The sequence below is a fragment of the Megascapheus bottae genome, chromosome 9, assembly GCF_031878675.1.
Source record: "Megascapheus bottae isolate mThoBot1 chromosome 9, mThoBot2.hap1, whole genome shotgun sequence".
NCBI classification, from domain to species: domain Eukaryota; kingdom Metazoa; phylum Chordata; class Mammalia; order Rodentia; family Geomyidae; genus Megascapheus; species Megascapheus bottae.
The window spans coordinates 47,689,484-47,833,662 of NC_143517.1; the positions used below are offsets into that span (position 1 = coordinate 47,689,484).

General features: G+C 34.5%; 2 long non-coding RNA genes across 2 annotated transcripts; both read right to left on the minus strand.

Moving 5' to 3' along the window:
• Positions 1 to 1,099: 1,099 nt before the first annotated feature.
• Positions 1,100 to 6,660, minus strand: LOC150059147 (uncharacterized). The gene is made up of 3 exons (XR_016536594.1): positions 6,589 to 6,660; positions 3,614 to 3,768; positions 1,100 to 1,141 (listed from the first exon to the last, which is right to left on the minus strand). It is a non-coding gene; the product is annotated as an uncharacterized LOC150059147 (long non-coding RNA).
• A 22,495-nt stretch (positions 6,661 to 29,155) lies between these two features.
• Positions 29,156 to 114,010, minus strand: LOC150059148 (uncharacterized). The gene is made up of 4 exons (XR_016536595.1): positions 113,984 to 114,010; positions 81,900 to 81,971; positions 37,515 to 37,675; positions 29,156 to 29,196 (listed from the first exon to the last, which is right to left on the minus strand). It is a non-coding gene; the product is annotated as an uncharacterized LOC150059148 (long non-coding RNA).
• Between the last annotated feature and the right edge of the window lie 30,169 nt (positions 114,011 to 144,179).

Consider the following 144,179-nt stretch of genomic DNA (forward strand, 5'->3'; position numbering starts at 1 on the left):
ACTTAGTGAATGGTTTGTTGGGTTTGGCCACCATCTGTTTTAGGAATCCACATATATTGTCAATAATTGCTTCATGGAATGAAATATCATACTATTTAACTCTATGTGTTTTTATTAACTAATAGAAAACATTATAGATTCAGTTTTAACATCAGCATTTGTGTAAGAAAAAAGATATTATTCTTTCCTTCTTCCTCCTTCCCTCCCTCCCACCATCCCTCTCTTCCTATTGTCTTTCCTTTACTGACAGCACTAGAATCAAAATGGAGTCTGTAAACTTGCTAGACAAGCAATATAATCCTTGAGGCATATCTCCATTCATTTTTTTAATATTATTTTTCAGTTAGTGTCTTTTTTTGGTTCGGATTAGCATGGGGCCATACAGTTGTCCTATATATACATCCCATATATCTGTGATAAACGTGTATCACCACATCAAGCTTGTTGTTTGAGATGGAGATGCACTAGCTCCTTGCTTAGTCAGGCCTTCAGTCAGAGTCTTCAAGATCTATTCCCCGAGAATACAGACGTGAGTCACAATGCCTAACTATTGACTTGAGTTTTCAGTTGCAAGCTAGAATTACATAAAAAAAAACATTGACCCAAAGATGTCTGCTGATTGAACATCCATCAGAACATTCTGTTCATGCAAATAGTTAGCTAACATTTTACACACATCAATTAACTAATCTTCAAAGGAATTTCTAGGTGCCATCTCAAGGTTTCAGATTTTAAATTAGAGCATTAAATAAGATATAGTATTTATTCATGGAAGGACAGGCAAAAAAAGGAAATAGAAAGAGGCAAGTGTGTAAGTCAAGGTACAAACTAAAGAAAATCTGTTTTACAGATAGGTTGTAGTCAGAATACTCAAATTTTATTCAGCCCATATACCTAGACATAAGCCCCTGAAGCCTTAAGCCTAATGCAGTCTTTATAATTCAGAACATACTTTACTTAGGAAACAACCTTAGTAGATTTCTTATTGCAATGAGTTCTTTTCCAAATAAACAATGTGCAGTCCTCCAGAAGACCACCCCAATTTAGACATGAACCATAAGTTCAGAGGGGATCCAGGAAATGTGTACTGCACACAACTGCAGATTTGGGGTCCACAAACTTCTTTCAGGTCAATAAATTACTAATAAAGGAAAGCACAGAAAACTCAATACAAGTGCTCTACTTCTCTAGCTATAGTATAGTAAAAGTAAAATACAGAACCAGCATAATGATGAGACACATAGGCAAAACTGGGAAGAATTCTAGACATAAATCTTAATAGGTATCTTCTCTTGTTCCTAGTGTACAGCAATATTTAAAAAGGATTATTCACTGGAAACTGAACTCTGAATTCTGAGATCTTGTTAGTTTGTTAGCTTGTATTATGCTTACTTACATGGTTCATTGAACCATTGCTTGAATGACTCAATGTCTAGCTAGAGGTCTGACTGACATCATATGGCTCAAAGCCTGAGATTTCTAACTGTGTAACTGCTCTTCACGGTATGAATGGCACCTGTGCTCATCAAATCTAGTGCTCATAAACAATCTAGTACTTCTAGTAAGGACACCTGATTACCATAGCAAGGGTATAAATGTGGCTGACAAAGACATAACATGCTCAGTTATCCAGTTGAGAAAAAGACACATTTTTCTCACACAGTAGTGCAGGCTTGGCACTCAGAATGTGTACAGTGGGTTGCTGTTGGTCACCATCTACTGGCAGAAATCCCTCTTCTATTCAGAATATTACCTGATTAGAAATGAGACTCATCACAGGAGGCAAATTATTTTATTCAAACACGTATTTCACCACAGTATGTGAATCCATTAGAAAAAAAATCCAAAAGTTAATAATAAAAATATTCCTAATAAAATCTAATGACTTTTTCCCAAGAAGTTTTAATACATACATTAACATGACAAAGTTTTATCTATGTGGAACCAAAAACAGAAGCCAATTAAATATTTATCGTATAAGTTTTGTTTTGATTGATACAACTGATATCATAATAGATTGTTCAATTTTTTTTCTCTTGAAAATTTTTAAACCTGATATTAATGAAATGGTAACCTTTTCATTCTCTAATTTATTTGAGTTCTTGGCTTAACATGTTTGAATAAAAGAGATATTTGTCTTCACAACCCTAAATGCATAGTGCAGAAATCACATATTATAGAACGTTGGAGAAAAATAATACAGATCCTTATGTGCAGGTTGTACAGAAACTTCAAACCACTGTAGTGATTGAACTACTAGGGTAACTAGAAACCAGGCTTCACTTACACAGTAGTCAGGAAAAAAATGAATGCAAGGAAGGAAGGAAGGAAGAAAGAAGAAAAGAAAAAAAAGAAAGAAGAGAAAAGAAAGAAAAGAAAAAAGAATGAATTTTCCTGAAAAGTAAATGAGACAGCCAGGAATGAGGGTCCTAGAATCTATACAAAAAATAACTGTGATTATTGAAGTTCTGGAAATGGTTAACCCTTACAGAAACATTTTCATTCTGATTCTTATCAAGCTCTGAATGACATCATGTGATATTATCTGATGGGAGGCCTTGTATGTCTTATTTGGTTTCTATGACAGTTGCGTCCATTTATTCATTTTGTTATTTATATTATGGGAGAATAGGCCCCTGAAGTTAATCCGAACCAACTAGAGGCAAGGCAGTGCACAGGATGGGCACAGATACCTGTTCTTTATGTAGGGAAAGACTTAAGTGTGTTTCTAGATTTCATTATCTTCCTATTTTTAAGCATTGAATATGATAAAAAAAATTATTTGAGGGGCCGGGACTGTGGCCTAGTGGTAGAGTGCTTACTTAGCATGCATGAAGATCTAGGTTCAATTCCTCAGTACCACATACACAGAAAAAAAAACAAAAAAACAGAAATGGTGCTGAGCCTCAAGTATTAGAGCTCTAGCCTTAAGAAAGTCCAAGGACAGTGCTCAGACCCTGAGCTCAAGTCCAGGACTGGCAAAAAAAATCATTTGAGAAAAATTGATACTCAAAGTATCATCAAAACAATTCTTTTCTTTGCTCTCAGAGTTAAATAATAGGTCTTTTCTAACATAATTTTCTTTTATACTAGGAAGATATCATTATACTTCAAAAGAAGGTAGAAGAGTGATCATTTTAGTCATTAAATCATTGAATTAGCCATACAATTTATACAATCACCAGTGTCACATATGATATAAAACAAGTCAAGCAATTTAGTAATTTTGTTATTGACTAGTTGAAGACGAGATGGAAAAGTAGTATTAGGAGACTATGTAGAATCAGTGAAAAAAAATTCAAGTCACTGTATCATCCTGGATGGTTTCTGTAAGTTTGTTTTTCTGTTTTCTTCCTATTTTTATTTTCTAAGGGCACAGAACAAATGTCAACATGCTTAATTTCATTTGGCCATTGAGGTAACAGAGACCATGGATCTGCTGGAAATGGAATTTAAGAAGAGTGTGTAAAAGGTTTATTTTTCCTTTAGATGACAGCCTTGCATATAATTATGATATTTCTATTACTGTGGACTTCATAGAGCATTATAAACCATGAATATAAAACTACATTTACAAAGCTGTCTTTCAAATTTTTACATACTTTTGACTTACGTGGTGAGAGAAGCTGTTTTTATTAGTTTAGTCATATCCAAGTTACAGGGTGTAGAATGAGTATGAGTAGCACTTGCTCTTTGGCTTCTTGTGTGAGGATGGAATGGCCGAAGAGGTTCAGGCAGACAGCAAGTCTCTTTAGAAAGGACCACCTCCTGATTATGACAAATGAGGGAAACCATTGAGCCTAAGTTCCTTTGAGTCTGGCTTACTTCACTTAATATGATTTTTTCTAAGTCTTTCCATTTCCTAACAAATGGGGCAATGTCATTCTTTCTGACAGCAGCATAGAATTCCATTGTGTACAAATACCACATCTTGTTGATCCACTCATCAACTGAGGGACATCTAGGTTGGTTCCATATCTTTGCTATGGTGAATAATGCTGCAATGAACATTGTTGTGCTAGTGGATTTAGTATGCCCTAGATTCTGGGTGGTTGGGTAAATGCCAAGTAGTGGAATTGCTGGGTCATAGGGGAGTTCTATGTTTAGCCTTTTGAGGCACTGCCATACTGCTTTCCATAGTGGTTGAAGGAGTTTGCACTCCCACCAACAGTGTAGTAGTGATCCCTCCTGGCCACATCCCCTCCAGCATCTGTTATTATTCGTTTTCCTGATCCTGGCCATTCTAACTGGAGTGAGGTGGAATCTTAGAGTTGTTTTGATTTGCATTTCTTTTATGAGCAGAGATATTGAGCATTTCTTCATGTGTCTATAGGCCATTTTTGTTTCTTGTTCAGAGAAGACTCTCCTTAAGTCTTTGGTCATAATCAGTAGAAACCTTGGGCTCTACTAGCAGAGATCTGCAATAGAGCAAAACCTTGATACATAAGGCCATATAGTATGAAGCTAATTGAAAGGACCTCTAGGATATTGAAACAAAAGCCATATAATGAATGCTTGTTGTCCTTAATGTACTATGTTATCCCTCATCTCCTTTGCTGTCCCTTGGGTATCTCATATTGTTACAGTATCTCACTTTGTTATCTGATATATTGAATTTATTTGTATTTGGTTATCTGAAACTTGATAGGGAAGGGGGGAAAACCAATACTGGGAGTGGGTGGTGGGTGGGGGGAGGGTAATGGGTACAAAGACATGTGAAAGGGTATCAATATATGTGAATTAATGCACCTTCTATCTGGCAAATACCATGTAACCCTTTTATTAATTACAATAAAAATATCTTAAAAATAATAAAAAAATAAAAAGGACCACCTCCTTGTCACCACTTTTAGTTCCTTTCTGTGCTCAGACAGAAGGTAAAAGGAAGGTGTTAATAAGGGGGGAAGAGCAAGGGATAAATATGCAGAAGCATTAGCAGTCTTTCTACTACTCATTTACATTTATCTGCCCTCTCATAATAGATAGATTCTACTACTGGAAAAAGGGGAAATATATCAGCAGTTTGCATGGACCAGTCTTATACATGACAAAGAAAAACATGTATCTCAAACATTCATGAATTTTTGCTTTTAATTTAGCATAGTCTATTGTCATATACATTATTAAGGTTTGATATTTTCAGCTATTTTAAATAAGCAGATTTTTCTTCAGTTTCTTATTTAAAAGATATTTTGATTATATTTGCTTATAAAAATCCTCACATTTTGTAGTGAGTATGATTGTGAATGATTAAATACTACTTATAATTATTTTTTCATATATTTTATTGCAATTAATAGAAGGGTTACATTATATTCACCAAATAGAAGGTGCATTACTCTTATAATTGTTTCTGCCACAAAATTTGACTCAAAACAGTCCTTATCACAAAAAGTAGTCTTTTTCGTATATTCTTTACTTTTTAAAACTTCACTAAAAGTAATTATAAAACTTTCCAACAATTACTTTTTTTTTTTTTTTGGCTGTCATGGGACTTAAACTCTGGGCCTGGTCAATGTCCTTGAATACTTCATCTCAAGGTTAGTGCTCTCCCACTTGAGCCACAGCAACACTCCAGTTTTCTAGCAGTTAGTTTGAGATAAGAGTGTCATGGACTTTACCTCTCAGGCTGGCTTTGAACCACCGTCCTCAGATCTCAGCCTCCTGAGTAACTAGGATTACAGAAATTAGCCACGGGTGCCAGCTCCAATAATTACTTCTGTATAGAAGCCTCTTCGGTTTTTCCAAATACTAAATTAAACATATTTGTTAAAAGGGGTTATATATTAAGCTACAAGCAAACACATACCTAAAACACACATTCATTCTCCTCTTGAATAAACAAACTTAAGATTGACCACAAAATTATAGTTCAACATGATCTCAACAGGTAAAAGTAATTTAGTATATAAAGTCAGCTTGGGAACAGATATTAGGGATCAAATAAAATAAACATAAATAAATGGAACTTTTATCAAACCACAGCAAAATTCCACTTAAAAGGCATTATAATTAACTTTCGTAGTTACTGTATGTTCTCTTTAAAATTCTCACAGTTCTAACTTTGGTATATGAGTATATGTAGAAAAATACAATAATTAAAGCAATAAGTAAAACTAAAAGATACATGTAAGATTATACCGCACTGATACATTGCCATATATATATATATATGAAAGGAACCTTAATTTTCTAGCCACAATTTCCTGGCCCTTTTCTCTCTCTTCATTCTACACATAATGTGTTATGACCCTTAAATAAACCAGAACTTTCAGTCCTTGTGCTTGTTTTGTTGCTTGTAATAAACTCCATCTTCAAACACTCGATTAACTCACTGTGTCTATAAGGACGTGGCTTAGTCACTTGCATCAAACTAACGTCTTTACCTGACTTGTTTCAGGTCAGGTGTTAAGAGAGATCATTCTGTTTGCTGTCATCTGGCAATCTCTTCCGCATAGTAGTTTGCAGAGTCATTATACCTTTATAATTGCTTGCACTTATTAAATATTCATGGGCTTAATTAAATTATTATTATATTAAAAACAAATATGACCTAGTGTTTCATGATTAAAATATGGCTTATCTTACCTTCACCTATTTCATGAAGCTGAAAGGCTTTCTTGAATTAAATTGATGATAGAATAAGTGATAGTTCTTCCTAAAAGACAAATTTGGGTACATTACATTAATTCTTGGCTTTCTGTTGGTTTTAATGAAAACGCTACTTTTATTTGAGCTTATTTTAAGAAAGCATATAAAAGGGTAAGAAGAGTATTCGTAGAAGATTTCCGTGCTTGAGAATTACCCCTCTGTGTAGAGGCAGCAGCACGCAGGCTAGCAGAGATAGTTCCGAGGAAGTGTCTGAAGGGACCAAGAAGGAAAATGAAGAAATATTAATGCCGGTCACACACACTAAAGGAGCCCTTTCTCTCTGATGACCTGAAGGAAGCAGCAGGCCTGTACACTAAGGGAACCCTGAGAAGGACATGGCAGCATTTCACCCGGAGACAATATATTCATAAATATAAGATCTCAACTACCTAGCTTCTCCTTTGAGTAAATTTGTAAAAGAAATTAAGGAAATACTTGGGACTAAATCTTCAGTAGCCTCTACCACTAAATGGAGGCTCTGAGTTTTTATAAGCACATGAGTAGAATATTTTTAAAGGGTCAACACATAATTGTGCCAAATAATCAAATTTAGTAGTATTCACCTTTTAAAGAAATTAATACATCCATTGCTAATTTACTTGATTGCTATGATGAAATCCTTGAAAGCATGCTTTCTACTTTACCTTCAATAGTCATTGGAGTGCCTGATTTGCCATGACTCAAATTGAAAGTAGAATGTCACTCATGTATGGTACATGGCTACGATTTCAGGCTGTACTCAAAAGATCTGAGATTCAGAATAACTTATAATTTATTATATACAGGGGAAAGATCACCTCTGGAAACTTAAACAAGGCCATAGATTTTTTTCCATCATCTGTCGAGAGCTCCACAGAAAAGAATGAGCTCATTTCTATTGCTTGTATAAGCTATTAGATGCAGGCTTTTGCATGGATTGCTAATGAAGTGGCATGTGAAAAATGTTTATGTTTCAGTAAACATAAGCCTTGCACTCATTCTCTTAAAAATCATTTTTGCTCCTACATTACACATGATACTTTTTCAAGAGTTGACTAAAGGGGCCAGGAGTTTGGCCTAGTGTTAGTTCTTGCCTATGATGCATGGAAACCTAGGTTCAGTTCCTTGTACCACATACATCGAAAAAAAACAGGAAGTGGTGCTGTGGCTCCAGTGGTGGAGTGCTAACTTTGAAGAAAGCCAAAGGACCATGCTCAGCCCTGACTTCAAGGCCCAGGCTGGCAAAAAAAAAAAAGAGTTAATTAGAACACAAAATGAAGAAACCAATTCATCCGAGAATTAGATGACACACAGTAGAAATGAAAAATGAGGCTAAGATTAATAATAATGCAGCAATGAATTGCAAGACCAGAGTCTCATGTTTATTGTAACGCAAACACTAATGAAGCCCACTTTCTGATAGCATGCTTTCTTCATCCCATATGACCTTCTAAAGGAGTCTTTAGTGAGGTAACGGTATGATACAGAGCTCAATTTCAGTTCTGAAGATCTTGTCTATGTTAACATTCTAATAAAGTATCCTTCTTGTAATACTGTGTTTGTAACTAGAAGCTGACTTGTTCTTTCAATTTTTCTTTCACTGATATCCTCTTCCACGTATATTTAAAATTATGCGTTCATAAAATTTCAGACATTAAAAATACATATACATTATAATTTAATAGCAGTCACATAAAATGTTTCAGAGAGAAATATTAAAATATTTTACTTGAGGAAATTAATTATGCATGTTTTTCCTGTTCTTATTGATAAAAAGGTTTGTCCTGGAAAATGTTTCCAAAGTTTTAAACTATATAATCCATCTCATATTTATTTGGAAATAATGTTTAACTATTTCATCCTTTCAATATATTGTACTTTATGTCTTCTGTCTGCACAAACATTTTCCTATTCATTAAATGTTAATTCAAATCATATAAAGTAGTCTTTTGTTATATATTGATAAAATATTGTACCCAGTAGTGCCCAGAGGCTGTTATATGCAGTAAAATATGCAGACTTAATGAAAACTAATAATTACACCTCATAGTGACATCTATTTTACCTATCTTAAATTTAAATTACCAATGAAAAGCAACTAATCGAATGTTGTTTTGGAATAATGTTCTTATGTTTGCAACTAAACAAATGTGTCCTGCTTCATGCAGATAAATTGGATGGCAGGAGAATAGAATATAATTATACAAGATTAATAGGCATCAAAAAGAATGCCAACATTGTTTTATGAATTCAGGGAAAACTTTCTCTACAAGGCAGCAATCTATGAGACAAACAAGATAATTGCAGCTGAAGTGGAGGGCGGGTGTCCAGGGTGCAGACTTTCATTTAGATAACAAAGAAGATTCTGGAAAATGTAATTCTCTCTGAAATTTTCAGTAATTTAAGATAACATAATGCCATTTTGAATATAAAGTAGACTGCAGTCCGTGGTCCCAAATTTTCTTCTTTCCATTTTTTTCTTTCTCATTTTATTAGTATAACTCTGGATTCTCCCTGTTTAGGATAGAACACACAGCATAAATGCACTATCTTTCACCTAAAATAAAAATCTAATTTAAAACATCAATTAGGTAATCTACACTCATAATAATGTCAGTGCCACAATGTCTAAAATGCTAAATATCATCATGGTATAAATTTTTCAAGAAAAAGAAGGGAAATGAAGAAATCTAGTCTTGCTAAAGAATGATTTTTATGTAGATTTTTCCAACTTCTTCTTGCCTTTTTTATATTTTTACATTCCTGAGGAAACCATATGGCAATGTCATGACATTTCTTTTAAAGAAATCATTAATGATAAGCCATTGATAACATTTTTAAAATGGCAGTCTATTTCTCATATGTATATATAATATATTTCTAATGAATATTTCATTTACCTTTATTGTAGAGTGTAAATGTATATAAAAGTAAATAAGTGGAAGTGGAACTCTGGTTCAAGGTGGTAGACAGCTCGCCTTGAGCACAAAAGCTCAAGTCTGACAGCACTCAGGCCATGAATTCAAGCCTCACGACCAAGAAACAAAACAAAGCAAAATAAAAAGTCTAATATAAAAATAAACTTTAGACTCACTCTAAATTTCTAGTCTTCCTAACTTTATTAGCTTTCTAGATACTCATTTGTGAGGATAATTGGAAAATTAAAACTATATTTATATATTAGAGAACTTAATCACACGAACCTTACTATGTACCAAGTACTCTGAACTGGAGCATAATAAAGGAAAACTCCCTGTTTCAGAGAGGCTTGCTGACTGAATGAAAGCAATCTATCAGGAAGACCAAGCATTGAGTATTTTCCAAGCAAACAGGTATCTCTGAGTACTTAGTTTGTCTATTTATTATCTATTGTCATAAGTAATAAGAAATACATGGTCACAGAAATAGTAGAACATACTCTGTAAACTATGAGACCTTGATTCTGTCATCTCACATGTGGCTAAAATTTCTTTTCATTTTTTTATCCTCAGTCCTGGGGCTTGAACTCAGGGCATGAGCACAGTCCTTGGGCTTTCTCAAGGCTTTTGCTCTACCACTTGTGTTCTGCTTTTTCTATATATGTGGTACCAAGCAAACAAACCTGGGTCTTCCTGCACGCTAGCCAAGTATTCTACCACTGGGCCAAACTCCCAGCTTGTCTGAAAATTCATAAGCCTTGTTGCTTATAATTGAAAGAATCACTGACTCTGTCACAAGAGTTTTCTGCTTAGGTAAATAAACTTTTGTGGAACTGAACTTGCCAGTCACATAATTGATGGTTTTATAAGAGATCAGTTAAAACCTTGCCTAATAAATTCCACCAAACTGTGATTTTTCAAGTCTTTATTGGCCCACTCGGTTGAGCATTATCATCCATGAATGGATTCACAAGATACAAATCATTTTGGAATCCAGCAAAACCACATTTTAAATCAACATTAACTTTAATATAATCTACCCAGTGAAGTTTGACTTGGGCTTCTTGATTTAGCCCTTCAACAGAGATAATTTTTAGCATATTAAAAGAAATCTTTCTTATATTCAGAGAATTAGAATCTTCACCATGAGTAATACTTAAAATTTTTGAGATACCAATGTTATTAGCATCTATTCTTCAAAAAAGTATATAGAATAGTAAGTAAAATGCTTCTTTATCAACTAATTTTACACCTTAAGAGACAGGAATTAAAGCTGTAGAAAAGATGGATATACATTACTGGAAAATTTTAGGTAACTTATTCAATAGCTTATCTTAAACATGGCTTATGTCACATACCACCATTTTATTCTCTAAAGGAGAATTTCCCCAAGTTGGAATTATTAACATGTGAAATCAGGTCACTATTGTAGGGAAAGAAAGACTTTCTTGTATATGATTGCTTAGAAGTATCTTTAGACTTTACTAAATGAAACAAAAAATCCCAAGTTATGTACCCATTTTTGGTAATTCTTTCTCTTGATGTACAGAAACTTAGATTTTCAAGAAATCTTTCAACCATTCTTGCTCTTAGTTGCTGTGCTTATTTAATTTCTGTTCAGAAATTAGTCCCTTTTTTTCTATACAGACAGAGGGATCAGCTGTGGTACCCAATAATTGATGAGTATGTATGTGTATACACACATGTACATGCTTAGCCATAAAACTAACATTATACCATTTGCAGGGAAAATTAATGAAGCTGGAGCTCATTATGTGGCGTGAGATAAACCAAAGTCACAAATCAAGTAAATGTCATGCTCATCTTGCTCATTACTACAGCATAGACTGAAAGAGATGAAGAGGAGGAGGAGAAGGAGGAGAAGGAGGTGGAGGAGGAGGAGGAGGAGGAAGAGGAGAAGAAGAAAGAGGAAGGGAAGGAGGAGGAGAAAGAGGAGGATGACGATACCAGTATTAGAAATAGGGTATGAATATTAAATGTTGATTGCTAGGAGAGGAACAGTGGGAGGGGGGAGGGAAAAGGGAGACAATACAGAGAAATGATGAGGATCAAAGATGTCTTACATTTATATGAACACAACATAATGTAACCTACCAAACGTTGTTAGAAAAGAAAGAAATTATGGATGGAATGGGAATAAGGTTGAGGGGTTCCAAATATACCATGTCAATCTATGAAATATTAAAATTGAACTCCATATATATTATAAATATTTGTCAATCCAACAATCATATAAAAACAGATGTTAAAAAGCTAGAAAATTGAAAATAATGGAGCACCCAAAAAAAGAGAGAAGACTTTATTGAGGGTAATGTTCCACATTCCAGAGGAATGTGTCTTCCAGCTGTGTAACACAGCTAGCAGAACTATCTGATAATATAGATAGAAAGGGGGCATAACCTGGTGTCTATGCCAGTCACAACAGATGATGTAGTAGAACACTATTTACATGAGTCTTCTCCTTGGATGGCCTTTCTGCTACCCCTATATCTTGGAGAGATAAATAGTTTACTGAGAGTTAGTATAGTAAAATTCAGGTATGAGCAACATGCTTGCATCAGCTAAAGTTCTGCTTCAGCTGTAAGCTGCTACTGTCATGTAGGTGCTTCAGAATTTCTCTGGGGTGGAAAAAGGAGCTTTGGCTAGATTAATGTCTGACTGACTGCTGGAGGGTCAGCTTCTCAAAGCAGCATGCATACCAGACAAGGGTCCAACAGAGGTCAATCAGGGAGTGAAAATTACTCCAGCCCTCAAGTGACTTATTTAAAGAAAAGTAAACATTAAGAGCGTGCTTGCAATAAAAGCCTGCCATTGGCATTAGCCTTGCTTGAGCAATATTTAACAGGATTCTAGAAATGCTTAGCTCCTGTCGGAGCCCCAAGGAAGACTCTGTTCCTCTCTAGTATTATTCTACACTATGGAGAGATTCACTGCAAGTGGACATGGCAGGAAAGTTTTTTTCAAAACATAGAAGCCTGCTAAAAGGGAAATGTTTATCAGTTAAATAAGACAATAACCCACAATCACTGGGAGAACATACCCATGCACAGAATTAACAATATTTGAACTTCTCATCTCTCAAGTAAATCACAATTGAACCATTATGCTTGCAGCTTTATTGCCTAATCATTAACTGATTGTCCTAAGGTTACTGAAGGGAAAGTTAAATTTATTCTGTAAGAAAGTAAGTGAAGTAAGCCAGACTCAAAGGAACTTAGGCTCAAGGGTTTCCCTCATTTGTCATAATCAGTAGAAACCTTGGGCTCTCCTAGAAGAGATTTGCAATAGAGCAAAACCTTGATACATAGGCCATATAGTATGACACTAAATGAAAGAACCTCTAGGATATAGAAACAAAAGCCATATAATGAATGATTGTTGTCCTTAATGTACTATGTTATCTCTCATTTCTTTTGCTGTCCCTTGGTTATCTCATATTGTTACAGTATCTCACTTTGTTACCTGATATATGGGATATATTTGTATTTGGTTATTTGAAATTGGATAGGGAAGGGGGGAAAACAAGATTGGGGTGGGGGTGGGCTGGAGGGAAATGGGGATCAAGACATGTGAAAGGGTATCAATGTATGTGAATCAATGCACCTTCTATCTGGCAAATATCATGTAACCCTTCTATTAATTACAGTAAAGATATATTAAAAAAAGTGTGAACAAAAAAAACCTCCCAGTTAAAAAAATTAATTTCTGTATTAGTCTGATCCTCAATCTAAATAGTAAATAAATAAAAGTAATTAAAAATTCATGTGTGTATATGTATATATCCACACATTTTACATATGAATCAAATGTTTTTAATGTAATTAAAATGATAAAATACAAATATTTTATGTCAACCATAATAATGTATTCACAATTCTAATTTCACTTTATAGCAATGAAAGAAAATAAATATTGATTGAAACCTAAAGCTTGAACTTCATCAATACATTTATATTCTTGAGAGAGTTAAAAATTTGGAAGGAAGCTGAGCACAGTGGCTCATAACTATAATATGAGCTAATCTGGAGGCTGAGATATAAGGATCAAGGTTCAAAGCCAGGCCAAGCACAAAAGGACCTGAGACTCTAATCTCCAATTAACCACTAGAAAATGGGAAGTGGGGCTTGGCTCAAGGGTAGTGTGGTAGCCTTGACCTGAAGACCTTAGGGACAACACCCAGGCCAGGTTCAAGCCCCATGACTCACCAAAAAAAAAAAAAAAAAAAAAACAAATTGGAAGAAAATAAATTTAAAATCAAATAGCATTTTAATATATTTTACAAACAACGTAGTAATAAAGTTACTGAAATTTATGGCCAGTAGTATAGCCTAGTGGTGGAGTGCTTGCATAGCATGAACAAAGCTGTGGGTTCAATTCCTTGGTACAACATTCACAGAAAAAGCCAGAAGTGGTGCTGTGGCTCAAGTGGTAAAACACCAGTTTTGAGAATGCTCAAGGTCAGTTCTTAGGCCCCAAGTTCAAGCTCCATGATTGGAAAAAAAAACAAAATTAAAAAAAAATTAAAAAGAAACAATAAACCCTTCCTGCTAAAACCAATAGCCCAGGCCCTTCAAATTTGTTGTTCTCTGAATATATTAAAAAATAACATTTGTTATAAAGACTGATATTCAAAACTAGACATATACATTTTGAGGAAATGTTTATATGGTTGAAGTAGTGTGTTATGTGCTATGTGCATTTAGTAGAAATGCCAAAGAACTTTAGAAGTTTGTATAACAAGTTCACTCTCCGACTTGAAAAGAGTGATCCATTTGCTTCTTAGAATGGAATTCTATGCTGCCATCAGAAAGAACAACATCCCCTCATTTGTAAGGAAATGGAAAGACTTAGAAAAAAATCATACTAAGCGAAGTAAGCCAGATTCAAAGGAACATAGGCTCAATGGTATCCCTCATTTGTCATAATCAGTAGAAACCCCCCTGCTCTCCTAGCAGAGATTTACAATAGAGCAAAACCTAGACTCATGAGGCCATATAGGATGATGCTAAATGAAAGGACCTCCAGGATATAGAAACAAAAGCCATATAATGAGTGATTATTGTCCTTTATGTACTATGTTATCTCTCATCTCTTTTGCTATTCCTTGGTTATCTCATATTGTTACAACATTTTACCTTGTTATCTGATATATTGTATATATGTTTATTTGGTTATTTGAAATAGGATAGGGAAGAGGGGGGAAACAAGGGGAGGGGAAGAGGCGGGGGGAGGGAAATGGGGACCAAAACATGAGAAAGGGCATCAAAGTTTGTGAAGTAATACACCTTCTATCTGGCAAATATAATGTAATCCTTCTATTAATTACAATAAAATATATCAACAAAAAATAAAAAATTGTAAAAAAACACGATAAGGTATACTTTCTGTTGAGATTTTATTTTAACATATAGAAAATGAATCTTCCTGAATTTTAGAATATGTGTGATCCCATATAAGCAGTATTTGTGTATCCAAATTCTTCACCTTGACAATAGCTCAGATTATAAATAGTAATTATTTATAAAATAGTTCTGCAATTCCTATAAACCTAGTACAACTATATATTGTCAGATTGTTATGACTGGAAATGCACAAAGACAGAGCTAAGTTTCCATCTTACTATATACTATAAGACACATGGAAGGGATTCAGTAGACTTCTTTGGAACAATTGAATAGATTATTGTTTGCAAGTTTACCTCACTTAAGATTCTAGTCAACTTTACCTGAAAAACTATTTTACAGCTTTTCTTTATTCAGTTATTCCTTCATTTATTCACTTCCTTTTCTAAAAGAAATTCACCGTGAATCATACTTTCTAAAAGTAAACATTTTTTCACAACTAAATTATTGAAAGTCTATTATTATTCTCAAAACTAAATTATCTTGAAGACTATATGAATGAATTTCTTGATGGTTCTAATGAATGAGACTACTTTCAAAAGTCAAACAATTTCTTACATGTATTTTAAGTCAGAAAATACATTGTTAACAGGAGCCAAAAATCGTGTAGGGAGCAAGAGCAAACTGCACATGTCATGAATCATAATTTAATTTTATGTTGCTCAAATTATCTACTAAATTATTTTGAGATTCATTTTCCCTAATACTAGGCAGACAATATAAAGAGGGGAATTGGTAAAACCAGAATGCTTATTATAATGTGTGAAGGATCTCTAAGCAGGAGGCACAAGAAATTTGGGGGATTTGTCTTCTGTATTACTTCCATAGGAGATGTTCTGCCATAGTGCTTCCATAATACTTGCTGGGTACTTTCATAATTAATCCAGAGGAATTCGGCTATTTGAACTTCATATGGAATTTAAAGACTTAATTTCCCTCTATGATTAGTTTAGCTGTCATAGACCAATGTATTTTTATTCTACCCTTTTTGTCTTTTATCTTTAAATTTCACTCACACATATGTGTTATACAAGGGACTCATTATAGTATTTCCATATGTGCAAGACAATATCTCTTGATCAAATTCACTCTATCACTCTCCTGCAGCCTTCCTTCATTCTTATACCAATTATAATAGGTTTTATTGTTCTACTTTCAGTCATACTAACATGTCACTGATTTCTCACTGATCAACAGAGGTTGTTTTATTCCTTTTAGTAAATACCATGGAATATTTTTACCACTATCACCTACAGCTCTATAAAACACCACTTCATTTGTAATATAGCTTCTCATTATGAAGCTGAGAGATAATTCTAGACCATGACATAAAAGAACCAGAGTAAAGAAAGGAAAAGGAAAGAAAATAAAGATGAGAAGTTAGAGTGAAAGAAAAAATGAAGAGAGACGGGGCCGGGAGTTTAGCCTAGTGTTAGAGTGCTTGCCTATCATGCATGAAGACAGGGTTCGATTCTTCAGTATCACATATATTGAAAAAAGCCAGAAATGTGCTGTGGCTCTAGTGGTAAAGCTCTAGCCTTCAGAAAGCCAAAGGACAGTGGCCAGACCCTGAGTTAAGGCCCAGGATGGGCAAAAAAAAATAAAATGAAGAGAGGAAGAAGGAAAGGTGAAATAAGAGAGAGAGAGATACCAGCTCATCAAACTAAGAGCTAAGATTCAATGAGTCATGGATGATATTACTAAAGTGACAAGATAACCTAGGAGAGACAACAAAGAAGACCAGTAAGATTAACAATGCCTTAAAAGAAACAGACTGAAACAGGACAGGCAGGTAGAATACAGAAAGAAAGTAAAAGGTCAAGAAATATGTTGTAATCCATTTTCAAGCAGTGTAGGAAACAGGTTTCTTTGATACTGATTCTCTTAATACAGAGTATAAAGATCAGATTGTGACAAATTGTACACTTTATAACATTATATTCTCTACATCATTCACTGTGAGAGAGTGCTTTATATAAAACTGAATTTGCAGTCATTTCAGAAGTTAAGTTTCATAGATATGTTACTTTATTTTCACACTAGTCAGTGTATAAATATCTGTATTATATGTGTATATCTGTCTTTAAACTGTATCTATCGCTTTTATATTTGTCTATATTTTATCATGCCTATATTTTTCTGTATATTATCTATTATATGTATAGTATTTAGTCTGTGTATTATCTATTATCTCTCATCATTAAGCTATCTTCCATCTATCTACCTTAGATAAATGATAGATCATAAATGATTCATTTATGATAGATGGGTTGAGAGATGGTACATAGTAGATATGCATGAAAGATGATAGATAAATGATGAGTAGATGATAATAATTTTCAGTGACATGAGGGGGAAATAATACATGTTTACTAAATGTTCACAGTATATCTCATTTTTATGCTGTTTTAACAGGTAGGTAATATATTAAACTTAAAGTAATGAAGACAATCTTTAGCTATTAAAAACCAAGTAGCAAATATTTCTGTGGCTAGTTACATTCTTGAAGTGTTAATTTTGTTTTATTCTTTACAATGCAAGCGTAAGTAAATTGGTAAACACTACAGAGATAAAATCTTAATGTGGGGGCTTGGGGTTTGGCCGAGTGGTAGAGTGCTTGCCTAGCATGCATGAAGATAAGGTTCAATTCCTCGGTACCACGTACATAGAAAAAAGCCAGAAGTGGTGCCGAGGCTCAAGTGGTAGAGCTCTAGCCTTAAGAAAACCCAAAGACAGTGCTCACGCTCTGGACTCAAGCCCAGGACTGGCAAAAAACTCTTAATGTGAAGAGTTATCATGAGGATTAAAAGATTAAAAATTATATAAGATGATACCATGCATCTAGGAGTACCCAAATATAAAGTGGTAATAATAACTTTAATTCTACTTGTCCCAGCAAGTTAGAAAAGATATATATTTGTATTTGGTTATTTGAAATTGGATAGGGAACGGGGGGGGGGGGGTCAGGGAATGGGGACCAAGACATGTGAAAGGGTATCAATGCACCATCTATCTGGCAAATATCATGTAACCCTTCCATTAATTACAATAAAAAATGTATGAAAAAAGAAAAGATAAATATTTTCTCAGGATTATTTTGGTCTACTCTCAAGTGCCTCTTTTTTAAAAACAGGCATTGCCTGTTTGTTTATGTGTCTTTAATCACATTTTTGATGTGTCTGAATGTATTCTTCAAAAGACATTTGCACCCTAAGGTGGAAAAAAAATGAAAGTTTTTGTCTTGAGGAATTCCTTTTTGGGATGAGTGTAGGAAGAGTGTATCATCTGGCTGTGTGTGTGTGTGTCTATATGTTTTATATAAGTATGTGTATGTCTATATGAACCCAAGGTAGAAAGAAAATAAACTCCATCTGTTTCATAAATGTTATTATAAAAATATTCAAATTTCCAGAAAAAAAATCTAAATTTTGTAGGAAGTACTTTCTGTATGCCAAAGTTACACGGAATGGTTTAGTGTTCTTTTGTGTTTCTACATAGCACCTGATTAGTAGGAACTGAATAAATGAAAGGCTATCCTTAAATTTTACTGAATCCTAGCTTGGCATGTAGTGTCTCAAAACTATAATCTGAACTAATTGGAATGCTTAGATTGGGTGATTTAGAATTCAAAGAAAACCCAAGCAAGCATTCACCATAGCTGAGATGTGGAACCAACCCAGATGCCCCTCAGTAGACAAATAATTCAAGAAGATGTGGTATTTGTGCACAATGGAATTCTATGCTGCCATCAGAAAGAATCACATTGCCCCATTAGTAAGGAAATAGAAAGATTTGGAAAAATCATATTAAGCCAGACCCAAAGAAACATAGGCTCCATGGTTTCCCACATCTGTAACAATTAGTATGTCTAGTATTTTCCTAGCACAAGATCACAATACCTCAAAACCTATGTACATATGTTCATATAGGATGAGGCTAAGCAAAATGAACTCCAGGATATAAAAACAAGGGGTTTATTTTTGTGGTTATTTGTGATGTCATTTCCTTTTATTTTTCTTTTTTTGCTCAGTCATGGGACTTGAAGTCTGGACCTGGGCATTGTCCCAGAGTTCTTCAGTTCAATACTACTGCCTTACCTCTTGAGCCACAATGCCACTTCCCATTTTTTCGTGTTTAATTGGAGATAAAAGTTTTACCGCTTTAGTGTCTTCTCTGGCTTTGAACCACTATCCTCAGATCTCAGCCTCCTGAGTAGCTAGGAGCCACCGGGTACAGTTGTAAGTTATCTCTCTCTCTCTCTCTCTCTCTCTGTCTGTCTGTCTCTCTCTCTCTCTCTCTCTCTCTCTCTCTCTCTCTCTCTCTCTCTCTCTCTCTCTCTCTCTCTCTCTCTCTCTCTCCCTCCTTCCCTCTCTCCCTCCCTCTCTCCCTCCCTCCCTTTCTCCTACCCTCTCCCCCTCCCCCCTTCCCCCTCTCCCCCCCTCTCTCCTTTTTCTCCATATGGTTTATCTCATGTTGATGCTGTATCTGACTCTGGTACCTGGTATATTATATCTACAGTTTATTGTATTTATTTGAAATAGTGAAAGGAAGGGAAAAACAACATGAGTGGTAGGGGTTGGGGAGAGGGAAAGAGGGACAAATCCTGGGAAGGCGTGTCAATGTTCAAGCAGTAATGCACCCACTACCTGATGAATGTAACTGTAACTCCTCTGTACATCACCCCCTCAAAAAAATAATGCTTATAATCCAAACTGCTCAGGAAATTGAAATTAGGAAGCCTGCAGTCAAAACTAGCCCATTAAAGAGGAGAAGTGGGAAACCTAGATGATTGGGAGGGGACTGGGGGAGAGAAATGAAGACAATAACATGAGAAGGGGTGTCAAGGTTCGAGACATAAAGCACTCACTACCTGACAATGTAAATGTAATCCCTCCCTCTATGTATTACACAGACAATAAAATATAATTTAAAAAAATAAATTAAGAAACAAACAAAAAGAAAGAAAGAAAAGTCCACAAAATGCCATTTTCATTAACCAGCAAAATTCAGCACTGGAGGTGCTGAGTGTCAGAGGTGCTGGAGTAGCAGAGTGTCAGTTATGATTAAGACAGTAAACAGAAATCTTTGAGTTCAAATCCTGAATCAGTTTGAAAAAAAATTCCATGATATTTACATCATAATTCAAATGTCATGTTAAAAATCAATGTTAAGACATTTAAAAATAAAAAGGAATGAAATAAAAAAATAAATGAGATACTCATTTTCCAGCTTATATATTTTATATTACATAGCTTACCATCTGTGATTTATACATTAATTGCCATTGTTTTAAATGGTAAACATGGATTGCATTGACATCGAATTTTAAAATGTCGCGAACCAAAATAATCCATGTTAGCTTTAATGAAGCAAAATTTTTCTTATTTTCATTGGTTTTAAATTGTGTGACCTGCTTAGTGCTTACCTGCTGTTGATCTTATGAAAATACACTTCTTCAATAGCAAATGGAGCCCCCACAAGACAGAAATTACTGTTCTTAATTTAAGTGATAAATTCAAACATTAAATTTGTTGGAATGTGACATGTATTTGGCAACTTTTAGGCAGCCTTATGAGAGAAAGAATCAAGCATCCGCAAAGTGAACTTTATGCCTCCTGAACATTTGTGGATTTTCCTAAGCAGATATCTGTAGGCATCAACAATCTTACTGCACCAGCTTCTCATGACATTCAGAGTGCTAAGCAAACAAGGTAAATCTATGTGCCCATTCTGACACAGAAAGAGTACATTATCACTTTACCTCATCATATTGGTCACTAGCAATTGTAAGGCCAGACACATTGAATAAAAAAAAAAAAAACAAATCAATGTAGATCTGATTAAGGCATCAAGCAAACTAAAGGAAAAAAAAAAAAACCTGGGGGAAAAAGAGAGACTGGATGGTGACTATTTGGAAAATACAAGCTGTCACACTATTTATATTTTATATTTATGCTCTCTTCTTACACACTCGCAAAGCACCACAAAAGTGACTAGTCACTAAATCAATGTCTTCACCTCTTATCAGAAGACTCTGACTTTTATAACTTGAATAATCGCTTAGTATCACAACTCACAAATTCATAATCCAGAATGTATCTTGTGAAGATTTTCACTGTGAAGAATTTGTTATGTGTTTCTAGGCTGCAGGAATAGTTATTAAAACAGTGGGTAAGCACTAGTTTAATATGATTTCTACTAGAACACAGTAAAATTAGATAAAAGGTAAATAATAGGAAATAATATAGTTACTATTACCGTTGCATATTACAAAGGTAAATTGTTAGCTTGAGGTATAATATAAAAAAGAAAAAGCTCTCTATTATTTTATTCATTTAACAATTTTTAGTTCTTGGCTTAATTTTATTATAAGAATATATTAAAATATTAGGAAATATTAGAAAGAATACAATTTCTTAATTTACTAATTCCTACATAAATAAGAATTCTTGTAAACAATGTAATATCTTTATGTTTTTATACAGATTCAAAGTTTGTAAAACAATACAAATGTGCAATTATTTAGATATTTGCGTAAGGTCCATATACTAAGGTTTATATATAGTCCCTTTCCCATAGTGTAATTATTTGAGTAAGTAATAATTCATTAAAGATCAGAAATTTGGTAGAATACTTATAGTTACCTAGATTTATTAAAGAGTAAATTAATTACTGTTTAAGTCATACTAATTATATTTGTGATTGTTGAATGATATCAACTGCTATTCTCAAAATAGTAATGAATAAATTGTTCATTCACACTTGAAATGTTACTGAAATGTCATAGATTCAACTATGTATAATCATTTTGCAGATTTTGATTGTTCCTTACACATATAAATTTCCATTTAAAGTAACATATAAGAGATCATGAAAGTTTCAACAATCTTCACTGGTAATATTTCTATTAAAGATATTGAATATTTTCACCATTACAGATAGTATTGGTGTACCTACCCATACTCATTATTATTTCTATATGTTCTAGCATAATGTGTAACTTCTCAAATACAATGATATTGATTTTATGATAGTATATTGACTCTGCCATTTGATGGGAAGATCATTTAAAGTGGACTTCCGTTCATCATAATATTTAAAAAAATATTTTATTTTTTTCCAATTATGGGGCTTGGATATTGGGCCTGAGTGCTGTTTCTGAGTTCCCTTTGCTCCAGCCAGCATACTACTCCTTGAGGCACAAGGCCACAACTATTTTTTATGAATATTTTATGGTAGATAAGAGTCTCATGGACTTTCCTGTCTGGGCTTCAAATGGAGATCCTCAGATTTCAGCCTCCTGATTATCTAGAGTTACAAGCAAGAGTCACCATCCCTCAGCCTCATAATAACTATTTCTAGCACCTCTCTTTGGATACATCTTCCATTCTTAACACCTTTCAAGAAACCCATTTATGATTTATCTAAATAAGATGTATTTCATAGAGAATTCTTAGAATATTAAAAAGGAAGCCACTTAATTCAAAATTTAAAGAATATATAATGATAATGTATAGTTTGTACAAGAATTTATAGGTAAAATTTTGAAAACAGTCTTATTATTAAGCCTATATTACTGAGAGAAAATATATACAGTGTTTCAGAATAGATTGTTAAGCTAGAAAAACATTGGAGCCAGTTAACTAATGAAGAATAGTAACACCATACCACGGATACGATTAAATGTAGGGAGAAATATTCCCTAAATTCCAAGTGATAACTGATTTCCTCAAGTGTACAAATGGTATAAAAATATTCTTTTCACATTGTGATTTGAGGGTTATGATTTGAGTTTCCTGAAAGGTTGGGTCCAAGTTTCTACAAAAGTTTGTAGCTTGACTAAATGTCTACATTAGATATTTCCTGGAAAGAAGATAATTTTGTTGGGGAGGAAAACACACTTTATTCTTCCAAAATAAGTGGAAATAATCTTTATATGTTTATAAACCTTTAACCAATGATTAAAAATATGTTACCTGTCAGTGACTAAATGAAATCCTGGGGCTCGTAGTGCTCTTTTTTATTGAAAGTTTAATTGTTGAGTCTATAGTTCTGAATGGAAGCACACTTCTTGAACTGCATGGCCAGAATCAACCAGAGAAGAACAAATATTTTACGCATTGTAGATTTTTATGTAACATAAAACTGGAGGAATCAGCAAGTAACCACCCTTCTTTATAATTTCCAGGGGACCAGAAGAAATGAGTTCATTCTAATTTTTATTAAAAAATCCATTTGATTAAATTACATTTTAGTAGGATGAGTACAGTTTGGTGTAGAAGTGTGAAAAAAGGGAAAAAGTAATTTTACAGTACCAGCTTCACCTAAATTAGAATAGCATATCAAGCCAGGGGCAGTGGCTCACACCTGAAATCCTAGCTAATCTAGATGCTGAGATCTGAGAATCAAGGTTTGAAACCAGCCTGGAAACAAAAGGATCTGAGACTCTTATCTCCAAGTATCCTCTAGGGAACAGGAAGTGGGGCTTGGCTCTAGGGTAGCCTTGAGCTGAAGAGCTCAGGGACAGCTCCCAGGCTGCGAGGTCAAGACCCATGACACCCCCACCAAAAAAAAAAAAAAAAGAATAGCATGTCAATATCACAAAATACTTTGTTGCTGCTGATTAGATGATTTAGGAATCTACTTAATGTTATATAACCATAGCAATATTACTGAGAAATGAAAATTAAACTATAAATATAAGTAGTATTGAAGCATTATTTTATCTCAGGCTCTTCTAAACAAATAAATAATAATACAATAGTAAACAATACTCATAGTATAGTGTAAAATTTGCACATTTGCATATATACATGTATAATAATATTTTTACATATCATGTGGAGAATACATTCATGTGGTTATAAAATGTTTTTATGTTCAGTATTTTAAGCCATGAAGGGGTTTTTTTTTGTTTTTTTTTTTTTGTTTTCCAGTCCTGGGGTTTGAACTCAGTGTCTGAGCACTGTCCTTGGTCTTTCCTCAAGGCTCTACCACTTGAGCCACAGCACCACTCCCGGCTTTTTTCAGTGTATGCAATACTGAGGAATTGAACCCAGAGCATTATGCATGCTAGGCAAGCACTCTACCACTAGGCCAAACTCCCAGCCCTGAAGGATTTTTTTTAAAACCTCTATTATTAAATTTCTTCTCCGTCAGAATAACAATCATTAAGAAAATAAACAACATTAAATGTTGGCTGAATGTACAGAAATATAAATTCTCATATACTTTGATGGGAATGTAAAGCAGTACAATGGCTATGATAATCAATGTAGAGGTTATTCAAAATCTAAAAATATATCACAGTTAAGCATAAAATCAAAATGCATAAATTAATGTACCACAGAGATACTTAGATGCTTATTACACTATTATTCATAATTGTAGAATTAGTCAAAAAAATCTACAAGTAATGATACTGAGCTTAGTTTATAAAAAATCATCATTCACAACATTGAGAATAGCTACCAATATGAAATATTATGATGAAATATATGGAGTGCAGTTTTCCTGTCTGGATGAAGGGCAAAAATTAAGTCTGAAAATCTAAAACTCAGAAAATTAAAAACATAAATAGCAATGTTGTAGAAGAGATGCAAGTGAAGTAAGTTAAGAGCCATATAAAATATAAGAAAGAACAGCATATTCCTACCAAAAGGAAAAGTAATCAATAGGGAGAAAATGAGAAAAAAAGAAAAGAAAAGAAAACCAGCAGGAATCTAACTTTAAGGGCTAGAAGAAAAGTAAGTAAAAGTGGAAAATTCATTATTGGTACTAGACTGTCAAAAGCTTGATGGAGGAGTGACTCATTTCCTCAATTCCTTTATGTCTCTCTATAAATAACAAAATAAGTACTAAGCATCAATGGTTCATGCCTATAATCCTAGCTACTCAGGAACTTGAGATCTGAATATTTCAGTTAAAAGGTAGCCCAGTAGGAAAGTCTATAAGACTTTTATTTCCACTTAATCACCAGAAATCTGAAAGTGAGGCTTTGGATCAAAGCAGCAGTACTAGCCATGAGCAAAAATAGCTCAGGGAACTCTCTAGTTCCTGAGAGCTCAAGACCCACACAACTAAATAAGTGGACAAACAAAACAAGAAAGGAACAATTTAAAAATAAAAAGATATACATAACAAAACAGATAAATATCTGATTGTATAATTTTTCTTCACCTGGTAACTATACCATTTATGTCTTCTGAAATGTTTCAAACACGACAAGTTTTGAAACTTTACATTGTAGTATCTATAACTGCAATCTAATAGTTATGTCTCAATTTAAGAAAACTACTTTTAAGAGGGCAGGGAGTTGGGCCTAGTGGTAGAGTGCTTGCCGAGCATGCACGAAGACCCAGATTCGAGTCCTCGGTACCACATACCAAGAAAAAGCCAAAAGTGATGTGGCTCAAATGGTAGAGCACTAGAAAGCCCAAGGACAGTGATCAGACCCTGAGTTCAAAATCCAGGATTGGCAAAAAAGAAAAACTGCATTAATGAAAAATGTGTATCATTTCAAATTGTTTATATTACTTAACGTGTATTGTAAATAATTATATTATTATGTTATGAATGCATTTTACAATTAAACAGAACCTTAAAATACTTTCCAGTTTTGTAAATACTGAAAATGTCAAATAAATTACTGGTGACTAAACAACTACGCAAGACTTAGAAGGTAAAATCCAGGCTCACATCAGATACACTAGGTGATGGCATTTTCAGTGTTCTTGTAAAACACAGAGAGGAGTCATTAAGGTTATGTTTCTTAGTCTCGGAATATTTAGCTCAGAAAATTAAATAAAGAATAAATTATAATGAATGCTAACTTCGGCCAGTTTCTAGAGCTATCAGTATTGACCATTAATTCTTATGAAAATAATGTTTTCATAACACTTTAGCAAGTTGAATAGTTGACTACATTTCATTGTAGCTCAACAATCGACATAGTTCACAAAATGAGTGGACTCTGATAAGTGACACCATGGGATCCAAGTCCTTCATGACTTGATTGAGACTTAATTTGGTAGTAGCTTTTATATATTCTAGGTAAAAGAAAATGAAATAACAAAAATATTCTAAAAATAGATCATTTAAAATTTGTATTCTATCCTCTATTTCATATTGGAAATACAACCATTGATCATATACATCTGTAAAGATATATTTGCTGCGTGAAAGTTAAGAGTTTTAAAATAACAATTCTGACATACATCACAAAGCACATTTTTGGTACTGGGTATATTGTATATACATTTATATGTTTATTTGAAATAGGGAAGGGAAGGGGAAAATCAAGATAATTGAGAGGGGATGGGGGTGGAAAACTGGGAGAAAAACACGGGAAGTTGTATCAATTTTCAAGAAGAAATGTACCCACTACCTGATGAATGTAACTATAACCCCTCTATACATTACCCTGACAATAAAATACAATTTAAAAAAGATTCATAATATCTCTGAAATAGTAATGGCAAAATAATTCAAAATAAGTATTAAAAATTCAGATGATTATTTAAAAAGCCATTTTTCTGGTTTGGAGTACAAAGGAATTTGTGTTACTTCATAATAAAAATGATTGATACATACCTTATATAATGAGTTATTTATAAGTATCATACTATTCTAAATTCATGTGATGACTATTAAAATGCCCAGTTTAGATATTACTTTGAAATTTTTGAACTGTATTCTTGAATAATACTTGTTACTACCTTCCTTTGAATTACTGACCTTTGCATCACACGTATATTTACACCAAAGAAACACAGCTTATAAAGTTTACACATTTGTACACAGCAGCACTTACCAAGCCTCAGAAACTATGGTTACACAAGGAAGTAAGAAAGTGACATAAGGTTTTATGTCATAGAACATATAGTATAATTCTTTATGAATACAGGATATTTAATAAAACATTTCAGAATGTAAATTAGTTTAAATTTAAATGAAATACTCAATCTTTGATAATTGCAAAATGGAAATCCAGGTTTCTCAAAACACAGTTGTATTTCCACTCGTGACCCACAAGATTTTTATTATATTGATTTGATGGCATTAATTAGATTGAACTAATAAGTTTACATAATTATTGTGACTAATTTATTAGATTTATTTATCACAGAATCCTTGCTTAGTCATCAAGCTTTTATTAAAGCATTTTAAATGTAGGTAAATTGTGTCCCTTTTAATCATGTCATACTTTAAAATTCTCCACATATTGATTTTTGTATGCACATAGCAGCATATATATAGATATATATGATTTAAGTATAGTTGTGTCTAGAACTAAGTTGAGGAAATTGAGAGACAGGAGAAGAGATCTGGAGGATTTAACAGGTAAAAAAAAAGCAGATACATAACCATGGTGATGGTTAATGTACTTCTAAATGCTTGATAATTGTGCACTATTTTCACATACATTAACTCAACAAATGATGTGTGGTAGATGTCATGGACTTGTGGTTGGGTGCAGCTAAGAAGATGTCTGGTGGGGAATATGAAATGAAGATGAAATGAAATATTTGTCAAGAATTGTCATAAAGAAACAATGGCTTACATTTTCCTGAAAATGCACGTACAGGTATTTTGATGTTTCAGAATTAAAATTTCCTCAAACTCAGTAAAGAGAGATTATCTATGGTCAATGATAGTTTTAGTTGTACAAAAAAAAAAACAAAAAGGTGGTATAATCAATAAAGAATATATTATGAATCCTATGTAATGATTCATAAATTATGATTGCAGGATTTGCTTTTCTATTCAGATCCATCTACATTATTCAAAATTACATTTATCTATTGGTTTTACATTTTTCACACTCCTTAACAGATTTCCTTTCTGTGGTGTAAAATCACTTTTTATAACACAATGATGGTTTGGATGGTACTTCTGAAGAACACACATAAGATCCTACGAAGTTGTTAATGAGTAATTAAAAGTTCTTTAGGAATCCTTGAGCCCCTATGTCACCTTCTTCAGTGGGGGTTCTTCAGCAAGTTGTTCTATGGAAGAATGAGCCTCTAATCAAGCTTTCAGCCCATCGTCAATCTCAATAATTTTCTTTCCTGAATACTAGTTGTTATGTATATTTAAATTCTTTACAGCCACACTCAACATGGGTTCCACATTATTATTAACTATATATATAGTTAATGCTTATATATATCACAACTAAAGAGAAGCCACGGTATTACAAATCCTGAGTTTTTAAAAACAATGATTAAATCATGGTCAGATAAGCAGAATTGCTGAAAAAGGTCAGTTTTCCAAATAACTATGAGAAATTTTTTTAAAATCTTTGCTTTTTTGAAGGGAGTTGGGGCATGGCTAAATAACTGCTATCATGAAACAGTAATTATTACTTTTATGTTTTCACTATTGATCATTAATGATGCTAGCATTCATTATTTCAAGTTCCAAGCTATTAATACATGGTTATATTTGCAATAACTTTCAAGAAAATCTTAATAGAATGTAGCTCAGAAAAATTAACCTAACATTTCTGAGAAACTATTATCTGCTTCTGACCTTGATTCTAAGTTGAATCTGAGAATATAACATACATACATACACATTTATGTGTATATTTATGTGTATATATATATTTATTCTTTGCAGCATTATAAAACATGTACACGTGTCTATTTTTGTGTATATATTTGTTATTCTTTGCAGCACTATTAAAGCTATTTGAATGTTGATCATTATCATAAAGAGTTATATTGCATAAACATTTGGATAAATATCTGCAATATCTGGTTTTCTGTTGGTTATAAATACCCTTGAGTTGTTCATTAACAAAATTGTTTTGTTGGCATTTTTTCTCAAGATACTACTTTTCTATTACTTATCATAAAGTTGCATTAAATAATTTTTTCTGGTTAAAAAAGATTATTTTGACCTCCTAATAATCAATATAAAATCAGTTATCTTCCAGTGTTTTTTATCTTACAATTTGTTGATATTCAAGAAAGTTGCACCTTTTAAAAATATGTGATTCCAAATATGCCTCATGCATGTGACTTTTCTACTCAATACTTTAAGTGTAAGCATTAACATAATTTCAATGGACTCAAATACAGAAGAAAATAATGATCTCATACAACCTTATTCGATCTTGCCGCTCTACTGACCTGTTATGACTAGTTCCAGCTGGATTAATGATTTCATCATGATTCTGTCCCTCTTTGTCAGCTTTACTCTGTTTCCATTTTGACAACCTATCAGCCAATGAATAAAGAAATGTGTTGTTCAATAACAACTGATCCATGTTGCATGACTATTAAATTCAAGGATATGTGTGTGCAGCATTCTTAATGATAAATAAGTTTGGCTTGGAGTGTAGCTTTTCTCTTTGGTTCATCATTGGCACCTGTCTATCCTGACAGTATCTAAGCAGAATAAGCCAACCAGTAACCTTACTGGAAGTAGTTCAAAGGTCAGTAATTTTCTTTTGGATGACATGCAAGTTATTTGGTGAGGTCCAATGAAAATGCAACATTCACAAAGAAAAGTTTTATTTTTCTCTTGAGCATGATTCTTTCTTTCTAAATGTCTGGCTTCTTCATAAGTATATTTCCAGAATCCTAAAATTACTATATCTAGAGAAAGCTTGTATTTCTGTCTTCCCAAATCCACATTTACCTACGAATTTCCCAACTGTAAAACAATAATAATTTTAAAATTTTACTAGGTAAAAGCACAAATGACTTACATATCATAAAACTGTTTAATGTAGGTCTGTTTATTTTTTTTCTCATAACCAATTTGCTGAACATTCTTGGGTAATATCCTATTACTCAAATATGATAGAGCTTTTACTGTTTCTAAGTTATAGGCCTTAGTTCTCCAATTCTTAAATAGTATCTGACACCAAAAGTAGATTGTGCTTTTCCTGTTATAAAAAAAATAATCTCTTTTGCCATCCTTGGTTATCTCATATTGTTACAATATTTCACCTTGTTATCTGATACGTGCTTAATGGGTTATTTGAAATTGGATAGGGAAGGGGGGAATCAAGAAAAGAGGGGGTAGGGGGGAAGGGGGGAGAGGAAAATGGGGACCATGTCATGAGAAAGGGTATAGATGTTTGTGAAGTTATGCACCTTCTATCTGGTGAATATAATGTAACCCTTCTATTAATCACAATAAAAATATTTTTAAAAAGTCTAGGAGAATATTGTCTCCTAGAATTAGCAAGTTAAACAAAGCTGATAATCTAGCTAATCTAATTTGTAATTTTGTCTGATATTCATGTATGAGATACAATAAATGCATTGCACTTTTGGGGGGGGGTAATGGGGCTTAAATTTGGCCTGGGCACTGTCCCTGAGCTCTTCAGCTCAAGGCTATGGCTCTACTCTTGAGCGAAGCCCCACTTCCAGATTTCTAGGAGTTAATTGGAGATAAGAGTCTCAGATCCTTTTGTGCTTGGGCTGGCTTTGAATCTTAACTCTCAGATCTCAGCCTCCTGAGTTGCTAGGATTATAGGCTTGAGCCACTGTGCCCAGCTATACTTTTTCACTCTATTTTGTAGACCATATTGTGTACTTGATATGCAAATGCATTGTATACTTCACATCTTTGGAAAATATTTAAGTACCTTTATTGGTAAAACATGGCCATTAGCAATTATTAATGAATAATTAGAGTATATAAGAAATGTGCCTTTATTTTCTGTTACAGTTTCCTTGTACATACTATAATAATGATATTATTTGTATGTTCAATATAACCTTTTTTAACTTTACAAGAGTCAAGTAAAATTTTAGCTTTTTTGTCAGATGAAGTTTGGAAGGTTCACAATTTAGCAATAAAGTCTAGTAAACCATGTCTGTGAATCTAAAGACTGTGAACAGAATGGCTTCTAATTCACATTCTTTCTTCCTCTGATATCCAAGTAGTTGGACTAGAGTCATATACCACTAAACATGTCATGAGGATTTCTATTTCTAACATTGTAATATTATTCAGAACAAAATAAAAATATCTAAGGAAATCCTTTGTATATGTGCATGACTAGAATCATTTTTTTTCCTAAACTGGATTTAACATAATCATTACTGTGTGAATAACACAAAAAAGTCAAAAACTTTTAAAATTTTTTCTTGCTTTTAATATTGGCAAAACATATCATAGGATGACAGGAAAGCGCTTACATAATGTTTAATGAATTTCATCTTTGAACAAATGAAACTGGGTCATGCTGAAATTAAGCCTACACTAAGTGCTATTAACTTTTGACAATTAATGGTTCATTATTGATAATGTGCCATTATTTCAGAGCTAAGAACTTCCTGTAATATGCTTATACTTCTGCTCAATATATTGAAACATCCTAGGGCCTGGGGCTTGTACATATGATCATAAAAGAAATGAGACTGTAATATCCTTTAATAACAAGAAAAGCTTATTGTTCCTATAGTTTTACATTGCCTTTTGATTCAGCCTTTAAATTTTCTTCTATCACTTCCATTTTTAAATATGCAATTGTATTATTTTTTTCATTCTCATGCCATTCCATTCTTTCGTTTAGTTTCCTCTCTTTTGACTCATTGTGTTAAATAATTCTTGCAGAAGATAATTTGTCATCACTGTCATAACGAATTCAATTTTCCTTAACCCAGACTTTCCCATGGCTTGCTATATTGCAAAGAAAACTACCTGAAAGGCTAATAAAGAGCACTGTTTGAGCGGTGTGACTGGATTATTATAGCTTTAATTAAATCAGTCAAAATTCTTGGTGAATAGTGTTCAGCACACTATTCTTTAGCAGAGGAAATTATATTCTTGAAAAATCCCTAATTCAAGAATGCAATCCTATTACTTCTAAATATAAAAGTGAAGAAAGTCAAAGTATGAAACCGAATTAGTTGGGCTTCTGCTACATTTTAATTGTTCATGTAAATTAAGCTGAATCGTTCTCAATTATCCATTCTAACCTCTGGTTCTAATTCTAGAATTACCTTTTATTTCAAACAGATTGAGACTATCTATGTAAATAAGGAATATAAAAATGGATTGGACACCTATTTTATTGAAAAGCACTGCATATTTCTAAAACAGTACTTAATTACTGAACAGTCTCATACAAATTACCTTAAAAATTGAACTAAGTGTAAATGTAATTTGAATAGAATTCTTTGCTCCCAAATAATGACAGAAAAACAATGTGAAACAATTAGAACCAAATTATTGAGTCAAACAACAATCATCTTAATAAAAACATATTCTTAATGTGAAAATAGAGAAGCATATTATTTACTGTATATGCCTACATATAGTTATTGATAGGATCTATTAAAAAAAATAGAATCCTAAAGGGATAGCTAGTCAGAAAGGAACATAAAACACCGAGATAAAACTTTATGTTTTACTAAAAATAGGAGGTTACCTTTTCAACATGTATCCCTTAAAACACCCAATAATGTGGAAGTCCATTATAGGATAAATACAAAATAAGTGCTTTATTACCTAATGGAGAAATTATTAAAAATATTAATAAAATGATTTTAAAATCCATAATCTACTACAGACTGACTTCTCATTACAAAGAAAGCCAAAAATGAGCTTCATTAAAACAATGAAAGAATCTGATGATGGGGAAGCAGAGAAAAATTGAGAGAAAGTCAGTTTATGACTATAGAAAATATCCTTTAAAACTGAGGAGAAAAGGAAATTTTAATGTTTTGAAAACAACAAATATATGTAACTCAAATATGTTGCTAGACATATCTTCAGGTTGAAGACAGTGATAAACATTCTAAGTAAATCTAAATACATGTAAAACACAGCTTTTTTAGTGATTAAAATTGTCAGTGTAGTGAAGGTTCTAAAGCTCATGTCTTTTGCTAAGATTGAAAGGGATGACATTAACCAAGATGTGTTCCTCATAAACAAGCATGTTTACTTCCAACATCTTTGGTACTTCAGAAAAACAAAATGCATATTCATATCCATTACTCTTTTTTTATTAGATCACTTTTTGTTATTGATTTTTAAGTTCTTTATAGGTTATGAATATTAATCTCTGTTCCTATGACTATTCAAAGATGTTTATCCATTCCATAAAATGTATATTTTTCCCTTTTCTTGCAAAAGCTTCCTAGTTTGATTCGAATTTATTAACTAACTTTGCTTTTATATTCTATGTTTTTGGGATCTTTGTCACAAAAAAATTTAGGGTCTAGACTAGAAGTATTTTGCTTTTTTCTTAGAGTTTCTTATGTCTAGGTCTTATATGTTGTATTTTATCTGCTTTAAATTGCTTTAGGTAACACAATCATCTTGTCAATATTTATTATTCCATTTCATAAACATTTAAATGTCCCTCTAACTTTGTGTTCTTTGTATCTTTCAGTAGAGCTTTTAATTTCAGGAAGACGCATTTTACTTTATCCTTTGTTTTGTTCTGTTTTTGTCAGTCGTGGGACTTGAATTCTGGGCATGGGCGCTGTCCTTGAGCTCTTCAGCTCAAGACTAATGCCCCACCTCTTGAGCTACAGTACCACTTCTGGCTTATTGATGGTTAATTGTAGATAAGCTTCTCAAGGACTTGAGTGCCCGGGCTGGCTTTGAACCGTGATCCTCAGATCTCAGCCTCCTGAGTAGCAAGGATTATAGGTATAAGCCCAAAAGCACCTAGCTACTTTATCAATTAATTTTGTTTCTAAGTATTTGTACATATTATATTGTGATGTCTTTCTTAGAAATATTTCTTTAGGCTACAAAATTCTACATCTTTTGTTATTATTTTGTGTCCTCCAACTATAACCACACATTTTTCATGCAGTGTTTCTCATTGCATTTACTGATTTGGTTAGGTTACACTATTCATGAATAGCTGAATAAATGTACTTGATTATAATGAACAATCTTTCTGATCTGACAATATCTGGCTGGGAATGGTAGCATTCATGATCAATAGAAATATTTCTCTGAAGTGTCCTTTTCTGTTTTCTTTCTTTGTTGTCTTTTTTTTCTTCCTTTCTTTGTTTTCTTTCTTTTTTTTCTTTCCTTCCTTTCTTCCTTTCCTTCTTTCCTTCCTTCCTTCCTTCCTTCCTTCCTTCCTTCCTTCCTTCCTTCCTTCCTTCTTTCTTTCTTTCTTTCTCTCTTTCTCTCTTTCTCTTTCTTCCTTTCTTTGCCAGTCCTGGCCCTGAGCTCAGGGCCTGAGCATTTTCCTTGGAATTTCTCAAGGCCAAAGCTCTACCACTTGAGCCTCAGCACCACTTCCAGCTTTTATCTATGTATGCGGTACTTAGGAATTGAACCTGGGTCTTTGTGCATGCTAGGCAAACACTCTACCACTAGGCCTAACTCCGGCCCCTTTTCTATTTTTTTTTACTTTTTTTTCTGACATGAGAGTAATAAGGACCTTGTAGAATGAGTTTTAAAGAAATTCTTATTTTTCAATTTTTGTCTTAATATGAGAAGTGTTACTAGTTTTTCACTAGATTTTGGGAGAATTCCTGTATAATTCCTTGTGCAAATTTCTGATTACTAATTCAATATTACTACTTATTAATATTCTTTTGGGGTTTTATGTCTTAGGGTTCAATTTTGGCAAATTGCACATATCCAAATATTTGTCTACTGAAAGTTAGAAGACACCTCTCTGATATTCCTGGAATGGTATGGGGAATTTGAGTGCCCCACATCATTTCTGAAGAGTACTCCTCTATATGATTACTATGAATTAATTGTGTTTACAAATACGGGTATTTAGAGAAGAATGCAATTATTTTCTAAAGTGTGTGTTAAACAAGCCTAAACACTGTCTTTCTGAAACTTTAAATTCTATTCTTTACTACATTATGCTGTTTACAGAGTATTTTAGAGAAACTGTAAAGATAGAAAATATTAATATTTGCATATTATCTGCAGTCATTGAATTATTTTCCCCATTTTGTTCACCTTAGGCACAGTTTCTTTTTCCTATTATTGTAAAAGTGATCCCAACCTTTGGAGTTATGTAGTTAGTAAACAGTTCTTTCACTAGATATCTCTTCTATTAATTGATTTACAAATTTTAATGTTACTTCATCATAGAATTAAGTAGTAGTGAAATGTTTACAAAGTAGCACCAAGACTGTTACATTATTTGTGAGTTTGTTTAGTTTAATCAACAAATGCCCAGGGCATGCTATCATGAATGTCACAAAGCTGTAGTGAAGAGTAGTTCCCCTTGGATTCTAAGCTTAAAAAACATGGTCATCTTTTGTACATAGGTTGCAGTTTTACTAAAGGAAATCTGTATAATTCTTTAAAAATATATTTCACAACAATTCAATTTTCTAAAGCAGAATTGCTGTATTGTAGAGGACAACTGTTGTTTCATTGGGAAGAAAAAAGAGATTAACATGGAAATAATTTCCCCATAGCTGCACTTCTGTATTCTGTGAGTGGTGAACACAGCAATAGAAGAGTTATAGGAACTCTGTGGGAAGCCAAATAACCACAGCAGGAACTCTGAACCATTATATAGGATTCCAGACCAAGAAAATTTCAGGCACTCATTAATAATTTTCATTTCTATCCCTATTATTTCAAAAAATGGCTATTTTATGTAGGAAAAGAGTTTAGATTGGCTATATATAACAAATAGAACTTTCAGCTATAGATTACTGCAAAGGCTACATAGGACAATAGCACTACAAAACAACAACAACAAACCCAAAGAACCAACTAGCAGAAACTTAATGAACATTACGTTGTAACTTAATAATATTAAATATTAATAATATTATTATTATTAATTTACTGGTACTGGTGTTTTAACTGAGTCTTTACTCTGAGTTGAATATTTTACTATAGGCTCCTCTCTACAAACAAAGTCACACATCTGTTTCCTAGGTTTAAAAATGTGAATGAACTAAAAACTTAAATTACAAATTTGAAATAAAAACAAACACTGCAAATATTTCATAGCTTATTAAATAATCCAGGCAAATAGCTGGCTTGATTTATGGAGGATATTTAATTTCTCTATGCAAAAACAATTCTGTTTAAAAATTTAAACAGAATAATAAATAACTACACCTGTGGTTGAGTAAATGTTACTTCTACTGTCAGTGACTAAAATAAATCATCAAAAATTTGATTCGGTACTGTAATTACAATTATTTTCTGTTCTACAACTCTAGCAATTCAAGAGATTTGCCATGTCATTTTCTTGAAAACAAATGATATAATGTAAAAAAATCAATGTTAAAAAAATCTTTTAAAAAAGTGATGATGCAGTGCTAAATTTTTGCTGCATTTGTTATGTGACAGCACAAAATAAAATCTCTTATTAGCATATAAAACTGTTGATAATTTGAGGCTGGTTTTTCAGTTTTCTAAGTACAGTGCATCCAATTAAAAATTAACTGGAAGCTGTGGAAAATGAGTAACCATTAAGTTGCACTTTTATATTTTTCTGTTTTCTATTTTTCCTGCTTTTAATATTATAAAATTTTCTTTTACTAAAAACTCTATAATCAAAATATTTATCAGTGCTTTAATTACTTCCTTAGTATATTATAAATTTTAATATCAATTGGAAATATTTGTAGTTTCATGAAAAAAATTAATTTTGTAAATGGAAATAAAACTAGTATATGCTAAAAATCAAAATCTATTTTGTGCATGTTCCATTTGTTCATCTTACTCATCTTCTCTCAAATAAAGTCATTTAGAGCAGAATAGAGTTTCTTTATAACATGTATATATTTTATTTATTTGAAAACTCTTAAATATTACTAATAGAAGTATTTAAATAAGTACCATAATTCAATGGCCTCTACAAAGTTAAATTTAAAAAATGTAGACATTCCTTCACTGCATTGTTGAGAATAATACAAGTTAAATGATTTGTTTATATTCATAATTTAATATTTACAGTAACATTCTCTTGTACCCTACTAAAAGGATTTTGAGAAAATCCTTTGTAAACACTGTACTGGGACACAGTCCAGGAAATAACTTTGAGTTATCAAACCAAGACAACTGGAAAAGGACTTCTATATTGGAAATATCTGAGAAGCCATGAGCTGAATAAAGTTCATGGATTCGCCCACGATTTTTCAGGTGCGTGTGCTGCTTTAACTTCTTCATTTAAGTCAGCAATCATTTTTTCCCTTGATATCTCATAAAAGCAAATTTCAGTCGGCATCCAGAACAGCTATATGAAATCAGGCATCAACACTTGCATAGGATATCGGGTGGAATAATGAACTCATTTGATATTATTAATTTTAACTTCCTTTTTCATTGGAATTTAGTTAGCATTTCTCTGAGTGTTCTACACTCATTTAGTATTCTATTTCTGTCTTGCTGTTGTAGAAAATGTGCAGTTTTTATTTGTTGACTTTTATACTACCAAAAGGAGCTACACAGACTGCTGAAAGACAAACTATACCAGTTTGGACATTCTTGGAGTGGTATTACTTTGAGCATGGAGTTTGATATCTGTGAATTTAAAAGAATTACTCTTTCTGTGTGTTGTCAAAAAAAAGGACAGCAAAGGTAGAATATGAGAAATTAGGTAAGAGACACTTACTTTAATCTAGATGAAAGAAAATGATGAGAGGTAATAACATCTTTGCTTGAGCTGATGTGGCAGCCTTGGAGATGGTAGGAAATGAGTAAATTTTGACTATATTTTTCAAGTTTGAGAAAATAAGCAGTGAAGTACAGCTCTAATGTTTGGGCTTCAGTTTTCTGCAAGCTAAAATATACATATTCAATAAATAGCATATATAAAGCTTATTGTCTAGAATTATGTGAGTCATTTTATAATTTATACTGTATGTTTGAATTTTCCATCCACACTTTATTATTTATGCCAATTATAAAGTATTTAAGGAATGTAATAACCTGTGGCAATATACAAATACTAGGACACAAACACACTAAATAAATTATAAGTGGTTTATTTATTGTTATTTTGGGGGGGTCCTGGGGCTTTTAACTCTGGGCCCTGGGACTGGGTGCTGTCTCTGAGCTCTTCAGCTCAAGGCTACCTCCCTACCTCTTGGGCCACAGCCCCACTTCTCATTTTCTAGCAGTTAATTGGAGAGAAGAGTCTCCTGGTCTTTTGTGCCTGGGCTGGCTTTGAACATGATCCTCAGATCTCAGCGTCCTGAGTAGTTAGGATTACAGGTGTGAGCCACCATTCCTGATTTATAAGTAGTTTAATATGACTGATAAACACATTTGCATCATTTAGAAAGGAGTCCAAATTTTAATGAAAGAAAACATAGAAAAAAACAGAAAACATGATTCAAGAAGTACACGTTCAGACACAGAAGAGTGGGAAATAGAGAAAGAATGATAAATTAAATGAAGCTAGTTAGTGGGAATAATGAACTTTCCATGTTTTACCTATACGAAAGTACTTTCAAATATGACTGCTAATAATGGAAAATCGAATATACATGAGGAAGTGGTTAAATTGATTTTAAATGACCAAAATTTCATCTTTGATTTTAAAAAAACTTAGGAGTCATTTATTTTATCAAAACCAAATTTTTAGTGGAATACATTAAAATATTAGGTGACTTTTATGAAGTACATTATTATTGCTGCCATTTAACACATTGTTAGATGATATTCTCAAAATAAAAATTCAGGTTGGAATGCATTACCCGGTCATAAGGTTTATTTTCCTGGGAAGTTTGATATACTGCTGTTCAAATACATTTTTGTCCTATTCAAATTCACTTTCTAATGAGTTTTTAAAAACTTTACTTTGGTTTCATAGATATTTAAAGCATTGATTTTATGTAAATTTCAAAATTATTATTCCTGCTGCTGCATTGTAGGTAGAAATTGCATTAGCCTGAATCACAGAGCTAACTTAGTTAAGTTGGTTAATTGTGATCTAGTGTGCACATCCTGAGTGTGAAAATAATTATAATCTGTATATACATTGTGGAAAGATAAAGGTGACATGGTATTTTAGATGTGTATATTTTAGGAGCTGAAGAAAAATGTATTTCTTATGATGCATCTATCCAAGATTTACAGGAACATAGAAATTAGCAATTCTATATACACAATATGTAGATCATTTTTTCATAGGTGCTATGGGTATGATTAATGTATTATGATGTAATATTTTCTAAAGGAAACATGAAAAAACAGATAATTTTGAAATGAATGTAATGACATAGTTTTTAATTATGACTGTGCAAGCTAGTATTTCTTTTAGAGCAGAATATATTTTACAATGAGTTAATTTTACAAGTTTTCAAATTCTAATTCAGCCACTGTCAAATTATTAGCATTTTTGCTGAATTACTTTTATATTTATGTTGAATTTATTTGTGTATTTTTTTTGCCAGTCCTGAGGCTTGAACTCAGGGCCAGGACACTGTCCCTGAGTATCTTTTGCTCAGTGCTAGAATTCCCCCACTTGAGCCACAGTGCCACTTGCAGCTTTTTCTGTTTATGTGGTTCTAAAGAAGCAAATGCAAGGCTCCATGCTTCCTACCCAAGCATTCTACCACTAAGCCACTAAGCCCCTTGAGCTTACTTTTTGGTGAAATAAATAAATCTACATATTTTATCTGGGAAAACATATATGGAAAAATAGTAGTGACATTTCTTTAAAAAACAAAACAAAATAGGATATAGGAGATTATATTAAGAATAGTAGTAATGATAGTAAATATTACTAATATATATTTCTCATATGTATTGTGAATTATTAGTGACAAAATGTGTTACATATGCATGTGTGTTAAATTTGTCTCCAAATGCACTTATGAGAAGTTATTATTTTTATTTGAGACTTACAAATGAGAGCATTTAAGCCTTACAGAATTAAGAAATTGAGTTACAATAAATGATAAAATGAGAAAATCATAAATAATGTTTGAATCAATCAATGTTAATCAGTTTTTATATTGACATTTCTATAACATATTATCTTCAACTTTCATGTCTCAAAATTTTATACTTTGATTTTTTTTTTACAGGACATAAATCACTTTAACCATAACTTAAAAGCAAGTTTGCGGGTCAAGAGTTTGTCCTAGGGCCCGGAGTTTGGCCTAGTGGTAGAGTGCTTGCCTAGCATGCACGAAGACCCGGGTTCGATTCCTCGGTACCACATATGTAGCAAAAAGCCAGAAGTGGCTCAAGTAGTAGAGCCCTACCCTTGAGAAAATCCAGGGACAGCGCTCAGGCCCTGAGCCCAAGCCCAGGACTGGCAAAAAAAAAAAAAAAAAAGTTTGTCCTAGTTGTAGAGTGCTTGCGTAGCATGCACGAAGACCCAGGTTCAATTCCTCTATACCACATGTATAGAAAAAAGACAGAAATGGTGCTGTGGCTCAAGTGGTAGAGCCTTAGCCTTGAGAAAGCCCAAAGACAATTCTCAGGCCTTGAGTTGAAGTCCCAGGACTGGCAAAAGAAAAATTAAGTTCATCTTTTTTTGTTTACATTCCTTTATTTACTATTTTTTATAGTACAATGATTTGAATTCAGAACCTTGAACTTGTTAAATAAATTACCTAATGCTTGACTATCTTCTCCAGCCATGTAAGTGATGGATAGTTGTCAGAGTACAGATCAGGCAAATAAAACCATAACCTAAATTAACTAGTGAAAGACAGGTCTGTACAGGTTCATGGTTTAGTAGTACATCAGCCTGACACACCTGAGGCTCTAAGCTTAAACCTGAATACTACTAAAACTACAATAAAACTACCACCTCAATAGAGTAAACTTTTGTATTTAAAACAATATACTCATTCCTTTCTCCCTATTCTCTTTTCCAGTCTCTTTTGTTCAGTCTATCCCTTTATAATACAAACATGAATGTACATTTCTCATATGAATAAGGAAACGACGCCAATAATATCACTAAAAGTGTTGTCTTTTTGAACATATAAATAAAAGAAAATAATGTTCCAACTACTACATGCAAAAAAATGAAATAATAGGCTCAGGAAAAGATCTCAGATTTACTTGAAATATACCACTGTGACAAAGAATTGCTGTTTAAAGATTCTGTTTAAAGTTTTTCCCTCTTTATTGTCTTACAATCTTAAAACCATCTCAAAGACCTTTAGAAGCACTGCATAAATCATAGGGGACCTTGTATAGAGCAAGCACTCATCTCAGAAATTTATAACAGTTATTCAACACCCTGAAACTCGTTTTATTTTAGCCTTGTTCCTTTTATTCTCTCTTCGATGTAGCCCTTGCACTGAACTCTGATCCAATCTTTTCTCAAAAAGCCAAAACCCCCAAATCAGAATCACTGTCAACAGAGAAGGCAAGCAGTGTCAGCTTGCTCTTACACTGTAGTTCCAGGAAGTTGGCATTTTTGGATCTTATTCATCAATCCCGGAGGGATATGTGTTGGTGACCTAATTTGAAGTTTACCCAGTGAAAGTCTCTTCTCAACAGGAATTTGTATCAAGGAAATGCAAGAAATTGCTTATCTTCATGGCTGCTTGGTCAGTTTATAACGTTTGGGGCAATCAAATCACAAGGCAAAGCTGAGGAGTCAGCTATCTGCCCATTTAGACTTGTGAGGACGCCATGTTCCTCTACTTGAAAAGGCCACTCACACTTCCATTGCTGTTCAGAGGAAGGTGACTATATCGTTATGAGTAGCGTGAAAAGAGCCACGGTCATCACCTCTGAATGCACTTCAGATGGCAGATACTGTACAAGCAGGAACTGAAAGTTGTCAAAGAGAGCAATGATTTTTCTAAGTGCTGAAGACAAATCACACAGTATGCAGAGTTACAGCAAGGGGTTGGGGGAGTTTGGCCTAGTAGTAGAGTGCTTGCCTAGCAGGAACGAAGGACAGGGTTTGATTCCTCAGTAACACATACATAGAAAAAAGCAGGAAATAATGCTGAGGCTCAAGTAGTAGAGCTCTAGCCTTGAGAAAGTCCAAGGAGATTGCTCAGACCCTGAGGTAAGCCAAGGGCTGGCAAAAAAAAGTGGGGGGCTTACTAATGAAATTTCTGACTACTCAGTAGCTAACTAGTAAGTTACATGAGTGGAGACTTCATGGAGAACACCAGAGTAAATGTACTTTTAAAGAAATAAGTAACTACAACAAAACCCCTCTTGCTTCATTTCTTGGAGTTCATTTTGATAAACACTATTTTGTATGGACATGTACACATAGCTACTGAGACACTGTGACCCTCTCCTAAGAATATCCTTCTTTGTACTCACTGCGTGAACACTTAGAGTGCTGTTTAATTAATTATGATCAAGTGTAATTATTTTTTACTATCCATTGGATAAATTTGTAGATTTATAGATATATTCTAATTATTACAAATGAGGGAAACCATAAAGCATGTTTCTTTGGGTCTGGCTCATTTTACTTAGTATAATTTTTTTCAAGTTTGCAATTGTTTCTTTTTTTCTTTCTTTCCCCCTTTGGTTTACTCCCTCTTTCCATTGTTTTATTATTATTATTATTATTATTATTATTATTATTATTATTATTCACCCACTGTCTTATATATAAGTTTATCAGATTTGGGGAGAGGAAGGGCAAACACAGAAAAGGTGGGACAAATCTTGGGCCAACTTACCAGTGATACACACTAGATTATATGCTGAAAATAAATTCTACAACTGAGGAGCATGGGGAGATGGTAGGGGAAAAAGTAGGAGAAAATAAGGGAGTAGGTAACACTATTCAAAAAGAAATACGCTCATTACTTGACTCATGTAATTGTAACTGCTCTGTACATCACCTTTAAAATAAAATTTACGGTTGGCGCCACTGGCTCAAGACTGAAATCCTATCCATTCAGGAGGCTTAGATCTGAGGATCATGGTTCAATGCCAGCCCAGGTACAAAAGTCCATGAGTCCAGTTAACCATCAGAACAGTGAAAGTGGCACAATGGCTCAAAATGGTATAGCACTGGCCTTGAGCTGAAGAGCTCAGGTACACCTTCCAGGCTTAGAGTTCAAACCTAACAACCAGAAAAGATAATTGATTATTTAATTAATTAAAATTTTAAATAAAATGAAATAAATCAGGTAAATCTCTCTAAAGAAATAGCAACAAAAAGAAAAGGAAATTATTTGTTTATGAAATAGCCTCATAAGACAATTTTTTTTTTTTTGTGGGTCATGGGCCTAGAACTTGGCCTGGGCTGTGTTCCTGAGCTCTTCAGCTCAAGGCTGCCACCCTACCCCTGGGCTGGGGCATTGTCCCTGAGCTCTTCAGCTCAAGGCTACCACCGTACCCTTGAGCCAAAGCCTCATTTCTTGTTTTCTAAGGGTTAATTGGGGATAAGAGTCTTCGGTCCTTTTGTGCCTGGGCTGGCTTTGAACCTTGATCCTCAGATCTCAGCCTCCTGAGTAGCTAGGTTTACAGGGAAGAGCCACTGTGCCCAGCTTCCTAAGACAATTTTAAATGTCCTATTTTCAATAAGAAATTCCAGTTTTTCAACCATGCTATTTCCCTATTGACTTACCTCAAGCATTTAAGAAGTAACACAAATTCTTCATATATTCTTCTGAGTGATAGGAGAATATTCCATCCCAATTAATGATATGAGCCCATTGTTATCTCAAAACCAATGATGGTGAAAAATAAGGTACATTATCTGTCCCAATGCCTTGTCTAATGTTATCATTAATACTGTTCTATAGGATGGATAGTTGGAAAGGGCTCCCTGAAATTAACATATAATGTATCTGAGAATGTCCACCCTTTTTGTTGAACTAGTTGTTTTGCCATTTGTTTAAATTTCATTTACCTATAAATGTATATATCCTTTTAAAATAGCTTTTCACAATTTATGATTTTTGATGTTCTACTGGAAATATGATTATCTCTTAGATTTTTATTCTGGTTTCTCTTGTGGAGATTTTCCTCTTAAGAATTTCTTCAGGATATTGTAAGTGTGATGACCCTTTCCCTTTTGCACTGTATGGGTGCAAAGATTTTTTCTTTATTATAAAGCAACATAAAAAACATAGCAAAAATGACATAAAAGTTATATTTCAAATAAAACTAAACACACCAACTCTCAAATGCATTAAGTAAGAATTTATTAAATGCGGCTGGGAGTTTGGCCTAGTGGTAGAGTGCTCGCCTAGCATGCACGAAGACCCGGGTTCGATTCCTTGGTCCCACATACATAGAAAAAAGTCAGAAGTGGTGCTGTGGCTCAAGTGGTAGAGCTCTAGCCTTGAGAAAGTCCAAGGACAGTGCTCAGGCCCTGAGCTTAAGCCCAGGACTGGCAAAAAAAAAAAAGATTTTATTAAATGATTTAGGCTCTATTAACTGCCCAAAATTAGCATTTTGAGGTCATAAATCATGATATTTTTGGTGTGGAACCTGAGTTTCTTTTCACTAGAAGGCTCCTCTGGCATTGTTTTGAATTCTCCATGAATCTAAAGTTGAGCCTATGCCAGGAGGATAGATTTCCTGATGCTCCTTTGGTCTCTAAACTGTTCTCTTCGGCCTCAGCCAGGGTGAAATTTGCTAATTATATTACCAAGCATACAATTTGTTATTCTTCTGCTGGCAACTCTTATCTGTCCTTTAATGTGGCAAGGTTCCAAGGTAATGAAGAGAAGTAACACTGGGCAACAGAAGGCACAAGTTATTCTTGTCAAAAACTATTGCTCAAAGAAAATGTTTGAAAATAGGCTTTTCTTGATGAAAGGAGCTGAAATGCATAGAGTGACGGAATGTGCAGTAAACAGGAGTGATTTGATTATATTTTCTGAATGTAATGTCACATTTATTATTAAATTTTACACATTTTTGACCTGACTGTCATCCTATATCAGTTGATATTGGTTTGGTCTAAGTGACTGTGGCTGATAAATAATCAAAGTGCTACTTATTATTGGCACAAAAAGCTCTCTCAGAAACAATTTCAACTTGGAGAAATCATTAGGTGAGAACACACATTGCAATGGCTCTACTGGGGAGTGATGGTCAAGCTAAAAAGTAAACATGACAGAGAACCTTATACATCTTTCTCTTAATCCCTTGGCACTACATTCATGAATCAGTAAATACATTATAAATTATATTGACTTATTTTTATACTCCTCCACTATAACACTGATGTTTCTAATAGCTCTTTTATATATATTTTTATTAAAGAATTTATTAACATTGATTTTTACATAATATGTCAAATGACATGTTTAACCAACGAGTGTACAATCAAAGGCACTTAGTTTTTAGAACATAATCAAAATTAGGTAAGGGTTTCTATATCATAGATACATATTAATTTATGTAATAAAAAGTATATCTATAGAGTCATAGGTTTTTATGTCTATATAGTTGTGTTTATATTTCCAAAACCATGTCCATAGCATTGGGTATGCAAATATTGAGTCCTTGCTCTTTTTACTGTTTGGATCTAATAGCCACATATTAAAGACACCATGAGCCTTTTATTTATTTAGTCTTGACTTGTCTCACTCAACATGATTCGCTCTAGATTCATCATCTTCCCTGCAAATGCCATTATTTTATCTTGTCTGTTGGCTATGTAGAATTCCATTGTATGTATATACCACATTTTCTGTATCCATTCATCTGCAGTAGGGCATCTGGATTGTTTCCATCACCTGGCTATTGTGAATAGTGCAGAGATGAACATAGCTGAGCAGGTGTCCTTATTATATCTTGGGTTATGATGTTCTGGGTAGATGCCCAGAAGTGGTATGGCAGGATCATAGAGAAGGTCAATTTTCAGTTCTTTAAGAAACCTCCACACTGGTTCCAGAGTGGCTGAACTAGTTTACAATCCCACCAGCAGTGCAGTAGGGTTCCTTTTTTTTCACAATCCCACCAGCAAATGTCATTGTCTGAGTTCAAAATTTTAGCCATTCTTGTTGGGTAAGGTGGTATCATAAGGTTGTTTTTATTTGCATTTCCTTTATGACCATGGATGATGAACATTTTCTCATATGATTTTCTGCCATTTTAATCTCCTCTTCTGATAAGTCTCTCTTCAGTTCCCTTGCCCATTTAGTAAATGGTTTGTTGGGTTTGGGTGGATGAGTTTCTTGAGTTCCCTGTAGATACTAGATATTAAGCATTTGTCAGATGTATTATTAGTAAATATCTTTTCCCAGTTGGTTGGCTGTCTCTCTACTTTTGTGACTATGTTTTTTATCTGTGCAGAAACTTTTTATTTTTAGGTAGTAACATTTATTGAAACTCTCTCCAATCTGTTGTGACACTGGGATTCTGTTCAGGAATCTTTTGCCTGTGCCTATGAGTTCCAGTGTCTCTCCAACTCTATCATGGTTTCCGGTCTAACATTGAGGTCTTTGATCCACTTTGAGTTAATGCTTGTGTATGGTGAAAGTCTAGGGTCAATTTTTAGTTTTCTGCATGTGGCTGCCCAGTTTTGCCAGCACCAATAATTGAACAGACTGTGTTTGTTCCACTATATATCTTTGGCTCCTTTGTCAATTACAAGTTGACTATAGGAATGTGGTTCTATTTCTGGATCTTCTAATCCATTCTATTGATCATCTGGTCTATTTTGTTTTTGCCAATACCATACGGTTTTTGTTATTATGGCTATATAGTAGAGTTTGAAGTCTGGTATTTAATACCACCAGCATTGCTCTTTTTCCCTAGAATTGTTTTGGCTGTTCTAGGTCTTTTCTTGTTCCGTATGACCCTTTGGATTGTATCTTCTATTTCAGTAAAGAATGTCTTTGGGATTTTGATGGGAATTGCATTAAATTTGTATATGAATTTTGGCAGTATAGCCAATTTCACTATGGTGGATCTCCCTAGCCACGAGCATGGGATGTCCTTTTATTTCCTAGTGTCCTTTTTAATTTCTTTCATTAGGCTTTTACAGTTTTCATTAAATAATTTCTTCGTATCTTTGGTTAAGTTAATTCCTAAGTATTTTATTCTTTTGTGGGCTATTGCGAATGGGATCATTTTCTTGATTTGGCTTTCTGTTTGGGTATTGTTGGTGTACAAGAAGGCTACTAACTTCTGAAGGTTAATTTTGTATTCTGCCACTTTGCTAAAGTAGTTTATTAATTCTAGGACTTTGGGAGTGGAGCTCGTTGGGCCACTCAAGTAGAGAATCGTGTCATCTATGAATAGGGATAGTTTAATTTCTTTTTTCCCTATGTGGATCCCTTTGATGTACTTTTCTTGCCTTATTGCTCTGGGTAAGGGTTCTTGCACTATACTGAAGAGAAGTGGAGAGAGTGGGCATCCCTGTCTAGTTCCTGATTTTAAGGTGAATGGTTCCAGTCTTTTACCATTTAGTATAATACTGGCTGTAGGTTTTTCATATGTGGCTTTAATTATTTTAAGGAATGTACCTCTTATTCCTATTTTTTCTAGTGCTTTCAACATGAATGGATGTTGTATTTTGTCAAATGCCTTCACCGTGTCCAGAGAAATTATCATATGATCCTTATCTTTAGCTCTATTGATGTGATGTATTACATTGATTGATTTGTGAATGTTTTCTTAATATTTTTATTGTAATTAATAAATGGGTTACATGATATTTGCCAGATAGAAGGTGCATTAATTCACATACATTGATACCCTTTCACATGTCTTGATCCCCATTACCCACCCCCCCACCAACCCATCTTGGTTTTCCCCCCTTCCCTATCAAATTTCAAATAACCGAATACAAATATATCCAATATATCAGATAACAAAGTGAGATATTGTAACAATATGATATAACCAAGGGACAGCAAAAGAGATGAGAGATAACATAGTACATTAAGGACAACAATCATTCATTATATGACTTTTGTTTCAATATCCTGGAGGTCCTTTGAATTAGCTTCATACTATATGGCCTTATGTATCAAGATTTTGCTCTATTTCAAGTCTCTGCTAGTAGAGCCCAAGGTTTCTACTGATTATGACAAATGAGGGAGACCATTTAGCCTAAGTTTCTTTGAGTCTGGCTTACTTCACTTAATATGATTTTTTCTTATACTTTCCATTTCCTAACAAATGGGGCGATGTCGTTTTTTCTGACCACAGCATAGAATTCCACATCTTGTTGATCCACTCATCAACTGAGGGACATCTTGGTTGGTTCCATACCTTTGCTATGGTGAATAATGCTGCAATGACCATTGTTGTGCTAGTGGATTTAGTATGCCCTAGTTTCTGGATGGTTGGGTAAATGCCAAGGAGTGGAATTACTGGGTCATAGGGAAGCTCTATGTTTAGCCTTTTGAGGCACTGCCATATTTCTTTCCATAGTGGTTGAACCAGTTTGCACTCCCACCAACAGTGTAGTAGTGATCCCTCCTGGCCACATCCCCTCCAGCATCTGTTGTTATTAGTTTTCCTGATCCTGGCCATTCTAACTTGAGTGAGGTGGAATCTTAGCGTTGTTTTGATTTGCATTTCTTTTATGACTAGAGATGTTGAGCATTTCTTCATGTGTCTATAGGCCATTTTTGTTTCTTGTTCAGAGAAGACTCTCTTTAAGTCTTTGGCCCATTTTTTAATGGGATGGTTGTTACTTTGGAGATTAGTTTTGGAGTGATTCAATTTTTTGAGCTGTTGATATATTTTAGATAGGAGGCCTTTGATTTGTGAATGTTAAACCAGCCTTGCATCTGTGGGATGAAGCCTTCATGATCATAGTGTATAATTTTTTAAATTTGTTTATGGATTCTGTTGGCTAATATTTTATTGAGGACTTTTGTGGCTGTGTTCATTAGAGAGATATGTCTATAGTTTTCTTTTTTTTTTTGTTTGGTCTTTCCCTGTTTTGGGGATGAGAGTAATATTAACTTCATAAAATGAGTTTATTATTGCTCCTTCTGTTTCTATTTCTTGGAAGAATTTCAAGAGTATAGGTGTTACTTCATATTTAAACATCTTGTGGAATTCCACAGTGAAACCATCTGGACCTGGGCTCTTTTTGACTGGCATTTCCCTGACTTCTTCCACAATTTCATTGTAAGAGATTGGCTTCTTCAATTTGTGTACCTCTTCATTCTTCAATTTAAGTAGCCTATATTTATTTAAGAAATTATCCATTTCTGGTAGATTTTCTTGTTTCTTTGAATAAAGGCCTTGGTAGTACTTATTCATAATGGACTGAATTTCTTAGATATCAGTTGTGATTGTTCTCGTGGGGTCTCTAACCTTGCTTATTTTAGTCTCCCCTCTCCTTTTTTTTTGATTAATCTTTCCAGGTGTCTGTCTATTTTGTTGACTCTTTCAAAGAACCAACTTTTTGATTTATTAATTTTATGTATACTAGATCTTCTTTCAATCTCAGATATTTCTTATTTTATTTTTGTTATTTCTATCCTTCTAGTTGTTTTAGAATTAACTTTTTCTTGCTCCTATAGGTGTTTCAGTTTCTTTTTTAGGTTATTTATATGCTCTTCTTCTGTCTTTTTAATATGCACTCCTAGTGCAATAAATTTTCCCCTTAGAACTGCCTTTGCTGTGTCCCATAAGTTCCTTTGTGATGTCTCTTGATTGTCATTACATTCAAGGAAGTTTTAAATTTCTTCTCTGATCTGATCTGTAACCCAGGAGTTATTCAGAAGTGTGTTGTTCAGCTTCCAAGTGTTTGAATGTTTTTTGACTTTTACTTCATTGTTCAGAAGTAGTCTGACTCCATTGCATGGGATTATATCAATCCTCTTGTATCTGCTTAAGTTTTCTGTATGAACTATTACATGATCAATTTTGGAGTGTGTTCCATGTGCTGCTGAGAAAAATGTAAAAAGTTTCACCATTGGGTGGAAGACTCTGTGTATATCTGTTAAACCAGCTGGGCTATGGTGTCATTTAAGTTGATGGTGTCTTTGCTTAACTTTTGTGAAGTTGACCTGTCATTTGTTGAGAGTGACATATTGAGGTCTCCCACTGTGATTGTGTTTGAGTCTACATTTTTCTGTAATTCTAAGAGAGTTTGTTTGACAAATTTGGGTGCTCTCATGTTGGAGGAGGATATGTTAATAACTGTAATATTGTGGGTATGGATTATACCCTTTACAAATAGGTAATAGCTGTCTCTATCTTTATGTACTGATTTTACTGCAAAGTTAATTTTGTCAGAAATTAAAATTGCTACTCCTGCTTTTTTGCATGGTGCATTGGAATGGAAAATTCGTTTTCATCCTTTCACTTGGAATTTGTTTCTGTCTTTGGCAGTGAGGTGGGTCTCTTGGAGGCAATATCTGGACGGGTCGTGTTTCTTAATCCGGTCTGCTGCTCCGTGTCTTTTGATTGGATTGTTCACATTTAGGGAAATTATGGAGAAGTGGTCAGTGTCCATTGTCATTGTTTATTTTTACTTCTAAGTTTCTTTCTCTCTCTTTTTACCCCTTTTGTGTTTAGTGAATTATAGATAATTGGTTCTTGATGGGGGTTCTTGATGTTCTGCAATTTGTTCTCGATTAATTAATATCTTTTGTAACACTGGTTTAGTGTGCACATATTCATATAGTTTCTCTTTGGAGTGAAATGTAAATGCTAGTTTTGCTGGATATATCAGTCTGGGTTGACAGTTGTTGGTCTTCAGGACATGAATGGTGTTTTTCCAAGCTTTTCTTGCATTTAGGATTTGCATGGAGAAGTCTGCTATTATTCTAATTTTTTCCCATTGTAGTATAGCTCTTCTTTGCTTTTGAAGCATTTAAGATCAGTTCCTTGGTATTCGGTCTAGTGTCTTTACTAAGATGTGTCTAAACTAGTTCCTTTTAGGATCTTGCCTGTTTGGAATCCTGAAACCTTCAATAATGTGAGTATTTTCCCTTTTAAGGTTGGGGAAGTTTTCTGCTATGATTTTGGTGAATAAGGGTTGCATTCCTTTGTGTTGGAACTCAGTGCCCTCATCGATCCTTATTACAAAAAGATTAGATTTCTTAGCTGCATCAGTCAGGTCCTGAGGTTCTCTTTGGTGAATTCTGACTGATTTCTCCAGACTGATGATTCTCTGTTCTAGCTCTTGCGTTCTATCTTCCATTCTTGATGTCCTATTCTCCTTCTCAGTCAATCTGTTGATTAATGCATCCATTTTTGCTTGAATTGTGGACACTGAGTTGCTCATGTCTGCTGAGAGAGTATTGATCTTTGCTTCCAATTCTCTTTTGTATTCGAGGAGCTCCTTGGTAATTTCCTGCTTGTTTTCCTGGAATTGCTTTTGTAATTCTGCTTTAATTTCTTTAGTCATATCCACAATCATCCCCTTGAATAGAGTTATATTTCCTGTCTCTTCAGGTGTCATTTCTTGGGATGGTGACATCTCTCTTGTCCCTTCACTTTTGTTTCCTTTTGGGCTTTGTGTGGGACTTTTATTATTTATATATGACGCAATTCATTTTGTGCTTTCCGAGGCATCAATGACTGTTATTGTATGTTTGCCCTGTGGTCAGTAGGTGATGGTCTTTACTTGGTTTGGGACTGGTGGTTCTGGGAATCTGTGTATACTTGTGTTTCTCAGCCTGATTGGTTCCGCCACTGACTAGGTCAGAATTTGTAGCTTTTACAGGTGTTTGGCCTGTTCCCAGATGCTGTGTGCCACTGAACAGCTAGCTCTCAGCTTAATCAGTGGCCCCACTGTGGACCATAAGATGGAGATATGCACTTCGGTCTCAGCTAGCCCAGCGGATGGCTAGTTTTCCTGCCCTGTTTCCAGGGGCGGGGCCCAGCTGAGGGTCTGGGGTTTGGGATTTTCTGGTAGCTTTCAGCTACACCCCTCTGAGTAGTTTCTGCCCCGTTCCCAGGGGTGGGGTCCAGCTGAAGACATGGGCTCCAGGGCAGAGAGGCACCTTTCTGGCTCTCAGTGGTCCAGCTCGGCCCCTGCTGGTCTGCCCTTCAGTTCCCTGCTGTGTTTCAGCCACTTTGGCAGAGAATCTGTCTGTGACTCTGTGGGGGGCTTCTTGGTGCTGTCTTGATGGAGACTCCCAACATCAGGGTGCCTCCTTTAGGTTTGGGTTAGTCAGATGCTGGCTTGAAGACTCCCACATCCCCACCTGCTGTTGGAAGGCAGGGTCTCAGCGCCCTCAGTCTCCAGTTTCAGTGGCCTGGGTGAGGAGGCTGTTGGGCAGGTGGGAGCAGGGACACCTCTGCCCCCCTTGTGCTGGTTCTTAGCACCGCCTGCCTGTCAGTCTCCAGTCAATGGCCTGGGGGAGGGGCTGTTGGGGCAACAGACAGGATTCTGAATTCCTTGCCCCCCTGCACTTGCCAGTCTTTCTTGGCGGGGTGGAGGGGTCTGGGTTAAGTTCTGTAGCTCGCCACCAGCTCTGCTTTCCCGATGGGTTTGGGGAACCCACTGGGCTACTTACTGATGGGGTTAGATGTGAGCTGCTCCGCATTGTTGGAGGGTCGTTCACTTCCCCTCTGATCTCCGCTGCCATCTCTGCTGTCCATGCCTGGTCTGTGCGGTTCCTGTGTCTGGATTCCCCCGCTTGACTTGCTGGCGTTGCTGGAGTTCCAGGCTTCCCGGCCAGGCGCACTCTGCCGAGGAGGCTTTCCTGGCTTGGAGCCTGTGGTGAGGAGTGGGGGAGGGGTCCTCATGTTTCAGCTTCTTTGAGAAAGTTGGATGTAAGCTTTATCTGGATTTCTTTTCCGGTTTGAGTATTTCTCCATTGCTTCTTGAGTTCCTTGTTGTGGATTTCTTAAGGTAGTTGGTTCGTGAGATTCCCTGATTCTCTCTTTTTGTGAGAGAGATCTAGGCTGGGTCCCTATTGTCTCAGCACCATCTTCTGACTCTCCTAATAACTCATTTTAATTTCACATCCAAGAATTGAAATGTAATACTAAAAAGGTAAATTATTTTATTGTTTGCTAAATACCCCCCACAACCAGATAAAGTTCCTGAGAAATTTTATGTGAGTTTCTGGTAATGTGACCTGATGAAATGATTTTTTAAATTATATTAGAAATAAATGTATTTCTGGGCACTAGAGGCTCGTACCTACAATTCTAAATACTAGGAGACTAAAATCTAAATATTCTGCTTTGAAGCCAGCCCAGACAGGAAAGGCTTTGAAATTCTTACCCAATTAACATCAAAAAAACTACAAGTGGAGCTGTGTCTCACTTGATACTTTTGTACTTGAGTACAAAATATTTGTAACCTTGAGTACAAAAGCCCAGGAACATTGCCCAGGTCCTCAGCACAAAAGTTAAAACAATAAAAATAAAAACATTTAGAATGATTCTTGAGATGCTAGCTAAGTGAGAACTAATAATTGAATGTGTGCCAAATTATATAAAATCATAGATTTTCAATATTAAACAAGAAAATTTAAATTATTTTAGTATTGAAAGTAAATCTCTGTTGTGAATGCTGTCTTGAGAAGACAGAGAAGTCATATTTTGAGAAGTTAAATTGGGAGTCTTTATTAGAAAGCCAGAATTTTCAGAATTTTCAGGTGGACTCCAGTCACAAAGACCTCAGACCCCTGGAATAAACTTAACACTGTCAGAAAATTTTCTGAACAGGAAAAAACAAAAAACAAAAAAAAAACAATACCAAGAAACCAGATCAACCCAATGCCCCATTGTATAGCTGAAGTGGGAGCTAAGGCCATGGTAACAGGAGAAAAACCAGGAGCCAGTCCACACAGGAGGCATAGCACATGAGGTATGGCATAATGATCTGTAAGATGGTTTAGGCCTAAACAATGTGAGAGTCTTGGGGCAGGACCACAGGAAACTGTGAAGTCTCCCAAGTTCAAACCACAGACTGACAAGTCCAATAACCTATCATCCAAACCTCCACCACCATGAAGGCAAGATATAGTCTGTAAAATCCAAATCCCTATATACCACATGGCCAAGAGGGCGCCAGGAAGATCCAGTGCCCCTACTTCATTAGTGATTATATTTGATAGTACTTCTAAATTTCTTTTTACACAGTTTTGTGACAGATAAAAATACCTGAAGAACTTTAAACATTCAAATGATTTTAATTTTATGGTCTTCTTAGTAGCTCAGTGTTATTAAATAGTATTTATATGGATTTGAATGTAAACAGTTAAGTGGTAGAGATGTAAGAATATTTATTTTTTTTATTGTTGCCTCTTGGATTTCTAATAGAAAAGAACCACCCTTATTCAATTTTCAATACTTTTATGAGACTTCTTTGTTTGATGAAACTCTAAGCATTTTTAGACATTTTTTCCCAAGAAAGGAAATATATTAAAGTAATTATGGTATTTTTTCTGTGGTTCCATCCTCTGTTCTCATCTTTCAACTTCTTTTGTTTTGCATTATAATTGTATTTGTCGTGATTTTATGGGTAAGTGTAGTAAAATTAAAACATTCGGATTAGGGAAAAGATCACTTCAATCACATACAAACAAATAACAAATGTAAATAAATAAGTTCGAGTTACCATGACAAATACATTATTATATTTTGTTTTTTGCAATGTATTATGAAATCTCTACAAAAATCAGTTTGCAGTAGCAAGAGAATCACAATTTGTAGAATTCAACTTTTAATTACATTTTTCAACATTGTTTGTGTGATATTGGTGATATTGTTTGTGAAATGAATATTAATCTAATGAGAAATCATATGCCTTAGGTTATGAGTAGGGTTAATTTTAACTTAATTTACACTGATAAGAGTTAAATGATGTATGTTGAGTTAACTGAAATACACAATTTAACTCTGTCTTAAAAAATGTAATTTGACTATGAGATGATGATACAAGTACAAATTATAGTAGAACCAGTAGCACATGTGCCTAGTTTTGTGTTAGTTTTTTTGTTGTTGTTGATTTTGTTTTGCCAATTTTGGAACCTGAACTCTGAGCCTGTGCAGAGTCCTTGGGCTTTCTCAAGGGTAGCACTCCACCACGTGAGCCATAGCACCACTTCTAGCTTTCTCTGTGTATGTGGTACCCAGGATTTGAATCCAGGGCTTTGTGAATGCTGGGCAAGTACTCTAGCACTAGGTCACTCTCCTGGGCCCTAAACTGTATTACTTTTATGGTATCTTTTAAAAAATCATTATACCTCTACTGAAATGAGTCTTATAATTCATATTTTACTATAAAATTACAATTATGTTGTTGGGTTATTCAATAATAAACTAAAAAATAATTTTAATCTTATAAAATGATTATAATCTATTGCTAAATTTGTTATATCAGAGATTTAGGGAAATATAGGTTTCACAAAATGCTTATATAATGAAATAAATTTGTAAAATTGTTGTTTCAGAACAAAAATAATTAAAAATTTGTTTAAATTATTCAAACATCCAAAAGTATGATATGTTATATCATAAATGCAGCAAGGCATGGTGGCTTAAACTTGTAACCCTAGCTACTCCAGAGGGTGAGATCTGAGGATCAAGGTCACAATGACTGGGCCACAAAAAGACCTGAGACTCTTATCTCCAATTAACCCCTAGATAACAGGAAGCAAGGTTGACTCAAGGATAGGGTGTAGCCTTGAGCTGAATAGCTCAGGGACAAGGCCCAGGCCTAGGGATAGGGCTGGTAGTCTTGAGCTGAAAAGCTCAGGGACAACTCCTAGACATAATTCAAGGACTATAACCACCTCCCCTCCCCCCCAAAAAAGCCAAAGAAACTTCATATATATATTTTTTTCATAATAAGTTTTGGGAAGTGTCGGGGTTTTTAGCACTCCTTGCCTCCTGACCAGCAGGAAGGGCAAAGAGAACATGCCCCAACTAAGAGGAGACCTAGAAAGGTTAGGGCCAGCTGACTGCCTTCACCCAGCCCTCCCTCTCCAGAGGGAAGACACAGACGCGCCTTGGAGACTGTCATCGCAGTAACTTGTTTAATGGGAAAATACAAGGGGCTAAAGTAAGAAGCAGGGGTCTATCAGCATAAAAGTAGGCAGGACAGGGGGAGGTAGGTGCGGTCAGAGAGGGCGGCGGGGCCTATCCATGGGTTCACAAAACACAGCCAAACCTTCCAACCAGGAGACAGCATGGTTGGATTTCCAAAAGCAGGAAGTGAGCACTGGGCCACGAGGTAGGCCTTTTACCCTTGATGTGACACGCCCCACAGGGAAGAATTGATGAGAAAAATAAATGAATGAATGCATATATGAATGTTTGTCTTTTCAGAGAACATTTTGAAGATGTGGCTATTAGACAAATTATGCAAACTTCATCAATATCATTTGTAAGAAATATAATTTCATCTTATGTTACTCTATGTATAAATACTATGTATATATAATTTGTCATACAAATTTACAGCAACATTACATTTTAGAAATTCAGATGAATTCTTAGCAAACTTTTTATTTGAGTTTTTAACTGTTAGATGTTAATTGTAGTTTTACTTGTTCACTATCTTTTTACTGTATATATTTTTAAAGTACATTAATGTAGAAATTTATGTTATAAAATAAAACACACATATTAAATCAAGATTAAAATTACAAAATATAAGTCTTTGAGCTTTATGATTAGTGTTTACATAAATAAAATATTTGTATCAAGAATACATATGTAAAGATTTTGCAGATGCTGTGACAGGACTCTAAATTTGTTTAGGTAACTTCTCTCGGGAGAATGGTTATTGAGATTACAACCCTTCAACATAGGCAAACAATTTTGAAAAATTGTTTATAGTCTAGTGCTGGTAGCTTTAGAAAAAAGTGATAATATAAGTTGAAGAACTAAGTTTTATTGAATCTGATGATCTTATCCTGCACTAACCAAAGAAATACACTAGTAATTTACTTTTAATTTATGGAAATGCACTTATTTCCTAACACTAATGTATAAAAATAAAAATTTCTTTTGTCTTCAACCTTACTTGTTATATGTTTGTGTATATAATTATTATACATATGTTATACTTTCTGGAAGCAAAAATATACAATTTAAAAAAACAAAAATATATCCATGTCATTTTTCAAACCTTGTTAATGTTCTCTGCTTACTGTGCTTCCTTGCTAGAGTCAGCGAGTGCTTTCTGTACTGCCTTGCTCATTTACCCCTGTGAATCTGGTTGTATTACTTTCAGAGAGACTGCAATAATCTGTCTTTTAAATTATATGTAATGTTAACTTCATTTGATTTCTCAATAGCATATGTCAAAATTCTTTCAGGGGGCTGGGCGTTTGGCCTACTGATAGAGTGCTTACCTACCTAGTATGCACTGAGACAGGTTTGATTACTTGGAACCACATAATAGAAAAAGCTGGACATGGTACTGTGGCTCAAGTGGTAGAACTCTAGGCCTTGAGAAGCCCAAAGACATTTCTCAGGCCCTGAATTCAAGGCCCAGGACTAGCAAAAAAAAAAAAATATTTTAGGACATAGTCTTGTTCTTTCCATCTTCCTACAGTTTAACTCTGTCTCTTTCAGACGCCTTTTTGTTCCCAAGCCTACTGGTCAGGAATAATCTCAATCATTCATCCCACCTTGGATCTGGAATTCTGTTCATCTTTATGTTAATGTGACTGTCTAGCTGATGTGTAAGAGCAATTTCATGAAAAACCCCAAACAAAAGCCACAGACCTGAGCCAAGGTTATCTACAGTGATGACAAATAGAATTTGGCACATTTAGTTGAATGTAGATACACAGAAAATCAGAAAAAGCACAGTTTTAGATGTGTCTGTTTAAACTGAGTGGAATGATGGGGGAAAAACTCACTTTGAAAGGAGCATCTAAGTTCAAAAGCCTAGGTTCCTTGTTTTTAAAAAAAAAAAAAGTGGAAGGGACAGGCAAAATTCACACACACACACACACACACACACACACACACACACACACAGAGGCAAGCTGGATTCTTCATGACTTTGTGGAATTTTGTACATAGGCTATGGACATAAGACTCCAAATTTTCCAGATTTTGAATAGATTATCATCATGCAATATCCAGCAAACTGCTACTTCTTTGTCCTTTTCTGAAACAGCCATATTATAGAACAGAGTGTAGCTACAAGTCTTCTAGTTTGCTGATGTCCCAGGTGAGGTTTTGTAACTCCTCATAATGAAAATAAATTTGATTGACTCCTTTTTATAATCACAAACACTCTTTATTTGGAGTACGAATTCTCTGCACTAAGTATTTGAAGTAAAAAGTAATTCCGAAATTCCCGAATGGCATATTCTGAAATTAATGCTCAAAATGTATGTGATGATGATTTAAAAAACTAAATTTTCATGCCATTTTCTGGCAGTTAGCCTTCAAAAATTTTATGTATAACAAAACTTTCACTCCTGTGCCATCCCTACCACTGGTTTAGTTCTCATTACTTCCTCATTTATATCTCTACTTATTTGAACTCCTGTGGCTATGATTCACTATTTCCTAGTTTCTTAATGTACAGAACAGAGCAGAAAGTTCTGAGGATAAGGAGAAATAAATGTAAAAAATCCAATATTCCACAAAATTATAATTTCAGTAAATAATTATAGCATGTTTATGAGTACTTGGAAATAATGAGTAAAAATTATACCATCTGACAACTATTTTCATATCTCTTGACAACTTTACTTTTTGAAAATAATGTTGGCTAAGAATCTTGTGGCCCCATTAGACATCTTCCACAGTTAGTGATGTCTTTTTAATTCTTGAGTCTGTCTGTGTAAAGTTACAAAGGGAGTTCCACATTATCTTTTATTCTAGGGTGTTAAACGGAACAACAAAAACACAAAAGTGATATATCTGACAGACCAACCCTTTTCTGTTCTTGGTTTCAATTCCCAAATCACTTGGTGAGCTGGCATCCTATCATATGAGAGGTATGAATAACTATTACACAAACCTTATGATAAGGTATATTTTACATTCAGTGGGAATATAGCTCTTCTCCCAGCTTTCACTGTGTTAAAACAGAAGAACTTTTGCTAGGAATAGCAGATCTGAAAGTCATTGATGCTGAAATTATATGAATTCAGCCTAAGAGCAAAGGAGGAGACTATTAATTTTACGTTGAATTTTTTTCATCAAAATATCAAAATGAAAGTAGTACATAATTTGTGTTGCAAATGTATTTATTATTAAAACATCAGTTTACCATATTTTTCATATGAGAGCTATTTAGAAATGAAGTTAATTACTTACGTTATTTCATTTATTTTTCAGGACTGGAGAATAAATTCAGGACATTTCGTGTAACTGTTCTACTGTATGAACACTCCCTTGGGGTCTTGTCTTTTCTTTTTTTTTTTTTGTCGGTCATGAGACTTCAACTCTGGGCCTGAGCACTGTCCCTGAGCCCTACAGCTGAAAGCTACAACCCTACTTCTTGAGCCACACCCCCACTTGTCTAGTGATTAATTGGAAATACGAGTCTCACTTTTTTAGTGCCAGGGCTGGTTTTGAACTTCGATTCCCAAATCTCATCCTCCTGAGTAGCTAGGATTACAGGTGTGAGCCACCACACCCGGCTCACTCTTGAGATTCTTTAGCTTTCACTTTGTAGTTTGTTTACAAGCCTACGTCTTATGTTAATGTTTCTCATTCTAGGTTCAAATACAAATCTCTACCTTTACTTTCTCAGTGACTTGAACCTCAGACCCATAAAACCTGGATTAATTTAGAAAAGGGAACCCTTTTTCTCCTCACCCCCTTCCTCCGATTTGCACCTTCCCTTGTTGTTCTCCTTTTCCACCTTTTCCTGCCCTTTTCCTTTTCTCTATCACTTTACCCTTTTCTCTTTATCTTCCTTTTCTCTATTTTTTTCTTTCATTTTTATTCTATCTAATTATACTCACTAATACTTTAAGTGCAATATTGAATCAAGTAACAGACCAAACCTTGCTAATAAATTCCTGAACTAGGGTAAATGACACTTGATAGTCAAGTATCATTATTTTAGCTATATGTAGATAGTTACTTTTACTTTTTAACTGATTAGTTCAATTCTCATTTTTTGAGAACATTAAAAGCTAATGTGCAGCCTTAAAAATTACTTTCAGAGTCAAAGACAAATATATCTATGTGCCCTTCCTTTTGCTTTTTTACTGAACTACCACTTGAGCTATAGTTCCATATATTAGCAATGCTCAGTCTTCTGTTGTCTGATACCTCTGTTTCTTCCTGTATTTTAAGTCAATGTGTCTGTAATTTGTTTCTTTGCTTTCGTGATCTTATACATTTTACTTTGGAATCAGTTACATTTCTAAAGTCAAGTTTAGGAACTTTGGTGGTGTGTTAGCTCAAGAGATAATTTGTTTTCATGATAACCTAGGCTTATTGTTCACAAAACTGTACATTCTAAAAGAATATTGCTCTCCACAATCTTACCTACAATGATGATAGATGTGGATTTTAGAAAGTAAAAATCATTTTAGTTACTATAGAAAAGTATTATACTGTTATGAAATATTAAGAGAAACTACATATTATCCACAATAAAAGGTTTTATGTGTTATATTTAAAAGAAAGATTGAAGTTTCACAAATCCATATTAAGTTAAAACATGATTATGATTTTGAACTTCAATGAAAAAATATGAGAAACTGAGCAGGAATAATTATATGTTTTGAATACTGTTAAACTAAGTCTATTCCAAGAAATAATTATCAGCATTATCTCATCAGTTCTAGATGCAGCTAGAAGAAGTAGAATACTAGCAAGTATTTATGACCTAGCATCTAAGTAGAAACTGATAAGAAATAAGAGCAATCATTTGTGTGATTAGGTTACCAGGATGAGCTGTAATATGATCCGAAACTCAAATTATGTGAAGACAAAACTGTAACCACAAGAAATCTGTGTGTGAAAATGCACCCATGTACAATTCCATGAATCGATTTTTATAAGAACTATGACATAATATGATTGGAGGTAAATAAAAGCAAGAGGAGTGGTCCCACAGGATCCAGCTACTATCAAATTTAGTTAATACCAACTTTATGAAAGAGAAAGGAAATGCAATGAGAAAGAGTAAGCATATTAGTTGGAAATATGCTAGTATTTTTCCTACAGTGTATCTATAGGAGATTTTCTGCTTACAGATTTATTACTCTTTCCAGAGTTTCAAATTATTTGGAATTTTGAGATACTGTGCTATCATGGCATATATATATATATATATGTATGTATATATATATATATATATTTTATAGAAATTATTCTGCCAAGTGTGACTGATGCACTAAGATTAGGATAAACCTATTTTTGTTTTTGGCTATGTGTTGGGGCCTGGTCACCATCTCTGGGGCCTGTTCACCATTCTGGCTCAGCAGTCATTAAAGGCTTTGGCTAGGCATACCTCGCCTTCCTTGTATACCTCTCTTGAGGTATGTGACTCAACTGAACTCCACAGCCAGCATACATCCTCAGCCTGTGCGCGTTTCACTAGTCCCGCCCAGTATTTCAAAACCTGAAAGTTTGCCCTGACCCTTGGTGATAGTACCATGGCCTTTTTCTATTGGTTCCTTTTCCCTTTCCTACTTCCTCTTTCCCCCACAGGATTTAACTATGTGCCTGACAGCAATAAAGGAGATCTGCTGTGTTTTCACAGCTGACACAGCTCCTGGCTCAGTGTTATTTTTTCCCCGTTTTGAGGAGGGCTGGGTTATCAATACTTGCCATCTCGCTGCTTGGCTCCCTATAGGCTGGCCATGGGTGTCCCTCTCATACCGGTGTTGCTGGAGAGCAACAGCTATGTACTAATGAAATGTGCCAAATAACTCATATAAGGTTAAAAAAGAGGGCAGGGGAGGGGGGAGGGAAATAGGGACCAAGACATGAGAAAGAGTATCAATGTTTGTGAAGTAATGCACATTCTATCTGGTGATTATAATGTAACCCTTCTATTAATTACAATAAAATATATATAGAGAGAAAAAAGGTTAAAAAGATTAATTTAATATCACTCCAGATATTTAATTGATGATCATTCTAAAACACAATACTCCAGTACTCATTTATGATTTTCATATGCTGACTTATATCCTCATTGTATTTGTTCAAGAGATGTGAGCAACTATTTTTTCAAAGATACTGTCACTGACTTAAAATACACACAATTACCCAATCTATTAGCACTACTTCACTTTAAGCTGCAATGCACTTTCATTAAAGTTTCTTTCAATATGAGACTCTCATCGGTGCTGCCGTGATTCAGATATGATTTTGAGCTTCTGTGCTGAGGCTTCTGAAGTTGCTAGCTACTAACAGGTTGAAAAATAACAGCACACACCTGAGTACCCAGTTACTCATGAGGTAGAGATACACAATTATGCTTTGAGGCTAGCTCAAGCAAGAAGTCATCGAGTTTCCTAACTCAACAAATAGTGTAGCATAAGAATATATACCAGTGCACTCTGCTTAGAGAGGGAAGGTTGCATTCAGGTTGGTCCCATCTGAAAATGTCTAATGAAAAATGATAAGAAGCACAAATCAAGGAGTAGATTCATCTACCTGGTAAGCATAAGTCCTTGAGTTCAAACATCAGTAACAAGACCACCACCAACAACCACAATAAATGGAGTGAACATTTGATTTTACCATGATGTTTAGCGTTAGAGCCTTTAGGAAACATGTTAGAATTAGTTAAGATCATTAGTGACATAGCTTATTGCCTAAAACCTAATGCATTTATAAGAGGAGAGAGATCAGAAGGCACATATATCACCATGTGATTCATTACATTGCTTTGGAACTTTAGCAACAGGAAAAAAAAATTTCACTAAAGGCACCCCATTTGTTCTGGATTTGTGACCACTAGCCCAAACAAACTTGATTTATTTTGAATTTCATCAGTGGAAATATATTATTAGCAACAGACAACAGAATAATGAAGATGTCTATACAACATTTATTCTCTCACTTCAGCTCTCAAACCTTCCCCTCCTCAACACTGTGCCCAAGGGTTAGTTCTAAAACAGTTGCAGTAACATGTCCCATTTGTCCAATCCTATTATAATTTTACATGACAGTAATTACTTCAGAGACTGGTAGCTCAATCTTGGCCAGTGAGATTAAGGGTCTAGAAGAAGGAGTATTTTCTTCCTGTGCATGGAGTGATCTCTAAAACTGCTGCAGCTCTATTGATAGGAAGCCAGGACATATAAAGCAGAGGGAAAGATTAAGTCTGAGTAGTGGATAGCCTTGTTGATCTACTCATTCAGAACATTCTGTAACTGAAGCCCATGCGATAATTGCAGAGATATCATTTCAAAATTCCTGTTAGAGTCAGATCTTCTTATTTTTGTAGCAGTAAGTACCAAAATAGAAAACATTAAACAATTTTTCTGCTTTATTTATTTTTTGCACAGAGATAAAAAGCCTTTGATATCATTTTAGGTTTTTAATAGTAAACTACACAGAATGCCAACAGTAATGTTATGTTCAAAGTAATAAACTTTATGCAGTTAACTAATTTACAAAAATTGAATGACATATTCATGTATGTTAAATAAGCTTATATTTTGATATCATCTTATTGATACTAATTTTTTACCAAAGGTCCAAATATTTTGTTGAATGTTAATCTGTAATATTATGATAATCTTAAAGATCATGTTTGACATATTTCTTTCCTAGCTGAAAGGAGGCTATAAAGAGAGAAGAGAGAAAGAAAAAAGAAAGAAAGAAAGAAAAGAAAGAAAGGAAAGAAGATGAATAGGTTCTAGTGGCTCAAGCTTGTAATCCTAGATACTCTGGAGGCTGGATCTAATTGTAGTTTAAACACAATCCAAGCAGAAAAAGCCCATAAAACCCTTTTTCCCCCACTTAACCATTCTCTTGGAGGTAGAGGTTTTGCTCAAGTAGTAGAACACTGGATTTGAGCAAAAGGCTATCCTGCATCAAAAAAGCTCTGTGATAACTCTTACACTTTGAGTTCAAGGCCCAGGAATAGCACAAAAATAAGTAAATAAAATAAAATTAAAATTAAACTTTGCAAGGTTTGTGTGATATTTCCATACATGCACACAATGAACTTTGAATGGGTCCCCTTTACCCCTATCCATACTTCCACTGCTACCTTTTGCCTCAACATTTTTGCCAATTCAATTTTTCTGAAAGTCTAGGAGTTAAGACTTTGCAGGTCACTTCTGAAAGAGCAGTATTCTTTTTCATATGTTTGTTAAAAGCATTCATCTGTCCAAAGTAAGCATATAAGTTCTGCAAAAATTTGGGGGCTCTTTTATTTTTTTCAAAACATACTTTTAGTCTCAAAAATAGAACTGAGCTTGAGCCTATGTGAAACTAAGTGTTCCTATGCCTATTATATAATAAACAAGCTACTCATTTAAAAAAATTAAACTTTGCAAATAATTGTAAAACCTCAAACAGATGAAAAGATAAAATCTTTGTGTGGTGATAATACTGAATTCAGTGTACTTCTGGTATCATTTTTCTCTGATCCTTTTATTATGACAAGTAACTTTGCATATGAGGCTCTGGAATAAACTTTCCTCTTGTTCTAAAGATAAAAATTGCAAAATTTCTAAGAGAAAATTTCTCAAAATTCAATCTCACAAACAAAATTAAAACAAATGCACTTGGGCATGCATGCAGTGGGCAAGCTCATGTTCATCACACAGTATAGAAAAACCAGAAAGAAAAAGAGAAGGAGGAAGGAAGATGGTGCCGAGACAATAGGGACGCAGCCTAGCTCTCTCTCACAAAAAGAGAGAACCAGGGAGTCCCACGAGCCAACTACCTAAAGAAATCCACAACAACAAACTCAAAAAGCAACCGAGAAGGACTCAAACCAGAAAAGAAATCCAGATAAAGCTCACATCCAACTTTCTCAAAGAATTCGGAATGCGAGGACCCCTCCCCCATCTCTTGCCGCCTGATACAAGCCGCGAAAGCCACGGAAAGCCGTGAAAAGTGGCAGCTGGCCCCGGTTCCAAGCCACGAAAAGCGGCTGCGGGTGCCGGTTCCACGCCGGGAAAGTGGCGGCGGGCGCCGGCTCCAAGCCACGAAAAGCGGCGGCAGTGGAGGGCGCCAGGCCAGGAGCCCAACGGCTGCAGAAACCAGCACAGAACCGGGCCAGCGAACAGAGGAAGCAGCGGAACCCAGATGCGGAACCAGAACAGCAAGCAGCAGAACCCAGACACAGAACACAGGCGGCGGCGGAGACCCGAGGGGAGTGAAAGACTCCCCACCACCGTGGAACACCGCAGACAGACGCAGAGGCGTGAGTAATACAGCGCGTCCCCAAAAACATCGGGAAAGCAGAGCGGGTGCCAAGCAATAGAATTTAACTCAGACCCCCCCCACCCCGCTTGAGAAAGACTGGCGGGAACAGGGGGGCAAGGAATTTAGAATCCTGTCCCTTCCCTCAACAGCCCCCTCCCTCAGGCCATTGACTGGAGATTGACAGGCGGCCTACCTAAGACCAAGCAACCCACCAAGGGAGGCGGGACTGTCCCTACTCCCATCCGCCCAAGGGGCTCAACCCCCAGCCCTCTAACTGGAGACTGACAAGCGGGCAGACCCTAAGACTCAGCACCCCACCAGGGGAGGCGGAGCTGTCCCAGCTCCCACCTGCCCACCAGGCTCCTCTCCCAGGCCACTGGATCTGGAGAGTGGAGGGCACTGGGACCCTGCCTTACAACAGCGGGTAGGGAGAGCAGGAAAATAGGAGCCAGAATCTGACCCCCCTCAATTCTTGAGCGGGACATCCTCCAGCTGGGAATCCTGAGCAAGACAGCGCCGAGGGGCCCCCCACAGTCACAGACTCTGACAAAGCAGTGGAAACACAGCAGGGATCTGAAGGGCCGACCAGCAGCCAATCTCCCCTTCTGAGAACCAAAAAGGCGCGGCTCTGCCCTTGGAGCCCACATCCCCAGCTGGGCCCCGCCCCTGGGAACAGAGGGGTCTCCTGCTGGTCCTGCTGAGAGCCCCTGAAATTCTCAATCCCCAGACCCTTGGCTTGGGGCCGCCCCTGGAAGCAGCACAGGAAAACGTCTGCCAACTGTGCTCAGACGGAAGCTTGCAGATCCATCCCATGGTCCACTGTGAGGCCACTGGTTGGGCTAAGAGCTAGTCGTGCAGCAACACATAAGTTTTATTCTAATACTCTCCAAACTTTGTACTCAAATACGCTACCTACTTACCAACTTAGGTCAGTTATCCTTACGCTATACCTATTCTTCATTACTACAATATTCTTACACTCCTACGTTAATCCTCTTGTACCTCCCCTGACCTCTCTCATTCTATTTTTCTATCACTGGACCTCTGTTTGTCTTTCAACCCTTATACTGCATGGATCTACACTTGATGGCTGTTGAGCAATACTGTATATCTAGGTGTTTAATTATTCTCTAGGCTCAGAGGGACTTAAAGACAACAGAGATTGGATTGAGAGGCTTATTGTTTTGGGCATAAATCGCCTATCAGTGGATGTATTAGACTGGTCAGTAACTGCACAAAAAGAAAGAGTGATAACACCAATCAAAACTTGGGAACATCTAGTGTTTGCCAACTACAGAGGTCTAGGTTGGTTATATCTGAAAAACTATAATCGTGTTTAGTATTAATCTTGCTCCCATTTTCAAATGGGCAGAACAAGGAACTCAAGAAAAATGTCAAATCAAGAAACAACATCCCCGACCCAATGTAAACAGACAATGGAACAGTCACTGGCAAACCTAGAGGAGAGTCTTCCAAGTGCTATACAAATGCAATTGATAAACATCATTAATGAAAAATGTGAAAATATAAAGAAAGAGATAAGGGAGGAAGCCATAGCTGAACAAGAGGAAACCATAAACAAGGTGATAAGTGAAAAAGAAGAAGCCATAAAGGAGGCCATAATAAAGGTTTTTCAAAGAAAGATGGATGAATTCATAGAATCCACAAATAAAAAGGTGACCGAACTCCAGCAAATGTTCAAAGAAAATAAAGCTACTGAGCTAACCACTCAAATGGAAATCAAGGAGCTAAAGAAATCCATACATGATCTAAAAGAAGAGATGCAAGGCATCAAAAATGAGCAATTAGAAGCAAGGGAGATGAAAAATAAAGTAGATAGCTTTGATAGCAGGTTAGACAATGCAGAGGAGAGAATTTCCAGGGCTGAAGATAATTTAGTTATTATAGAGAAAGAACAGAAAATGAGTCAATCCAAATCTAGGAAAACTGAGAGAGCGCTTCAGGAGGTCCAAGATACAATTAGGAAGCCTAATTTAAGGCTAATTGGTATTGAGGAGGGTCTGGAGAAAGAGGTCAATGGTATTGGAAATATACTTCAGGGAATCATCTCAGAGAATTTCCCAAATATCCAGAAGGGCAGGCCCATCCAGATACAAGAAGCTTTTAGAACCCCAAACAGACCTGACCAGAAAAGAACATCCCACCCCCACATCGTAATCCGAACTGGATCAATAGAAACCAAAGAAAAGATACTAAAGGCAGCCAGGGAAAAGGGATCAGTAACCTATAAAGGCAAACCAATCAGAATAACCTCAGATTTCTCAGCAGAGATCATGCAAGCAAGAAGTGGCTGGAAGCATGTATGTCATCCCCTTAAGTCAAATAACTACCAACCAAGAATACTATACCCAGCTAAGCTCTCATTCATAACTGAGGGAACAATAAAAACATTCTATTCCAGGGAAAAGCTGCAACAATATGTCGCAACAAAACCAACACTACAGAGAATTCTCAAAGAGGTTCTATACATAGAAAACCAAAATAAAAGCAATATAGGGAAAGAAATGGTACCTAAACAGCATACCATCTAAGGACCACAAGAACTGTCAAGATACAGGCCCAAATAAAAGCTTTTAAAAATGGTAGGACCTAATAAATATCTCTCAATCCTAACTCTCAATATCAATGGACTTAACTCTCCAATTAAATGGCATAGGCTGTTTAGTTGGATCAAAAAGCAAGAGACATCGTTCTGCTATCTACAAGAGACACATCTTACCCCAAAAAACCATCATCTTTTGAAAGTGAGAGGTTGGAATAAACTCTATCAAGCTAACGGCCCCCATAAACAGGCTGGAGTTGCCATCCTCATATCAGATAAAATAGACTTCAAACTAAAATTAGTAAGAAAAGACAAAGAAGGTTACTACATACTACTAAAGGGATCTTTCCTCCAGGAAGACATAACGATCCTAAATATTTACACACCCAATCCCGGAGCTCCAAACTTCATCAAGCAAACTTTACTTACACTGAAACCATACATAGATCGAAATACAGTGATTGTCGGTGACTTTAACACACCACTCTCACCTATGGACAGATCAACAAGGCAAAAACTCAACAGAGAAACCTTAGAAGTGAACAACTATATAGACCAACTAGATCTAACAGACATCTGCAGAATATTCCACCCAGAAACAACACAATATACATTTTTCTCAGCAGCACATGGAACATTTTCCAAAATAGATCACATCTTAGGCCATAAAACAAACCTGGACAGAGTCAGAAACACCGAAATTATTCCATGCACACTCTCTGACCACAAAGGCATCAAACTGGAACTGAACACACATCTCCACCAACGAAAACCCTGTAACTCATGGAGACTGAACAACACATTGTTGAATCACCAATGGGTCATCGAAGAGATCAGAACAGAAATCCAACAGTTTATGAAATTTAACAGTAAGGAGCACACAAAATACCAACTCCTTTGGGACACAGCAAAGGCAGTACTCAGAGGAAAATTTCTAGTGCTGAGTGCCTACAACATCCAGTTGGAAAAATTGCAAACCAACAAGTTAATGTCTCACCTTAAGCTCCTGGAAAAAGAGCAAGAAATCAACCCTAATCCCAGTAGAAGAAAGCAAATTATTAAAATCAAAGCAGAATTAAATGATTTGGAATCCAAAAAAAAACTATAGAAAGAATCAACAAAACAAGGAGTTGGTTCTTTGAAAGAATTAACAAAATTGACAAGCCCTTAGCAAATCTTACCAAAAAAAGAAGAGAGCATATAGAAATAAACAAAATCGCAGATAAAAATGGCAATATCACGACAGAAATTACCAAGATCCAGAATATCATGAGGGAATACTTCTCAAACCTTTACGCCAACAAATTTGAGAATCTAGATGAAACGGATGAATTCCTAGCCAATATTAACATACCCACACTGAACGAAGAAGAACTAAGCCAACTCAACAGGCCTATTTCAAGCTCTGAAATAGAAATGGCAATTAGAGAACTCCCACCTAAGAAAAGCCCAGGGCCAGATGGATTCACAGCTGAATTCTACAAGGTCTTCAAAGCAGAGCTCACACCAATACTCCTCAAGCTCTTCAACGAAATTGAAAATGAAGGTTCCTTACCAAACTTATTCTATGAAGCCAGTATAACCCTCATCCCCAAACCAGACAGAGATTCATCAAAGAAAGAGAACTATAGACCTATATCTTTGATGAACATTGATGCAAAACTTCTCAACAAAATACTGGCCAACCGTCTACAACAACTCATCAAAAAAATTATACACTATGATCAAACTGGATTCATCACGGGGAGGCAAAGCTGGTTCAACATACGCAAATCAATTAATATAATTCAACACATCAACAGGAGCAAGGACAAAAATCACCTGATTGTCTCAATAGATGTGGAAAAGGCATTTGACAAGATCCAACACCCCTTTATGTTAAAAGCTCTGGAGAAACTAGGAATCCATGGAACATTCCACAATGTAATAAAGGCTGTGTATGAGAAACCCACTGCTACTATTACACTTAATGGTGAAAAGCTAAAGCCATTCCCTCTAAAATCAGGAACGAGACAAGGATGCCCACTCTCTCCACTACTCTTTAACATAGTACTAGAATTCCTAGCCAGTGCAATAAGGCAAGAAGCAAGCATAAAGGGGATCCAAGTAGGGAAAGAGGAAATAAAACTATCCCTCTTTGCAGATGACATGATTCTGTATTCAAAGAATCGTATAGACTCTACTCCCATGCTCCTTGAGCTGATTCAAAGCTTTGGAAGAGTAGCAGGCTATAAAATCAACCCTCATATAATGAATGATTGTTGTCCTTAATGTACTATGTTGTCTCTCATCTCCTTTGCTGTCCCTCAGTTATCTCATATTGTTATAGTATCTCACTTTGTTATCTGATATATTGAATTTATTTGTATTTGGTTATTTGAAATTTGATAGGGAAGGGGTGAAAACCAAGACGGGTGGGGGGTGTGGGGGGGGAGGGAAATGGGTACCAAGACATGTGAAAGGGTATCAATGTACGTGAATTAATGTACCTTCTATCTGGCAAATATCATGTAACCCTTTTACTAATTACAATAAAAAATGCAAAAAAAAAAAAGAAAAAGAGAAAAAAATTCTTGATGGATTATTTGGTGTATTTGGAGATCTTCATGTACTATTGTAATATTTCTATTTGTGTTTTGTTTTTATTAAATAATTTATTGATTTTTATATCATATTTCAAATGATGTATTTAACAAACAAGTGTTCAAGAAGGGAATCTCTATATACAATCACTGGCACTTAGATATTAGAACATAATTAAAATTAGGCTAAGGATTTGTATATCATAGATACATATTAATTTATGAAATAAAACATTATGTCTATAGAGTCATAGGTTTTTATGTCTATGTAGTTATGTTTATATTTCCAATACCATGTCCATAGCATTGGGTATGCAAATCTTGAGTCCTCGTTCTTGTACTGTTTGGATCTAATAGCCACATTTTAAAGATAGCCACATATTAATTGTTTTGTTTTGTTCTGCCATGGGGCCTGGACTCTGGGCCTGGGAACTGTCCCTGAGATCTTCAGCTCAAGGCTATCACTCTATCACTTTAGCCACAGTGACACCTCTGGTTTTTTGGTGATTAATTGGAGATAAGAGTCTCAAGGCCTTTCCATACCCTGGCTGGCTCTGAACTGCAATCTTTAGATATCAGCCTCCTGAATAGCTAGGATTACAGGTGTGAGACATCAGTGCCTGGATGTACCTTCTTCTTTTTAAGCATGATTTCTTTCTATATATATATATATATATATATATATTTCCTAGAATCTGCAAATTATTTCCTAGAATCTGCAAATCATATCCCCCACCAAAAAATTTTTAGAACTACTAACCATATTCAACGAAAATTCCAAATATAAAATCAACTTTTTAAAATTTAATAAAACAATTCAATTTATATTATCAATTCAAATCCAGTAATACATTTAACTGTGTGAGTGAATCATCTGTACAATGTAAACTAAAAATGATAGTGAAAGAAATTGAAAGGTGTTTTGCCTATTGTTATTAGATCCAACCGACTCTTATGGGAGCAATATTAGTTCCAATTAGTATTAGCAATGCCAGCTCTAAATGTAGATAGCATGCCCTTTAAAGATTAGTGGATGTAAAGTTCTGTTATTTTAAGACAAAACTTAGTAAAACACACCTGAAATTGCATTACCTACAGTTTATCACAAAAGTGTCTTTTCCAAAGTACTTTTTTGACAATGCTTTAAAATTGCTTAATTAATGAACTTGCTTAGTTTAGTTTGTATGTGATTTAATTTACAAAAGAGGATCAATATAAAAATATTAATATCTGAGTTTCATAACATAGTCCCATGGTCCTAGAAGATAAAGAGTGTTTCAAGCCTTCACAAAATTGAACTTGGAAAGATGTCCAGCTGTTAGATAATAATAAACTAATAAACTAAGTGGAAAACCACAGGGAAGATCATACATCCAGAGAAATTTAAATGTGAAGTTTTTACTGGCTTCTTATTATTGGTATTATTCTTCATTGATTTAACATTTCTGCCATTTAAGATCATCTGGAAACTAAAATATGCTATCTACAGTGCTTTCCTCCTGCTGCTTTAAGGTGTTTTTTCCTACTTTACATACTGGATTTTCATTTTGGCTGTAGCACCTTCATAGCATGATTTCTTCTATGATAAAGTATTACTAAGGATTTAAATAATGACAAAGAATATGTGCATGTAATCCAAATGAATTAGTTCCAGGTTCATAATTTATTGTGTTCCAACTAACATGTGCACAAAATAATAATATAATCTACATGAACACCAAAACAAGCAAAAGAAAGGAAAAAACAGTAATACCGCAAATACTAAAAATAGACTTATTGGATTCTAATTTTTTCTTCTGTCTTGTACATGAGTAAAATGTGGAACATCTTCAAGAGAGAATTCATAGAGATTATTATAACAGAAGTTTCTTTTTTTCTTACAAGCTTTTGGGAACATACTTTCAAAAATTATTAATTTATAATTCAATAGTTAAAAAGAAAGATAACTAAATAAATTTTCCAGATATCTTAGGAATTATACTCCAGTGAATTTTATGTATTTTCATAAAGCTGCAAGAAAAAATCTATAGCAAAAATATTCTTGTAGTAATTCTTTTTTGTAAATACTTGATGACAATGTTCAATTTGCTTTTCCATTTGAATCATTTTTAACATCTCATGGATTGCAATCATATGATTTTAAAAGCATCTACAATGGTATGTTTGTAAGAAAAAGTGACAAAAACTTAAAATACATAAAATTAATTTTGAAATAACTGTAATAAAGAATTATCCATTAATATATGACTTTTTTCTTAAGATGGTTGCTAATATAACCACGAGCCACATGAAACTAAATAAAGTGAAAAAAAATTATCTGGCTTTCATTGATAACCATCATGTTACAGCTATAATCAGAACAAAATATCTTAAATTTAGTGATGATTCTCTTTAAAGTAAATGGCTTTGAATTAATTCCCAATCCATATTATTCAAATAAATATATAAGAATATATTATTGTACTAAATAAATTTATTCTTGTCCAAAGCAATCAATTACATTTAATTGATAAGTTAAATGTTTAGAATATATTTTATAGTTGGAATCATAGTTTGAGCAAAACAAATCAATGAATTTATTACCTTACTTAAAATATTCTTTTTTTTTACTTAAAATATTCTTTAATGAATCTTAGGTTGGAAGAAGTTACTCAGTTACATGAGCTATCTAAATTAATGAATTAATTTACTTAAACAGTTATTATCAGGTTGGTATATATCATAAGCATTTAATAATATAAAATGTTTGGATATAGAAGTCCAAAACCAGTGTTAGTTATTTTTATAAATATTCTGTCATACTGGAAGGGAGAGAATTGTGACATGTGGGGATTAAGTCATCTAGAGTCCTTCTCATGTGAATATCATTGGGGAGTTTAACATTTGTTAACATTTTTTCCTAATATATGAAATATCAATTGTATTAACTGCAGGATGATAGCATAGTGATATTGAGAAACTCTCCAAGAAATATTTTATCTATTTCTCATATAGATTTTACTCAAGGTATTGTAAATCACAGACAATATATTAATTACTCCAGTGTTTAAACATATTGCTTATCTTCTGATGATGAATTAAACAGGATTGTTTCTGACTTATAGTCATTTTGTTGACAATGTTCAAGTAAGGAGCAAATGCAGTGATTGAAGCCGTAATTTTAACAAGACATTTGAGGAATTTGGGGGATTTTCCTTTCAATTGGAAATTGAATGATGCCTCCTAAACATTTGATTTAACAAAATGTGTCAAGTTAATCTAGTATTCTGAAAAGAGATAAAACTTTACATCACTATTAGGAAAGACTGTATATTTTAAATGTGCAATATATTGCAGATTTGTTTTCTTTAAATGAACTGAAAATTAACAATGCCATTTCTATGTCAAAGCTAAAGTGTTTACATTTCCCAAATTTAAAATTAAATTTAAATAAACCTAGGCAAGGGGTAAAGTAGAGTAGTTATAAAATTCTACTAAATAATGCAACATACTGCCAGGTGCTGGTGGCTCATGTCTGTAACCCTAGTTACTCAGGAGGCTGAAATCTGAGGATTGCTGATCAAAGCCAGCCTTGGCAAAAAATTCCATGAGATTCGTATCTCCAATTTAATCACCAGAAAACTGGAAGTGGCACTGTGGCTCAAGGGATACAGTGCTAGCCTTGAGCTGAAGAGCTCGGAAACAGCATCCAGGCTCAGAATTCAAGCCCCATGACACATAATAAATAATAATAATAATAATAATAATAAATAATGATAATGATGACGTAACACTTGTTTCTACAACTAAATTTTATTTTTATCATTAGCAACTATACTGCTACTTGAGAAAAATATTCAACATACACAGAATATTATTTTTCTGTATTTATGGTGTTCTACACTATTCTTATCCTATAAAATATCTATAATTCATCAAGTTTTACTTGAATTAAAATACATTTTATCTTAAAATGAATTAAAATTTAGAAACATATAAATAAATATGATTTCATTTTAATAAATCAAAACCATTTTGGACTGCTCTTCATTTGTAAGAGTAGAGGTAAGCCTTTATTGTCATCACTCTCAAATCACCTTTTGACTATGCTGTCCCTGAAAAGAAAGAGCAGAGGTAAAGGATTCTAGGATTTTTTGAATATTAAGTATACTGAAGATATGGAAGGAAAATGATGATTATGTCCCATATATAAAATATTACTTAGTTAAAGAAAGCATGTTGATTTCTGATCTCAAGTTTAAAAATCTCATATTTAAAAACAAGTGGGGGGGTAAACAAACACAAAATTATTCATATCTGATTTGTGTAGCAGCATTAAAATAAATGCTATTAGTTTAAAACACAGCAAGGGACTTCTTCAAGATTCAAACAATTAAACAAATTCTGGCCTCCTTATGAATATTTCTAACAGCCAGACTGCTTGAAGACAATGGGAAAATTATTTTATAGTGAAGAATGGCTACAAGAGGGCTGAATTAACATCCAGTAAACTTTATGTTATGGAGATAGAGATGATGCAAAGATAAAGATATAGTTACACAGGTAGCCATTAAGATTTAAAAATGGACATAGACCTATAACTATAGATACAGAAATAAATATAGAAAGATTTAGAAACAGGGCAGGGCGATAGAGATGTTATAGATATATAAACATAATGTAGATAGATAGATAGAAAGATAGATAGATAGATAGATAGATAATAGATAAAGAGAGTAGGCAGGATAAAATTGAAAACGAAATGAAAAATGTATATCTCTACTTACATTGAACTGAGAAAGCCTTTCTAATATCCTTCATTTCATTTGCTATATTTTCGGTGCTTGATCAAGCAAAATATCAAGCCACATAAAAGTGATCTTTAGATTAAGGAATGAACACATAGCTCAATTATGGAAACTGGCTTCTAGAATCACAGCTCAGAAATCAATTATTTATATCATGTGAAACTCTGTAAAAAGATTTTATTTTCAAATATCTTTACTCTTTCAATGTATTTTTTTTGTCCTGTGAGCTTTGTTATTGAATTGAATAGCAAACAACAATTGAAAATGTTATAGGTACACAACTTTTCTTTCCTAAATTCCAACATGTACCAATAACAGCAAATGCTGGAGGAGATGTGGCCAGGAGGGATCACTACTACACTGTTGGTGAGAGTGCAAACTTGTTCAACCACTATGGAAAACAGTATGGCAGTTCCTCAAAAAACTAAACATAGAGCTCCCCTATGACCCAGCAATTCCACTACTTGGCATTTACCCAATCATCCAGAAACAAGGACATACTCTAACCACTAGCACAACGATGTTCATTGCAGCACTATTTACCACAGCAAAGATATGGAACCAACTCAGATGCCCCTCAGTTGATGATTGGATCAACAAGAAGTGGTATTTATACACAATGGAATTTCTGTCAGAAAGAAAGACATTGCCCCATTTGTAAGGAAATGGAAAGACTTAGAAAAAATCAGTCAGAACTGAATTGTTTCCCTCATTTGTCATAATCAGTAGAAACCCTGGGCTCTCATAGCAGAGATTTACAATAGAACAAAACCTAGATACAAAACCCTAGATACATAAGGCCTTGTAGGATGATACTAAATGAAAGGACCTTTAGGATATAAAAACAAATGTGATATAAAGAGTGATTGTTGTCCTCGATGTACTATGTTATCTCTCATCTCTTTTGCTGTCCCTTGGTTATCTCATATTGTTACAGTATTTCACCTTGTTATCTGATATATTGTATATATGTGCATTTGGTTATTTGAAATCGGATAGGGAAGGGGGGAAAACAAGATGGGGGCGGGAGTGCAGGGAGGGAAATGGGGACCATGAGAAATGGTATCAATGAATGTGAAGTAATGCACCTTCTATCTGGTGAAAATAACCCTAGTATTAATTACAATAAAATATATGGGAAAAATAAAATAACAAAACTAAAAAAAAAGAAAATGAGTAAAATATACTCTAATAAAAGTAGCAGAAATAGAAAAGTGATTTAAATAGACATTGTTTAAAATAACTTGTGCCAAAATATATACCTTTACACTTGTCACTGTGTTGAAAGTGAACTATGCAATTTGTGGATGGGAATGGGCGTGTAAAACTGGCAGAGTGAAGGAAGGGATGATATTGTCCAAAACGAAATGTACCCATTGCCTGACTTAGGAAATAGTAACTCCTCTGCGTATCATCTTTACAATAACAATAAAACTTTTGAAAAAAATAATATGTGCCAGCCCAGTGTTGTCAAGTTAGTATTATTGTTGCATCGATTCATCCTTTTTCCTGCTTTTACTGGAGATGTGTGGTCCTAGGCACTGTCTCAACCTTACTCCTCAGGAGGCTGAAGTCTGTGGATCAAGCTTCGAAGCCAGCATAAGCAGCAAAAATCCATGAGACTCTTAGCTCCAATTAATAAAAGTGGCAGCTCAATTGCTACAGAATAAAGGAGCTCAGAAACAGTACCTATTGCCAAAGCTAAAGGCCCCGAACTCTCAAAACACAAGAAAACAAAAACCAACCAAACAACTAACCAAGTGTCTCTGCAGAATTAGATTTTAATTAAAATAACAAGCTTCATTCTATTACTCATCCTTGAACTAGCAGTAGTTTCAGAGGTATTTTCTCACTCACATGTCTTCAAACTTGTTTTTAACATAGTTGAAGAAGACATTCAATAGTTTTTGCATAGTCCATTACACTGATTGAATTGATAAACAGATAAGGAGATAGGCAATTAGGCAAAAAGCTAACTGAAATTTTTAAGCTTCCAGTGAAATGCCATCACCTCTGTTTTGCTTCTCCAGGCTTTCCATTATTGGCAGAATAGATCTTTTCTGCTGGATTGTTTCAATATGCCTTAGTTACTAGTTGTTCAGGTGATACAGATTTTTAAGGAATAAAATAAACCTTTTTATAATTCCTTTAAAGTATTTTTAGTTTCTTATCTGAAGGCGGGATTAAAGTCAGGGCCTTATGCTTTCTAGAAAACTGTTCTATATTTTAAAACATGACGTACGCCATATTTCTCTTATTAAATTTTATATGTTTTCTGAAATCAAGGACACTATTTGTTCTTTTCAATCCCTTTGTCCTTACAGAATGAAAGAAATCTGAAAATAATAAACAATGCTACCAAGTAAACTTATCAACAGAGAAATATGAATGGGCACCTCTTTTTATTCAAAAGAAATATATAAAGGAGAATAAACATCAACACCAAAAGTTCAAAGGTTTTCTTTTCATTTTTAATTGTATTTTATTGACAGGGTGATTCACACAGGGCTTACAGCTATATTTGTAAGGTAGTGGGTACATTACTTCTTGATCCTGTTTTTCTCTCACCCCCCCCCCCATCTCCTCCTAATCAACTGGTTTTCCCCTTATTTCAAATAAGTGGAATGGACTCCAAGATATGGAAACAAGAGGTTTATTTTTATGATTGTTGTTCTTACTATAATATCGGAAGTTATTTCTTTTGTCTTTTTCCCCCTTATGGTTTAATCTCATATTGTTACTTTGTGAATTTGGAACCCAAAGGTTTTCATTGCCCCTAAATAGTGCACATACAGGACCCAGGCAACTACAAATTCAGTAACAAGTACCATCTGGGGATATCCAAGTGTTGAGCCAAAATGTTAGTGGTTCTGTGAGTTTAAGAATGCTGGATTTGAATTCGCGACCCTAAAAGGTAGAGATATTGACCAGTGTTTCTTTGTTTTGTCCCTTGAAACTCAGCAAGTCCACATTCCTGAAATAAGCATTAAAATGAAATACAACTTTTAAAACCTTTCTACACAAAAACATGGACTACTTATATTCTTTCTCCATTGTTGGAATGAAAATTAACTTTGTCCTAGGAAGATAGTATTTCTCAAAATCCCAAACAAATTCAGATTCAGTTATCAATGCACATTTCCAAATAATATGCATTTTCTATCTCTAAATGATCCAAATATCAAACACTAAAACCAAAATATGATTGGTAAAATACAAAAGTAACTACATTTGGAACATATATATATATATATATATATATACACACACACACACACACATATATATATATATCCCCTCCTTCTTAAAGGATACATATTGAAAACTACTTTGATATTCAGTTTCCTTAAGCAGTATATTACTATTGAAGGCTAGTAATAAATATTGAAGAAAGATCATCTCTCCTTCCCATCGAGGCAGTAGCATACTTTAAATATTAAAAAAATACATATATGATCCTTGAGATTAATTCCTAGTACATAATATGGATTCAACAAATCTCCATTTATTTGCTTGTTTTGTAGTTTTTTCTTGGCTCTGATGTAAGAGTTCTGCTCTGGGGATAATTGGTTTCCCAATGTGAAATAAATGATCTCTTGAAGGGCTTTTTCCTTTTTCTTTTTTTTTTTCCTTTTCTTCACAAAGCTTTCCCCTGAATTATGTAAAATACTTTCCTGTTACCACCCGCTTTTTGTTTGCTTCCTACATAAGCCAATTAAGTAAACGAATAGCCATTCCTCTGAGGCCTACTAAGTGATTATATTTAAAAATAATATGATGAAAAATTGTCAAGTGTTGGCTGAACATTCAAGACTGATTTATTCTGCTTTTATGAGTCAGTACATACACAATCCACCTTGAAGTTTTTCAGATACAAGTGAAAATTTAAGTGTAGAGGGAAAAATAGCTGTCAATATTCCTATTAAATATTTAACAGAGACATCCAAACACACACATACAAAAACACTCATGCACACACACACACACATTCACAGGCATGAATTCACAAATATTTATATTTAATCCAAAAGAAAATGCAAGATTTATACACAAAATACAGGTTCAAATTAATATTCTATAATTAAGGTTATTGAGATAATAAATTGACTTTTTTTCCAGTCCTGGAAAAAAAAATGCCCAGTCAGGCTCTGGGCATTGTCCTTGAGCTTTTTCAAGGCTAGTGTTCCACCAGTTGAGCCATACTCCAGGCCTGAATTTGCATTTTCAGGTTCTTTTGTTGTTTTGTTTTGTTCTGTTGTTTTCAGTGAGCTAAAGGAAATATAGTCAATAGAGAAATAATAGAGAGATAGATGGAAAGTGTTATGGGGTCAGGGGGAGGGGATTCCGCATCCCTCCAAGTTGGGATTTGATGTCCCACCAGACTCCACCACACAGAGACAGTCTCATATAAGAAGGTGAATTTATTGGGGAAGTAGATAGTGAACTGACTGACCAGGGACACAGTGGAGACTTGGGAGCTGACACTGTGACCACAAACCGTTCTCACACTGGATTTTTAAGGGCAAAAACCGTGAGGTCAAGCCTGGCTGCACACAGAGGGCCAATGGGATTGTTACATACACAGAGGAACCGTATAGCCAGCTCCAGCCACACACAGGTAGCCAATAGAGTTACAGCCTCCTGTTTGAATTAACCTATCACCTTAGTTGAAATTGGCTGGTCTCCACACAACGCAGCCCCCGCCCCCAAACCAGGTGGATATTCTTCCCCATGGGTGGGGAATAAGCTTGCCCCTCCCTAGAAGGGCAAAGATGGCTGAGCTGCTTTATCATTGTTAGCCTTCCACAATGGGTTGGGGAGCTCTTACATGAATACTTTCTCTTCTTTTCAAACTAACTTTACAGTTTGATCTTAATTTTCCTAAGCTTGTAATACACTCTCAATAATACATCCATGTGGGGCTGGGAGTTTGGCCTAGTGGCAGAGTGCTTGCTTTGCATGCACGAAGACCCAGGTTCGATTCCTCGGTACCACATACATAGAAAAAAGCCAAAAGTGGTGCTGAGGCTCAAGTGGTAGAGCTCTAGCCTTGAGAAAGTCCAAGGATAGTGCTCAGGCCCTGAGCTCAAGCCCAACACTGGCAAAAATAAAAATAAAAAAATATATATCCATGTTGATAAGATATTAAATCTCATATTTTATTCTTGGATATTAAAGGCATTTTTTTAATATTTTGACCAGATTTTCTCATTGCTAATCTCCACAAATTTAAAACTTTGGCTGAGGTTGACTTTGTGACTCTAAAAATGAGTTGACATTATTACTCAAATACTTCTCTATCTTGTTTTCATACAGCCTAGTATAAATACCCCTTGTATTGAAACAAATATATTTTGTCATTTTCTTACATTTTTCCATAAATGGCTATCATCTATATTACATACATAGTATATAAATAATATCTATGTAGGCTAAACTCAGATAAATTATTCATTATATTATATCTTTTGAGGATTATTCCTGTCAGTTGATTAGATTTAGAGAAAGGTAGGAGATTAGCAATGTATATTTCTCAGTGTATCTGTGAACATGTATCTAAGAAAGATTGAGTAAATGGATAGATACATGTCCTGAATAAACCATGAAGTATGCAGGACCCCAGAAGAAATGAAAATGGAGAGAGCAGAAAGCTCCATGCCAAAAGCATTCATTCAGGTTGGGAGTTTGGCTAAGTGGTAGAGTGCTTGCCTAGCCCTGGGTTCCATTCCTCAACACTATATATATATATATATATATATATATATATATATATATATATATATATATATATATATAGCAAGAAGTGGTTATTGTGGCTGAAGTGGTAGAGCTCTTGCTCAGGCTCTGAGTTCAGTTCCCAGGACTGGCAAAAAAAAAAAAAAGAAAGGAAAAACAAAACCCAATCATTCATTTTGTTTTTGGCTTTCATGAGATAGGTAAGCTCCTTTATTCAAAATATTTCATTCTGCCCCACCTCAACCTCACAGTAATGGAGCCAGTCTACTAATCACTGAAACAAATGAGCCAAATTCTCTTCCTATAAACTCTTTTTATCAAATGTTTGTCACAGCAATAAAGTTTCTGACCAAGACAACATTAGATACCATTAAGTTGCATTCTTACATTCATTAAAGCAATATATGCTAAAGGCACAAAATGGGTACAATCTAAAATGCTGACCAGCTTTGAGGAATGTATCAAAAGAATATGGTGTATTATCCATATTGGAATATCATTATGGTATATAAAAAGAATGAAATCATGCAATTAGTGACAATATGGATGGGACTAGAAATAAGTAGGCTAAGTGAAATCATGCTATGGAAAGACAGCAAGTTCCACATGATCTTGCTCATAAGTAGAAGCTGAGAGGAGAATGATGGTTATCAGAAATTGAGATTGATAAGGAGTGGATGATCTGTAGGTACAAAGATAAAGCAGTAAGTAGGTTCTGGCCTTGGATATACTTAATCACACTCCATGAACTTGGCTTTTATATTTTCACTTTTAATTATCCTTAGATAATTACATTTTACATTTATTTACATTTTATCACTTCGATCAACTGGCAGTTAGAAACTATTGTGCTTATTTTTTTAATCCATATTTTGAATCTAGTTATGTGATTCAAGAATATTATTTTTTCTAGGTGTTTATATCCTTGTTGGGCATCTCTTTGTGACCATTTCCAACTTACTGATTTCATACTTTCATTATAACTTTCTTTGGGTCAAAATTGCATATTAATTATTTACAATATATTAAGTTCACATGCAATCAATTTTTCAGCATGCGTGAGATACTTAACATTTGCTAAATGGAAGATTTATTATATGTTTAATGAAATTCCTTGTACCACTAGCCACATGGTAAACTTACTTGACCTTCCCCCAATTGCCTATATAATCACTAATGCTACAAAATAGAAAGAAAATATTAACACATACCTTTAATTCAAGCTTCTTATGAAATACAGGCAAGAATAGTTTGATTTTGAAGAAGTAGTGAGCAGACACTTCCTAAAGTAAATAAAGTTAAATAAGTGCAACATGGTTGGCAAGGTAGCTTAAGTCCTAAAGTACATAGCTATCATGAGCAGTCCTTAAAATTAGTCTAAACAGTGAAACATAAATACATATGTGAAGAGACAAACCAGTATAATCTACTTCCAGCAAAATGGAAGTATCCACCAAGTAACTAATTGGCAAAATCAGTGCTTACATTTACCCAAAATGTCCAGAAACAAGGACTTACTAAAACTGCTACCACAAGTATGTTCCTTGCACCACTATTTACCATAGCAAAGATGTAGAACCAATCCAGATGCCCCTCAGTAGGTGATTAGAAGATGTGGTATTGGGGCTGGGAGTTTGGCCAAGTGGTAGAGTGCTTGCCTAGCATGCACGAAGACCCGGGTTCGATTCCTCGGTACCCCACATATATAACAAAAAGCTGTAAGTGGTGCTGAGGCTCAAGTGGTAGAGTGCTAGCCTTGAGAAAGTCCAAGGACAGTGCTCAAGCCCTGAGCTCAAGCCCACGACTGGCAAAAAAAAAAAAAAGATGTGGTACATATACACACTGGCATTATATGCTGCCATCGGAAAGAATGACATCGCCCCATCTGTAAGGAAATGGAAAGATTTGGAAAAAGTCCTATTAAGTGAAGTAAGCCATATGCAAAGGAACATAGGCTCAATTGTTTCCCTCATTTGTAATACTTAGTACACATCTAGGATTCTCCTAGCAGAGGATTACAGTAGTTCAAAACCTAGGTACATAAGGTCATATAGGAAGAGGCTAAATGAAAAGAACTCTAGGATATGGAAACAAGAGCTTTATCTTGTATGATGCTGTTCTTTTTTTTTTTTACTTATTTTTTATTTTTATTGTAATTAATAGAATGGTGACAGTTATATTTGCCAGATATAATGTGCATTACTTCACAAATATTGATACCCCTTCTCATGCTTTTGTCCCCATTTCCCTACCCCAATCCCCCCTCCTCTAGTTTTCCCCCTTTCCCTTTCCTATTCCAAATAAAGAAATAATTGTATATACAATATACTAGATAACAGGGTAAGATACTGAAACAATATGAGAATAACCATGGGACAACAAAAGAATGCTAAATAGCTGTACATTAAGAACAACAATCACACATTATATGGCTCTTGTTTCCATATCCTAGCGATCCTTTCATTTAGCCTCATTTTATATGGCCTTATGTATCTATGTTTGAGCTCTTGTAATACTCTACTAGGAGAATCCTAGATGTGTACTAATTACTACAAATGAGGGAAACCATTGAGCCTATGTTCCTTTGGGTCTGGCTTACTTCACTCAATATGATTTTTTTCTGTCTTTCCATTTCTTTACAAAAGGGGTGGTGTTATTCTTTCTGACAGCAGCATAGAATTCTATTGTGTATAAATACCACATCTTGTTGATCCAGTCATCTACTGAGGGGCATCTGGGTTGGTTCCATATCTTTGCTGTGGTAAATAGTGTTGTAATTAACATCGTTGTGCTAGTGGTTAGAGTATGTCCTTGTTTCTGGATGATTGGGTAAATGTCAAGTACTGGAATTGCTGGGTCATAGGGGGGAGCTCTATGTTTAGTTTTTTTGAGGAACTGCCATACTGCTTTCCATAGTGGTGAACGAGTTTGCACTCCCATCAACAGTGTAGTAGTGATCCCTCCTGGCCCCACCCCCACCTGCATCTGTTGTTATTAGATTTTTTGATCACGGCCATTCTAACTGGAGTGAGGTGGAATCTTAGAGTTGTTTTGATTTGCATTTCTTTTATGGCCAGAGATGTTGAGCATTATTTCATATGTCTATAGGCCATTCTTATGTCTTCTTCAGAGAAATCTCCCTTTAAGTCTTTGGCCCATCTTTATATGAGGGGGGGGTTTAGATTAATTTTGGAGTGATTTAATTTTTTTAACTGTAGATATATTTTAGATATGAGGCCTTTGTCTGTTGTATGGTTAGTGAAGATCTCCCACTTTGTGGGCTTTCTAGTTAGCTTGCTAGCTATATCCTTTGTCAGACAGAAGCTCTGCAGTTTAATGCAATCTCTTCATTGTACACTTTCCTTAATTTGTTGTTTTATTGGGTCTTTATTAAAAAAAATTTTGGCCTTTGCCAAGGAGAACTAGTGTATCTCCAGTTCCATCTTGTAAAGTTTTCAGGGTATCTGCTTTTATCTCAAGGCCTCTAATTCATCTGAAATTGATCCTGGAGCAAGTGCTTAACCAGTTCTGCCAGCACCACTAGTTGAAGAGGATGTCTTTCTTCTAGTCTATTTTTTTTGGCTCCCTTGTTCTTTATGTACTATGTTATTTCTCTTCTCTTTTTGCCTTTTGGTTAATCTCATGTTGTTACTGTATCTGAATTTGTTACCTGGCATATTGTTTATATGTTTATTTGTTTACTTGAAATAGGGAAGGGAAGGGGGGAAAACAAGATGATTGGGAGGGGTGGGGAGAGGGAAATGAGTCAAAAACATGAGAAGAGTATCAAGGTGCTAAAAGCAATGCACCTACTACCTAACAAATGTAACTGAAAATCCTCTATACATTATCCCAACAACAAAATAAAAAAAATCTGTGCTTAATTAAATAAGTTTACATGTATATGTATAAATATTGATTAATAAAATATTTTGTTTCTTGTTGTTGTGCACAGTAAAAGGTTTCAATAATGCTGGCTTATCATTATGGTTTATTTTTCTTATTATATTTTGTGGGAAAGGTAATATTTTCTTATTTCATTGAACCGAAGAATACAGGCTAAGCTTATTTAGCTCTTGCACACAGGACCACAATATGTATGTGACATTTTGATGTTATGATGACCGCTGGAATTTATATTAAACATATTTTTGAAGTACAACAATCTGTTCAAAGTATGTTTGAACTTAATTATAAATGGATTTAATTTTAAACTCTAATAGTGTTCAGTAAATGATTTATTATAGCATCCAATGCGGAGTCTCTTCAATGGTATAATAATTTTCCAGTTCATTGCCATTATTTGAAAATGATTTAAAAGTTTGGCTCATTTAAAATTTCTTTCTGTTACTAATAATTCATTGTCATTCTCTCGGGGTATCCCAAATGGCTGATGAACTTTCTATCACTAAAGTTTTAAAAACATTTTATGACATCAGATCATGGCCACAACATTTTTTTAAAAACAAAATTGACTTTTTAATTGATAATATTTTGAAATACAAAGGTAATAAAAGGATACACCAAAATAGGTAGATACATAGATTATAGATAAATTTCAATTTACATGTGCCAATTCTATATTAATCATTTGAATATATAAGTAAAACAAAATAAATACTTCATAGAGGTCTATCTTAGCAGCTTAAGTCAAAGAAATGTAATACTCCTGTACTTTTCAAAATACCTGTGTGCAATTGTAGCAAATTATTGTTCCACTGTAAGATATGGAGCTAGAAGGGGACTTTTCCATTTACAATTAATATATGTTAAGTCAATTTTCAGATTTTCAAGATAATTAAAACACCTTGTCTTGCCTTTGTGTAAAACTCTATTTGGCTTATAATGTGATTGTTCTTATAGTATATTAAAGTTATCTCATATTAAATTGAATCTATGAGCCCCTCCCAGTCTATTCCTGATCAATGCTCCTAACATCTGACTAAAATTATTTGTTTCTATAGGAAGTGTGTGTTTTGCAAATACAGGAGGTTATTCTATCTATGAAAGAATCTAAGTAACAAGCCTGAAGCATATACAAACTTAGTTTACCAATATTGTGTTTTCCTATATCTTGCTTTCAACTTTGTAAGTGATGTTAGAGAAAAATCCATTGTTCCAAAAGTTGTGAGAAATTTCAAATACAAAATGATTTTAACCCAAAATTTCTCATATGACTGTTGAAAATCTTTTTTTTTTTTAATTTTTTTGCCAGGCCTGGGGTTGAGCTCAGGGCCTGAGCACTGTCCTTGGGTTTTCTCAAGGCTAGAGCTCTACCACTTGAGTCTCAGTACCACTTCCGGCTTTTTTTCTGTGTATGTGGTACCACGGAATTGAACCAGGGTCTTTGTGCATGCTAGGCAAGTACTCTAACACTAGACCAAACACCCGGCCTGTGTTGAAAATCTTTATGGTTGAGAAAGTTGTCCTAGAACTGACAAAGTAGTTCAGTGGTACTTCTTTTGTCCTACAAGTGAAAGGCCTTGAATTTGATACTCTATACTGAGGAAAAATAGCCTATTACCAACTGTATTTATTTCTAGCACCATTTTGTCCTAAATATAAAATAGAATATAATGAAGTAATAAATCTACTTCATGTTTCTGTAGAAATGTATTTGCTAAACTCATAGTCGATCAGCTTTAATTGAAAACTGATATGAATAGCTTAGATTGGCAAAAAAAAATGTTTCTGTTGGTAGGGCACATCGGTGATCCAAAACAGCATTTAGATACAAACTCACATATTAAATTCCACTTGGAATTGTAACTGAATGGTGCTTGTTTATTTTCATAAACACATTTCCTTTCAACTGATGAGAAAAAATTAATAATGAAAGAAGCTCCATTTTAGCGTACGGTACAGGAAAAGTAGTTCTACTTAATATATTCTATCAAAGTGTAAACAATAATTTCATCGACATCTCATTCTCTCTACTAGCTAAATTAGTTGTTTTAAATGAAAGTTGATTGCCTTAAACTAGACATTTAGAAAATATATAATGTGATAAAATTGAATATATTAATCCATTCCTAAATAAATCATAACAATTAAGGGAAGGAACATAGGTATCACTCCAAAAATTATCTTTCTTTATATATTCTTTGTCATCTTAATTCCTTTTACACTCTACTATATCATCCTCAGACAATGTGTCTCGTATTTCATATCACTCACTAATGAGAGAATTACAGATCTTGTAATATTATTGAGGATCTTTCCTTCAAATAATAAATTTTGCAGTATATAACATGAATTAATTTCTATTAATTGCTGAGTGAGATTAGAGTCCCAGTAGTACAGTTAATTATCCCTTAACTGATGGATGAATTCAGCTTATTTCCAGCAACAATATTACTTCAATGAACATTTATATGAAATATTTGTATGAAAACATAAGATGGTTTCCTTACTTTTCTTTCTAAAACTGTGTCACTGGATAGTTTAAAATTATTATGACTGCCAAATGAGATTTTCACAATGTGTATGCCATTTTATTTATACTCAACTAGATATTTGTAAAACTCCAACTGAATAATATTGGCAACAAAATTTCAAAGACTTCTTGTGATCAGTCATTAATTTGAACTATTATAATGTATATACTAAGAGTTCATATTGATAATTTTTATTTCCTCAAAAATGAGTAGTTATTGAGCCTAGTTGCTTTTATACATAGTCCCCCCTGCTAAACAGAATTTTCAAATCTTTTTCTGTTAATTTAATGAAGATCTCATACCACAATTGATTCATTTTGAAAATATATACAGTGAAAAGGTCTTTTGTGAATAAAACTTTTACACGTGACTCCTGTATTTTCTGTGTTTATTCTTACTGGTGAAAACTTGGTGGCAAAAGTTTCAAAACACAAAATACCTAGTTTATCAATTCATTATTTTAATTGTATTTTTTAGTATATAAAGGATCTTAGTTAAATACTATAATAAAAATATATTCCATATTTTGCTTGGATCATTTTTTTTACAGTGTTAGATCCCTAAATTTAAGCCTGTGGGTCAATTTTAGTTAATTTTGGTTTAGGTTGTGATGCACAGATCAAAGCATATTTAATCCTTTTAAAACTGTTTTTGAAGACTGTTTACAGATTTGCCTTTGTAAGTTAGCTGAAAATCAATATTGGTGTGAATCTGTACTTGCTTCTATATAGTGCATTTAGTCCATTAACAGCTTCATTTATCTTTATGCCAATACCACTTACCCTAATTACTGAAGCTTTAACAGAAATAAAGGTAGACAAGGCACCAAAGGCTCAAGCCTGTTGTCTTAGCTACCTGGGGATAGAGATCAGGAGGTTATCAATATTGTGCCTTGTGTTTAGCATGAGGGAAACTATACTGAGACCCTGTTTCAATAAGTATCGTATGGCATCACAGGTATGGTGAGCTGCATGAAACAAAAAGAATGTAGTAAAAAAAAATTCTATTTCAAAAATAATCAGAGCCAAATGGGCTTCAATAGTAATGCAAGTCTGCCCAGTAAATGGAAAGCTCTGAGTTCAAATTCGAGTACTGATAAACTATAGTAAGTAAAGATATCGGTAATTTCTTTTCTCCAAATATGTTATGTCACTACGGTGTGTCTGATGGGGACAGGAGAAAGATTATGAACACTCTTCCTGCCGCTTAAACTCAGGGCCTGGGTGCTGTCCTTGAGCTGTTGTTATTGTTTAAAGCTGACACTCTATCTCCTGAAACACAGCTGCAATTCTAGCTGTTTGTTGTGCAATTGCAAATAATAATCTCATAGACATTTCTGTCTGAGCTGGCTACTAACCTCAATCCTCAGATCTCAGCCTCCACTGGCACGGACAGACTGCTTGATTAAACACACACACACACACACACACACACACACACACACACACACACACACAAACTTACAAAGACATATAAATACACACACACATTTTCAATTATTTTGTCAATTTCAAATTCAGTATCTCCTGGGAATTTAATTGTAATTGTAATGAATTTGCATATTATGGGAGAAAATTAGTATAAAATCTTATTAACAGCAATCTTAGAATATACTGTAAGAAAATAATTTTATTAATATAAAATCAGTATATTTCTTTTTGTGAGTCTTCTTACCCATTTTTGCCACGTTACTACATAATTTAATTGTACTGCAGTTATCCAAATTATGTTAGCTTCATTAATAAAATGGTTTAATAAATGTTAACTGACTTAATTTGATTATATATTATATCTGATTACTTAGTGTTAGATATAGAAATCAATTTTTTACTACTGTCTGTATTTCAAAATTATAATTCCAAAAGTTGACCAATTATTTTATCATTTTATTTATTGCATTATAATTTACTGTATTTTAATCTGTAGGAGGAAAAGTTTTAACATTTACCTTCTTACTTGGAAGATCTGTGTTTACGTGGTGTGTGTGTGTGTGTGTGTGTGTGTGTGTGTGTGTGTGTGTGTGCATGCTGTGGTCCTGGATTTTGAACTTGAAGCCTGGTATTGGCCCTGAGGTGGTTTTTTATTCCTTTTTTTATTGTTCAAGGTTAAGTTTTAATCATTTGAACCACAGCTCACTTTTGACTTCTTGGAAATTTATTGGAAATAATAGTCCTACACACATCCTTGCCTGTGCTGGCTTTGAATCCAGACCTCTGATATTGCCTCCTGTGTGATTAAGTATTTGGACCACATGCTCCTCATGCCTCATTTGGAATACTTTTTCTTTGCATATATGTAAATATATAAAAATAAATACGTAAGTATGTATATATAAGCATATACATATTCTTTCATAAAAATGTATGTATGTGTATATATATATGTATATAGGCATATATACATATATATAAAATCATCAAGTAGGCCCTGGAAAAGGAAAGTTAAAGGACAGGAATACCCAATACATTCAATAACCAACATTTTCTAAGAGAAACTCTTGAGTGGGGTAACTAAGATTTGAGATTTCATTGGACATCTAACATTGCTTCTACCTTAATTTCAGTTTTTGGAAAATTATAAAATTGAAGACATTTATCTCAATATTTGGTCATAAAAATAAAGGATAAAAAGCAGGACATGGTTTAAACTAACAGACCTAGCATTATTACTTAATTAAGCAACATTTCTTTTTATTATTTTATGATATTATATTGAAATGCCATCATTCATTTATAAGATCTCCATATATTTCTCAATGATTCCTGTGAGTTAAGACATAATTTTTGAATGTTTCTCAATCTGAAAGTATATGGTGAAAGCATAATAAAAATCTAAAAACACTAGTATAAAGAGATTTGATTCTTAGAAAAAAATAATGAAGCATTGGTAGGATGCAGCTGCAGTTTGAAGGTTTTTGTATGATCTACAGTAATTATGATTTTTTACTACTTCATTTACTGCAAATGAGTTACATTAAATGATGGATTTTCCTTTGTATATGAGAAAGAAAGTCCCTTAGACACTTATTGAATAGTTTTAATGTTGTTTTAAAACTGAAGTTAAAAAATAAATATTTTAATCTCAAAACAAATACTCCAGATGTTTATGCTAGGAATAAAATATTGCAAAATTAGTTGGCTTACGTTGTCAAAGAACATTAGCAAACATGTTATGTTTCACTAAAATCAACTCTTTCAGTGTATGAAAACTGCATTGGGTTCTACATATTTTTCTTAAGAGTATAATTCAAACATATTGCCTATTTTGAATTTCATTATATATTTACCACTTATTCAAATGCTTCAAATAGAAATTGTTTTTGTTTATTTGTAGATGAGTAATACTTCTAGCTTTTAGGAAAATTTGAAGCATATAAATATGTGTGTATATTATAATATATTTTAGAAATTTCATTTAATTGACTGATGGGAATATAAATAGGTACTGTACTAAATTTCATAGTCATATTTTGTTATTTAAACAGTGATACAAATCTATATATTTGTTAGCTTTCTCATTTAATTATTACACTAATTATTAATGAAAAGAAAATGTAAAAAAATAATACTACTTATTTTGAAGAAGATAAGAAACAGAAACAGAAAAAAGAAAAACAAAAAAAGGAACTGTAAGTAGAATTCCAGAGTTCAAATGTGTCTTCAGCTGACACGTCTTGTGTTTTTCCCAATGATATATGGCATAAATAAAACAGATGGAGTTTACTTACATTATCTTTACACAAAAAGGTTTCACATAAAATATTTTGATTGTAAATATGATGACAAAACAATGGAAACATTTTAAATCATCACAATGCTACATAATTATACATGGCTCATATTAAAGATTCCCAGAAAGAACATAAAATGAAACCAAAGAACTGGTAAAACTCATCTAATAACAGCTAAAACTGTGATATATTATTCACAATCTGTTAATAATCAAACATATTTTAGGATTTTTAATTGTAAATGTAAGTTCCTTGAATTTCAACAAAACAAAGAAAGCTGTCATACTTAACCAATATCTTTTTTTTTTTTTCTAGTCCTGGGCTTGAGCTCAGGTCCTGAGCACTGTCCTTGGACTTTTCTCAAAGCTAAAACTTTATCACTTGAGCCTCAGCACCCCTTCTGGCTTTTTCTAAGTATGTGGTACCAAAGAATCGAACCCGGGTCTTCGTGCATGCTAGGCAAGCACTCTACTACTAGGCCAAACTCCCAGCCCCATATCTTTTTAATATCTAGATTGGTTATTCTGGAGAGTGTATTATAAATGTTTAAGACCAGAGTTTAAGACCAATGACATACATAAATAAACAAATAAACAAACAAACAAATAAATAAATACGGCCGGGGGTTGCCCTAGTGATAGAGTGCTTGCTTAGTATGCCAAAGACCCGGATTCAATTCCTTGGTACCACATACATTGAAAAAAAAAAAAAAGTTGGAAGTGGTGCTGAGACTAAAGTAGTACAGCTCTAGCCTTGAGAAAGTCCAAGGACAGTGCTCAGACCCTGAGCTCAAGCCCAGGACTGACAAAAAATAATAATAAATAAATAAATTGATAAATGAGTACATATATGGAGTCTAGTTTACACATCTATATATATTAGTCTAGTTAATTATCTATTACTTACAACACAAATTACTATAAATATTGATTTTTTTAGGTAAAGAAAGATGGATGCTTTTAATTTGTGCAACAAGCTGGTTTTATCAAGAGTCTTTCTTTGCCTAATAAAGTATGAAATATATGAGTATAACATTTTTCTAAATAAGCAAAATGCTTGAAAGGATATTAGGTGTCTGCTCCAAGATTATAGAATGAACCAAAAATTTCTATCCTTCAATTTTTGACTCTCAGTGAAATTAATATAACAATTGGTTTGTAAAACACTAAATGCATAATAGCACTGAAAATAAGAGCCCAGAAAAAGAACATAGATAAAAGAAATGGTAGAAAATACAGTGCAGATTTTCCATAAGCTCACATATAAGAGGAGACACATCTATAATCAAAACATTAGTGGAAAGGAAAATATTGCTTGCATTATTTGCAGAGTATATTATAAATTTGAGGAAAGATTGAACTGTATAATGAGACACTATGTATATATACTATATAGAAAACTTTAAGAGAGGTGAAGAGAGATGTAGAGAATGAGAAGAAGGGAGAAGGAGAGAGAGGGGAAGGAAGGAATGCAGTTGAGGGAGCAAAGGAAGAAATAAGACACATAAAAAGTTCAATCAATCGTTCGGAAACTCTAAGAACAGAGAGCAGTCAGGTGGCTTCATTGTTATTCTCTTCATCTACTTTATATGTGAAGGCCTTGTTCTGAACAAAATTTCAAAATGTATTTCGGAAGGAAGTGGTTTTTATGTCAAATGAATTTCAGGTATCTATTAGATAGGAAGAAAGGTCCTTCATAGGAAGCTACAAGATAAAATAAATAAGTAAATGAACACCAAAGTCCCATTCACTTGTAAATGGCTTTTTTTCTCCCCTGAGTCAAGCATCTGGAAGCTAACATCTGTTTCAACTCTGTGATTCAGAAAGAACATTTCCATTAGGAACCAGTTCTAAGTAAACAGCTAAATGAACATATTAAAAATTTGTATCTGAGGGTGATCATTGAAATATTGGTCAAGTAAAAGATACTTTAAATATGAATATTGATACAATTATCAAAACTGCTTATGAAAAAACTTCAGTGACATTGAAATAGACAGTAAAGGGCATAGTACCTGAAATTTTCTGTGGGCTGTGATAGTCTTATTTATGATTTGCTCCCAAATTTTGCAATTATACTTTAGGTATTTTTACAAGTTTTTATTTTTAAATATACTATAATACAGTCAAAATAAGTTGATGGTGTAAGTGGGCTGATTCAGAAAACAGCCATGCTGAGACTGCATGAACATACAATAAACATGTAGAAATAGGAATATATTATTATTAATATTATCATTTTCAGAATTCAAAGGGTAAATAGAAAATGGTATAATGTTGAAATTGTATAATGCAGAAAATGGTAGAAAATGTGACCTAGAGTCACAGGGTCATTGCTGAGGAGGGGTGGGGAACTGATACTTTGCATATTAAGGCTCATTTAAAAATCTGATCATTGCTATGAATCCTATTTCATTCATTTCAGTAACTTCAGAAGTTCATTTATGTGTTTTTCTTTTAATTTTACATTTGAGTCAACACACAGTGGCAAATGTGAGTGCTTCCCTGTGTTATTTCCACAATGCACATAGTAAATTTTGAGCAATCTCACACCTTTACCATGTTCCTTCTTGTTTCCTCCCTTCGCCCCTTTCCATTTTTCAAATAGCATTTACAGCTTTTCATTACGTTACAAAATGCAAAATTGTAAAATCCTTCTGTGTCTACAATCCTGAGTGTTTCCTCCATCCCCTTGGTGTCCCACTACTAAGTTACTTTTCTACTCTGTCCCCATTTTTTTAATACCCTATTACCATGTCTTTGTTCATTTCACCTTATTAGAATAACAATCATTAAGAAAACAAGCAAGAACAAATAAATGCAGGCAAGGATGCAGGGGAATATAAAACCCTCATTTACTTTGGGTGGGAATGGAAGCTAGTAGAACCACAGTGGAAGCTGGTGTGGAGGCTCTTCAAACAACTAAAAATGGGTCTGCCACTGATCCTGTCAAACAACTGTTGAACACATACCTGAGGAAAAGTAACTCAATATACTAGATTGGTAAGTGCAAACCCATATTTATCCATTCCACATATAGTTTTAACATATGAATTCTGAACTATGTGATGGTAGTACTTTGACATTGTTGCTGTAAAAAGAACATAGTCACGGTGTCACTCTTTTATAACATACACTTACTAGACGATATGCAAATATGATCTTATTAACTGATCTTATTGCTCATAACACACCAAAAAATTATTTTCATGGTAAAAGGCATGTGTTCTATATTAATGTATTTAATTATGTCAACAGAAAAACATACTGTTTATGGAATTCTAGCTTATTTTGTTATTATTAGTAACATATAATTTTTATTTATTTCAAGTTTTGGTCAGTTAGCTTTAGATGAAGGTTCTATTTTTACCATGAAGAGAAAGATAGTAAAAAAAAAATGGGCACTCCAAATTTCAAGCAATCTCAATACCTTTAGAGTCATTTAGAGAGACAGGTGATAGTTTAAATATATGGAAATTACCTTAAATATGTAACTGTAACCCCTCTGAACGTCATCATGACATTAAATTTAAAAAGAGTAATCAAAACAATAAATATATGGGAATTGAGATAAAAAATGTCTACTGAAATAAAAGTTGTAATCGTGGCAGTGGAAGAAACATAATTGTATTGAATTCTCTAAAGTAACTATGTGTGTTCTTTAAAATGGCACATTCATTATTCCTTCAGGAGGTCATTGTTATCTTTCTAATTAGTGAAAAATATTTGTTCAGAAGCCAGTTTCAATGATCTTGAAGGTCCATAGACAGAATCTACCTTACAAAATAAAAATAAAATTAAGTTGGAATAAAGTGCAATGCAGTCTGGAGATTGCGTATATTATTCATTTGCTTTAGTAATTTTCTACAATTAAGGAATTAGAGGGCAGAAGGGATTCTTCTGTCATTTCTCTCCAATTCCAGGGAAGCTACTAATCCACATTGGTCACATAAGTAACAGAAATGAACTTGAGAGGCGTTTTTCCAAAGGCCCTTGCAATACGGTCTTTCCATATTGTTCTGCTTTTCTTTGAACAAACTCAGAACAATCACCATACTGAGCAAAAGGCAACCACAGCAACTGGATGGATCCCAATGTTTACTTCTGCAGTATTTGTTCGAAATTTTAAAGTAATTAGCTGAGTTAGTTACACTTGTCATTGAAGCATTCTACGTATTTTATTGGTTCCAAATAAATGTACAATGCCTTCATTCTAAATAGAATATATACATATTTGAGACAATACTCAAAGCATTATGTAGAGTTCCATTCTTATTTTCTGTCTCTATCTTTGTCTATGACTACGTCTATCTGTGTTTCTGTCTCTTATATCATACACACACACATACACACAAGTCAAGGGCTTTAGATTTATTAGGGATGTATTCTACCACTGAATTATAGCCTCCAATTTACTATTTTCTCATAATTTCCAATAAAACATTTCCAGTATAAAGAATGTTCATTTATTACAGGGTGCTATTAAAAGTATGTCTTAAAATATGCTAAAATATTTTGCTCATAATTTTTGTTATGTATGGTAATAAGTGGAATTCTTATTGAAATTCTCACAATATTTTATTAACATTGATTTTACATCATATTTCAAATGTCATGTTTAACAACAAGTGTTCAAGAAGGGATACTCTATATAATCACTGGCACAAAGAGTTTAGAACATAATTGAAATTAAGCTGAGGGTTCGTATGTCATAGATACATATCAATCTATATAAAATTATGTCTATAGAGTGTATATCCCATCATATATTTTTATGTCTATGCAGTTATGTTTATATCTCCAAGACCATGTCCATAACCTTCGTTACCCAAATATTGAGTTTTTGCTCTTGTACTGATTGGATCTAATATTCACATATGAACATAAACAAATATTTAATACAGTATTTTTGTATTAGCATAATATCTACAGGAAAGCTTTAAGGAATAACTTGCAATTTTCCTAAGTATATATACAGTTAGTTAAATAACTATGTTATCTGTTTACCACAGGACCTTATTATCTATATTCAATATCATTTATTTGAAATATCAAAACATTTTATCAATAATAATGCACATAATAAAACATGTTCAGAAAATTTTGTGTAATTCAAAATGTCTTAGGTAAATCCCCCTAAGTATAACTTTTGATATCCTAATTTGTAGTGGGAATATAAATAGTCAAGTTCAATTCTTTTGACATGTGATTTGCTCATAACTTTTATTACCTCGGTTGTACTTTCACTCTGTTCATGAAATCCCATAATATTTTTCAAGTTGGTTATAGTCCACTGTTTATAGCATTGATTATTCACATGAAAAGAATTATTGTGCCAAGCGGCACCTACTTCATTAAGTATCACAAAAAGATATAGTTTCATCTACACTATAAACATCTCTATTATTCCCAATTCCATTTTGATATTCATAAAATTGTATCTGTTTCACTGCTTACATTGAAATCATCAATGAATGTTTAGCTAGAGCATGCTGTGTAATGAGCACATTATTTTATTATCCTAGTTTCTCTTGTTTATGAGAAGTCTTTCCTGTATTATAGACAACTTGTCTTATCTTACTAAAGATGTAGATACATGATCTATTCAATGGAAAACACTTAGCAAAATAAGTATGGATATGTTGCTCTCCAGCAACACGGGTATGAGAAGGACACCCAGGGCCAGCCTGAAGTCCCATGGAGCCAAGCCAGATGGCAAGTATCCATAACCCAGCCCTCCCCCAATTACAGGGGAGAAAACAACAGGGAGCCAGGAGCTGTGTCAGCCATGAAAGTGCAGCAGATCTCAGATTTACTGCATAAGTCACTTAGTTATATACTGTGGGGGGAAAGAGGAGGTGGGAACTGGGAAAGGAGCCAATAGAAAAAAGGCAAAGGTGCTGTAACAAAGGGTTCGAGCAAACTTTCAGGTACTGGACAGGACCGGTGCAGGAAAGCACGTGGGCTAAGGACCTGCCCTAGGGGGTTCAGTTGAGTTATGTATACAGAAATACCTCAAGAGAGGTATGCAAGGAATGCCTGGCCAAAGCCCTTTAATGGCCGCTGAGCCAGAATGGTGAGCAGGCTCCGAAGATGGCTATCAGGCCCCAACATGGATGCTCAAGATTGTATCTTTTTGTGTGTGCAACACATGAGTGCTAAGGATTAGTGATTATAAGCATTATTAAGATTAGAAAGCATCCAGAGAGCCGGGCACTGTGGTTTCCGCCTGTAATCCTAGCTACTCAGGTGGCTGAGATCTGAGAATTGCAGTTCAAAGCCATCCTAGGCACTAAAGACCTTAAGATTCTTATCTCCAATTAAGCACCATAAAACCAGATGTGGGGCTGTGGCTCAAGGTGGTAGCCTTAAGCTGAAGAACTCAAGGACGATACCCAGGCCCAGTAGTAGGGCAATAACCTTAAGCTGAAGAGTTCAGGAACAGTGCCCAGGCCCAGATTTCAAACCCCATGACCAACGCCCCCCCCCCCAAAAAAAAATCCAGAGATAGCTTCTCTGATGCAAGGGAAAATGAAGTGACAAACAAGATAGGAAGGCAGAAAAAACAGATAGGCAATAAAGATGGAAACTAAGATATTAAAAAAGAAATAGTAACATAATAGTAACTAGGGAAAAATACCTGTGTCCCTAAAAGATTCATTAAACTATACAACATAGATATTATTAAAAATTTTCTGCATTACACCATATGTTTGCATACAGAATTTTCCTGATCATAGCATTGTTTTTCAGAACTTTGATTCTATATGCTCAAGATTTTTTTGAACTTTAAATTTATTTAATAATTTTTGTTACATCTTAAGTCAAATATAGATCCTTCATCTAGGTAGTTTCAACTTTCCCCCCTGTGGACTTAACAAGGGCTTTTTTAAAAAACTAATTGTGATTCTATTGTGACAAAATAAATTTTTTTCTCTTAATTGTCATGTATGTAGTCTAAAGAATGCATAATCTGTGTTCACTGATGGATTAGTGGATTATTATAATTATTCAGATATTATTGAAAAATAAATATCATTTTTCTTTTGATTCATTTATTTTAATCACATTTGAATAACAGAATGCTAACCTGTGTTACCTTTTTGCCAAATTTCCACAAAGAGTTTATGGCATATTCACTAAACATCAGCTATAACAAGTTGACATTGGTGTTTACAAACAGTATCAGAATTTATTTATTCTGTGATTGACACTGTAAATTGCCTATCTTGCATTTTTCCCTGTTTTCTAAATATAAACTTGTCATCAATTCTCCACTTTGCCTTGCATTGGATAGAAAAGTGAAAAACAGTCATTCTCACAAGGGGCCTAAGCTACTGTAATTTCTTTTTGTCAGGAATTATTTTGGTAATGAGCATATCCCATTTGGTGAAAGAGACATGAGGTAGGGATTAATGAGAAACATTTTTGACAGTATCAAGTTCCCCAAGAAATTGGCTTCCTTCTTCTTGCTAAAGATTTTTTTTTCCTCTAAAACTGCTTTTTATCAGTCTGTGAATGAAGTCAATATGGCACTGATGTAGAAATTTTGGAAGGAAGATAAAAGAAAATATATTTAGCTTTTAATTACAGTTTTGTGCATAAGTACATCAGTTTGTTGCAATAAAATTCAGTCTAACATTAAAAAGAATGTTAGGTAAGCGCCTTTACAAAATTTATGTTCATTGAGTGCCAAATGAACAACATTAATCTCTGACTAAAAGTGAAGCTGGAAAAATAAAGGAACAGAAGCCAGATTACAAACATTTCTAAATCATGATGCCTTCCTATTAGGCTATGACTCATTTTATACAGTTTCCTAATCACTCTCTTCTCAATAGAAACAAGTTTGGGTGATTTATATGTACCTGATGGAAATATAATATGTTTGGGTAATTTATATGTACCTGATGGAAATATAATACTCTTCACATATCAAGTCATGTTAACATAACAGTCAGTACATAATTTGGCACTTATTTCCCTAAAAGATAATATCTGTGGAAAATCTCTTCAGTCTTTCAGTATTCAAATTTGGTTTAGATATTTATGTCCACATATATTTGAAAGTATATATTTTCAAAATATTTTAATTTAAAGGATTAAGTATTATACATTGTATAAAATAACATGTAAACTGTGGATAATGCGTTGTAATTTTCTCTCAGAGAAGCATAAAGTCTTTCCAAGCCAATAATATGATTCACAATAAGAATTAATGTTATCATGGTAAAGAAATGAATAATATGAAAGTTTTATTTTTGATATGTGAGAATATTTGCTAAACAATGTGATTTGATGATTTTCACAAATAGGTTTAAATGTAGATACATAGCATGTAAAATACAATGAGTATATGAGGAATTAATAAAAATCTACAGATAAAACTTGATTTGGTAAGCAAGAGAATAATAAAATCCCTCCATAGTTTACTGTATATTACTTCATTTTGTAAGAGTATTATTTTAAATCTAGGATACAATTATGCTGCCTCTGAATATTCTTTAGAATTCAAAATCATTTTAATTCATCTATAAAGGCATATTTCACATAGACTTATGCCTTAGAAATTCCAAGTTAACTGCATTTTGTGACTACTTTAAGAAATCATAGAAAATTTAATTAATCAAGCCTTTTGGATTTTCTACTTAGATATGACTTTGAGGAAAGCTTTTTGTCTATAAACGGGTCTGGACTTGAATATATTATATGAAATTGAAGTAGTGTATATTTAAGATTACTAATTTTAGTCACTGAATAATTATATCAAATATACTTAAAGTAGATATATTCATATGTAGTTATATCTATGTTTAATATATATCTATATAATGTATATGGGTATGTCTATATCACACAGGCACACACATATATTTAACACATTATCTACTACAAAACAATTATTGGCTTTGTTGTGTTTACCTCCTCACAAAGGCAGAAATCAAACCCAAGATTTCATATATGCTAGCTAAATAATCTATTACTGAGCTGTTTTCTCAACTTAATACTCAACAACTGAAATAGAAATATCTTACTATCCTCCCAATGGTTTGGCGACTATGTTATTTATTAAGGGTTTCAAAAACAAACACAAATATATTCTTGTTATAAAAACTGTAACATGGAAGTGACACGATTATATCATTCCCCAATACACATCACAGTAAAACAATACAAGATATTTTATGGATACACAGACTATTCTGCTGAATACAGATATTTTATTTCAAATGTCTAGAAGTTTTGCCATGGATTTGAGAAGGAGTATTGTATAATTTTAATACTGCTCTTAAAGCAAATGCTGTAGATTTTTATGGAGTAAATAATATGTGAAAAACTGGAGCCAATGTGTAAATTTCTCTTTTATAATAGAGAACACTAGAGTGCAAAAGAAATAAAATTTCTATACATGGGAAAAGGAGAGCTGAGAAATTTTGAGAAAAATACAAACAAAACATGGAAATTTTTGATTTGTTTTCTTTCTAATTGACTGCTTAGCTCATAGAGTTCAAGTTCTCAGAGCAAAAGGACTCTACTACATAGAGCAATGTACCAGGAGCTTCAAAATAATAAGCAGTTTTAAAACAGGATTATAGTGTGGTAATCTCATATAGGAACAAATGAGGGAGCCTTTAACAATGAACATACAGGTTTAATCTGGATTGAAGGAGACTAGAGAAGAGATGCATTGAGGAAGTTCATTTAATCTTTAGGTGCCTCAGACCTCTGAGGAATTGCTGTAAGTTTTTTTTTATCTAAGTTTAGCACTCAATAGAATTTACTGGGATTCTTCTTTCTTGACTAACATTGTCATTGTCAACTTAATTCCTTCATATTTTATGGACAAACAGCTCCTTTATTAGTTACTTCACCACCCCCCTATAAGTACTTTAGATACAGGATGACTCCTTTTGTATCTAAAAGTGCTGGAAGATTATTTTTAATTGCATTTCCATTTTTTACATTGTTTCCTTATATAAGCATAAATGTAAATGAATTTTCTCCAGATTTGATGCTACCAAATCAAATAGTCTGCTTTCTAGTGCTGACAATCCAGATTCTGTAACTTCATCTTTCTGCTCTTGCTCATTTTGCCTTGCCTAATTTATACCCTTTCTTCCACTCCTCATTTTTTCCTCTCTCCATCTTCATCTTTTCATTTCATTTTAATATGAGTACATATCTCAAAATGACTGTGGTAGTTGTGTTGTGCACAATCTCATGTAAAGATAGCAAAATGCATTTTAATTAAACTAGTCAGTTTAGTTTCTCTGTATCAATTATTTTGTATATACCTTTGATGTTCCACAGTAAAATATAGTACATATTAATACTTTCATGATAGTCAAAGCAGTTTAACACCGAGATTTATACAGTTTACAATACTGAGTATTTAGCATATTTATATGTGAACATTTTATTAATAAATGAAGTTGTGTGCCTCTTTGTGCTCTAGGTTAGTGCTCTATCCCTTGTGCTACCGTGTCACTTCAAGCCTTTCCTGGGTCATTTTATTGCAGACTTTTCTGCTCTGCAGACTTCATACCAGCCTCATAAGTAGCTAGGATTACAGGTATGAGGCACCAATGCCTGGCCTGTACTCTTCAGTTTATATCGCAATTACAGTGGACATGAGAAATGCAATAAATTTATAAGAAATTTAACAAGGATGAAATGATTTTTTCCAAATTATGTTAATAAATATAATTTCTATTTAAAAATACAGTATATGAGAAATGTATTAAAACCTATCATTACAATCTGTTAAGTATCATTTTAAATTTCTTCATCTGCCTTCAAGTAATTTTTGCTATTCTTCTGAGTTTTAAGGACTGTGTTCAGTAGATAACTTCTCTGATAGATTTAAACCCCAACCATTTACAATGTGTAAAGAATATTTGCTTCTGGTTGTAAGGATTGAATTCTGGGCACTGCTCCTAAGCTTGTTTTGTTCAACCACTTTGCTCTACCACTTGAGCCATGCCACTTCCAGCTTTTTCAGAGTACTTTATTGGAGATAAGAGCCTCACAAACTTTCCTGTCTGGGGTGGCTTTGAATCACAATCCTCAGATCTCAGCCTCTTGAGTAGCTAGGATCACAGGCATCTCAGCTAGAGATATTATTTTTTGTCTAGAATGTCGTTTACTGTGTTGAATGTCTGGATGAGATGAATGAGAAGAATGGCAAGGTCCATAAATATCCATTAGGACAAAGTGAAATATATGCCTAGGCCCTTCTTAAATGATTCATTTTTTATTATATGATGCATAGTGGTTTTATTATATATTATAGTGCATAAATTTATATTTGATAGTACCAATGAGTAAACTTTGTAATATTTTTAAAGTCAATATTTATAATTGATGATATCACTTCTTCAGATTATACTGTTAGGAATTAATATTACAATTCAAATTTAAAGTTCAATAAAAAAGAAACTTTCTTTTCTTTCTGAGGTTTAAATGAATTAAGGATACAAAATATCTAGATTAGTGACTGGAACATAGTAAAATTTAATACATATTACCTTTTATTTTGGCACATTGTTGACTATTATTTTACCCCACAGTCCAATAAAGCACCAATATTGGACATGCAATATAAATTTGTTAGGTTTGTTAGAAGGATGTAACATTCAGTCTACCTTAGGGAATAAATGAATCACCGTTTCTCTCATTATATTGTTAAAGCTAATATAAAAGAAAGACAATTTATCATGATAATTATTCTCATCTGAAATTTGTCACACATATGAACAGCTTGACATTAGAAGCGGAACTGAAAGACAGATGTTGAGTCATAAACATTCCTAGATGATGATGACTTTCATTATGACTATAATGCACACTTTTATTTTCAGGTAAGTAAATAACACCATATAAAGCAATTTAATAAAATTTTAGCTATAATTGTAGTTAAAATTGCCAGTTGTCAGTATTGTAACTTATATTCAGTATCACTATTGTCTTCAAGAAAGAGAGTATAAAAAGTGTTAGAAAAAATCCAATTGATTGCCCACAAAAAGAGTACCTATATTTCATGGATTACTGGTTTTGATAATTGCTCATAATGCATCTTGGACTCTTTATAAAATTAACCTCCAAATAAATTTGAAATTGAAAAAGCTGAGTTAAAAACCAAACTATATTCTCAAGTTGGCAAATATAGAAAATTAAGAATATAATGTAAACCACGTGAAAAGTAGGTGATTCGTTAAATCCCTCAATATCTCTGCCTCCACCATAAAGGTAATTGACATGGAAACAATGGGCAGTTTCTTTTCCTCTCAAAATGGCTTTGACTATTTGAAATTATAGTTCTACAGAATATACCCACTGTACTTTATACAACCTTTTATCTCTTACAAGTAAACTTTTTAAATTTTCTGTCTTAATCATTAAGTTATCTGATTCCTAGACACTGACACCATATGTTCTTTCAAGCTATAATTACTCTGTCAAGTTACACAATGTTTTACAAAAATAGTGATACTAATAATTTAATAAAACTGTTATTTTATAGCTAGATTTATGTGAGAATTATCCACAAAAATAATTAGTGCATATAAAAATTAAACTAAATGTAGGGTTTCTAAATGCTTTATTTTATCAGAATATGCAGGGCATTAAAATTATTAGATTCAGCTGGGAGTTTGGCCTACTGGTAGAGTGCTTGCCTAGCATGCATGAAGATGGGGTTCGACCCCTGGGGAGCACATACATAGAAAAAAGCCGGCAGTGGTGCTGAGGCTCAAGTGATAGAGCTCTAGTCTTGAGAAAGCCTAAGGATAGTGCTCAGACCCTGAGCTCAAGCCCCAAGACTGGCAAAAGAAAAAATAGATTCTCACTACTTCATAGACATTTAAGACAAAACAAATTATTTGTATTTTTTTTTTTTTTTGCCAGTCCTGGGCTTGAGCTCAGGGCCTGAGCACTGTCCTTGGACTTTCTCAAGGCTAGAGCTCTACCACTTGAGCCTCAGCACCACTTCCGGCTTTTTTCTATGTACGTGGTACCGAGGAATCGAACCCGGGTCTTCATGCATGCTAGGCAAGCACTTTAACCACTAGGCCAAACTCCCGGCCCCAAATTATTTGTATTTTAATAATACATAATTGCATTTTAGCTCTTATCACTAGAATACTGTTTTACTTATATTGTGTTTTATCCCAAATTATGTAGAAGCACAATAATTTTTATTAATTTCAACAAGAGTATCTATCTATGCTCAACAAATTACTCTTCAAAGTAATTTTATTCTATATTATATACTATGTGTATTATCAACAAATTAATCTTCAAAGTAATTTTTATTTTATATTATATACTATGTTTATTACATATTAAATTTTGTATATTTATTCAAACAAAATATATAATTTAATTGACTATTGATTCTGAATATTTAGTAAGACATTGCAGTCTCTTTAAGTGTTATCAATTAATTTAAGCTCAGTTAATCTGTACTGTATATAATATATCCAATTAAATATTATAATTAAAAGTTCTATATAAAATTTTAATCCCAGTTGCTCAAGCATGAGGTTTGAAATGCAAGAAATTTATATTAAAATGGCCCTTAGTTCCAATTTACATCACAAAAAAGTACACTGTTCTCACATGTTTATTTTCCTGTAAAGTTGCCTCATTTTTTAATGACTCTACACTTCTGAGTAATCACCAAACAATGCTTAGACTATGACAAACACTTGCTCATTGTTTTTTATTTATCAGCTTTTGGATTGTAGGTTATAGAGAAAGTTACTTCCTTAAGTGCTCATCATTGACAATTCTTGCTTGTTCTCTCTCAAGAACTTTCTCTGGTATTCCCATTTTGCTCAATTAATCTTGCCTTTTGAATACCTCTTCCTAGATTCTTCAGCACAGTGGTTTTGGTACTAAGCTTCTAAAATGTTATTGCCATAAAATGTACTGTGTACTCATCTAGGACTCTCCATGCAGAGGATTACAATATACCAAAAGCTATGCCCATAAGGTTATAAAGGATGAGACTAAATGAAATGAACTCTAGAATATGGAAGAAAGAGGTTTATCTTTGTGATTGTTGTTTTCAATGTACTATGTTACTTCTCTTCTCTTTTTTTCCCCCTAATGGTTAATCTCAAGTGGTGACTATCTAACTTTATTAACTGCTATATTGTATATATGTTTATTTGTTTATTTGAAATAGGGAAGTGAATGAGGAAAACAAGATGATAGGAAGGGGTGGGGGGAGGGAAACGGGGACAAAAAAAACATGAGAAGGGGTATTAATGTATGAGAAGTAATATACCCACTACCTGATGAATGTAACGGTAAACCCTCTATAGATTACCTCAACAATTAAAAAAATGTACTGTGCTCACTGTGCTCTGAAATGGAGTGCTATACTTTGCATGTCTTGACTACTTCTTATGTGATATTCAGTATGGCATAGAAAATAAGGAAATAAAATCATGATTTTCAGGAAGAATATATATATATATATATATATATGTTAAGCATATTGCTTTAAAATTTATGTGAAGATAGCTAGACACATTGGCACATCCCTGTAACTCCATACCATAGCTAACAGGCATGCTTAGGATTATGTTTGAGGCCATCCAGGGAAAATGTTATTCAATCTACATAAAACAACAAGCCATAGTTGATAGTACATTTCCATAATCTCAACAACTTGGGAAACAGAGCTAGGAGGAAGATGGTATCATGTTAGCCTGGACAAAAATATGAGGAAAAACAAGCTTTAGATTCAAATGTATTCAACAATGCATTAAATGGTAGAGCCCTTTTTACCAGTACCAACTTCAGTCATCAGTATTGTAAAACAATTTCAAAGTTACATAAAAGATGCTCACAGAACATTTCTATAGTTATCTTTTATGCTATTCTGAATGTTATATTTTTGCTAATAGATTACAATTTGCAAGAACAGCTGTAAGAAGAAAATGAAAAAGGACCAAGAATATTTTTTTTCTGGTGACTACAATTATCAGATTCAACAGGATTACAATTACAGTAATTTTATGTAAATTTCAGCCAAGACTAAAGTAAGCACTATGCATAATTGCCTCAACTTCAAATGCCTTTTATCTGAGGAAACAAAAAGGAAAAGAAAAAAAAAGAAAGAAACAAAAGAAGGTGCATCACATAATTAATTGAATCAATCATTAAGGAAAAATTGCTATAAAGTCTAGGATAACTTTAAATGTAAATTAGACCAGTAGATATGTGAATGACAACAGTTAAGTGGAAGGATGTCTCTTAAAAATTCATATGTATAGTTTTCTCCGTTCATGTATCAAAATATAACTTGATTGGAAAATAAAATCTTTAATGAGAAAGTCAAGTTAAAATGGGATCTTAATTTTAACTGATAAGATCCTCTAAGGAGCAGAGTTACACAGTGGCATGCCATGAAAACGAGGTAACTGTTGATAGAACTAGCTGTTGTTTAGCTTCTCTAAACAAAAAAGTGGCCTCAGAAGAAACAAAACTTGCTCACAACCTTGTTTTTTACTTCCATATGGGTAGGAGGAAACATTTTATTTTCCGCTTGGCCAATGGTACATTGTTATGGCAGCCTGAGAAAAAGTAACACAAGGAATATTCTGGATCTCCTGGCCAAGCTGAGGTCTGATTGTTTTTGTTTGTAGTGGTGTTAGTGCAGTTATGATTCTCATAGATAGACTAGGTATCTGTGAATCTTATTTAAGTGGCCAGAAACTGTTTACTCATTGGCATTCATAAGTTAATATTAGTAGATGATACTGAATCATAGATTTATGATTTTTCTTCTGTTTACTGATATTTAGAGATCTTAGAACCTACTCACGGGAAGAATGATAGTAAGGTATAGTTCCTTGGTAATCTTGCCTTTAGAAATCTTAGTGGTTTCCCAAAATCATACAGGTACAGATAATAATGGAATATTTTTGTTTGTTTCACTGACTCAGTGCTGTGCTGAATTCCAGATGTGCAGAAGTTATTAGGTAAAAAAGAAGAGGGCATAAGTATAACTCTGTAATAAAATTGTCCCGGGAGAAAAGAAGGAGGATTATGTGAGTTGTATTCCTGTGCAGTTACCAAAGTTTAACAGCTACCAAAAGAAAGTTAAATAAATACTATTTGGAAGTGTTATTGAAAACTGGGTAAAGTTTATTAAAAGATACCTTTGTTAATGAGATTCAATTTATGCCATTCAATACAGAAAATAAGTAAATATTAAAGAGCCAATCCACTAAGTAGAGAAAACAGTATCCTTCAATTGATTTCACAAAAGGAACTGTACTTAACACTGCTAATTGATCTCAACAGAATACAATGTTCATAGCAATTTTAGGATCATAGCATAGTTAACTTTATCACAGGACTGATATTTCAATGAAGAATGTATTTACAAGACTGAAATTTAGAAATAGCAATGATAAATGACTCCTCTTGCATATCATAGTTTGAGGAGAAAGATCGTTTTGTGGGATGATTAGCTTGCTGATGCTGAGTAGGACTCCTAGCTGGTATTCCTGTTGCAAGGGAAATCATAGCATAAGGAATAGTGTGAAATTAAAATAAAAAGAAAATTATAATCCTTGCTACTTGTGAGGTAAAAATAGGAAAGCTAAGGTAAAAAGTCCAAGTAGGTAAAAAGTTAGTGATGCCCGTTCAAAATGAAAGCTGGGCATTGATGGCTCATAACTAGAATCCCAGATGCTGTAAAAATGGAGATAGAATGATTGTGTTTACGGCTAATCAAGCTGATCTTAGTAGAAGATTCTATTTAAAAACAAAACTAAGTGTGGCCATGGTTCAAGCTGAACAGAACCCCAAAATCTCTGAGTAAAAGTGTACAATTCCATTAGAAAGGAAAATTGAAAATTTGAGATTAATAGCAAATCTAGGTAATCTACTTTTATTGTTTGGTTTTAAACAGGTCCATACAGGGGCAAACCAAAGAAGCAAAGCAGCATTTTCACTAGTTTTGTGATTGTGCATTATCACTGTCCCGTGACTACATTGCTAGAATGTATTATTCATGATGCATTGACCTCTGAGTAAACACACTTCATGTCACCATCAACCCTTCATCGTTGTCTTTGTTCCTACTTGTATTAAATCCATGAATTTGTAATAAGCCTTATTTTCCCCTCCTTAGAATTGCTATGTCCATAATTGTATCCATATCCTGTTATTGGAATAACTCAATCTGAGTGGCCAATTTTTTCAGGGGTGTTAGATTTTCCATTTGACTTGATTCATTCCCTTTTGGAAACTGTCTGTATTACTGTTATTAAAACTTCTTGGTTTGGACAACTTTACTGTTGGCATACATTAAAGTTCCACCAGTGTAATATTCTACTTTCTCTATAGACTTCTATAGACTATCCATATCTCATGGCAGTGTTATCAGGGGGAGCAGTACAAAGTAAATTTGAACTGACAGACTAAATCCACTGCTCATTGAAATACTGCGTATTATATGGCTGAGTTTATGACCATCTTTGCTAATTTGAATATTACAAAGGGAAACCAGGGGATTTAATTTTATTGCCACTTCTCCCAACTCCTCACATTTTTATCAAGTAGGGACATATGAGTATGAAAATGAACCTGATTTAAAATAATAAATTAAATTAAATTGACCATGAAATATAAACTTTATGGTAATTTAAATCACTTTTAAATGATTACAGTACTTAATTTAAGGCTCATTGAATATTGTTTTCTTCTGTGTGTAAATTAATTTTATTGGCCATAGCAACAACATGATGTTTCATTTCTGGTCTTCTCAAATTTATGGCTTTCTAGGCATTCGGTATGGTCAATTTACTCACTTTTACTATTTTAATTGGATAATTGTACAACAATCAATACTGAAATGATATGAAAAGAGTATTTTTGCAAACAGAATTAGAAAACAAGTAAACTTTATTATTCTTGGAAATTTTCCATTAAGTTCTCATCAAAAATCTTGCAAAAGTCCTCTGATTTGTAATCTATAAAAACACATTTAATTGAAACATGGAGTGTTTTGCTAGGTAAATGATTACAACCATCAGGTTAATAGTGGATATATTAGCTTTACTTAAATGTGTTTTGACGTTTTGTCAGCTCAGTTGCTGTAATACTCTGGCTCACTTGACCATGATTGTATGTATGTTTCAGGAAAAGATATGAAAGAGCTTACTCAGATGAAAAATGATGACTTAATTTTTTTGTGAAATTATGCAGTAACATATTACCCATTTTTAGAGTTTTATCTTTGTGAAAATTGGAATTCTTAATTGCTTTATTAACTCTTTGAAACAAATATGGTTTAAAATAAAATTGTGCCTCTAGCCTGCTTGAAGATTGAGAAATCTGTTCCAGAAGTAGGAATGCACTTGATATATAACAATAGGAAATTCAGTGACTCTGATACCTGGAGTGTCTAAGAAAGCAAAACATTCCCTTTCACAGATGCATTGCTCTGCAATTCAAAACTGCTTCTTGTCAAAAATACAGAAGGAGTTCATTGCATTTTCCTTCATTAAAGAAAAGGTAACCAAAATGATTATCTCATAGACAACAGCATATTGTTTCCACTTTCTTACTTTTGTAACAACTAAATACATAGCTGGGAGGTCACAGCCATAATCCTAGCTATTCAGGAGGCAGAGATCTGAAGAGAGTATATGAAAGCCAGCCTGGCCAAGAAAGTCTATGAGATTCCTCTCTCCAATTAACCACCAGAAAACCAGAAGTGAACGATGGCTCAAAGTGGTAGAGCATGATAGCCTTGAGCAAAAGAGCTTAGGGACACCACCCAGACCCTGAGTTCAAGCCCCACAAATGATAAAATAAATAAATAAGAAGTTGCATATCAAAAATAAATAAATAAGAAATTGCATATCAATTATGAAATATTTAGTGAGTTTTAATTATATAAATGTGCAAAAATATATTGGATCACATAAATCTAAGAGTAATTTTATTGATAAATTATTATCATATACGTGTAGAAAAATATTTTTAAGATGTAATATTAATTGATTGATATCCTTCACCTATTAAGTAATCTAGTATGAGAAATTGTTATTGGTTTTGAAACTTTGTTAACTATCACTGGTATAGACCAGATTATATATTGGTGTTTAAAGTATCTTGAAACTCAGAATGAAAGGACTCATTGCTTTATTGATTATTCTTTCATGAATTATTTTGCATATCTTTAATTAAATGTCCTTGGCTAAGGAGGGATTACTACTATACTGTTGTTGGGAGTGCAAACTCGTTCAACCACTATGGAAAGCAGTATGACAGTTCCTCAAAAGACTATGCATAGAGCTTTCCTATGACCCAGCAATTCCACTACTTGGCATTTACCCAATCATCCAGAATCAAGGACATACTAAATTCACTAGTACAACAATGATCATTGCAGCACTATTTACCATAGCAAAGATATTAAACTAACCTAGATACCCCTCAGTTGATGAGTGGATCAACAAGATGTGGTATTTATACACAATGGAATTCTATGCTGCTGTCAGAAAGAATGACATCACCCCATTTGTTAGGAAATGGAAAGACTTAGAAAAAATCATATTAAGTGAAGTAAGCCAGACTCAAAGGAACATAGGCTCAATGGTTTTCCTCATTTGTCCTAATCAGTAGAAACCTTGGGCTCTCCTAGCAGAGATTTACAATAGAACAAAACCTAGATACATAAGGCCATATAGTGTGATGCTAAATGAGAGGACCTCCACGATATAGAATCAAAATCCACATAACGAGTGATTGTTGTCCTTAATGTACTATGTTATCTCTCATCTCTTTTGCTGTCCCTTGGTTATCTCATATTGTTAGAATATTTCACCTTGTTATTTGATATATTGTATATATGCATATTTGGTTATTTGAAATCAGATAGTGAAGGGGGGAAACAAGATGAGAGGGTAAGGAAATGGTGACCAAGCCATGAGAAAGGGTACTAATGTTTGTGAAGTAATGAACCTTCTATCTGGTGAATATAATATAACCCTTCTATTAATTACAATAAAAAGTATAGAAAAATGTCCTTAGATATAAAAAAGGAAATCCTAGAACTATTGATCTTGTTATTTTGACTATAGTATAATGTAAATTATACTCATAAGGCAAGAAGCATATAACCTGGAGCTCAAATGTAGGCAGCATTTCTAGATCTGGGCTGTAGATGAGATTTTTCCATCTCTAACATAGTCTTTTATTAGGCTAATGCTATTGGGTGTCACTCTCCACTCTGAGGTTCCTGGGAAAATTTTTCTAAACAGCATTTCTTGTAATAATGATATCATACAACTTGGTTTTGAAGGAGTATAATATGAAAAGGAAGAAACTTTCAGACTGTCTAGAATTGTTTTCTTCCTTTTTTTTTACAGTAGATAGGTGAAAAATCCTGCATAATAGTATAAGATGTTTATGTAAATTATTCATCTATATAAGATTTTTGGGGCTGGGAGTTTGGCCTAGTGGTTAAAGTGCTTGCCTAGCATGCACAAAGACCCCGGTTCGATTCCTTGGTACCACATATATAGAAAAAGCTGGAAGTGGTGCTGAGCTTCAAGTGGTAGAGTTCTAGCCTTGAGAAAGTCCAAGGACAGTGCTCAGATCCTGAGCTCAAGCCCAGGACTGGCAAAAAACAAAAAAGATTTTTGCTCCCTGAATGGTTATAAAAAAAAACAAGGTATTCTTGAAAACAAGTACATCATGAAGAAGGAGGAATGTGCAGATATAAGAGACAGGGGGCAAAACTAGTCACCAGGTGACAAGATATCTACTAAAATCTAGGAAGCAATGGCTTAAATAATTTTTGACATCACTGAGGCAGTCTGTTTAACAAGAAACTGGAATTAAATTCTCTCTGAATTAACTCTAGGAACCAATTTTTTTTTTATTTCTCTATTTGGCTTCTCAAAACAGAGGCCACTTAGAAGTTTTATTTTTTCAAAGTTAGCAAAAACCAAATAAAAAACCCACTTCTTTCCCTAAAGACAAATATGATAGGAAAGAGACCATTAAAAAAAAAACAACCTTCAACAGTGGTATGCCTTGGTTTTATGATCATGTTCATTCTGCGGAATCTAGAATGGTATTTGGATTAAAAGGCAAGTCCCAACTCTATCTTGACTACAAGAACCATGGATCACTGACAAAAAAGAAGGAGGCAAGAGTATCTGTTATCATCTGAGATGAAATAGACTCAAATATAAGTTAGAAGAGAAAAAGAAATATAAAGTTTGGTTTATATCAACAAAGATAACAGTCAAGATGACCTTACACACTTCAAACCAACATCACACTAAGCGAGTATTAAACTCACTTCAAAACTAGACAAAGATGACAAGATTACATTTGGATGTGACTACTTAAATGAGACTCTAAGCATCCACAGTGAGACCAAGGGAGAATATTCTTAGAAGAGGATCACAAGGGTTTAAATGCTATGTGTGTCTGATTATACTGAATGAGGCTAATGGAAATGAGCTCCAAGAAATGGAAACAAGAAGCTTGTTGATGTTGTTGTTATTTTATGGTACTGTTTGTGGTTCTTTTCCTTTACTTATGGTTTCTCCCTTTTGTCCTTGTTTTGGATTTCTGTACACTTTGTTTTGTGTATAAGTTTATCTCATTTGGTGAGGGGAAGGTGGAACACACAAAGGGTGAGGCCAAAGTTGAGCCAAGTTAGCAGTGATATTTATTAAACTGTATGTTGTAAATTAACCAAGCAAGGGGCAGGGGGAAGAAGAATAGAGTCCAGAGAGGAATAATTGGGAGAAAATGTGGGAAGGAATGATAATGTCCCGAAAGAAATGTTCTCATTACCTGACTTATATCAGTGTAACTTCTCTGTACATCATCTTTACAATAAAAAAGGAAAGAAAAAGAAAATATAGACTCTTTGCTGAATATGATTTATAATTATCAACAAAATTCTCATAAACTGCATTCAACACCATATTAAAGGAACATACACCATAATCAGCATAGTTTTAATCCAGAGAGAAAAGTTTTGTTCAACATAAACAATTTCATAGAAATAAAATACTGCATTAACAGTATCAAGAAAAAGAACCAACTGATGGTATCACTGATACAGAGAAAGTTTTTGACATAATTCATTAATTTATTATTATAAGACCTCTAAGGCCTAGAAAGTACCTTAATCTGATAAAAGGTAATATATATCACACATGGGCAACATTATAGTAATTTGGGAAAATGAAATATTTTCTTATAAATTCAGAAATGAACTATGTATATTCATCTTCCTCACTTTCATTCAATATAATATTGATATTTAAAAAATACCTTTTCCCTAAATTTACATTTTCTGACTTGGTTATACCAATTATTTATTTTATTACTGTCTGGATTCCTAAACAATACCTCTAGCCCAGTAAATCAGTACTCCTATCAGGTTAAAAATCAATAAATGGTTGTTGGTAAGGACAGCTTTATCTGTCCTTGGTATTCAAGACGTCTAACTCTTGGCCTCTTGGAAATCATATTCTCTCCCAAAACTTATTAAAAATAATTCAAGATTCATGCTTGAATTTCCCTAGCATATAGTTTCTAAATATGTTCCCTTACACTCTCCAACCAATTTTGAAACTTTAACAATGCATACAAATTGTCTTTCTCTCATGCGTCATAGGTAAATTCCCTAAACAGACTTCCAATGCAATGAAAGACTGACATTTCATAAGTAAGCAGAAACATAGCCAAGTAATGCTAATACTAGAAATACTCTTCTGTGTTTCAACCCATGATTTCTGTGCAAGATAATCAGATAAGCCTATGCATTATAACCAGGATATGAATTACATGATGTTAAATATCATTCTCCTTTCCTCTTCTCTTTCATTGAACTGGATGAGCCACACCTTTTCTCATTTTGAGGGTTACACTATTTTTTTCTCTTTCCTAGTTAACACTGACGGATAGTGATTGAGTACTATCATTTCTTCCATGCTAACAGCAACCCTGTCAACACTGCAACACCGTAATTCTATTAGCAGCCTTAAAATTACTTACAGCACTTCTCTGTGCTTTGTGTATGAAAAGGAGTTGTTATCTTCCTGGCAGTACATGTGCATTTGGCTTACCTTATTAGAAAACCTGACATATGAAAGGTGCCGGAGTCTGAGTGCTCAGTGCTTCACTTAGCTGCAGCATAGACTGGCTCACCATCAGAAATCTTCATCCTGCAGGCTACAGACAGACATCATCTTGCCAGTAAATTAGAGTGGGTGGAGAGTCACAAAGACCCCAAGTTTGAAAGGCAGAACTTTCTCTGTCTCCTCAAACTAATTGGAAAAAACAACTAAGCCAAAGGAAAACTGATCATCACAAGGAAATAAGAGACTCCATAAGGAGACTGGATCCTAAATATAGGGGAATTACAAGTTTCCCCAAATAAACTGAAGAATGTATTTTTTCTAATAACATTTTTCATTATTTTCATTTTTTACTTTTTCCTTTTTAGGTCATTTTTTTCATCCTTTAAAATATTTTATTGTAATTAATAGAAGTGTTACATTATATTTGCCAGATGAAATTCATCTTTTTTTTAAAACTATTTTAATTCATTGTGGATCTGTTCACTCCTAGAAACATAGTAATAGCAACTAGAAGATGTCCTCCTTCATTGTTACATACATAAATCAGATTGTATTTTTATTTACTCAATCCCTACTTTTCAGTTTTTGTGTTAAATTCACATAAATTTGAGATGTTTGTTGTCATTGATCTCTTTTATATATTTGTTCTTTTATATATTCTTTACCCATTCATTTTCCCTTTCTCTCACTTTAGGTCTCAGTTATCTTCACTCCTTTCTTTTCCTGCCCTACATTATTCCTTTTGCCTTTCCTACTTACCTCTTTTGCTTTTCGTTATACCTTTATATCTTTGTTCCTTTGATCCTTCTCGGATTTCCATAGTTGGTGGATCTACAGTTGATTGTTGTTGACCCAGACTGTGTATGTATTTGTTGAATTGTACTGTAGGTCCAGGTTGATTTACATCTCATAGGGATCAGATTGATTTTTGTAATAAACTTGTGTTCGGTGTTGGTATTGCAAAATCTGGAATGTTTAACCATATATTTGGGTACTTTAGCTTATCTATATTGACTCAAAAATATCTGCTGAGGGGTTGTCATAGAAGCACTGTTACACAGCAAGCTTGGAACAATCAGTTCTTAGATTCTATGAAACAGCTTCAAGAATCCTTATTTTTAATATAACATATCCCTAATCTCCACATCAATCATTACACCTAAAAGAGAGAGAGAGAGAAAACTAACCAATTAGCTCCACAGAGAATGAGCAGAAGTATATTATTCTTATTATCCTTTTTCACTAACACTTTTTTAAATCTGTTTTTCCTCATGTGTCTGGCTTTCTAATATACTCAAGGATAAAAACAATTTCAAAATTCCCATTGCCAGATTAACTTCTCTGTTACTACCTTCATTTCTTCCACACTATTTTCTTTCTTCCTTCTCAATAGTCAGACTAAAATTCTCTCAGATCTCCATCTTTGTGTTAACAGTTTCTCCACCTACTAAGGAATTTGGCTCCCATCTTACTTGCCTCTACCAATGAAGCAATTGCCACAAAGGTCACCTACCTTACAAAACTGAGTGTGCTCTAAAGGAGCCATTTGCATTGCATCTCATTTAAAATAATTAAATGTCAGAACTAGAAATAACATCAGAGACCATCAATGAGATTCCACAGTGGAATGGAGATGCCAAAATATATCTAGATTCAGATATCAGAGACATCATTTCTTTGACTCATTAATTCTGAAGAGTGTAGTGCTGTAGTAAAGTAACAAACATTGTAGATTTAGTTTAAGCTCTCCAAAGTAATCATTATTTTTTAGCCAAGGGAGAAAAAGTAGCCAGTATAAGAGCTCAGTAAATCAGATTCAGCAGTAGAGAGGAGAATTCACTAAATTAGTTCTGCTTTCTTTGACCTCCTAGATTCAACTTTATTCTATTTATTGATGAGCAGTCTTCCAGGGACTCCTGGGTAAATATAGGAAATATTTAGAAAATTCTTAAGTTTGAGGAGAGTTGAAATAGGATTTGCAAGTTTTCTGAATTATGTTCAAGAATATATGGGGATATACATTTTCCTATTTTTTTAAAAAAATATTTTACTTTGCAAGAAAAAATTCGGGACATTTTTTAGGGGAGGCTGTGGGTCATGGGGCTTGAAATCTGGGCCTGGGAGCTCTCTCTGACCATTTTAGCTCAAGGCTACCACCATACCCCTTGAGCAACAGCCCTACTTCCCTTTTTTCTTCTATGTGCTTAATCAGAGATAAGAGTCTCACCATCTTTGGTGCCCAGGCTGATTTTGAACAGTGATCCTCAGATCTCAGCCTCCTGAGTAATTAGGATTACAGGTGTGAGCTATTCAGGATAATTTTGCAAAGCCTATTTTAGTCTTTTTATTTCATTTTCATTGTGCTTCAATTATTATTTAATTTCCCATTCATATATTCGATTTCATCACTTTCTCTGTTGCAAAATCACCAGTGGTTCTACATTACTACAAACATGAAATGTGACCACATTTCAAATGTAAAATTCTGATTTCCTTAAAAGTCAGCTTAGAGATTCAGATTAGACAGCAATAGACTTTAAATTATTATAGGAATCTTGAAATAAATTATTTTAAGTAAACTTTTTCCCAGAAAATTTATCTAAATAAGTATCTATTTTAAAGAACTAATCAATGTTTTGGAGATACTAATTTTTCATAAAAGAATTTGTAAAGGTGTCTGCTAGTTTTAGTTGCAATTTAAATTTCTACAATTGATTGATGCACTTAAGGCTATTTTTCAGCAATAAGTTTCATTTTTATCATTTATACTTACAGAAATGTTATTGCATCTGTTCAAATACTTATTGTAATTTTATTTTATATTATATAAAAAAAATTTGCCTTTACTATTTTTCCCCAATATTGGACAGGTTTCTTATATGTCTAATGTGTCTTGTATTTCTAGTTTCATACCACTAATATATGCTTCCATCCCTACCTTTAAATAAACTATTTTAGAAATAAAATCTTAATATATTTTCTACTCAACCTAGCTTGGAACTCATATCTCCAAATTTGGATCTACTGATTGGTTAAGGTTGCAGATATGACATGACATATTTGGCTGTATACATTCTTAAAATAAAAATTTTGTCATATACTTACAATAATAAGAATGATACCTTTAAAAATATAAATAGGGCCAGGAGTTTGGCCTAGTAGCAGAGTGCTTGCCTAGCACTCTAGAAGTCCTGGGTTCCATTCCTCTGTACACATACCTAGAAAAAGCTGGAAGTGGTGCTGAGGCTCAAGTGGTAGAGCTCTAGCCTTGAGAAAGTCCAAGAGCAGTGCTAAGGCCCTCAGCTCAAACCCAGAACTGGCATATGTATGTATGTATGTGTATATATATATATATATATGTGTACACATTTAATTGCTATTCATCCATTTCCTGTTCCTCCTCATTTGAATAAAACTTTTTAAAAACTCTTAAATATTCTTGAAAGTAATTATTTTCCTAGGTCTGAAAACTGGAATTACAATACACGAGAATTAGAGGACAGGAAGCCCCGGGGACAAGGCAGTCTCTAGAGACAAATTTATGCCACAGTATCTGGTCTGCCACATATGCAGAGACATCTACCTGGAAGCTGTTGTACTATGTAAATATCTGGGTCTCTACATTTCTTAGGTCTGGATTGAAGTCTGCAATATAACTGTCAAACTTTGTGATATAGGACTCAATAGGTATCTCCATTTCAAATATAGACTATTATCTAACTGAAGTATAGATCCAAGACTTAGAATAAATGCATATGCTATTTATATCCATTTTCCAGATTTCCTATCATTCACACAACTTGGCAATGTTTCTCATGTTAAACTATGAAGATTGCCTTTCTTCACCATACACACATTTTTGCTCACAGAAACTTGTTGTCTGTTGTTTCTTCATGTAGAACTTAAATTCTATTCAAGTATAACTTTCAGATATTTCTCTTAACACTGAAAATATGACTAATAATCAACTGACAAATTTCTCTGCTTCCTTGTGAAATATAACTTCTCTAACAGCAGAACCTTTATCTGAATCCTGTATATTATCTATGCACTATTTAGTATAATGTCAAGTGGGGATGTGATAGATATATAATAAATGATTAAATACACAACTTATATTGTGGAGCTTCCAATATTTTTTTAGAGAAAGATAAAAGAAAGAAGATGTAACAAAGGCTTTAACAGAAAAGTACATATGTGACTTTTGAATTTGAGAGAGGAACTTATAGGGAATTTAACCCATGGACAAGGTCTTCAATACTGAGAAAGGTTTAGACAGGAAATAAAAGTTTGAAAAGTTGTTAGAGGATTGAATTCTGTATCTAACTGTTCAGTTAATAGTCTTCCTGATTACACTACAAGATATCCATAGTTTTTAAAAATCAAGAAATTTGCACAAGGCACTGTAATCCTGTAATCCTAGCTGCTTTGGAGGCAGAGATTTGAGGAGAGCAGTTCAGTCAGCCCAGACACAAAAAATAGTCTGAGAAACTCTTATCTCCAATTAGCTACCAGTTAATTGGCACTGTGGCTCAAGTGGTAGATCAGTAGCCTGGACCTGAAGAGCTCAGGGACAGCACCCAGGCCCCATGACCAACTGAGAAAAAACAAAAAAGGAAAGAAATTTGCTCCTTTACTCTTTAGGATTAGAAGGAAAACCATCCACTGAATGAGATACGAAGGACACAAAGTAAAGAATATCACTATCTCTAAAATTTAGCATATATGATACTTTCATAAGCATTAAAGAGCCTAATGAAATATAAGAAAATGAGAAGAGATAGTAGTCTCTATGAAATATATTAGAAAGGCAAAAATTATGTTTATATATAATTTTCTAATGTTCAACTAGTTAAATTGAGTTTCTAAAAAAATTAATTCTGCATAACAGCAGGGATAATTTTGTCAACCTTCTCCACAGATTTGTTCTCAGTTACATTAAGGTTCATTTTTTTGTGAATTTTTTATATTAAAGAATTCATTAACATTGATTTTTTACATCATGAGGTTCATTTTTATCAAATTCTGCCATTATTCAACAAGTTTCTGGTTGCTCATCTAGACATTCTATCCTCTAGATATTTGGGCTCTTAGCAAAGAGTGGCAAGCTACATACAAGAAAATCCCTTGACAACATCTGGCAAGTGGATCAGATTCCCCTGTAGTGTTTTTGTTTTGCAATAGAAGGTAGAAGAGACAGGAAAGTATGGATTTCTTTATTCCATGCATGATTTATTTGTCTTGCAGATAGGTACTCTTATGGGTTTTTTGAGAGATTACACTTCTTCTACTTATGGCCTCACTAAGATTGATTTTTTTTTTTTTGCCAGTCCTGGGGCTTGAACTCAGTGCTTGGGCACTGTCCTTGGATACCCTTTGCTCAAGGTGAGCACTCTGCCACTTGTGCTACAGCACCACTTCCAGATTTTTCTATGTATGTGGTACTGGAAAATTGAACTCAGGGCTTTGTGTATGCTAGGTAAGCTCTCTACCACTAGGCTTCGCTCTTGGCGCCCTAAGATTAATTTTGTTTTACAGATGGAGTCATTGTGAGTCAAAGAGGAAAAAAGAAATCTGTAAGAATATAGGTATGGGGGGAAGGAAGATGGCGCCGAGACAATAGGGACGCTGCCTAGCTCTCTCTCACAAAAAGAGAGAACCAGGGAGTCCCACGAGCGAACTACCTAAAGAAATCCACAACAACAAACTCAAAAAGCAACGGAGGACTCAAACCGGAAAAGAAATCCAGATAAGACTCACATCCAACTTTTTCAAAGAATTCAGAACGCGAAGACCCCTCCCCCACCGCTCGCCGCCGGATCCAAGCCACAAAAGCCGCGGAAAGCCTTGGAAAGCCACGAAAAGACGCGGAAAGCCTCGGAAAGCCACGAAAAGCGGCAGCTGGCACGAGATCAAGCAGCGAAAAGCGGCTTGAGCGGGTGCCGGCTCCACGCTGGGAAAGCGGCGGCGGGCGCCGGCTCTAATCCACGAAAAGCGGTGGCAGTGGAGGGCACCAGGCTAGGAGCCCAAAGGCTGCAGAAACCAGCACAGAACCGGGCCATCGAACGGCGGAAGCAGCAGAACCCAGACGCGGAACCAGACAGCAAGAAGCAGAACCCAGACGCAGAACACAGGCGGCGGCGGAGACCCGAGGGGAGTGAAAGACTCCCCATCACCGTGGAGCACCCGCAGATGGACCCAGAGGCGTGAGTAATACAGCGCATCCCCAAACACATCGGGAAAGCAGAGCGGGTGCAAGCAATAGAACTTAACTCAGACCCCAACACCCCGCCCGAGAAAGACTGGCTGGAGCAGGGGGGCAAGGAATTTAGAATCCTGTCCCTCCCCTCAACAGCCCCCTCCCTCAGGTCATTGACTGGAGATTGACAGGTAGGCTACCTAAGACCCAGCACCCCACCAAGGGAGGCGGGGTTGTCCCAACTCCCATCCACCCAACGGGCTCAACCCCCAGCCCTCTGACTAGAGTCTGACAAGCGGGCAGACCCTAAGACTCAGCACCCCACCAGGGGAGGCGGAGCTGTCCCAGCTCCCACCCGCCCACCAGGCTCCTCTCCCAGGCCACTGGATCTGGAGAGGGGAGGGCGTTAGGACCCTGCCTTACAACAGTGGGTAGGGGGTGCGGGTAAATAGGAGCCAGCATCTGCCCCCCCTCAATTCTTGAGCGGGGCATCCTCCAGCTGGGAATCCTGAGCAAGACGCCACTGAGGGGCCCCCCCACAGTCACAGACTCTGACAAAGCAGTGGAAACACAGCAGGGACCTGAAGGGCCAACCAGGAGGCAAGATCCCCTTCTGAGAACCAAAAAGGCGCGGCTCCGCCCTTGGAGCCCATGTCCCCAGCTGGGCCCCGCCCCTGGGAACAGAGGGGTCTCCTGCTGGTCCTGCTGAGAGCCCCTGAAACTCTAAATCCCCAAACCCTTGGCTTGGGGCCACCCCTGGAAGCAGCACAGGAAAACGTCCGCCAACCACACTCAGACGGAAGCTCGCAGATCCATCCCATGGTCAACTGTGAGGCCACTGGTTGGGCTAAGAGCTAGTCATGAAGCAACACATAAGTTTTATTCTAATACTTTCCAAACTTTGTACTCAAATATGCTACCTACTTACACCCTGACCTCTCCCATTCTATTTTTCTATCTCTGGACCTCTGCTCGTCTTTCAACCCTTATACTGCATGGATCCTACACTTGATGGCTGTTGAGCAACACTGTATATCTGGGTGTTTAATTATTCTCTAGGCTCAGAGGGACTTAAAGACAATAGAGATTGGATTGAGAGGCTTACTGTTTTGGGTATAAATCGCTTATCAGTGGATTATTAGACTGGTCGGTAACTGCACAAAAAGAAAGAGTGATAAAACCAATCAAAACTTGTGAACATCTAGAGTCTGCCAGCTACAGAGGTCTAGGTTGGTTATATCTGAAAAACTATAATCGTGTTTAATATTAATCTGGCTCCCATTTTCAAATGGGCAGAACAAGAAACTCAAGAAAAATGTCAAATCAAGAAACAACATCCCCCTCACCCAATGTAAACAGCCAATGGAACAGTCACTGGCAAACCTAGAGGAGAGTCTTCCAAGTGCTGTACAAATGCAATTGATAAACATCATGGATGAAAAATGTGAAAATATAAAGAAAGAGATAAGGGAGAAAGCCATAGCTGAACAAGAGGAAACCATAAACAAGGTGATAAGTGAAAAAGAAGGAGCCATAAAGGAGGCCATAATAAAGGTTTTTCAAAGAAAGATGGATGAATTCATAGAATCCACAAATAAAAAGGTGACCGAACTCAGCAAATGTTCAAAGAAAATAAAGCTATTGAGCTAACCACTCAAATGGAAATCAAGGAGCTAAAGAAATCCATACATGATTGAAAAGAAGAGATGCAAGGCATCAAAAATGAGCAATTAGAAACAAGGGAGATGAAAAATAAAGTAGATAGCTTTGATAGCAGGTTAGACAATGCAGAGGAGAGAATTTCCAGGGCTGAAGATAATTTAGTTATTATAGAGAAAGAACAGAAAATGAGTCAATCCAAATCTAGGAAAAATGAGAGAGCATTTCAGGAGGTCCAAGATATAATTAGGAAGCCTAATTTAAGGCTAATTGGTATTGAGGAGGGCCTGGAGAAAGAGGTCAATGGTATTGGAAATATACTTCAGGGAATCATCTCAGAGAATTTCCCAAATATCCAGAAGGGCAGGCCCATCCAGATACAAGAAGCTTTTAGAACCCCAAACAGACCTGACCAGAAAAGAACATCCCACCGCCACATCGTAATCCGATCTGGATCAATAGAAACCAAAAAAAAGGATCCTAAAGGCAGCCAGGGAAAAGGGATCAGTAACCTATAAAGGCAAACCAATCAGAATAACCCCAGATTTCTCAGCAGAGACCATGCAAGCAAGAAGTGACTGGAAGCATATATGTCATGCCCTTAAGTCAAATAACTACCAACCAAAAATACTGTACCCAGCTAAGCTCTCATTCATAACTGAGGGAACAATAAAAACATTCCATTCCAGGGAAAAGCTGCAACAATATGTCGCAACAAAACCAACACTACAGAGAATTCTCAAAGATGTTTTATACATAGAAAACCAAAATAACTGCAATATAGGGAAAGAAATGGCACCTAAACAGAATACCATCTAAGGACCACAAGAACTGTCAAGACACAGGCCCAAATAAAAGCTTTTAAAAATGGTAGGACCTAATAAATATCTCTCAATCCTAACTCTCAATATCAATGGACTCAACTCTCCAATTAAACGGCATAGGCTGTCTAGTTGGATCAAAAAGCAAGAGCCATCGTTCTGCTGTCTTCAAGAGACACATCTTACCCCAAAAAACCATCATCTTTTGAAATTGAGAAGTTGGAATAAACTCTATCAAGCTAACGGCCCCCATAAACAGGCTGGAGTTGCCATCCTCATATCAGATAAAATAGACTTCAAACTAAAATTAGTAAGAAAAGACAAAGAAGGTTACTACATACTACTAAAGGGATCTTTCCTCCAGGAAGACATAATGATCCTAAATATTTACACACCCAATCCCGGAGCTCCAAACTTCATCAAGCAAACTTTACTTACACTGAAACCATACATAGATCGAAATGCAGTGATTGTCGGTGACTTTAACACACCACTCTCACCTATGGACAGATCAACAAGGCAAAAACTCAACAGAGAAACCTTAGAACTGAACAACTATATAAACCAACTAGATCTAACAGACATCTGCAGAATATTCCACCCAGCAACAACACAATATACGTTTTTCTCAGCAGTACATGGAACATTTTCCAAAATAGATCACATCTTAGGCCATAAAACAAACCTGGACAGAGTCAGAAACACTGAAATTATTCCATGCACACTCTCAGACCACAAAGGCATCAAACTGGAACTGAACACACATCTCCACCAACGAAAACCCTAACTCATAGAGACTGAACAACACATTGTTGAATCACCAATGGGTCATCGAAGAGATCAGAACAGAAATCCAACAGTTTATGAAATTTAACAGTAAGGAGCACACAAAATACCAACTCCTTTGGGACACAGCAAAGGCAGTACTCAGAGGAAAATTTATAGCGCTGAGTGCCTACAACAACAAGTTGGAAAAATTGCAAACCAACAAGTTAATGTGTCACTTTAAGCTCCTGGAAAAAGAGCAACAAACCAACCCTAATCCCAGTAGAAGAAAGCAAATAATTAAAATCAAAGCAGAATTAAATGATTTGGAATCCAAAAAAACTATAGAAAGAATCAACAAAACCAGGAGTTGGTTCTTTGAAAGAATTAACAAAATTGACAAGCCCTTAGCAAATCTTACCAAAAAAAGAAGAGAGCATATCGAAATAAACAAAATCGCAGATGAAAATGGTAATATCATGACAGTAATTACCAAGATCCAGAATATCATAAGGGAATACTTCTCAAACCTTTATGCCAACAAATCTCAGAATCTAGATGAAACAGATGAATTCCTAGCCAATATTAACATACCCACACTGAACCAAGAAGAACTAAGCCAACTCAACAGGCCTATTTCAAGCTCTAAATAGAAATGGCAATTAGAGAACTTCCACCTAAGAAAAGCCCAGGGCCAGATGGATTCACAGCTGAATTCTATAAGGTCTTCAAAGCAGAGCTCACACCAATACTCCTCAAGCTCTTCAACGAAATTGAAAATGAAGGTTCCTTACCAAACTCATTCTATGAAGCCAGTATAACCCTAATCCCCAAACCAGACAGAGATTCATCAAAGAATAGATAGATATAGATAGGCCTGTATCTTTGATGAACATCGATGCAAAACTTCTCAACAAAATACTGGCCAACCATCTACAACAATTCATCAAAAAAATCATAACTATGATCAAACTGGATTCATCAAGGGGAGGCAAAGCTGGTTCAACATACGCAAATCAATTAATATAATTCAACACATCAACAGGAGCAAGGACAAAAATCACATGATTGTCTCAATAGACACGGAAAAGGCATTTGACAAGATCCAACACCCCTTTATGTTAAAAGCTCTGGAGAAACTAGGAATCCATGGAACATTCCTCAATGTAATAAAGGCTGTGTATGAGAAACCCACTGCTAGTATTGCACTTAATGGTGAAAAGCTAAAGCCATTCCCTCTAAAATCAGGAACGAGACAAGGATGCCCACTCTCTCCACTCCTCTTTAACATAGTACTAGAATTCCTAGCCAGTGCAATAAGGCAAGAAGCAAGCATCCAAGAAGCAAGGGGATCCAAGTAGTGAAAGAGGAAATAAAACTATCCCTCTTTGCAGATGACATGATTCTGTATTTAAAGAATCCTATAGACTCTACTCCCAAGCTCCTTGAGCTGATTCAAAACTTTGGAAGAGTAGCAGGCTATAAAATCAACCCTGAAAAATCAACTGCCTTCCTTTACGCCAACAGTGAGAGGAACGAGGCAATAATCAAGAAAGAAACTCCTTTCACAATAGCCTCAAAGAAAATAAAGTACCTAGGAATTAGCTTAACTAAGAATGTAAAGGACCTTTTTGACGAAAACTTCAAAACCCTAAAAAAGGAAATTAAAGCAGAACTAAGGAAATGGAAAAACCTTCCATGCTCCTGGATTGGAAGAATTAACATTGTGAAAATGACAATCTTGCCAAGAGCTATCTACAAATTGAATGCAATACCCATCAATATCCCAATGGCATTCTTTAAAGAAATAGAAGAGGCAATCCAAAATTTCATATGGAATAATAAAAGACCCCGTATAGCAAAAACACTTCTTAGCAGAACGGCACTGGAGGAATTTCAATTCCAAACTTTAGACTCTATTACAGAGCTATAATTCTCAAAACAGCTTGGTACTGGCACAGGAACAGGCCTGAAGACCAATGGAATAGAACTGAGGACCCAGATATTAAACCATAGACCTATGGCCACCTAATCTTTGACAAGGGAGCCAAAAAAATAGAATGGAAGAAAGACAGCCTCTTCAACAAGTTGTGCTGGCAGAACTGGTTAAGCACCTGCAGAAAACTAAAGCTGGATCCTTCTTTGTCACCTTGCACTAGAATTAACTCCAAATGGATCAAAGACCTGGAGGTAAAAGCTGACACACTGAAAACTTTACAGGAAGGAATAGGAGATACACTAGGCCTCCGTGGCACAGGTAGAAACTTTCTTAATAAGGACCAAGAATCACAACAAATCAGAGAAAGGCTGGATAAGTGGGACTGCATTAAACTGCAGACCTTTTGTATGTCAAAGGACATAGCTAGTAAACTAATCAGGAAGCCTACAGAGTGGGAGAAGATCTTCACCAACCAAAGAATGGACAAAGGCCTCATATCTGAAATATATCAACAACTCAAAAACTTGAATCACTCCAAAACTAACCTCCAAAGTAACAACCATCCCGTTAAAAAATGGGCCAAAGACTTAAAGAGAGTCTTCTCTGAAGAAGAAACAAAAATGGCCTATAGACACATGAAGAAATGCTCAGCATCTCTGGTCATAAAAGAAATGCAAATCAAAACAACTCTAAGATTCCACCTTACTCCAGTTAGAATGGCCAGGATCAGGAAAACGAATAACAACAGATGCTGGAGGGGATGTGGTCAGGAGGGATCATTATTACACTGTTGGTGGGAGTGCAAACTCGTTCAACCACTATGGAAAGCAGTGTGGCAGTTCCTCAAAAGGCTAAACATAGAGCTTCCCTATGACCCAGCAATTCCACTACTTGGCATTTACCCAACCATCCAGAATCTAGGGCATACTAAATCCACTAGCACAACAATGTTCATTGCAGCACTATTCACCATAGCAAAGATATGGAACCAACCTAGATGTCCCTCAGTTGATGAGTGGATCAACAAGTTGTGGTATTTGTACACAATGGAATTCTATGCTGCTGTCAGAAAGAATGACATCGCCACATTTGTTAGGAAGTGGAAAGACTTAGAAAAAATCATATTAAGGGAAGTAAGCCAGACTCAAAGGAACTTAGGCTCAATGGATTCCCTCATTCGTCATAATCAGTAGAAACCTTGGGCTCTACAAGCAGAGATCTGCAATAGAGCAAAATCTTGATACATAAGGCCATATAATGTGAAGCTCATTGAAAGGACCTCCCGGATAGTGAAACAAAAGCCATATAATGAATGATTGTTGTCCGTAATGTACTATGTTGTCTCTCATCTCCTTTGCTGTCCCTTGGTTATCTCATATTGGTATAGTATCTCACTTTGTTATCTGATATATTGAATTTATTTGTATTTGGATATTTGAAATTTGATAGGGATGGGGGGAAAACCAAGACGGGTGGGGGGTGTGGGAGGGGAGGGAAATGGGTACCAAGACATGTGAAAGGGTATCAATGTGTGTGAATTAATGCACCTTCTATCTGGCAAATATCATGTAACCCTTTTACTAATTACAATAAAAAAATTTAAAAAAAAGAATGAAAATACAGAATAAAGGATAAAATAGAAAAAAAAAGAATATAGGTATGTATCAGGTACTGATATACAGTCCCATTACTTTGATTCAGTCTCCTGTGATTTGAAATCCATGACTCTCCCCTAAATCGTACAGGCCAGTGCAGCTCCCAAGACGCTCATAATTGATGCCTAACGCTAATGGTATTTGCATACCCATAGATGCATATATACACATATGTAAATATGTGTGCATGTCTATATCTACACACTGATGTATTCATATATTTATATAGGTGTTTATACATATGTAAATCATAAATAAACTAAAAATAAGTACTAAGAAAGAAAAGGTAGAAAGATCCACATTTCTCTACTTAGGTTAATGAGAAAAAAGCTAGATGAAGGGGAATTCACAGGATAAATGAATCTTCTTGCTGGCTGAAGATTGTATTTTTCCCTTTCTCATTTCTTTTTGCTTTTTTTTTTTTAACAGTTTTGGGCTGAGTTCAGGGCCTAAGCACTAACCTTGGACTTTCTCAAGGCTAAAACTCTACCACTTGAGCCTCAGCACCACTTCCGGTTTTTTTCTATGTATGGTCTTCGTGCATGCTAGGTAAGCACTCTACCAATAGGCCAAATTCCTGTGCCCCCTTCTCTTTTCTAAGAGATGACAAGTAAAATGACACTGGCTTCTCCACTGCTCTAGACACTGAGCAAGGAGATGGCTTTGATGCAATAACCTTTGTGAAGTTCAACTGCTTGATAGAAAGGGGATGCTCTGGACGTTTGACAAAGGTATTATTGGCATTAATGTCTAGTGTGATCCACATACTGCTTCCAGAATAACCCATTGTCTCTGCACCTTCTCAAGTAACATGATGTCAACGATTTGGCAAAAGTAATAAAATCACACAATTAATTCAAAGACATGCTCTCTTACTCCAACCATTTTATTGCTATATTAATTCTGCTTGTGAGGGTGAAGCTCATATTTTTGCATTTGAGATTCAGTGTTAATGTGAGTTTTGAAGGAACATTATTTTCCAAATGGTACTGGGGAAACAGGCCTTGTCTATTCTATATTTGATGTATTTGAATTATAAATGCACAAGCTCATGGATAAAAATACCAGGGTTAAGATACAGAAGAAGGAGTCTATTAAATAAATAACCCACAGTAAATCTCTAGTTCATAGCTAAATCCTAAATCCCCACTTTACTTCAAAATACATTCTATTAAAACTTAACAAGAAGGAATAGTAGATACACAAGGTCTCCTGGCACAGGCCGAAAATTTCTTAAGAAAGACCCAGAAACACAACAAATTAAATAAAATTTGGACAGATGGGACTGCATTAAACTGCAGAGCTCTTACAGCAAAGGACAAAGCTAGCAAGTGAAATAGAAAGCCTACAGAATGAGAGATCTTCACTAGACAGACTAAAGGCCTCATATCTAAAATATATCTACAGCTAAAAAATGGAATCTTTCCAAAACAAAAACAAAGAAACAACCATCCCATCAAAAGATGGGCTACAAGACTTAAAGAGATACTTCTCTGAAGAGGAAATAAGAATGGCCTACGTACATAAGGTTGTATAGGATGAGACTAAATGAAAGGAACTCTAGGATATGGAAAGAAAAGCTTGCATGATTGTTGTTCTTAATGTAGTATGCTAGTTCTCTTTTTTTGCCCTTTGGTTAATCTCATATTTGTTACTGTATCTGACTTGTATATATGTTTATTTGTTTATTTGCAATAGAAAAGGAAAGGGGGAAAACAGGATAATTGGGAGGAAGTGTGAGGAGGGTAATGGAACAAAAACATGAGAATGGGTATCGATGTGTGAGAAGTAATGCACCTACCACCTGACAAATGTAACTGTAACCCCTCTATATTATCCCAACAGTAGATAGTAGATAGACTCAAGTCAGTAAGAATGCCTTTTTTTTTTGTCTTTCGCTTTCATATAAAACCAACATTGCCTCTCCCTCAATTCACAAGCATTTTTTTTTTTTTGGCCAGTCCTGGGCTTGAGCTCAGGGCCTGAGCATTGTCCTTGGACTTTCTCAAGGCTAGAGCTCTACCACTTGAGCCACAGCACCACTTTCGTCTTTTTTCTATGTATGTGGTACCGAGGAATCGAACCTGGGTCTTTGTGCATGCTAGGCAAGCACTCTACCACTGGGCCAAACTCTCGGCCCCAATGCACAAATATTTTGTCATAACTTTGGAACGTCTTAAACATGTTGACGATAAGGTCACAAATTTATTCACGAGCACCCTGGCAACAGTTCCCATCTGGAATATTTCCTCCTCTGAAACTTTTCTTGCCAATAGGTCTGGTTTTTGGTGAGTTGTATTGTTCTTTCACAGCACTCTATTTCTTCATTTTACCATATTTTTCATCTATTAAATTTGAAATATGCCCGCTTTGTCCACATAATACTTTATTACTTGTATATGACAACTGGGTAAATTTTGAGGTTTTACTATATGCACATAATGTACTCTGAATGTATTTCCTTATTCTCCTTATACCACTTAATGCCCCAATTACTAAAACAATTTTGGTTGTTTCATTATTCTTCTTTCATTCAGGCATCCAAAATACTTTGGTCATGTTCACAACACTACCACCTGGTCTTTTTCTCTCCCTTTCTTACTGTTCCTTCACTCCAAATAGATACCACTCAAGCCAATCACACCTGCTACTATGTGGATCTATATTCTTTGAGACAGATACCAAGGAGTGCTGTTTTAGGATTCATCTCATAGTTCTGGACTTACTTTTTTGGTAATCAGTCATACTGATTTTCATAGTGGTTGATTGATTTAAGTCCACCATAACAATATAAGAGTCTTTCTTCTCCTACAGCATCCTAAACATCACTTTCTTGTTTTCTTGCTTGTGGCCAATTTGAATGATAGAAATTGAATCTCAACTTGGTTTTGATTTGTCCTTCAACTATTTGAGGAAGATTATTAATTTTATGCAATACAATGACAATTCTTTTTTATTAAAGAATATATGAAGATTGATTTTTACATCATATTTCAAATGATGTGTTTAACAAGCAAGTATTCCAGAAGGGAATCTCTATATACAATCACTGGCACTTAGGTTTTAGAACATAATCAAAATTAGGTTGAGGGTTTGTATGTCATAGATACACAATAATCTATGTAATAAAACATTATGTCTATATAGTCATAAGTTTTTATGTCCATTCTTGACCTTGATCTTGTTTCCTGAGCAATTAGAGTTCAATTCAGAGTCATTATCTTTGCCTACATCTTCAAGTGTTTTTCATTCTTTCCTATTTTGATAAGCTATCAGCATTAATATTTAAGACAAATATGCTTTTTCCTGAGTTTTAGAGTCAGTGTTCCTTAGCTTAGAAAATGCCTACTGCTTTATTAACTATATCATTTATATGATTAGAATAAATAAAATTGTACATTAGTGATTTCAATAAATTTCCATAATTTATGTAATATACTTAAATCTATTCACTTCCTCTATTACTTTTTCATGTAATTTCTCCCTCCCTCCCTCCCTCTTTCTCTTCCCTATTAGCCTTCTTTTCCTCACCTGACCTTGCTTGGTTGATTTTGTTTTATTGATCTCTAGTATCCACAAATGAGAGCAAAAACAAACAAACATGTGAGCTTTTACTTTTTGTTACTGGCCTATTTCACATAGCAAGGTGAATTTCCTGTTTCATCCATTTTCCAGAAAATGATATAATCTCATTTTTCTTAATTTCTCAGTAGGACTGTATCTTCCTTCTAGCCCACAGAGTTTTCTTTTCCTTGAAGAAGAGTGGGAACTAGGTCTCCACACATAGTCTGTCAGTGGAACTTTTCCTGTAAAAGAAAAATTGAGGGCTGGGAGTTTGGCCTAGTGGTAGAGTGCTTGCCTCGCATGCATGAAGATCCAGGTTCGATTTCTCGGTACCACATACATAGAAAAAAGCTGGAAGTGGTGCTGAGGCTCAAGTGGTAGAGCTCTAGCCTTGAGAAAGTCCTAGGACAGTGCTCAGGCCCTGAGCTCAAGCCCAGGACTGGCCAAAAAAAAAAAAGAAAAATTGAATGGCCCTAGACCAAACACCAGTTTTATTCCTTCTTAAATGTACAACTTCATTAATTTTGTAATGTATGTTTAAAATATTCTAAACTATTTCCATAATAAAATGTGTTTCCTCTCCACATCTTCCTTTGTGATCTGTCTAGATCTCTGGCTTTATTTCTCCCCAAGTTGCTCAAATGATCCATGTTCACTCTACTGATGCTATCCACATCAGACGCTTTCAGTATTCACATTTTCAAGTTTGTGACCTTGGAAACCACCATTACTTTTCATCAGTTCATGCTCCTTTTAAATATGGTCATCACATTTTTCAAAACTTTCTGCAGAATAATAGCTTAAACTCAAATATTTCGGAATGTCTTGATTTATATATGAAGTCCATCACTATAGCATTAATTTTTTTCACTTGTCATCCTTGAGACAGAATAACATATAACAGTGATCTCTATAAGTTATTAGACCCAAAGTAGTCTTATTCCTCAGAATAATTATTTTTGAAATTTACAAAGTGTCTATAAATGAGTATCATGCATGCATTTTGGCTTGAAATTCGTGCTTGGGAAAATTACTTCCTCTTTAAAATGTGGATGAGGTTTCATATTTTTGCCCATTCTGAGCTAATTATATATTTAAGTTAGATTTAGATAATTGTTTAGTAGAGACTAATGCCAACTATTTGAAATAATTAGCCCATTAAGAATAATTACAAAGCTAGTGCTCTTTCCTGGGGACTTTTAACTGTTGTTGTGAACAGAGATATTAAAATAAATAGAGTCATTTAAATCCAAGTGGGAAAACACAAAATGTGCATATAGCAAAAATTGTTTTAAGATACAATATAAGTAGTGTTGTCAAGCTTTGCATTTTAAAAATGCAATATTTAAAAATTGTCATATACTTTCTAACACTGAATTGTAATAAATTAACTTTTAAATATGACTTTTCCTTATTTCATATTTGAAAGTACTTTTAAGTATTTGCCAATCCAATTATCTTACAATTCATTAGATTTTCAAAATTGTATCTTAAAAAATTATTTTAATTTTAGTTAATATATTATCATTAAGCATGTGTGACACAATGTGCTGTCTTGACACACCCATGCTAATCAAATTGAATCAATTATCATATTCACTACTTCAATTGTTTTTGTTCCTTTGTGGTCAGGCATCAAAAAGGCATTTTGTAGCTATTTTGAAGTGTACAGATTATATTGAATAGCACATGAGAATATAATACACATTAAGTAGCACATGAATCAAAGTTCTGATATTACATGTACTCATTTGTTTTTTAAAAATCTTTTGTTAGTAAAGATTGACAAAATAAATTTACTGGTATTTTCATCATAATGAGGATGTCTATTTTGCTCGTCAAGTTTTCTTAGGGGGATCGCTATTGAAAAAGCATATAAAATGTCACAAACATATAAGTTGCTGTGACATAATTACTAACATACCTTTTTGAATTTTTAGAAATATAGATAATAGAGTATAACCTATGTGCTGCTGGTATCAGATCACTACAAATTATTTTGTTTTGTGAACAATGCCTACTTGATAGTTTAAATTATTTTGACTAATTAAAAAAGATGATTATGGAGACTTTATAAATCACGGTATTTCAGAAGAGACTCATGAAAAACTAGCTTTAAATGGCTTCATCCAGACCACCAAAAATATTTGATTTGATTTTAGTTTGCTATTGCAATTATACCAAAGTAGCCATCTCCAAAAAAAAAAGAGTGTACTAAAACTAGATAATCTCATCCTTATAGCAGTTAGTCATAAAGGATAAATTTTTGAATGTAAATTAGAAACATTGACTCAATACTTTTCCTGTAAATAACATATTCCTATTTTTCCTGTGACAACTATCTAATTAAATAATAAATATGCATAAATCTTTTTTATTAAACATTATATGAAATACAGAAACATAAAAATGCTTATATATTATCTGTAAAGATACTTGTTATAACACATTCAATGGACATGTGCTCTTTAAAAAGTTAAAATTTAACGCATATAAATATTAGAAAATAATCATCATTATTGCAGATAAATGATGGGAAAAATGTCACAACTAAGGCATTCTTTTCATACAGGATTACTGGTTACATGACAACCCCTGTCATCCTATGTGTATATGTAGGGATGCCTTATCCATTATTAGATTAGTAATTTTATAATTTCTGATATATCTACAACTTAAATTTTAAACTACTAAAATAATTAAAAAATTCACTTTTTTAACAATGAAAAATATTATGTCTGTTTGGGTTCACCAATTTACACTGCCTCATCCCTTCAAGCCATCCCTTTCGCCTCTTTCCATAAATAATTGTCAAATAGCCCATCACTAGCTAGCAAAGATTTCCCATATGAAAACAATGCTAAAGCCAAACAGAAATGTTGGTCAATAATTTTAATTCGTTTCAGTTTTTAAATGATACTCCAAAATGAATTTGGAATATCTTCATGAGTGTCCCTAAAACCGTTATAGGAATGATAATGTACAGACCAGTTATTCACTATACTCAACTTCAGCAAGCTTGTCAGTAATGTGGATATCATGATTCCTCTCTCTCAAAGTTAAGGTGTTAGTGACACATTAAGCAAAATGTCTGAACCATAGTTCAAAAATCATATGCAATTTTTCACAAGACACATTTTTTTCTGTTCTTCCCCAGAAGAGAATAGCAAATCGTAGCATTTATCTTCTATTATATATTACTACATCACATGAATTTTGCTATATTCAGGAAAATAAGTCATATGTAGTAAAAACTAGCATTTAATTAAAACCAACTAAATTTGCATAAATAATGTTATTCAAAATATGATTGGAAATTTTACATTGTAGGAAATGTGAACAAACCCTTTCTTGGGCTTCATGAGATGAACTTTGATCATGTTCCCCTGGAAACCTTGGATATGTAAAAAGACAAGCTAAATGACTGTGATTTTAACATATGACCCTTGGTTTGTGCTGCACCTGGCCTGGGAAAACAAGATAATTTGATAGACACAGACTATGTTTGAGCACATTGACTATTTTAACATTTCAGGTCTCTTCTGAAGACACTGCAAACTGTGCCTGGAAATCCTGACTTGTAAAGCAAGCTGTGTTTGGCTGCTTCAAAACTGGAGGAAGAGAAGAATGACTGGCAGTGCCATCCTGAAAGGGCTATTTTCTATTCTAGGATATTCTGATTATATCAATGGGAAGTGCAGTCTTTGGCTATAAAATGCAAAACAAGCCTGGTTATTTTGTAGAGTCTCAAAGGAATCCATGGCATCCACTGCAGGGATCAGTTGAAAAGTGCTCCAGAAATATTAGATTTATGTCTGATTAAAGGGAAATTAGAAGCCGAGTACCCATGGCTCACACCATAATCCTAGATACCTAGGAGAATGAGATCTGAGTGAAGGAGGATCATGGTTCAAAGTTAGCCCTGGAAAGTAATTTAGTGAGACCAAATAAAAACTGGTGGGTGCTTTAGTGGCTAGTTGGAGAGAAACTACTGAATGTGGTGCTGTGGCTCAAGTGTTAGAGTGCCAGCCTTGAATGAATGGATAAAACTAAGTGTTAGCCCCCACGCCCTGAGTTCAAGCCACATTGCGTGTGTGTGTGTGTGTGTGTGTGTGTGTGCGCACACTCACTCACTCACATACACACATATACAAATCTATAGGGAACAGAATAAGTTTAACTTTTAGTCCTTTATTATAAAATTATATATATATTATACTAAAATATTAACATTAATATACACAAAGAGAAAGGTGACATATAGGTTCATCAATTTCAATGATAATAGGAAAAGTGAATAAATATACTAATATATTGCAGTTTTTTAGCTATTTCTTTTTCATTTTTGAGTCTCAGAAAATGTTCAAGCAAAATTCAATAGATGTGTAAAAGACTAATAAATTTACCCAAATGAGAAGGCACTTTTTAATATTAATGAGGCAGCAGTATTTAGGAAGTAATAATTAGTATATTCTAAAGTTAACAGATAAACTAAGTATATAAATATAGTAAATGTGGCAAGGGTACAAATAAATAAGCGTATGTACAACAACAACAACAGTGAGCTTCTGTTGAGCCATATTTGAATCACAACCTTATTTCCTGCCTATTGGCAAGTTTTCATATGTTGATGCTGAGCTCGTCATCAAATTGTTTTCCGTGCCTATTTGTGTTATTCACTGTACTGACTTGGAGCTCCCTCCATGATGGTTATTTTCCCAATGGAACTCCAACACCATATTATCTTGATACACCTTTTCTAACTGGGGCTTGCCCTGTTAGGCACTCTGCTGCCATCTTGTGATGAAAATCGGTTTAACAGCTTTCAGAATTAATGATTACAAACAAGAAAACTGCAGGACGGAGTTGCTTCTGTAACATCTCTGTTGTTGCATAAAAGCATTCAGGCATACTGTCTAAAAGTCACTGCAGGACAAACATCCTGCCAACAAGACAAACTGGGCGCAGAACAAAGGAGTTTTATGGGTTCCACTAAGCACATCAGAGTCTACCGGTTGACAAGAAAGGACCTTTAGAGTGTAATGACAAACTTTATGTCCTCATTCTATCTCCTACATACCATTGTAAGTGATACTTGAGAATACATTTCTCAGTTTCACCATATTTTCTCAAACTAGTTGAATACCAGACTTCATCTAAACATGATGCTAAATGTACCCAATTTTACCCAAAATCTATCCACATAAATTATATTTTTACCTTACAATGCACAATTTGTTCTACTGAAAACATATTAATGGTTTCTATGAAAATAAATTTATAAAATCTACACAGTTCTTAATCTATTTTGAAATGATATACAGGCCATGCTAACTTTTGAGATCTGTAGGTAAAATACAGATATTTAAGAGCAACCACAAGTAGGACATCAGTGTAGGGAAAATAAAAGACCAATAAAAGCGGGATTGTATTAAACTGCATAGCTTCTGTATGGCAAAGGACATAGCTAGTAAATTCATTAGGAAGCCTACAGAATGGGAGAAGATCTTCACCAACCATACAACGGACAAAGGCCTCATATCTAAAATATATCAACAACTCAAAAAATTGAATCACTCCAAAACTAATCTCCAAAGAAACAACCATCCCATTAAAAGATGGGCCAAAGACTTAAAGAGAGTCTTCTCTGAAGAAGAAACAAAAATGGCCTATAGACATATGAAGAAATGCTCAACATCTCTGGTCATAAAAGAAATGCAAATCAAAACAGCGCTAAGATTCCACCTCACTCCAGTTAGAATGGCCAGGATCAAGAAATCTAATAACAACAGATGCTGGAGGGGATGTGGCCAGGAGGGATCACTACTACACTGTTGGTGGGAGTGAAAACTTGTTCAACCACTATGGAAAGCAGTATGGCAGTTCCTCAAAAGACTAAATATAGAGCTCCCTTATGACCCAGCAATTCCACTACTAGGCATTTACCTAATTGTCCAGAAACAAGGACATACTAAATCCACTAGCACAATGATGTTCATTGCAGCACTATTCACCATAGCAAAGATATGGAACCAACCCAGATGTCCCTCAGTTGATGAGTGGATCAACAAGATGTGGTATTTATACACAATGGAATTCTATGCTGCTGTCAGAAAGAATGACTTCGACCCATTTGTTAGGAAATGGAAAGACTTAGAAAAAATCATATTAAGTGAAGTAAGCCAGACTCAAAGGAACATAGGCTTAATGGTTTCCCTCATTTGTCCTAATCAGTAGAAATCTTGGGCTCTCCTAGCAGAGATTCAGAATAGAACAAAATCTAGATACATAAGGCCATATAGTATGACGCTAAATGAAAGAACCTCTAGGATAGAGAAACAAAAACCATATAATGAGTGATTGTTGTCCTTAATGTACTATGTTATCTCTCATCTCTTTTGCTGTCCTTGGTTATCTCATATTGTTATGGTATCTCACTTTGTTATCTGATATATTGGATATATTTGTATTTGGTTATTTGAAATTGGATAGGGAAGGGGGAAAACAAGATGAAGGGTGGGGGTGGGGGGAGAGAAAAGGGGGCCAAGACATGAGAAAGGGAATCAATATATGTGAATTAATGCACCTTCTATCTGGCGAATATAATGTAACCCTTCTATTAATTACAATAAAATATATGAAAAAATAGACACAAAAAAAGAAAAAAGAAAGAATTTGTATGTCTGATGGTATATAAATATTTCATTTATATTTTCAATTTACATTTATTAGAATTTAAAAACCTCTATGAAGACTGGATAGATAGATGACAGATAGCAGATAGACAGATAGACATAAATAGGAAGATAGATTAGAAGGCAGATAAACAGGAAGATAGATAGATAGGAATGTAGAACAATAGGGTTGTAGGAAGATGGGCAGACAGATAGGTAAATAGATATATTTTTCCAAATAACTCACAAATTTTAGATTCATACATGTGGCTGGTACTTTAAGAGTATATATTAGATTTGCTTCTGCTTTTGCGTAATTATGCCTTCTTCTCCACATGCTAACTCCATTGTACATTTTGCTTTCAGGGGTTGAAATTAATACCAATAAAGGAGCTTGAATAATTAGTGCTAAAATTGAATGTTGGCTCTGGATCATCTGTTAACATACTGATAATTAAGAAATCATTGCTCTATGTGGGGAAAGGCTGAGACCCCTGCCACAGGGTACCATGAAAACAATTAGAACTTCTCCGTATTGTCAACTGGTACAGTAAGCCAAAGGGGTGCACATATTAGTGCAGGAGTTAGCAAACTAGAACCCACCACTTATTATTTAAACAAGGAATGTTTTATTGACACACATCTACAACTTGTCTATAGATCATGTTATAATGCAAGATTGCATTGGAATAGTTGCTACAGGAACAGTACTTCTGAGAGTCTAAGGTGTTCATTCACCTACCTCTTGTGGGATAATTTTGTTGAATCATGTATGAATGTGTGAAAGTTAGATGGCATCCGAGAGCTGTAGCAGAAATAATTATAAGTATAACAAAATGGGTTATCTAGCGTGCCTGTAATACTATCACCTGGGAAGCTAAAGCAGGAACACAGTGTTAGGGAATCTGAATAATTCAGAAACAAGAGCAGTAAGAAAATGTCAGAGATCATTAGGTTCTCAATCTAAAAAAAGGTGTGCATTATTATGGTCAGCGAACTGATTGAGAAAATATGAAGCCCACAGAACTGAATAGAGATGTCTAGGTTGATACACTGAAATATCCTGAAATCCTATAAAACCCAAACCTCAAAGCCTACAGAAGGTTTTCTTCAAAGTGGAAGAGTGAATTCATCTAAGGTATCCCTCACAGAGCCTGTTTTGGAGGCTGCAAAGGGAAAAAGGAAGACATTTCTGAATATTGTGAATAAATAGCTTGCTAATTGAGCCTCAAATTTCATCATATTAAAATTAAAATAGATGTTAATTAATGACTGCACTGATGGAAGATGGAATCTAAAATCAATTACAATAACTCCAGAAGTCGAAGTTTGGTATGGAATTTCTGCTATCCCATATGCTTCAAGATCAGTATTAGGTAGGAAATAGAAAGGGTTCATGGTTGGTGATTTTCTTTGTTGGGAACAGGAAAAGGAATGACAGATTCTCCAGATGTAAGCTCTCACAGTCTCCCTTTAACAAGTGTGGATAGAAAGGAAAAATACAATTTAAATAATTTCTCAGTTGTCTAAAATCATTGGATTTAGAGTGATAAATATATCTTAAAATATATAGCACTGACTTATTTGTGTTAAGCATAGATGTCACTTACTACGTATGGTAAAAAAAAAAAAATCTCTGACCTTTCCTTGTATAAAAAATCATGTTATCTATATTGAAGTAGTTGCACAAAGCAAGTAATACAACAATATGTGGATTCAATGCCTCTTGATTAATGTCACCCTTTTCAACATTCATACCTATCCCTCCCAACCCACTTCTTCCTTACTTTCCTTAATTTTATAAGATATGTATTGAATTCTTGATTGCATTGTCCTCTCCTTCTCCTTTTCACTTGCCTACATCTCTTATCTTGACACTACCCCACACTTTTGAAGTACTCAATACCTGGTGTTTATTTTTTTTGAACTTTGACTTTGATTTTCTAAGGAATTACATTACTTGAGTTCTCCCTTGAATTTACCATATTATGTTTTAAAGGATTTGATCTGTTCTTGAATGTATCCTCTGCCAAATGGATTTTAGGATATACCTATCAATTTCCAAGACAATCTCTGAATTCAGATGAAATTGACAATTTATTGACTAAGTGATAAAAATTGTGTAGAGTAAATTTTTCCATGAAAATATTGTATGTTTAGAATTGTTGTTTACATAGAAAAGTTAGACTTCCCAGATACCATCAAAAGACATGTAGATTGACACTCCTGTCAAGAAGAATAATTGGCTCCCAGGCATGGTGGGTGGCACAGCACTCAGTAAGCTGAGGAATATCATAAATTCAAGTCCAACTTGGGGTACATAACAAAATCTTGTCTCAAAAAATCATATAAGAATAAAAGAAGAAAGCAGATATCCAAAATCAAGAATATTTGAGTTTGAACAGATGCTGGAGGGTATGTGGCCAGGAGGGAGCACTACTACACTGTTGGTGGAGTGTAAACTCATTCAACCACTATGGAAAGCAGATGGCTGCTCCTCAAAAGACTAAATATAGAACTCCCCTATGACCCAGCAATTCCACTTCTTGGAATTTACCCAACTATCCAGAAACAGGGACATACGAAATCCACTAGCACAATGATGTTCATTGCAGTATTATTTACCATAGCAAAGGTATGGAACCAACCCAGATGGCCCTCAGTTGATGAGTGGATCAACAAGATGTGGTATTTGTACACAATGGAATTCTATGCTGCTGTCAGAAAAATGACATTGCCCCATTCGTAAGGAAATGGAAAGACAGAAAAAATCATATTAAGTGAAGTAAGCCAGACTCAAAGGAACATAGGCCCAAGAGTCTCCCTCATTTCTCAAAATTAGTAGAAACCTTGGGCTCTCCTAGCAGAGATTCAGGATAGAACAAAATCTAGATACATAAGGCCATATAGAATGATGCTAAATGAAAGGACCTCCAGGATATAGAAACAAAAGCCATATAATGAGTGATTGTTGTCCTTAATGTACTATGTTATCTCGCATCTCTTTTGCTATCCCTTGGTTATCTCATATTGTTACAGTGTTTCACCTGGTTATCTGATATATTGTGTATATGTGTATTTGATTATTTGAAATAGGATAGGGAAGGGAGGAAAACAAGATGAGGGGAGGGAGTGGGGGGAGGGAAATGGGGACCAAGACATGAGAAATGGTATCAATATATGTGAAGCAATGTACCTTCTATCTGATGAATATAATGTAACCCTTCTATTAATTACAATAAAATATATGAAAAAAGAATATTTGAGTTTAGCTTCTTCAGATACTTCATAGAAATAGAGGGTGCTGTTAGAAAGCAAAACAAAGAATTGCCACTCAGTATGTTGCAGTTTTTCAGCATGAACCAATTTGAGACTTCCTATATGAATCTATGTCTGGCAGTAACTATATTTTTTTAAATGGTAACTTAGATTGACCTTTCTTACAATAATAAAATATCATTTATACTAGTGGTGCATGCATGTAATCATAGCTTCTCAGTAGGCAGAGATTCGAGGACTGTGGGTAGATCCTAACTAGGATATGAAAGTCAATGAGACCCTTATCTCCAATTACTTACAGAAAAAAAAAAAAAAACAGAAGTGGTACTGCGGCTGAAATGGTAGAGCACCAGCCTTGAGCAAAGGGTGCCAAGGAAAGATGTTACTGGGAAATAACAGGGCCTAGGTCCAGAATTTAAGCCATAGGATTGGGGAAACAAGAAGGGAAAAAGTCAACTAAGAGATGGATTGATAAAGTTGAAAATGCAAACATATCCACAAGACATTCTAATATATTCACTAGTGCACAAGAGGTATGTAATAAAACATTGCATATACGTTTGAATATTATGTAGTTTTACATATATATGTATGAGATTAAATAATTATTGCAACTAACACATGTGTCGCATGAAAAATTAGTGAGCATCTAGATGTGATCATATTGTCCTGATGGACAGGCGAAGAACATAAATTTGAAACCAACCTACTCAGGAAATCAGCAATTCTAGGTTTTAAAAGTAAAAATAAGAGAGTTAAGGACATAGTACAGGTGGTAAAGCATTTTCTACCATTTGAAAGTAGATTTAATCTTCGACATCAAAAAATATTTTGTTGGCTTTCACTTAGAATTCTTAAATAATTATACTATTTATTCTCTCCATAAGGTCTATTACACTTCAATTTATTTATTTGTAATCCTTTGCTGAGCACCTAGCATGCTTACTTATAGATTTACAAGCACATTCTAGCTACTGCAAAAGAGGAAAACCATGTGACCTATTTTTTTCTCCTTACTTATTAAGTGTGCTTAATATACTTTTTCCAAGTCTTTCAATTTTCTTACAAATGGTACAATTTCATTCTTTTTTATGGATGAGCAGAATTCCATCATATATATGCACCATATAGTATGAAGCTAATTGAAAGGACCTCTAGGATATTGAAACAAAAGCCATATAATGAATGATTGTTGTTCTTAAGGTACTATGTTATCTCTCATCTCTTTTGCTGTCCCTTGGTTATCTCATATTGTTACAGTATCTCACTTTGTTATGTGATATATTGGATATATTTGTATTTGGTTATTTGAAATTGGACAGGGAAGGGGGGAAAACCCTTTTATTAATTACAATAAAAATATTTTTAAAAAGGCATCAGTGCTGAGTCCATATCTTAGCTGTGGTAAATAATGTTGCAATTAACTTGAGTTTGCTGGTAGTTTTAGTGTATCCTTGTTTGTGCTCTACTGAAGAAATATCCAGAAGTGGAATTGCTGGGTCATAGATTGGCTCTGTGTTTGAGTTTTTTGTTTGTTTTTGTTGTTGTTTTATTTTTTGTCAGTCCTGGGAACTGAACTCAAGGATGGAACACTGTTTTTTGGATGTTCCCAAGGTTAGAACTCTACCACTTGAGCCACAGCACCAATTCCAGCTTTTTTTCCCTATGTATGTGGTACCGGGGTTTCAAACCTGGGTATTGGTACACGCTAGGCAAGCACTCTACTACTAGGTCAAACTCCCAGCAGTGTAGCAGCATTCTCCTTTGGCCATATTCACATTTGCTATTGTTAGTTGTCTTCATATTGGCCATTCTACATGAGGTGAGGTGGAAATCTCAGTGTCATTTTGATTTGCATTTCCTTCCCAGAGATGCTAAATATTTTTTCATGTGTCTATTGGCCATAGCTACTTTTTATTCTAAAAAGTCTCTCTTTAAGTCATCAGAAAATAAGTACAAGAGAGGAGGTGGAGCTAAGAGAAGAGAGGTAGAAGAAGAAAAGAAGGTAGGGGAGAGAATGAAGGCAATATTTTATTGTATATACCACAGAAATGAGAAATATAAAAGAATAAGCAAGTGATTCAGAGGGGGTATTGAAGTAGTGACACAGATCAAGATACATTGCACATGCAAACTGCTTTGTTAAATGACAACAAAATCAATACATAACCTGAAATTAAGTAAAGGAAGACAGGGGCTGGTAGTGGCAGGTGAGAATGTTGAAAGGAGTGACAATGTCACTCTATTCATAAACTCTTGGGTGAATGATGACTGAATATTAATACTTAAAGATAATAAAATATTTTAAAAAGAAGATACTAATAACTAAAATAGGAAACTGTATCTTTTGGTAGCAAACTATGTAAAATGGTTATATTTGAGCCAGGTACCGGTGGCTCATGCTTGTAATCCTAAATTCTCTAGGGGCTGAGATTTGAGGATCAAGGTTCAAAGACAGGCTGAGCAGGAATCCCATAAGATTTTATCTCCATTATCAAATTTTTGAATTGTGGCTTAAATGGTAAAGTGCTAAGTTTGAGCAAAAGATGCTCAGCAGTTTTGCCCAGGCTCTGTGTTCAAGCTCCAGGATAGGCATTTTTGTAAAAAAAAATATAATATTTATAAATGAATATATGTATAAGTCATATACATAAAAGACTTTTACCTAGACCATACAAAGTACTCTCAGAAAACTCAGAGTTAACAAATTTGTATTAACAAAAGAATTCTATAATTTTCATCTCCAGACAGTAGGAACTGGTAGATGAGGTTCCAACATAAGAATTTGAAAGACTATAAAATGTGCATTGCATAAACAATTATGCGGTTTACTTGCTACCTATTTTGTTTTAAAATATACCATATGTTATCTAAAAAATTGAGCAGTTTTTAAAAATAATATTCCTACTACTTGAAATTTCTACTTATTTTTCTATGTTTCAATATTTTCCAATATCTCTCAGTACTGCTGGTAAATATTCATTTCAGTTTTCAAAAACCATCCTAATTTACACCTGTTGTTCCAGCATCCCATCTGGTCCAACATTTGTTTCTGAAATAAAGCATCTCAGTTTGGACAATATATTACAGAGAAAAACTTATCTATAATCAGCAAGTCTCTCACAGAGGATCTTTATACATAATTCACATTTAGTAAGAATTTTTAGCCATTTAATTTTGGACTATAATTTAAATTCACAAACATATACAAACATTTGTCTGTAGTTCATGGAGTTTTTCTTTAGCAAGAAAATTAAATATCATATCACATAAAATATTCCTCCCAGACATGGTGCTATCCAAAAGAAAAAGTCATTATTCAACTTATGTGCAACCAGTAATATGAATGTTACGCTTCTGACTTTTAAAGATGAGTAACCATCATGTTTTGTTGTTTACATATGAATTATGAAGTCAACTAATAAATTTAGGGCTCAATAATGAATTAAGAGACTAAAAAGTCACAGCCAAAAAAATATCCCTCAGGGGTCAGGATCATGGCATAGTGGTAGAGTGCTTACTTAGCCAAGCATGAAGCCCTGGGTTTGATTGCTGGAGGTGGTGCTGTGGCTCAAATGTTAAGCACTAGCCTAGAGAAATTCCAAGGATAGTGCCCAGGCCCTGAG